This window comes from Sturnus vulgaris, chromosome 3 (assembly GCF_052056855.1).
Source record: "Sturnus vulgaris isolate bStuVul1 chromosome 3, bStuVul1.hap1, whole genome shotgun sequence".
Taxonomy (NCBI): domain Eukaryota; kingdom Metazoa; phylum Chordata; class Aves; order Passeriformes; family Sturnidae; genus Sturnus; species Sturnus vulgaris.
This window is the reverse complement of record NC_142245.1, coordinates 75,193,510-75,337,688: the sequence shown is the minus strand read 5'-3', so window position 1 is coordinate 75,337,688 and position 144,179 is coordinate 75,193,510. Positions and strand designations below refer to the sequence as shown.

The window sequence follows — 144,179 nt, the reverse complement described above, 5'->3', positions numbered from 1 at the left end:
CCCGTGTCACCTGGCACACAGCGATCCCCATCCCATCTGCTCTGCACAGAAAACAGCACCAGGAAATCTTCCCTGCAGATCAAGGATAAAGATGCTTTCGCTGCCAATGTGGTCCTGCAAGCTCTGACTTCTGTTCGAGCTCAGGTCCCCGTGTTGCCACCGAATGCCTCGGCTCTAGTTTGGGATGAGCTGATGGAAGTGCCAAGCAGGGAAATTCAGGCACCTCTGAATTTCCCACCACCAGCACGGGCACACACAGGTTTGGGAAAGCGGTGCCTGGAATAACAGCACAACCTGTTCACAGCAATCCAGGATGTAGCAACAGGCATCTCTTGACCTGCCTCAGGGGGAAAATGTAAAGAGTTTGTTTCTTCCTCACCAGACGGCAAAGGACCAGACCCCCAGCTGTATTCCTGCACTTATTTCATCCATTTATACCTGCTGAATACCTGCCCCTCCCTCTTTTCTTATAGCAACAACCAAAGAAAACCAGGTCAAATACTTCTGTGTTACTGTGGTTTGACAATATATTTGAGGAGGGATTTTCAAGTCAGCCATTGCAGATACTACACTTAAGGGAAATGCAAATAAAACCTATTTCTTAGCACATGCAGGTCACAGTTATTGCACAACAATATTTCTCTTGGCTTCAAAAGGCAGTTTGTCAAATCAAGGACTTCATCTTCCCATTTTAAATTAGCAGTAGATAATTAGGAACTGCCCACAATTAAATATTGATGTTCAAAATAAATAAATCCCACCACTTCTCTGTTTAGACAGTAAGAAGGCTTTGCATCAAAAAACACAGGACACATGAGAATGTGAATAGTAAAGAGCTCATAACAAAGAAGGATAAACTCCTCATTGTGTGCTTACAGCATTCATTTCTTTCTCTGTAACTGAGAACCTATACAAACAAATGGGTAAAAAAGACAACATATACCTCGATATCAGCTGTAATCTGCCAATTCTTCATCCAAACCTACTGGAACACAAAGGAAAGGGGCAAGGTTTACACAAGGTGTACACTGAGTCAGCTCTTGTCTCATCAAAACTGCTCCTCAGCTCCTACAGCTGCAGCAGGACAAGTCTAGGTAGCACTAACAAAACCACTTGCCCAGCTCTAGCAGTATTTCAGCCCAGTTCTTTGCTCATCCTCGGAGTCCACTTGAGACTGTGACTCACTGCAGGTAAATCCTTTCATGCCTATACTAGCAGCAATTTCAAGCCCCGCATCATCAAAATTCCTGGACATCCTGCTGCGTGGGAGGCATGGATCTTTGGCTGCAGAGCACGAGGGAGTTTTGGTATCTAAAGAAAAAAGCAATTGAGCAAGAAGTATCTTAGCCTGTCTTCAGTGCACAAGGCACTGGACCACCATTCAGTCTGGAGTGAACTCCCTGAGCCTGTGCCACAGAGGATGCTCGTGTTCACCTGTATGTGCCCACAGCCTGCTTGCAGCCATGGCAGAGGTAGGGCAGCTGGTGGGTGGAAATCCTAGGCAAATATGCTCCAAAACCCTCCTTGTTTCAGTGCATCACGGTGTTTGTAGCAAAGTTTGGCAAAGTTTTATTTTGAGAAGAAAAAGGAATTAAAGAAAAGTTTGCCAAAACAACAGCAACAATTAATATAACAGTAACAATTTAGAGCAGAAGTGCAAGATCATATTTCTGGCTCTGACACTTCGGGCAGCATTCACGAACAGAAGAAACTGTGACAGAATTACTGAACTGACATTGCTTTCATTCATTTCATGGGCCAAAATTATTGTCTCAAATCCTTCTGAAGCACCCGGATGCTCAGGGGTACTTTGCAGTACTGTCATCCCACTCCAGGTGGATTTTCTACCACCAGGGAGAAGCCAGACAGACTTGTCTCAGTCAGTGATGCTGGTGAGCTTGATGAGTTGGCTTTGGTTAATGGACCAGGCCTGCTTATGGCACCATCCCACCTACCCAAGTGTCACATTCCTCCAGAAGTCCTTAGAAATCAGTCACACAGCAGCTGAATGGAATAGTGGACATTCATTTGGGATGTCAGCTTTCCTGCACAATTCAAGAGCTATAAGGAGGTAATTATTCACGGGTTTTTCTCTGTGACAAAACTATTTAGAAGGGATTGTAATCTGATGAACACAACTGAGGGAGGAGTGCCCTCCTTTAATTCCACAGCAAAATGGAGTCACCACCCAGCATCATTCTAAGCCTCCTTATTTCTCATTAACCTTAGCATTTCCTTTCTTGCCCCTCAAAAAGCATAATTATGTAGACTGACAGTATCTCTCCTGCCCTAATGCCTCACTACAGTATATACCTTTTCTTTTGACCCTCTCTCTTGAGATAGATTTAAGCCTCTGGCAGGCTTCATGCAGACACCTCTGTAAGAAAAGCAGGACCATTAAGGAGACAGGCAGGAGAGTTATCAAATAAACTTTCCATTTTATTTACAGTTCAGGAGCCTTGCAGAATGACACACACTTATGGTTTGGGATCACTAGCAATTATTGTAAAGGTGAAAGCAGATACTGCAAATTTAACAAGCCTTTTGTATGAACTAATTGCATTAGAATACATTAGTAAGGGTGCACATTGTAGGTTTTATGTTTCATTGGAAAGGTCATCCTAGATTCTGGTTGAATAGTGAAAGAGAGGAAACCATATTAGCAGTTTATCCAGCAAGCGTCTCTAGGATGAATTTCCTTCAGGTCATTTGCATTATTTGATTGTAGCTGAATAGTTCTCCCTCTGCTAAGCAAGTAGGGGAAGACCTACGGTGACAATAGGGGAAGTTCAAAGTCTTTGAGCCTTGTTAGAAGGCTCATTTTCTGCACACGTTTCCGTGCACTCATTTCCCAGAACTAGGCTAGCAGCTGTATAATCAGGACAGCAACTTTACATCCCTCCTGTAAAATACGAACCTCCCAGGGAAAGATGCTGTTAGTTTTCAGGAGGCAAGAGAGTTCCTGCTTCTTCAGAGGTGCAGCACCCTGTTATGCCACACCACAGAGCCCCCCTTTCTGGTCCCTCTGCAAATGATTTGTGACATTTCCAGCCCTGCTTCCACTGCCTTGGGTGTCTCTAAAACACTGTGTTGGAGACAGTCACAAGACCAACTCTGCCAGCCCCCAGAGCTCCAGGGGCTTTGCAAACCTAGGCGTGGTGGCAGCCTTGAGGAGGCTGCAGAGGGCAGAGGGGTGGTAGCAACACAGCCAATGTTTAGGGAAAGAGAGAGGGAGAGACCAGCCCACAGGGTCCTGAAGGAGGTTGTGTGGTGGAGAAGCTGAGACAAGTGAGGCACAAAGTTTTGATTCAAATAGAAAACTCCTCTTCCCAGTCAGGCAGAACTTGCAGGAAACCATCTTCCAGTGCTGCCTCATCACATGGCTGCAGGAAGGGGACTAAGTGACAGCCAGAGAAGGGCAGAGACTCTGTCCATCCAGACATTGTTGATCTGACAGTATAAAATCTTCTGGTTACGCCATAAATACCTATCAGAATTTCCAGAGGAGTACCTAGCATCCACTAGTTGTACTGAACTGTGTATTTCAACCAACCCTCCAGAAAACCTTACTTTGTAAAAATCAGGAGATGGCATTCCACTAGGCTAAACAATGCCAGCAAGGTTAGAAGAGAAAATGATGCTAAAAATGGTTCCCATCCTCACCAAACCCCTCTCCATTGTGTAAGTGGCACAGAAAACACAGCACCCTCTGGGAGGCTGTAATGGCATTTACGCTGTCGCCAGCCCCCTTTGCTCTGAGAGGAGGTGGCTTCTACCCATCTGCCACCTCCAGAAGATGTAAAAGAGAGGAACATATGGTTTTGAGAAAATGAAAGGTCCTGGTATCTCAGCTTGGTAAAGCTATTGACTTACTGTCTGACCTCTGGCAAGACACGTGCCCTCCATCTGCCCGGCTCAGGCTGGCGAGACAAGCAGAAGACACTATGCAGAGATGCTGACTTTGAGTTTAGCTTGTCAGAGCCACAGCAGCTGGTCACCCCTTTGATGCTGACAAGCTACATTAAGGCCCTTTTCAGCCAGCTCATAGTAGCTGGGTCTTCTCACCCCACAAATTCAAACTGGCTGTAAGGCTCCCAACAACTTCCTAAGTTCAGGAGCACAAGGAGTGTAAAAATATGCATAAATATATGACTGCTGCAAGGGTGAGCTGGGATCCCCTGGGCCCTGTTGCTCCTCTTCCCTCAGCTCCATAGCCCATTCTCCAGCTGCTGCAGCCCCACAGGCTCTCCACATCTGCTGGGACTGCACTCTCACTCCTTGCCTATAGCTCCTTTATATAAATGCTATCACTCAACCACGGCCAAGGGAGCAAATCAATCCACTCTGCATTGAACGTCACCTCTGGCAAGGTTAAAACATCAGTTCAGCAAAGCCCTTGTGCATTTGGCCATGGAGACTCATCCTGTGCTGCAGCACACTGTGTAGGAGAGCTCTGAGCGTGCAGAGGATGACTAAGCCCCATCAGACACCAGAGGCACCTCAGCCTTCCAGAACAGAGACACAAAATGCTAACGTGGGGATAGTAAATATTGTCCATCCTACATTAAAGCTGCATAGCAGCCCAAACAATAATTTTTACATACTCCACATTAAAAACATAATACTTCAAATTTTAGTGTCCCGTAATTTGCATATTGAATTCCAGGGAGGATATTTGATGGAGTGTGTGCCATAGCTCCTGTATGTATGTACTGTATCCAAAGGACATGACAATCTAGCATAACATCAGGTAGGTCCTAATAATAGCCATATTTTAAGGCCCATTTTAAATATTTAAAGATACAATCTGAAATAAAAATGGACTGTGAAACATCCGTATAAATAATATTATCATCAACCATTATTAAAGTCAAAGGCTTGGGTTTACATCACTGCTGCAGTCCTGTTAATAACTTCATCCTGACAAATGCACCCAGGACCTCTATTTTCTTCTTCTTGGGCCACTTTATCATTTCCTTTCATAGGGAACTAAAAGCTGCAAGTTCTAGAGGAGCAGTGAAAGCCTCAATATTCCATCAGGTCCCATCAGCACAAATATCCTGAAGCTGCTTCTGGTCTCTTCTTGGTGCCACTGAAACAGGCCTGACTGTTACCATTACTCAGCCACACAGCTTTTTTTTTTCTCTTCCATCCTACACTAATATGAACATGTTTTCACTGTCTTCCAAGTTTCCTGATGAATTACTAGCCATGAAACTTACATCTAGAACTTGAAAAATATTTTAAAAAACCTTCCTCCAACATGACTGGTGCCTGCCACCTCCATCAGTCCTTTCCTTGTTTCCTTCACCCCTCAGATCCTGGTGTTTCTCTTCAATTCAGTAGGAATGGGAAGGGACAGTGTTCCTGACTGCTATGAATATGATGGGGATGAGGAAGAAAGTATTCATACTGGTGGTAAACGGACTGAATATTCATTATATCAATCTCTTTACACAGCAACAAAGTAAATATAACATTTTTAACTATGTATTTTGAAAGGTCATGAAAATACATTGAAATACATCAAATCAATAAAAAGAACTTCAAACCACTCTCAGAAAACACTAAATAGCCACATATAAGAATGATAAGAATTGGAAAGAGCTTCATATAAAATCATTTCTCACTTCAGTAGCCTCTCATGGTCTGGTGGAAAGATTTTTCTGCTCTGGGAGAAAATTATTTGTTTGTAATATCAGCCTAATACTATTAGTTATATTGATTTGTGTTAGACTATAGACTGGTGGAGTTTGCAAAGCTTTTTTTTTTTACACTGCTTATAACAATCTCTCACAGGAGCTTTGGCCTGGGCAAGGTGCAGAGCAGAGTCCCCCAAGTGGTGCATATTTTGCTGGATTATGTTTAATCAAGTCATGTAATAATTGCTATAGATTAAATTGTCTTGAGTTGTTAAAATAATTTTATTAATGCATCAAAATCTTGAGCATGTTTCCTTAAACTATTCTACAATTCCATTTCTCCTACTATTCTTATTCTTCTTGTGAATAAATACAATATTCTTGGTTAACACAAGCACCAGGAACATGTTTGCACAGGACACTTCCAAAGACAGCACATAATCATTGTCCTCCTTATATAAAGGAAAAATGCTATCTGAGGCTTCTGTTTGCCAAACCTCTCTGACTTCTCCAAAACTTCCTACAGTATCATTACAACAAATTTGTCTGTTGGGAAGATCCCTTAGCCCTCATACTCCAATAATGCATGAACCCCAAGGACTGGACATATTGTGCAGAGGCTCTGAAAATGTGAATTTCTTTTTACCTCAAAATTCATAAACAAAAAAGGTAATCTCATGTGTACCTGCTTCTCTGAAGTGTTTATGGTCTTGGTTTGGACTAAGAAAACAATAATATTAAAACTACTTAAAATTAAAAATATATATTCCCTTAAGTCTAGAAGATTAACAAAATAGAAACACTATTTAAGGTGATGGATCATGTAAAGTAATCACTAAACTCTCAGACTGTAAAATAGGATTACACACCATTTCTTCTTTTTTTTTATTTTCTCACTTGGACACTGCAGTATCAACTGCTGTAGTCCTAAATTTAGCCAAACACTGCAATTATCAGATGTATTCAGTTGCAAAAGCTTTTGTCACTTTTGTGGTTGTCTGACGGTGTACGGTTCAATCATAAAAGGGCAAATGACAGGCGGGTGTAGGAAATGAATTTTCTTCTTCTTCCTGACATACCAGGGGAAGGCCCCCTGCTGTAATATGGAAAATCTTTTATGCAAAAGAGCACAGCAACTTACAGCGCACAATCACTATGCAGGCTTCTGTTGGGGTATTTTTTCACAATTCAGCAAAGGAAAGGGAAGAAAAGGCAGCCTTAAAATCAAGTTTAAAAGTTCAAATTTTATTTTAGCGTTAGGGTATATTTATAGGTTTAGGGATCTAGTAATTAAAATGCAATAAAGCTCCTTCTAAGTATGAGCACTCCTTCTTTAAGCAATGTTGCTTTCCTGGTGATCCTGAGGCTGCAGCAGCACAGATTTTCACACAGAGCTGAAGCAAAGTGAGAGGCAGAGAGGGATGCTGAGTCCAGCAGTCAGGAACACCCCATGTTGTCTGTTTGGAAAACAAAGAAAAGGCTGTATATTTAGTATTTATACTGATATTTCTGAGCACAATGCAAATAAGAATCTGGGAAAACACAGGAAAATATCCTTCCTGTAGATTTTAAGTAAAACTGCCTTTGGAATAAATAATCTCTACTTCTTCCCACAGAAGATACTTTAACACCTTCTGGCAATAAACAAAATTCTCAAAGAGGGGGCAAATTTATCATTTGTCATTTTAAGGTCCTGGTGTGAAGTGGTATCACGGCAAATAAGCATCACTGAGATTATACACAGTGTTTCCAAATGAAAACAGGTATGGCATAAAGGCTTCTTATTTGCCAAAAATACTCTTTGGCTCACGATCACTGCTCAGCTACATGAACAACAGGTGCCAACTCTGAAGTAAGAAAAAGGCCTGCTCCTTACACAGAGGCTGGCAGTGGACACCATGGCAAATTTTCTGGGGTTTCTCAACTCAGTGCCTCTTCAGCTGAGGGAAATTGGCCAAACCTCAGGGGCACAGCAGAGCATCCCAGGCTGGCCTTGCAGACTGTGCTCGCTCAAGGAGCATCACAGGCTCCTGCCCTGGTCAGGCTGCAGACCCTGCAAAGAGAGGGAATACAGCCTACAGAGGGAAACTACACTTCCCATCAGGCATTGGCACAGCATTTCCAGATCGGGGTCACTTTCAGCTTAATTTTTTTCTGTCTTAACAAAAAATAATACCATTCTTTTCCAAGACATCTATTTACATGGCAATTTTCTTTCCAGGAAAAGCTTATACTTTGCTTCTAAAAATCTTTTTATAGTTAAGAACCCACATTTCTAATGAAAAACAGTCTCAATGAACAATCCCTTTTGAATTATTTACAAAAAAATGAATAAATATCACCGTAAGACATATTAGAAAGGAATCTTTGGCCCCTTAGGAAAAAAAGTAGCCCTTCAATAACCAATAGCTAAAATACAGCAGAACTGGTCTCAGTGAGTGCAAATCAGCTACTGATTTCAATGAACTTGTGTCAGTCTACCCCAGGTGAAGTTCTGGCCCACTGAGCTCAGAGAAACAAAATGTCACCTTTACTTTCTAAACACTCTCTCTCAAATCATATTCCCCTTGTAATAATGTGCAGCGAGTGTTTAGCTCAACATGCCTCTTATAGTTTCTGTTTGGGAGATGATTTTTCTTTTTAATTTCTCTGTCAGGCACACTTATTGAAGCGCACACGCTTTAGACAGATGCAATCTGCAAAAAAGGTTTGAAAGACAGTGATTTATTTATGAAATTCCTGGTTGAGAGGGTGAGGTAAGCCACAAAAAAAAATTAAAGCTTCTCACTAATGTAAAGCATATGTGTTATATATGTACAACATGGGGAGGGGAAAACATTTAGAATATTTGGGCACAAATTCTTCACTGCAGGATGAACTGCAATGGGAGAAAAGGGGCAGCAGGTGGAGAAGAAGCCGTAAGAACTAGTTCTGCTCAGCCTTTAATTTCACTTTGTTTCCTCAGGGCCAGAAGCATTTATTATATGGGCTTTATAAATACATCAATTTTTTGTTCTTGTGTGTTTTATGCTGTGTAGTCGACACAGCAATGAAACCTGAAGCTTCATGGTGGGAGCTTAAATTTACTAAAAGCATAAATTCACTAAAAGTCCCTGCACTAAAGTGTTTTGCTTCTAGCTAATCGCTTCTCTGTGCCAAAGTCCTTTGCTCCAGCTGGGAGATGTTTTAACTTGCAGATGTCTTCCAACCAAGTGGGCACACTGGAATCCCAGGTGTGCACCGGGGACACAATTTTTGGGCTGTGCAAGTTCGACAGCTGCCAGTGTCAGTGTCCTGGGGTAAATGTACTCTCCCTCCACAAGGCTGCTCTTCCCAGCACTGTGGAAGGTGGGAGGACTGGCAGACACAGCCCAGCAATGCCACTTTTAAGCAGCATCTTAAGAGGGATTTGTTTGTCCCAGTCTGTCTCCTACCATTGAATGCCCGTGTGGCAGAGCTGGCTGAAGAGGAGGTGCAGGTGGAAGGCATGCTCCCTTGCCATGCCAAGCCATGCATCACCAGAGATTGTCCATACTCACTGGGAAAAAAGCAATAGAAGGGCATGCATGTGGAGGGGAAAAGCATCTGTTTCATGCAGGTTGCAGCTGAAAGGTGCAGCTAAGCAGCCTGAATAATGGGAGGGAGAATGATGTAGGGAAGAGCAGCAGGAACTGGGGTTAAAGAGACTCCTCTGGAGGTTAGAGCTCGCCAGGGATATAGCCAAACATCTGTTAAAAGCACATCTCAAAAAAATAGATTTTAAAGTGTTTAACGATCCTAGCTGTAAGCAGGTGGCAATTTTTTGCAGGTTTTTCGGCTGAATTGTCATTGAGAATTGTGGAGGTGAGGTGGCAGTGGCTGAACTAGCTGGCTCAGAAAGGACAACCCCTGCACAGAGGCAGGACCATCAGACTGCTGACACTGGCAATCAGGAAATGCCAAAGCAGGGTACAACAGTGATCAGGAAGATATTGGAGCTGCCCTATATCTTACTGAGGACAGGAAAGTTAGGTGGAGTTAGGCAGTCAATAAGGTGGAGAGTGGGGCTTTGACAGAAGGTGTTCAAGGTGTGAGGTGAAAGGAAGAAATATAATGTGAAAGACCAGTCAGAATGATGATCCTAACAGGGATAATCCTAACTGGGATACATAGCCAAAGGCAGAGGCCACTCTCATCACATAAGGGGGAAAATCTGCACTCATTCTAAAATCATGTTCTGCTCCACCATCTTGTCCATCTTCCTGGTACATAGTATGGAACACAACATCAAAACCTGTGGGTACAACACCAAATCACCATCACAGAGGGCACCAGTGCCAGGATAACACAGAGCTGGCAGTGGTGAAATTAAGCCAAAAATATCCAAGGAACTGTCTAACAGTGGGCAAGCCCTTGAGTCACCCAACCTTGCTCCAGGGGTGAGGAGCAGAGTCCTTTCTGCCCTCCTAAGGGAAGAGCAGTGACTTAGGAGGCTGCCAGTAGCTCCCCAGGAGTGAAAAGGGTTAGAAAAGGAGCCCTCACCTGCAGTGTAAGAGCCATTGCTGGCAAGATCAGACTGAGAAAATTACAGTCTCAGACTGGAAAAATCATACTTGTAGCGTCTTCCCTTTCTCCCTGAGGGATGGGAGAGTTAGATGGAGGGAAAGGTGAGGAGATGCTGAGTGTTGAGAGTTGCTATGTGGATGTACGAAGGAAAAGATTACATTAATCATGGTGGGAGATGAGAAGAATTTTTGCGGTGCTCACAGAGTAAAACTGGAAAGAAAGATATGGCAAGTATTAGAGAGGATCCCAAGGGGATGGGGCTGAGGGTGGAAAAGAGATGAGAGAAGAGGCATGGAGAGATACCAGATGTAAAAGATAACAACCCAGTAGAATTTTGCCAAGAATAAAGGCTTCTGAGCCATCACTTTGAATTCACATGTCCACCCTCTACTAGTAAAACCATTAGACAGACAAGAATTAAGAGGAGAGAGATCAGTTGCCTGCAAACAGCTTGCTGAAGACATGACATTCCTGAAGAAAAATGTACACAAGCCTAAGCAGCTTACAAGAGCCAGCTATCTCACCCGGCTCACCCCCCACGAACACTATTAAATCCATGAGAATCAGAACAAGGAAATTGTCAGGGAAAGGCTGCGATTAGCCAGAGTCTCGACTAGAAAAATAGTTTATGAATTGTCATAAAAATTTAAAGCTCAACCTCACATTAGCTGCTGCAGTGTCTCTGCTCCCACCTACAGTACAGTTCGTCTCTCTATCTTCATCACTGACTGTGCCAGTACAAGGGGGAAATCTTCTGGATGTTTCCCCAAAATTAAATGCTGAAACAGCATATCATTATTTTTGATATTCAAATCTATTATTAATAAGCTATACACTACAAAAAGATTCTGAACATGACTGATACATCTCATAATTCTGACCTATTAACAGAAGTACATGAGTCTCCCTGGACCAAAAAAATAGTTGTTAAAAAAGATGAATTGCTTACTCAAATCAAAATAACATGACAGTTCCCTGAAAGATTTCAAAATAAAAGTTAATAAGTTAATGGATTCATTTTACTGCTCCTAAGACACAAACAGACAATGCAGAACAGTCATCTTCTTATTAAATAATATGAATCAACGACTCCATCATGTTTGTATTAAGCAACAGGCACGGATACTCTCTCTCTCATGGTGTATCAGGGCGAGCGTGTCAGTAAAAGGGCAGAGCCAAAGCACATTCTGAATCTTCTTTGCCGTCAGTGACCAGATACTTAAAATTTTGTCATGTACGTAAGTATTACCCTGAATGCAGGGGCAGAAGCGTCACCCCAGCTGATGCCAGCAAAACCTGCCCTATTTACAATTGCTTGTAATCCTCATGGTTTGTGTGAGGCTCACTCAGCAGCTGCCCTTTTATCTGCCGTGCAGCAGAGTGCTGGGAGCTCCCTGTGTCCCTTCTCCTAAACACCTCTCCCAGGAGAGAGAGCACTCCCCTCCAAGAATATCCAGTAGTTTCTGTTGGACTCCAGGCAAGTGTCTTGAGTCAGGCTGCTGGCTTTTCAATAGTGAAAATTAATGGAGAGGAATATCACGCTCAATGTGCACGAGAGGAAAATGTTTCTGAAATTTTTGATTTTAAAAAAGTAGTTTATTTCCATGAGTAGAATAAAAATAAAATGGCATTTCCCTGATATAAAAATAATTCTTCTGGCTTCTTACAAGTTCTGTAGCCCATAAGTATTCCTAAGGAGAGAGAAGATACTTGGAAAGATATTGCCCTTAGGGAGTGGTGGAGGGACTTTCTCCAGCCCATGGATGTCCTGTTCAGTTTTGGCTGTTTTATGTGGGCTTGATAACCAAAGTCTTTACATGCACAGGAGTTACTTTAATAGGAACGAGGCATAACAAAAAATCCTCCATTTGAAAGTGGATTGCATTGTACAGGCATAAGGGATTTCACTGCCTGCTCAGAATAGATAGATGGGAGGGTTTTAATGCGAGAAATCAGGTGGTGAAAGGACAGGAAACAAGTGACTTGTGGCTCCTGCCATTTAAGCATGAGAGAGGCATGTGAAGAGGCATTAATTTCAGCCACACTGGGCTGAAGGGTAAGGACTATTCACATAAGTAAGGCTTTGGAGGACTGGGCTTGTAAACCCCAGCTGCTTAAACAAAAGTCTGAGGCACCTTTTTTCAAGAGTACCTAAGTCTGGTTTTCTAAAGGACTTTCCCCTCTTAAGTTACTTAGGCTATATCTACCCCTTCCATGTTGGATAATAGGGGGACTGTGCCTGGGCTGGTGGGGGAGGAGGGATGAGGGGCACTGTCAGTGGATGGGGCTGTGGGCTCAGCAGGATCTCCACAGGCTGCTGGTGCAGGGCTGGATGCTCCTGCACGGGCAGGGTCCTGGGCACTGCGTGCTCTCCCACATTTTTCCTTCCCTCAGGCACCTCCAAAACCGCTGCCTTAAGCCTGCAGCAGGATTTCAGCAGAGGTCTCTTAGGCTTTAAGCAGCTTCTAACTGTATTTATGTGCTTATCCCTTGAGTAGGATAAACAGGTTAGCAATTAACTCTGGTTTTCTGACCTCTAGCTGGATAACCAGATCTCTAATTATATTTTCAGTGGCAGGGAATCTCAAGAGTTGTGTGACACTATCTGAAAGTTTCCACTCCCATGTAACATCTGCAGCTCTACGTGGAAATTGGCAGCCAAGAAATTATCGGCAAAATAGAAAGCAAATTTTTTTCCCCTCCTCAGTACTTCTGCCTCCTCAGCACTTCCAATCCTTCCTCTCTGTTGCTTGGAAAATATTTACCCTGATAGGTGATTCCTGGTATGCCAAACAGGTCCTATTGAAAACCAAAAAATTCTGAGAAGTGTTTCATTCAAAATACCAATTTTTAAAATAAATCCTTGTGGTAGACAATATTCACAGAGTCAAGAAATTAGAGGCAATGATAGGCCCCATGCCTTGATAGGTTATTTTCTATTCTTTCTCAATAGAGCATTATTTTGTGAGAGAAGGTGGTTTTTAGGGCTACAAAAATATTATTTATGAAAAAGAAAAGAAAAAAAAATAAAAATTCTAACGTAGCACTTACTTTAGAAGCACAAGTGACCTTCAGAAAGGTGATATAGTTGGAGGGACAGCTCTGGAACTGGCAGAGCACACCCAGGAACAGAGTATGTAGATGGCCTGATGCCGGGAGTTAACAGTGACAAAGCAGAGCAATTTGGAAAATCAGCTTGCTGTCATCCTGTATGCATGGAACTCTTGAAATAAAACAGTGATCTAATATAAAGGAAGTATATGGATTTACTCTGACAGCAATGCCAAGCGTTCATTCTAATCAAGTGCCACACATATTCTCACTTTAAATGGGGTAAAATAGACAGCAAATTAGCTATGTTCACATCTTCAGAATGAGTGGTCTTTGCACAAATTTTTCCACGGATTCCTACTACCTGTGCAGAAAATTCATGTTTTTTTCTGAGCCCACTTCTTACTTCACTGCCCATACAAATTATCCTTTCTGAAGACAGATGTGAAAGAACTGTTGAAGGTCTGCATCAAACCAGAAGAAAAATAAACTACTTCTTACTTACATAGAACATGGTAATTTATTGTAATAAAAGCTGGTTTGAACTCACACCACAATCACTTCCACACTTCAGGCTTCTGTGCTGCAAAGATTATTTTGGAAAGCTGTGCCAAATTTCCTTGTCATCAGAACAAATGGGCAGACACTGGTAGATTCCTTCTCAATAAGGTGGAATCTAAAGTAAGATGTGCACACCATCAAATAATAACCAACAAAAGTAAAAGCCAAGAGAAGAAAATATGGTTCACACATCAGCTGGAAAGCTAATTATACAGGTCTAGAGGACCATGACAAAGTAATTTTAGAGGGCTAATTTTGATTCTCAACACAAAAGACAGAGGTGAGCCGATTAGTTCCTGCTTAGATCTTTCCCTTCTCAGTGGCTTCCTAGTTTCTCACAATTTGTCACCAATTCTTTTCAGCAGGGGCCAGTGCATATACACACCCAGCACCAGCCAAGTCCCTATTTTGCCTGCTCTTGTGCTTCTTTCTTATGAGAAAGAAACTCATAACAAAGGTTACTCACACAGGGACTTTGGGGAAGAGATGCCTAGTGAGCCACTGCTGTTGGAAGTCATATTTCCTATATTTGTGCAGAAAGGAAACAGTGGGAATGTGTTATGGAAAGCAGGTGAGATGCATTCAAAGGGATGCACATCTGAGGTATTCAATATTCAGGGAAAGAGAAAGACAGGGAAGATCAACTGAAATTTTAATTGTCTCATCATTTAAAATAATGGACTAATTTTTCATCAAAAAATTTCAGACGACATCAGGAACAGCCTTAAGCATCCAAATAAACTTTGTGGAGGATTTACCTAGAAGTCACTGTACCCAGAACAGCTTAGCAAGGTATAAACAGCGCTGCATGAGGCCAGCCTTAGCAGAAGGACAAAAGCACCTATAAAGTTCGTGTCTACTCCTGTGTTGAGCATCCCGTCTATACAGTGCCTGCTCAGCTCACATGGCACAGCTGGAACCATGTAATTGCCCTTCTGCCTCACATGCAAACAGACACAGAGAGACAGACACATGAGGAACAAGAATACAGGAATTAAATCGTTGCAGATCACAGAATCAGGGCACAAAACACTCTGAGAGCTCTAAATAAAGGTCTAAAAGAAAAAAAAATATTATACTCTACTATTTATACCTCAGAGAACAAAAAGGTAGGGATGATTCTGTTCTTTAGATGCCTGAAAGACTCCAAGTAAATCAAGACCAAATAAGTAGGCAGGCTATTCCAAGCTGAACTTGAATGTGCAAAAAGAGTTGTTTCATGACTGAGTCTACCCTATAAGTTTGTTTTCATCCTCTATAAAATTCTTCTAGGCTAAAAAAAGACCAGACATCCTTCCTGTTTCTAAAAGTTCTGCCCTGTTTTTATTCTTGGAAGAGGTTATAAAGGCCGAATTCTGCAGCTACCTGGCCAACCACAAATACTTTTTTGTTGGTAAAGCAAAGATGGGCGATTCAGTGGTTGCAGTTGAATAGCCAGCAGTAACAGTGTATGCTCTCTGAGTGCATTCTTCTCCAAGAAACTTTGCTGTTTCCCTGTTCCTAAAGTGGAAAATAATTGTTTCATGAGAGTGTTGGCCTTTTAACAGCAAGTGATATACATACACCAATATCCAGGTAGTCTGAAAATTAATAGTATTCTCCGTGGATGTTTTACATATTTGGTTTTCCCCTCTCCAGTTTCTGTGTTAGTTTTTGCAATCCCATTAACAAATCACCTAGAAAACTAGAAGTGCTCCACACACACAGTCTTAAGTTAGTAATGAAAAGTGGCACTTGTCCATTTCCCAAAGATGCCATCTCACCTAATCGCACTTTTAATGCATAAAAAACAGTATTTCACACATTTGTGGAGGGAAATAAGACCAGTCTGTTACTGGTACCTTTTAGTTTGGTTTAGTTTGCTCAGGAAATGATGACTTAATAAGAGCCCTCCTCACAGAAAGCATGCAAGTCTGAATTAGAAGTGTGAAACTGAATTTATGAAATAACCTTGGCAGTAAATAACAGCACATCTCAAACCAGGATTCATCACACACCTAGGGAAGGTAGGGAATGGAAGTCGGCTTCATCCCACTCAGAGTATCAATCACTCCTAGGATGCAAATTCCATGAGATACAGAAAGATTACTTTACATAAACTGCAGAAGGTATTTGAATCAATGCAATAAAAGCTTCAGCACAGCATTGTACAGCCTACGAGTGTCCCTATGAACACACGTTTTTCATCATTTTACATATGAACACAAGTATGGTGTGTAGACAGATGAACTAGCCTGTAGCTGCAGACATACTACACTTCATTCAAACATTTATTCAAAGTTTTCAGTAATGAGTGTTGGCTCTTCATCAGAAGCAGCCTCACCTTCCTTCAATTAGCAGAAAAAGGCTTGTGACCTTCACTCAGGGTAGGTCTTCCACCCTAAATGTATTTCGAGGGCTCTGCTTCTTTCTGACAGGCTCTGGCATTTCTGAGTGATGCCCAAAGGAGGCTCAGCCAGCAGGAAACACAGCGCCAGTCGTGTGTCTACCATCCTGGCTGGGACTGCTGCTTTGGAAGTGTTCCCTGGGCACAGAGATCCCTCCATGGGCTGCAGCTCTCCACAGGCCTGCCTCTGTCTACTCCAGTATAGGCACCCAAAGGAAACACCTGCATTTCCAAGCAGCCCAGAATCCAGTAGCAAAGCTGTCCTGAAAATCCAGGCTCTGAGTGAGATTTGTACATTAAAGTCAAATTCTTTTAAAACACCAGTCCCAAGGGGTTGGCCAAACCCTTCTAAACCCAGTCCTTAGTGGCCATGGTGGGTGCCAGGGAAGAGGGAGCCAGCACAGCACAGTCAGTCCAGACAGCCACTGCTCCCTGTGGTCTGTGTGGCAGCTCAGATTTAGCCAGGCATTTTGCTGGCAAGGCAAACACCACAGCCAGAAGGAGACAGAATGTCTTATTTTTAACTTCTACTACACAATACAATACTTAGGTTCCATTTGCTGCACATTCAGTCTCCTAAATACTCTGATATTTGGTAAAACTGTATCACAGTAAATCCCTGTACCTTGTATATTGCAAGGGATTTCTGACACCAAGATACCTTAGGAAAAAAAGAAAGATGTTTGTGAAAAGCACAGTAGAAAAAAAATGAAGGTTGCTTCTCTGTTCTCATGGCTTTTTGCTGTCATCAAAGAAGTATAAACACATAAACATAAAAACATAAATTTTATAGCTCATTTTGTATGTTTTTTATATATTAAAGAAAACTTTTGCCCTCAGTTTCTTATTTTATTCCTTTTAAAAAGAGACTAATATAAAAAATCTTAAAATTAGGCATTCCACTGCCACTTCTTTTCTATTGCACTATTTATTACCTCTTGGAAACTGCAGAAGAGGGATGCAAGTGACACTTTATTCCATAAGTCTTTGGGTCAAACTCAGTTCCCTACCAAGCTGATCAGATTTCCTTTTTTTAATTTTGGCAAGGGCTAGATATAACACATCTTCATATTAGATTTTGCAATATAATCCTTGTTACCTAAGCCCACCTACACCTGTCAGCATACGGCTTTCAATTTTTCTTGTAATTTCTTTCTTTTCTTTCTTTTTTTTTTTTTTCTTAAGATTCACACATAGAATCCCCATTCTAACTGATATATAAAACATCAGGGCAAAAGATAATAACCTTGTTTGCAGTAGTTTTGCAAAGCCTGAGAGGAAGCATGGGGCCAGAAAGCTGGGAAGGTCCAGGTCCTGCAGTCACATCCAGAGTTAATTGAAGTCACTGCCAGCCTCGGTATAATAGAGCTGGAAGAAGTCTCTATTCAGAAAGAAAGGGGAAAAAAAACCCAACAAAACCAAAAGAACCCACACTTTAAAGATGTGCTTAATTCAGGGCACATCAGATCACCAGCATCATCCACCTGCTGGAAATCAGGCCCACACATAAACCTTGAGAGCAGAGCAGCTCCCGTTGCTATTACATTTCCATTCAGGGGGGCTGGGGAGGGTATGTGGAGGCTGCACCCCAGAGCACAACTGCAACATTCATAACAGCCTTCATTCACTCCTCTGCAATAATTCTTCTTCCTATATTCAACAGAATAGCTGTTTAATATTTGCTTCTAGGTAATTAATTTTGGAAACGCTCTTCATTAAAATTGAGCAGATCACCATGTGTTCTGCATGTACTGCAGGCACCCAGGTAACCTGGGGCTTATGCTGAACAAAGTTAGAGACAGAGGAGCCAGGGTTAGGATGGAGAGAATGCAGATTTGTAAGATTGTTTTTAAAGTGTGAATGAACTGACAAACCTAATTTTGCTCGGTGCAGCAATGGCTCATCTCTACTTAAAAATTAGTAGATGCAGAATAGTGTTGAATATTCAGTATGCAACCAAGACTTCGGTCTTTGCTGTGCCCTCAGTGGAAATTATTAAGTTTATAAGTCCAGAAAAATACTAAACCTCTGTTCCCACGAGTTACGTTCACTCTGCCCACCTTAAATTGTCATTTTGGAGCTTGACTGAAAAGTGATTGAGAAGGAGGAGACAAACAGCCATCAAACCAGGGCCCTGGCTATAAGGCTCCTTCAGCTGCTCCTTGCCCATTCTCATGGACACGTTGGACCATCAGAAACTTCTCCATCCTATTCCAGCAACCTCATATATCTTAGAGGACCAGGAAGGTCAGGGTGAGCACCAGCCGTCATGACAGGGAACAATACTGTGTTAACCAGTGCCCATGGCTCATCTACACATTAGAAGTTTGGGAATACCCAATGAGGATAACTCACTTCACAGTGATGTTCTCTATGCTTCCCAACAAATTTAAAAGGTGATGCTTTCTTTCACTTCCAGCCAGAAAACTGAGTATAATAAGCTTGTGTTCCAGCAAATAACAGGTCAGATATCCTATCCTGATGAGGGTTAGTAGTGTTCCACTCACATTATAAGGGAGGCTTTGGAATAAAAATAATACACACACAACATCTAGTTATTATCTATCATTGCCATATAGAATTAAAACCTAAAAATAATTTGGTCATTTTATCAGTTCCTCCCAAGAAGTCACTCCACTTTGGATGTCCAGTCTTAGTCAACTGAGACCACAAATGTAATCACACAAGCACATTTTGATTCATATACACAAGAAAAGAAACTTAATTCTGACATTCTGTAACTTTTCAAGGCTCAATTATTCAACCTTCATACCCCTCAAACAGATGGAGTTCAGGAGGAGGAAAACTTTATGACTTGTTTTAAAATAAATGTATCACTGGGTAGGAGAATTAAGTCCTCCACTCACAATTAAGTCTGTGACATCATGCATTGCTTGAAATAATGGCTGTAACAGGCTGTTATCTGTGAAGTGCTGCTCACCAGAGGTGTATTAGAGCATGGGAGAATGTTCAAGACCACTGCATCCACTGCTACTTGCAAGTCAGAACACAAATGCAGAGAGAGGGCACCCTTGGATCCTGCTGTAGACCCCTTAGGGAGCTACACACCCTTTGGCCTCTTTCCCTCAATCCCCCTTCAGCACCACATTCTGTCCTATTTTGGGCCCTGATATTTCCCTCATCCTCTTAATTTCATCCTGATCTTCCACCTTCCTCCTCTTTTCCCTTGTGTGAACCCCATTCTCCCACCATCTTTCCACACTTCTGGTGTTTCTCCCCCTCCCAGCACTCCTGCCTCCTCCCATAAGATGAAACACATAAGATCACAAGAGAGCAACTCTTACTGGCTATTCCCCTACCCAGAAACACAGAAATATAAAGTCATCACTAAGTGGGGGTTGCAGGGAAGACCTCCCCCAACCCACTCTCTTGGGATCTCTTTCTCCATCCAGACCCTGGTCATGCCCAGGTGAGGGAAGAATCTGAAGTCTATTAAAGGTACCTAGAGCCTGCTATGACTGTGTCTGGCCCAGGATAAACAACCAGCTGTAAACTCACATTTTCAGAAATATCAGAGTTTGGTTAAAGGCAAAATTCTGCACTTTTGCACCAAATCTTGATGTGCTAGACTTTCACAATGAAATAATAGTGATAATTTTTTTAGGATGTTCAAGTATATCAGTTTCCCTTAATTTCTTTCTCTGAAACCATGGAACCATGAAACTGGCTGCTTCCAGGGTAGTTTGCCTTGAGTCAGAGACTAGCCAGAAAAAGCTCTTTAATTTTTATGAGTTTGACAGAGCTATAAACAATACTGCCAGTCCTGAGCATTAAGAAAGTACAAATCAGGCCATGCACAAAAAGCCTCATAGATTAGCTGTAAAAATGAGTTGTTTGTTTGTTTTTTTTAAATACCAGTAAAAGCAGACACCTGTCGTTGAGGTGCTTTAGCTTTCTCATTGCATTTGGAAGGCTCCCCATGCAAACTTTGCAACTTTGCAAACTCAAGAAGCTTTTCTTTTGAAATGAAAGATAGGCTGCTTATATTTTCACTTGTCTCCTGGATCTTGATCTGGATGAAAACATCAAGCACTGAAACACTCAAATCAAGACAGATGGCACAACTATATAAGCAAGAGGAAGCAGAATTTCATGATGAAAAGCATCAAGGAACATATCTATAGGTGATAGCACCAGTGTGTCTATCAAGCTCCCCATATCTCTTATGATAAAATTCCAGCCAATGAATCTCAACTCTGTGCTTAGTTATGTGCTCCTTTCCAGTGCTTTGGATAAGATTTCACAGCATGACAAAAAAAGGGATTTAGGGGTAGCAGCACACAGTACAGTAAGAAGTTCAGCTTCTTGACCCCATATTCTCCTTTCCTTGCATCATGTCTATTTTCCTTCCTAAAGTCATGATAAAAAAGAGCTTCAACACTTCTAAACCAGCAGCAAACCTAACAAGCCTCAGTAAAGTACAGAGGACTATGGCTGAGACAGCAGCTTGCATGAGCAATGCTTGAGAGGGGTCAGACTCTTTTGGGAGCTCCCTGGCACCTCAGACTACAGTGGGGAGAAGAAGCACACCCCTGTCTACTACGTTTACAAGAAAGGATGCTGAAAAGCTTGCTGAAAAAACTCATTCCAGAGATGCCACGTTTGGCTGCCCTGGGAAGCAGAGTGAAACTCCGTGGAAGACGGACTCCATGGGAGAGGGAAGAAGGGATGTCTCCTGGGCATGCCCCTCCACAGTCCTACCCTCCACCACACTGGCTGCTTAGGGCACTTCTGCCTCTCTGAATCTTTTCCCAGAAAGTAAACCTTTGCATAGCACTGTATGTGCTGACTTGATACCTCAGAGATTTGTTGAGAGAAAAAACAGATATGAAAATAGCAAGTAAGTGGATGCTTGTTCCTGTACTCCAATATTCCTGTAGCTTCCAGAAGAGTTTCCTCAACCTGTACCTAACCCCTTTTTAAATGGCACACTGACGTTGGCTCCTGCAATGCAAGGATGTTGCTAACATATCCAGAACTTCCTGGGACATGTTTGTGTAGAACTGATAGCACTGTCAGCAAGATATGAGGCAACAGTCCAATAATAAACTGGGCTACATGGGCACAGAGATGGAAAAAAGATGCAAAAAAAAGTAGAAGGCAAGAATCCCAAAACTTCTTATTTTTGAAAAGGGGAACATTTCAAAGTGAGTATCAGGCACCTGTTGTTATGTGCCAATGGGGAAATCTTTCCACCAGATCCACAGGGCAGGTCTGAGATAAGCAGCTGGAGAATGATAAGTTATCTCTGTTGCGATTCAGGAAATATAGATGCTTCAGATGCTAATGGTGTGTCAGCAGGGAACCCGACACATGGTGGATTGGGGTTAAGTAAGCCTAGGAAGGTGTTTATTCATGTATAACATTTGCAGAGAAGGTGACTCCCTACCTCGCTCCTGGCTGCCCAGAGAAACTGCTTATAACCAGAAATATGCTCAGAGAAGTCAAGCAGAAAGGTCAGGCGGGGCGAGAGGTGAATCCCAGCCATGACAGCCCTCCCGTGAGCACTGACACTCCCCAGCTCCACACACGTCCTGGGAAGGGGACAGGGGTTGTCCACGGGCCCCGGCCAGCCACAGCACCTGGGCATAACCCAGCCGGGCTCTGGTGCCAGTGCCGGTGCTGGCACAGAGGATCCTGCCAGCACCGAGGGGCCAGGACGTGCTGCAGCTTGGAAGAATCAGAGGTCACTTGTGCATCCTTTGGCACTGAGCTGGATCGACTGTAGCTAAACCATTCCCAGCAGACATTTGTCCAATCTATTTTCAAAATCCTCCCACTGTCACTCTAGGCAATCTATTCTTGTGCTTTCCAACTGAAAGTTAGAAAGCTGTTCTTAATGTCTAATCTAAATCATAAGTCAACTTTAAAAATGACGAGTATGGTTAAAAGTTTCAAGATTTTTCCTAATAATAAATGTGGTTTTCATTTTATTTCTCTGTTGGTTGCTGCACATTCAGGGTACTTTCAAATCACTTTTTAAAACATCCCTCTAGAATCATGATGTATAGAAACCATATTTATTATTTTTCACAAGAGCTGAGATTGTCATTTAATTGCATAAATCCAAGTGTAGGAGATTTAAGAAGGAAAAAAATTCAATAAAGTCCTGAGAGAGATGCCAACGCTTAATTTAGCTGTAAAAGGTTTTGGGGGACTTTTTTATCTGTATGCCTCACAGACCCGTTGCCCAAAAATGTTCTGAAGTGACAGCAATGTCAAGCAGAAAAGACATCTCACCCATAACTAATAGAGGAAAATATCTCCAATGTGGGAGACATATATTCCTGTGTGTATGCATACATATTCCTTCATTCACCACTCATCAAAATCCCTTCTAACTATCCCAATCATGTGAACACTGTCTTTCAGTAGATTCTTTGCAAGATCCCATTCAAACCACTTAATAGCAAGGGAAGTAGTTTCCTCCTGCCTCACCAAAGATGAACCCTTAGAAAACTGCCACTTTGCTCTGGTGCTTGAATTTGAAAACATTACTCGAAAAAACCTGGACTCACTTTCTGATTCAAGCTTTCTAAAAGTGCAGCCTAAGGTTGCTACCAATCCTGATTCAAATGCAGAAACACAACAAAAACACAAATAGGAGCTGTGATCTTTAATATCAACAGCACCAGATATGAAGGAAAACTACACTGGCTCAACTTTCTAGATACACATGGCTGAGCACTGATTCATCCCTGGAGACAAACATGCTCAAAATTTACATCCTCAAAGCTTGTTATTTATCACTGGAAATGCCTAGCTTTTTAACTAGGGTGTCACATTAATTTTGCTTAACTTTAGCATCCGTGGCATAGTCAGCTGTATCTGAGCGAGTTACCCTAGGCACTGCACTTCCTCCCAGAGCAGACACAGAGGCTCAGCAGATGAGCTGTGCCTCCCCTCGGCTGCCCCTGCACGGCAGACGACTGAAGTTAGGAGATATTATCATCACCCTCACTGCCTACATCCTTGTCTCCAGAACTACCCGGGGAAGAGAAGAGAGCAATTCCTGGTAAGAGTCAAGCACCTGTCTCTGCTCACCATTTCCTATCAGCAGGCTCAAGCCAGCCAGTACGCCCTTCTCAAGGTGCCCACTTATCAGGATTGTAATTGCGATAACTTGGAATGCACTTGCAGGCTGAGAATTCCTTTGGAAAGCCAGGTATATAAAATTAGGTATTGCAACCCTGAGTTTCAGTCTCCCTCTAGGTGTCTAGCCTGAAGTGCATTGCTATTCTCTTTTCTGTTTCTTCAGCAAACACAAGGGAGGAAAGGGGGCTTTTGGGTGTCCTAAGCGGTTTAAATTTTGCTTTTACCACATCACACCAGACTTATTTGTAGGATGTGCCTTTTTCTTTATGGGTATAATACACTACCTACAAATTACATTCAAATCAAGAAGCAGTGTCTATGGTCTTGCCTTTTGCAGACCAAGATGATAAATACAAATGAAACATAAATACCAATGAAAGGTCCAGGACTGTATACTCCTAGAAAAGAGGAACAACCATTCATACTCATTGTGTCAACCATGCACTTAGAATGTGAAGGCATGTAATTTCCAAACGGCCCCAGTTTCCACCTTCAGCATGCCTACAGGTCAAATAGCATCAAGCTGGGTGATCTCAGCCATGTCTGGAAGAGATAGCTCTGTTATTCTGTGTACTGCGTCTGAAGCGAGTCCCTTTCAATCTGTTCCCCACTTCCTCGACTTTTTCTTTGCTCCACTGTAGATTAAAATCTACAAGATGTAAATTTTTGTCCTCATTCCCAAAGTGTTGTGTGACAGTAGAAAATCTGGGCCTTGTTGATGCAATCTAGCAACATTTTAACCAAAAATGTTTAACTGGAAGTATCGCACAATTATAACAAGAGGCAGCTCTTCCATTCCCACCTGTAATGACCAGGATGCATTCAGATAGGAGGCAAAGAAAACAGTGAGGTGTTCAGCTCCTATACTTAAAACCAAAGCAGGCAGATTTTTTAATGAATGCATTCATTTTTTGTCAGCAGCCATGAATACGGACTTCTTTCAAAATAGTGTATGATCACTGGATGTTGACCAAGCTTTTCTGGATAGTTACTGAATAAATACCTTTGTATAGTATAAAAAATGACTATAAGAAAAATAAAGAAAGGAAATAATGGGGGAGGAGTACAAGAAGCGCTGCAAGAAATTTGTGAGAGCTTGTAGAAGCCACCACACCAAATTGCCCTTGAGTAGTCCAGCCTAACCATGTTTCACCATCCCAAAAGGTTTGAACCAGCAATGCCATAATTCTGGAGCAAAAGTACTAAATCAGAGACCCTTTTGGCGGGATGAAGATCTTTTATTTTGAGCAGAGAGCAGGTTGTCATGAAGCCATGGCAGGGAAAACACACTGACACGGGGTCCCCCAGGATTACTGGTGCCAAACACAGAAGCTACTGTCAGCTCACAAAATGCTTTACTGACATGCCAAAGATAAAAATTCTGTATTGCCAACCACCCCTACCACACATCCCAAAACGTGCCATATGGCCGAAAGTACGACAATGGATTTTGCCATTCCTCGGGTTTGGGTGTGAATTGACAATGAGTCTAACATATAAATTACATCATCTTTTAACTTTTTGTGATATATAACATCAGACAGCTTTGTCTGGGACAATCCATCATGAAGTAGTCTTGTTGACATTCCGGATTCTCTCTTCTGACCTTGTCCTTTCAGCACAAGCATAATTGTGCTTATGATAATTTTATTCCCAGTTAGGCAGTGATTTTGCACACCTTTGAGTTACAGAATAACTAAGAAGCCAGTTCTCAGTACGACTGCTGAAACAAGGCACCTTGAACCAATTTATGCTGAAGCGCAGTCCGGTAGTGTAGCAGTAAATAAAAGTGGATAAACTCACCTCTCTCAGTGCACATAAGTAGGTTAACTCTTTAGTCCTTTTACTGTTGACTATACCACAGGTGTGCTCTCAGCTGGGGGCTCCCCACTGAGGAAACACCAACCATATGTTTGCACAGCAGAAAGTGGACGGGGGGAGATGTACGACCCACTCTTCACGGTATGAAGGGTCTAGCAGGAAAAGGAAAGGGATCCAGGCTCATTTCTGCCACCCAGCTCACGTGCAGAGAGACTCCCATTTCAGCTACAGAGCTCTAGGCTCAGTTATCATCACTAATTTTTAGGTACTTGCATATCATCATGGGGATTTAGGGATTTTTTTTTTAGAAATGTAACACTTCAGCAATCATCCAGGGTGATGGGCAAATCTTTTTTGTTGAAGAATCGACTGTTCAGTGTCACTTTAGTGGGAATATACAATTATTATGGTACATGAATTATTTGAGCTGTTCTCTATGAAGACTGATTGCCTTTCATGGGCTGTGTGTGGGAGCAGCAGAGAAACCCCTGCTGTTCCAACTGGTGTCAGCACCCCCAGACAGTCAAGCATAGCTGCAGAAGTGCAACTGTCACGTCACCTGTAGCAGTGCCTGAGTCATGGTCCCTGCCCACCCTGCACTCAAAGCAAGGGAGTGATTTAGCTTGTTTCTAACCACTGGATTTACACAAATGTGAGAAAAATAAGTTAGACTGCAAATACTCAAAATTAAACTTTAAGCTGTCACTTACCATAGCAGAGAGAAAGGGGCATCCCACCACATCCCCTGCATTTTCAGGGGAGAAATGGTTATGTCAGCTGTAGCCTCCTCTCATTATGAAACTTGTAGACCAATTATTAGATTGTTCTAACAAATAGGCTATTGCACTCCCACTGTGATAACTTGGTAACCAGAGGAGTGTGAGTGTGTTTTAGTTGGAGACAGCTACCACCCAGTCACTTCTGTCCTCTTCAATACTACTGAAGCTGACAGGAGGATATGGAAGAACACATATCAGCTTGACCAGAGGCAAAAAGTAAGTTCCTACAGAACCAGTTGTTCTAAAGCTGGAAAGAGTGGCAAACAGTGGGAGCTCTGCAGGCTGCTACTTTTTTAGCTGCTTGCCACAATATTCTTTTATGTAGTTTCTGGATCTGCTTTCATTATATGTGTTTTTCAACTGTTTCTGGTGGAGGTTCTTTTTACTGGAGTGTGGATATGTTGCTGAAGATGCTGTTCAAGTTTGCAGACTGTTTGTGTGCAACAAGCTAACTTTTACTGCCCTCAGTGCATCTGGTCCCTTGTCTATCCAGCTTTATTTGCCATCAAATTTGAAATAAAAGTATTTGTTATTTAGTGGAAAGATTAACTTCCTGGGGAAAAATTACTGTTTTTAGCATTGGTCTGACTGCATGGCCTAGGCTTCAGACCTGAAGGAGAGGTGCTTCTGGAGATCAGGGCTGAAGAACAAGACAATTTACTCTTATCTCTTCCACAGCCTCCTCACCTACTCCATTTCTCGAAGCTGTTACTTAACATAGCATTAAACATAAATGGTTATCAATCCAGTCCAGAAAGCGGGCAAGAGACATTAATAGACAGGAAATGGATGTTTTTGACAAATGCTGAAGCTCATGGAGAGCAGTAACACTGCAATAACAGAAACTGAGTTTCAATTGAGTTGAAAAAGCAATTATCTGGTAATATAGAATGAAGTGAGAACAAGGAAACATTTTATGATGTTATGATTCCTCTTCCTCACAGTTTTTCGAGGTGAATAGGGGGCTGCTATGACTTTTGCATTTAACCATGAGGCTACCAAAGGCCATCTCAGCTCTGCTGTACAGTTGCTCTCCCAAAACAGCCTCGGGGTAGTAGTAGCCTCCGTTTGTCTTAGTCTGGCTTCCTTGGACTTTTCTTCGGGAATTTTCCTGGAGGCTCAGCACAAAGGCAGAGCCATCGAGGCACAACCAGTATCCCACCACCAGGCTGGGGATACTGCCTGGAGGACGGAGTCGACAGGGTCCCCTGCCCCCGGCATCCTCCGCCCCGCGGGTGAGCATCCCCCCCCCCCCCCCCGCCCCCGGCCACACGCTCCCGCCTCTCCTTTTTTTTTTTTTTTTTTTGTCCTAATTTATTTTTCCCCTGGAGAAGTCGAGGTTAAAACCCTGAAACCCGAAGCCCTGAAACCGAGCTGCTTGGCCCCGCCGGTGGCACGGTCCGGCCGCACACGCCCGTGTCCGCTCCGTGGCCCGGGCGCCGTCGGGATGGGAAGGGAGGCGGGGAGTGGGGAGGGGACGGGAGCGCAAGCTGCGGGCTGCTGCCTGGGGTGACCGTGACCCGTGGGGTATGCGTGGGTGACCGCGGGGCTGGACGGGTGAAGGAGCAGGGGAGAGGGCGTTTCTCACGGGCGGGAAAAGGCAGGATCCCGTATGCCTGCGTGGGGGAGGGAGGGAAAACCGCTGAGGTTTTATTCTTGAGAGAAGCAATTAAACTCAAATTAGTTGCACTCATGAGGTGGGAAGATAGCCCCGTCTCTGTGTCCTTACTCCTCGGGGTGGCCGAAGGGGACAGCCGCTGGGGCAGCGCGGGTGCCCGGGCCGCTGCTCAAAGCATCCCGGGCGGCGGGCGAGGCGCTCCCGCGTCTCCCTCCGCACCCGCGCACCCCCGGCGCTCCCCGCCCCGCCCGGCCTCGCCTCGCCGCCACATCCGGGGCCGTGGGTGAGGGAAATTCAAGTTAAAGGAGGGCTGACCCAGAGCTGCTCCCCGATCCCAGCCTGCGGTGAACCCCCGGGGTTCGGTCTCCCGAACCGGGAGCTCTCTGTGAGGCCGCCGGCTGCCGAAGACCGAACAAGTCCGGTCTCCCTAGCCTGCATTTTAATCCTGAAATCTGGAAATGGAAATTGTTTGATGTATGAGGAGACGTTATCTAATTAGGGCGTAAGAAATTTAATCTTTCCAGCAGGCAGGTCATATAATTAATGTTAATTTAACGCTCAAATTCTCAGTCATTAATTTTTATTCTCTTAAATGTAGTTTGGCAGGGCCCCCTGATCCATGGCAATGGATTTTACTGAATGTAAGAGCACACTTGGTCTTTGGAGTGAATTACTGCAGCCCTTCCTATCCCAATAACAAGATCACATCATGTATGCATTATTAAGCCATGTAATTGAATGGTCCATAGTTTGCATATCAGACTATTAAAGTAATGTGTTTTGCTTTTCTTCCAACACGTAATGTTAAAGCCTTTGCGAATATTTGGTGATTCTGATAATTATCACTAAATTACTACAAATGTTCTCTTCATTAACGTGATTTCTCTCAAGCATTTTTTTAAAAATGTCAATAATACATTAAGTGGTGGCTTGTAAAGTGTTTTTTAAAATAAAACTTGTCAACTACAATTCGAAAATTAGAAAAGAAAGAAAGAAAGAAAGAAAGAAAGAAAGAAAGAAAGAAAGAAAGAAAGAAAGAAAGAAAGAAAGAAAGAAAGAAAGAAAGAAAGAAAGAAAGAAAGAAAGAAAGAAAGAAAGAAAGAAAGAAAGAAAGAAAGAAAGAAAGAAAGAAAGAAAGAAAGAAAGAAAGAAAGAAAGAAAGAAAGAAAGAAAGAAAGAAAGAAAGAAAGAGAAAAGAATTTATAGTTGCACGGAAAGAAAACAATTCTCCTCTAAGATTGGAAAAGACGACTTCCCTTTTTCCCCTATTTCAGATAAGTGACTATACACCTTAAAAGTTTCACTTCATCTGGAGCAAAAGTGCATGCAATCTAAAGAACTGTCGATTGCAGATGATACAGAACAGATGGAGGAACAAAGTTGGAGCTTTTCCCTTTACAGGGAATAGACGGGGACATAGGCAGACAGACAGAGAGATTGATTTGAAAAGATACTGACCTCTCTCCTTCAGCTGCAATTTAACTTGTCCTGGGAGAAAAAAAAATACAAAAAAAAATACAAAAAAGCCCCTCACAAGTGAGACCTGCCTCCTCCCCTGTCGGCCTCCTGCCTCACCCCGCCCCAAGTTCGCGCTGTCATCTGAACAAACTGCTGCGCCGATCTCAGAAGGTGAATAATTCTCAATTAACTAAGTAACTAACTTTCTTTGTGCAATCTTGAGTCACTCACTTAACTAAATCTTAAGCCTTCGAGACCGTTCATTATTGCCTTCCCTCGCCACACTATTTTCAAAGTTCAATAGCAAGGCAACAAAAAACACTGCTGCAAAATAAGAGTCTCTTTTAAAATTAAAGAGCTGCTCATTTGCATCGGAAGAAGTTTTTTCCCCTGCTTTGAATTATTTAGGCACCAAAAAAAATAAAATAAAATAAAGGACACCTCATAAAGCCTCCCGCAGTTCGTGTCAGGATCAGTGTCACGGATGGTCTGCGGGGTGCGAAGCCACTGTGACCAAGTGGGTAGGCGCTAGATCAGGTGTGCTGTTGGGCTGTGGATTCGGGGCACCCCTCCGCGCTGGGAGGCTGCTGCTCCGCACCAGCAGCGCTCGGACCCCGCCGGGCCGGGCGGCGGAGGGTGCGCTGCGGCGGGCGCGGGATGGGGCGGCCGCCCCGCGGGGCCGGGACCGGGACCTGGGCCGGGGCCGGGAGCGGGGCCGTGGAGGCTCCTCTCGCCACCGGGAACCCGGGTCGGCTCGCAGCCCGCTCTTATTTTGGTTGGGAGAGGGCAGCGCTGCTGGCTGGAGCCCGGCGAGCGAAGGGAGGCGAACTGTGCTCCTCTGTTTGGTTTAGGGTCGGGTATTTTTTTCTTTCCCTCTCCCTCCTCTCTCTCTCCCCTTCCCTCCTCACTATAGCAACCAACGCCAGCCTGACAAAAATGCACCCTCTGTGGACAATGGCCCAGCCTTCCTGCTCGCCTCGCTCCTCTTCTTCCTCGCCAAGCCAAAGAAAGTTTCCAGCCCCCCCAGCCCGTTCTCGCCTCTTCTCCCGATGCAGGCTCCTGTGCAAATCCGCCTGGACTGTGCCGACCCCTACGTGGGAGGCTGAGAGCGGGGGAGACACAGAAGTCGCCCCCCAGCCGGGGCCTCGATTCCTTAACCAGCCTTGACAGCGGGCTGGCAGAACGCCCCTGGGCCACCGCCAGCCCCGCGTCCGTGTGCGGGGCCGCCCTGCGCGGCCAGGGCCGCAGCGGTGCTGCCCGGTGCCCCAGCGGGGCTCAGCTCCCGGCTCCCGGGCTCGCCTCTTTTCTGGCGAAAAACACCATCCCCAGCCTGGAGCGCTCAGCACCGAGGGGACCGAGTGGGGCAGTAGCGACCGAGAGCCCTCAAAGAGGACTCCTCTCAGAGTAATGAGCGGGAGTCGTGCCCAAAAGTGCCCCGAAAGCTGTAAGAGGGGAGGGAGGATCACGTCGCCCGGTGAAGCAGGGACACCATTTATCTGAGCTCTTTCCTCCCTTGTCTGCTTGTCTCCATCAAGCGTGAGCATTGACAAAATAAACAAAAAAGCAACCGTTAGCATTTTCAGAGGAAGCTGGGCACTTTTTTTCTTTTATCTTTTTTTTTTTCTTTCTTTCTTTTTTTTTTCGCCCCCTAAAATCTGTTGCTGTGCTTCATCCTGCGCAATTCTCCGGAGAGAGCAGGCTTTGGAAAGACCTTTGTGAGACCGCTTTCCCGAGCCAGAGGGGCTGAATCGCCTCCTCTCTCCTTCCAATTCACCTGCTTTTCACGCCAAAAGAAACGCCCTTCCAGCTCCAGCATGGGGCGGTCATTTCCCAGCCAGGCTTTTGAACACTAAATTGCAAACTCCGTTGCACCAATCGCATCTGGGTCTGTCTCTGAGAATTCAATAAACAAGCTGTATTAACTCCAACCAGAATTTATCTCGTAGACTGATGGAATTCGTCTTTTTTTTTTTTTCTTTTGCTTCTTCTGCTTCTTTTTCCCCCAAGGCCTCATATTCACCACTCAAAATTTAGCAGCCTGCCTTTGATAAATTACTCAAAGTAATCCCTGCAACAGCTAAGTCTGACTGGTTGACGTTGCGTTAGAAGTCTTCATAGCGGTATCTGTCTATAAAATATTCACTTGCGGACTACAAAGGGTGGATCATTTTTAATGACAAGATTCAGAACTGGAGGATGAAGGGAAAAGATTAATATCCGTGAATTCAAATAATTTAATTTCAAATACTGAACTTAGAACATTATATCCCACTAGTTTAAACACAGATGCAGATAAAATAGCAGATTCTCAGATGAATGAAACGGCCGGAAGAACAGAGTTGTGGGGAATGTTGGAAATGAACATTAATACAAACTTTACAGGAACTTTTTTTTTTTTTTTTAAATAATTCTACACCTTTCTACGTTCTGTCCTCTGGGATAATCAGCGTTCTAGCAGGGCAAAAATGTACGTGATTTTACACGTACATGTGTGTATATCTGTATATGCAGGGAGATTTTTTTCTCTAGAGATGGATGGAGAAATCTATTTAGATGACGGATTTTAATTTCAGTGGGTAATGTGAGCTTGTGCAATCAAAGTTATCAATTTCTGTCCTTTTTGTTTAGATTTCTTAGTTAAATGTGTTTGTTATATCTACCCCGAGGAAAAGCAACTTGAAAGTGTAGCTTTTGAGTCATCTTATAAATACATCCCTGAGGCTGCGGTTCTTGCCGCTTTAAGCAGTTTTCATTAAAGCAGCCAGCTGCCTCTTTGTGTAGATTGGATTTTTTTAAAGCAATCACTTGTGAAGCCCCGGCCTCAGTTTTGTCTCTCCGCAGGCCCTTAAAGTTGAAGTTTCATTCATGTCTTGGGTCTGTCCGCCGAATCAGACTCCTCGGAGCAACACTGGAAAGAGCCACACGAAAGCACAGGCTTGAATACCTCATAGAGAAAGGTTAAAAAGGAAGCAGAGATCAAAACAATCCCATCTCACAAAAGGTGCATTAAATGCGCCCCAGCAATAAGCACAAATCTTCCAAGTTGGCCTTTAAAGCGAGCACCAGGAGCCTCACGTTTATTGCACCCAGCAATTCTCTGAGCGACTCTCCACGTCTTTGCACTCCTGGCGCATTTCCTCCTAAAACAACATCTAATGGGTAGATAATAGAGACGCGGAAAGGAGGAGCGGGGATTTCTCCCCCTCCTCCTTTCCTTTTAGCTGCGTGAGTCTATCTCAAGGTTTGGAGTGCAGAGTTTAAAAAAAAAAAAAAAAAAAAGCTTTTCACCTCTAAACACAACAGGCATATGCAAATATATATTCCCCACCCTACAGCCTCATGCATCCAAAGGCACACAGAACCGTGCGTTTGGGGAGCGTTCCTCCAGCCCCCCGAGCCGGGGAGGCTGACGAGCGGCGGCTGGAAGCCGAGGCTCACTAGGAACGAGCCGTGCTCTTGTTTTGCTGCTGGAAATGCAGCTTTCTCTCCGGCACGCACGGAGTTGAAACACCAGGGAGCCCAACATCTCGTCAGCCGGAGCCCGCCGCGGCAGCTGGGGGCGGGTGGCGGGCAGGGGACCCCCAGGTGGGGAGCTGGGGGGGGGGGGGGGGGGGCGGGGGGGGCGGCCACAGGACTCCCGCAACTCGCCCGCGTCCTTCTGGATGCACCTGATGTGTATGCAGCACCTCGCCTCCCAGCCAGGACTCAGCTCCAGTTAAGTGGCGCTCTATGTATTTTATAGCGAATATTCTCGAGTAGCTGCACTGCAATGAAGGAGATATCAAGGAGGCCTGTCAGTTCAAAGCTTTTGGGGTTGTTTGAAAATCTTCTTCACGTCAAAGTAAGCAGCCCTAGTATTTGAACAGCTGCTTTGAACAGTGAAAAGGGCTGAGCTGAATCAAAACACTGCAGTGTCTGCCCAAGACACCGCATCACCTTCAACCTGCTTTTATGCGAGCAGAGAAAAGGAAAGAAAGGCTGGTGAGACCTCTAATCCCGCGGGGTCAGCTCCGCCAGAAAGGGGCCACATGACTGTCTCTTTTACATCCCGAGCGGCCCGGACCTGAACGGCGACCGGAGCCGGAGCCCGCGGCGGGCAGCGGCGAGGCGACAAGACCGGCGGTCGGGCGCTCGCTCCCCGCTCCCCAGCGCTCCTCTCCACGGGGGGAGATGGGAGCGAAGGATGCTTAAGGAGCGGTATTAATGACAGGGCTAACAATGATGGGGAGGATGAGGAGGTGGAGTCTGCGGCGGCTCTGAATGCACCGGCCGCGCTCCTCGCTGCTCCCAGCTGCGCCTCCACAGGCGTGCGCTCCGCCGGGGAGGGGGCAGGAGGGACGGCGGGGGGCTCTGCCGGGGAGACGGGGTTTTGTCCGCCTCCTAAGGCAGCGGTGCTACTTCGGTAACTGTGATTACCGCTAGCCCGTGAGATCTGCCGCTGGGGCGGCGGGGGGGAGAGGCACGCAGGACGGTGACCGAAGTAGGCAGCACCTGCCAGAGGGCCGGGTGGGACGGAGAGGGCCGGGGAGGGGGGACGGGAAACGCACGACTGGGGCAGGCCCGGAGGGGTTTTCTCCCCCAGGAAAGTGTTGGTTGAATCTCACTGACCCCGTGTCCCGTCTCCTGGTCGCGGCAAGCCGCGGGGAGCGCGGTGCCGTCGGCACTCCACTGGGACCAGCTGTCCGTGGGGCCGGGGCACAAGGGACGTCCCTCGGACGACCACCGGGGTAGGTCCGTGTTCGGCGAGCACCGCACGCTGGAGGCGCCCGCGTGGAAACCTCGCTCTGAAAATGACGCGTGGCGCAGCCCCCTCGTGTCTCGTCCACGCATGAACTTTTTGGCAGCGGACCTGGAGGCGGGCAGCGCGGAAAGTCGCCCCCGGCAGAGCTTCGGCGGCCCCAGGAGCGGGGCGGGAGGGCTGGCCCGGGCGCGGAGAGCGGGGCGGCTCTCCCAGGACGGTCCCCGCGATGCCTTGGCAGAAGCCTGCTGCGGACTTGCCCTGTTGTTTTGTTTCAACTCACTGGTCTACACCTAATTGGGAGGAGAGAGACGAGAAAATGAGCATCAAATTATGAAATTCCTGGGTGCCCAGTTGTTTACACACGGGAAACAAAAGGCACAGCTTCACTTCAGAGACACTGACTTCCCTCTCCGCAGCCCTCGCAGAACAGGCAGTATTGTTCTTCCCTTCGCCTGCACCTCGAAGAAAGGGAAAAAAAAAAAAAAAAAAAAACCAAACCCCAAACCTTAGGAAGAATCTCTACTCTTTCATGGACAAAGTTTGTGCCCCCCTCCTCCTCTCCTTCTCCTCCTCCTCCCTCCCCTCCCCACCCCCAGCAGAAGGAGCTCTTGATACGCCGCTAAACTAACGAAACGAGGTAACTCCTGCTGCGCCCCTTGTCTCAGGGCACTGGATATCCTGTTTATGCTGCTGCTGTGTATATGTTTATGTGCAGGAGCCCATCCCCCCTCTCCTCCACACCCCCACGCAGAGGAATATTTCCAGGCAAGGAGCCTTTCCAGCGCTCACGTTAAATACGATGATTTATAAACAACTCGCAGAAGAAAGCTGTTTCTTGTTAGTAGTAATAAATTCCCCGGTCCGCCCTATTGTGTTATTTCGATGAAGATAGCGGGAGCCTGCGACGCGCACCTACCCCCGTGAGCAGTTTATTTTCGAGACAAAGCTATGGCTTTCAGCTCAAAAATGGGCAGCGAACTCTTTTCGCGTTGGCCAACCTGGCGCTGCTCATTCCTAGGAAATCCGAATCCAGTTCCAGGGTCTCCTTCTTTCCTGTCCGAGCCGCAACTTCTTTTCTTTTCCCTATCCCACTCTTTTTTCCCCTATTTTTTTTCCTTTTTCCACCACCCTCTCGTGCCCATCTTCCCCATCCATGCAGAGTCGACAGCGCCGCTGAGGCGGTCCCGCAGGCATCCCGTCCCCACGGGACGGGACAAGCGGAACAAAACCACCTCCGCGGTGCTGAGGTGCGAAGCCCCGACATCCCCGGAGGAGCGGTGTGCTCCGGCGACCACCGGGTGCCGCGGGAGCAGGGCAGGGCCGGCGGACGGGCAGGGGGCCTCCCGCACCCCGCCCCCGGGGGCGCGGCGCTCCCCGTCCGTTCCGGCGGGGCTGGCTGCGAGGCGGCGCTGAGAAAGTTGGGGGCGGGCAGGCGGGCACCCCCCGGCCCGCGGCACTCACTCCGGGGCGACGCGGCCGCGCTCCGCGCTCCGCTCGCGTCCGGGCGCGAGCAACAGGAGCCGGCGTGCGGACCGGCAGCGGCAGCATCCTCCCGCCGGCGGTGCGGGGCGGGCCGGGGCGGGGCCGGCGTCGGTGGTGGCGCGCCCCTGCCCTCCCCTCCGCTCCGCTCCCCCCGCCCCGCGGCCGCCGCTCCCCCGCGCCCCGTTCCCCCTCGGAGTTGGGTTCCAGCGGGGGCGGGCCGGGGGCGGGGCCGGGGCGGGGCGCGGCCGGCGGGGAGCGCCAATGGCGGGCGGCGGCGGCGGCGGTCGCCGGGAGCGCCGGCGTCCGTCAGGGCGCGGGGAGCCAATGGCGTGCGGCGGCGGGGCGGGGCGGCCGCGCGTGCCTTCGCAGTGGGCCCCGCCGCGCGGGCCGGGGGGGCGCGGGCGCCGCGCGGCGCCCGAGGCGAAAAAGTAGCTGTCAAATGCGCGGCGCCTTTAACCGGCGCGATCAGTGCGGCTCGGCGAGTCATGGCGACCGCAGCCTCCAACCACTACAGCCTGCTCGCCTCCGGCTCCCCCATGGTGCACGCCGAGCCGCCCGGCGGCATGCAGCCCGGCGGCGGCTACCGCGACGCCGGCGCCCTGGTGCAGGCGGACTACGCGCTGCAGAGCAACGGGCACCCGCTGAGCCACGCTCACCAGTGGATCGCGGCGCTGTCCCACGGCGGCCCCGGCGGTGGCGGCGGCGGCGGCGGCGGCGGGGGCGGCGGCGGCGGCGGCGGCGGCGAGGCGCCCTGGTCGGCGGGCGCGCTGGGCCAGCCCGACATCAAGCCGGCGGTGGTGCAAGCGGGCGGGCGCGGCGACGAGCTGCCGCCGCCGCCGCAGCACCCGCCGCCGGGGCGGGCGCCGCACCTGGTGCACCACGGCGGCGGCGGCGGAGGGCACCACGCGGCGGCGGCGGCGGCGGCGGCGGCAGCGGCGTGGCGGGCGGGCGGCGCGGCGCACCTGCCGCCCGGCATGGCCGCGGCCAACGGCGCGCAGGCGGGGCTGCTCTACTCGCAGCCGACCGGCTTCACCGTCAACGGGATGCTGGGCGCAGGGCAGCCGGGGCTGCACCACCACGGCCTGCGCGACGCCCACGAGGAGCCGCCGCCGGGGCCGCCGCACCACGGCCCCGAGCACCCGCCGCCGCCCCACGGCCCCCACCCCGGGGCGGCCGGGCCGGCACCGTCCGCCGCCGCCGCCGCGCCCCCCGGGCCGCCGCCGCACCACGACCCGCACTCCGACGAGGACACGCCGACCTCGGACGACCTGGAGCAGTTCGCCAAGCAGTTCAAGCAGCGGCGCATCAAACTGGGATTTACCCAAGCGGACGTGGGACTGGCGCTGGGCACCCTCTACGGCAACGTCTTCTCGCAGACCACCATCTGCCGCTTCGAGGCCCTGCAGCTCAGCTTCAAGAACATGTGCAAGCTGAAGCCTTTGTTGAACAAGTGGTTGGAGGAGGCGGACTCCTCCTCGGGCAGCCCCACCAGCATAGACAAGATCGCGGCGCAGGGCCGCAAGCGGAAAAAGCGCACCTCCATCGAGGTGAGCGTCAAGGGCGCGCTGGAGAGCCACTTCCTCAAGTGCCCCAAGCCCTCCGCCCAGGAGATCACCTCGCTCGCGGACAGCCTACAGCTGGAGAAGGAGGTGGTGAGAGTGTGGTTTTGTAACAGGAGACAGAAAGAGAAACGCATGACTCCCCCGGGAGGGACGCTGCCGGGCGCCGAGGACGTGTACGGGGCCAGCAGGGACACGCCGCCGCACCACGGGGTGCAGACCCCCGTGCAGTGAACTCGCGGCGGGGGCGCCCGGCCCCTCCTCCTCTCCTCCTCCTCCTCCTCCTCTCCTTCCCCCAACTTTTGATTGTCCTCCTTTTTTTTCTTTTTTTCTTTTTTTTTTTGTCTTTTTATTTTATTTTATTTTCTCCTATCTTTAAAAAAGACAAAAAAATCAAAAAAAGAAACAAACGCGGAAAAAGAAAAGAAAACAAAAAGCGAGCGAGCGAGAGGGCGAGAGCGAATCACAGCGGACAGACAGATAGACAGACAAAGCACCTGCACCACACTGTCCCTTAGACGGTAGGAGGTGTGATGCTGTATTTTGGTATTTTGACCTTTCCAGGCGAGTGCCTGTGCACGGGAATGGAGTGGGTACCGCGCACGGGCAGGCAGGCGGGCACCGGCAGGGCAGCGGTAGGCAGCGGCAGAGCAGCGGCAGGCACCGGCAGGGCAGGCGCAGGGCGAAGCGGTTCGCACAAAACTCCCTCACTCGCTGGCCAAAACATACGGCGCTGCCCTGCCGGGGAGGGGGCGGAGGAGAAGGGGGGGCACAGCCACCTCGGGTCCCCTCCGCAGCCACCTCCCGCCACACAAAGGCAGATTGCATTGTGGAATGTCGCTCGGTGTTGGCACATGCTGCTGTGTTTATTTTCTGTGGATCCCCTGTATGAATATATGTAAAAGAAAAAAAAAAAAAAAAAAAAAAAGAAGAAAGAGAACTGAAAAGCTATCCCTTTTGATGTAGACAGTATTTAACCGTACCAATTTGCACTGCAAGAAAATCGAAGTTTACATAAACAAAGTGTTTATTTTTTCTTTTTTCCCCTTCCTTTTCGACCTTACTTTTGCAAATGACTTGCATTTTCCACAGTGAGCGTTAGTCAGCCAGTGACCAGTCTACAATATGTTACTGTGTTTTAGCCTTTGCTTTATGTGTATATGTGAACTTTTGTTATAAACAAGTATTCTTAAATACGTGTAACGCTTATTTTCTCCTTTTACCGTAGCAAAAAGAATTAGTATATGTGTGTGTCTGTATACATATGCATGCGTGCATAGACATACATACATACACATATATAATCTCTCTATATACACATATATATGCACCTCCAGCTTCCATTCTCCAGAGGTGTGACTCTCGAAATTGTTTAATATATGCCTTCAATGGCAAGAGTCGAGTTTGGAGAAGGGAGAATAATGCAAATCAAAAAAGTAAACTTCATTTTCAGGCAGTGTGTCCGGGGGTCGAGGTACAACCAAAGGGGGAGGAAAAAAATATGTGCAACCCTTCCAGACTATGTCAGTGCGGGCAAGCAAGGCCTGGTGTGGGGAAGGCAGAGAGGGAACAGCATGTTTCCAGAGTTTTCCCAGAGAAAGTGGCATTTCCTTGAGAGGGAAAGGGGATTATTTAGCTCCCCCACCACCGCCCCCTCAGCGCCCTTTCCTTCCCCTCCTCCCCCCGCGGCTCCCCTTCGTGCCTTTGGCATCCCCGGTCTCGCCGCCCAGGCTGATATCAGCCTCCAAACTTTCTTTTATTGAGCAGTTTTATGTCAAGGCAGAGCCAGGGAGAGCCTGAGGAGCTACGGGGCCCGAGGTGGGGGTCGGGTGCTTACACCTGCCTGTAAACACACACTGCCCCCTCCTCTCCACAGAGACCGTGTGCATTTCTTTTCCACTTTACTTTCCATATTTATTTTATTTTCTATTTGTATCCAGCCCCTCTCCCTCCCCATCCTCCCCTTGTCCTTTGGTCAGATTGTGGTATAATTTATTGAAGGAAAGGACCAGTTTTAACTTGGGCAGCCTTGTGTCTTTCACTGGAGAATGAAATGAAGTGGGGAAAAATGCCATTTTTCAATCCGTGTTTCCCTCCCCACCCTTCGCTAATAGTTTTAAAGTGCATTTCGTGACATTATCTTGATGAGAAATGGTTAACTTTCCAAAATAAAAAAAGAGAAAAACCCACGGGGACAAAAAGGAAAAAAAAAGGAAAAAAAAAAGGAAAACAAAAAGCTCTGAAGGGAAGCAGAGGAGCGGGACCTCGGAGCAGCGCATGTATGTGCGTGTGTCTGCGTGCGTGTTTGTGTACTTATGCACACACACAGCTATGCATATACATTAGAGGAACTTTATGATAGTTATAAATTCATAAAGGGATCATTTAGTCAGCACAAACGGGTGCTATAGAGACAAAGCATTTTTATAATTTAAAAGTTTACTTAGTTGAGTGTTGGACAATTATGGAGAAAAAACAGTGAAGCATTCTCTCGCAGAACTCTCCTATAAATATTGCATTCAGTAGCTAAGGCTTTAGAATATGTTTCTCATTGTCTTTTAAAATGCCTGTGACACTGGGTTTTCTTTCCTTCTTTCTTTCTCCCTTTCTTTTTTGCTTGCTTGCTTTCTTTCTTTCTTCTTGGTAAGACAGATGATGATTTCTAAGAGGCACATGCATTAGCCTTTTTCCTGGTTTTCCAACAATTGTTAAAAAGATACGGGCACCAAGCTTTTCTCTTTTCTTTCTTTTTTTTTTTTTTTTTTTTTTTTTTGTTTGGTTTTTTGTGTTTTTTGTTTGTTTGTTTATGTGTTGAGCTGCTTGTTATTTAAAGTGTTGAGGACTAGCGCCTAGTGAAGGGAATCAGATCAGGGCAGATCCAGTGGTAAAGGGAGGAAATGAACTTTCAGACACTTATTAATATGTGCGTAAGGTCAGACAACGGAGTCGAGAGGATGTTTGAGAAAGCCTCAAACTCCAAATAGGTTTACTAAAAAAAAAGTTACCACGCAAACCTTACCACTATGTATATATGTTTAATATTTGTCCTTTGAAATGCAGAAATAGTTTCAATGTTTTCTTTGTCTATTTTTCTTTTTTTTTTTTTTTTAAATGCTACCCAGGGAAATATTTTCATATCATTTTTAAGTGGCCTGCCTCAATGTATATTTATTTCTTTTAAAGCAAACAGGTTCTGGAAACTGTTTTTCTGTAGCTTTAAATGAGTAGGTGAACAAAATCTATATGGGATGTAATTTTTTTTTGTTCAGTCTCTTTAAAAATACTTTGTTTTGGTACATTTGGATGTGCTTGTGGGGAAAAATAAAAACGCAGAGATCCTTATATATTTATGTTAAAGTAATATTTTATTATCTACATAAAACAGAAATGCACAATACCTTCATAGTTTCTTCTAATTATTGAAATATCGTTATTTTATTTTTAAAGATAGCCTAGATTTGCATATTTCTTAAGATCTGGAGGGAGAAGACCCCAGTACTTATACTGAGCTGAGTTCTGTGTAAAAGCACCGCCGTTCCTTTCTATTTCGTGGAATTTTTGGAATAAATTTAATGCCTATACCGAGAGGTTCCACGCTTATAACTTTCAGGGTCTTGAAGGAGGGCCTCGGGAGCTGTGTTCATTGTGTCTGTCCGTAGATGAACCACAGCCGTGTGTTTTGGAGCATTGATTTCTGTGCGCGTAGGGCTGTCCTGCCTTTGATGCTAGTGTGGAGGTCTGCTCCTCAAGTTTGTTGCATGTTCTGGTGGAAGGCATGGGAGAGAAGAGATTCGACTCTTCTCGGTCCCTTTTTATAATTTAACATCTGACTTCTTAGAAAAAAAAAGAGAGAGAGAAAGAAAAAAGCAAAACAAAAAGGCGGGGCTTAATGATGGGAGTACCGTTTGCCAGAGGAAGGAAGAACGCGGCTACCCAGCGGGGCTGCGCACCCCTGGGCCGGGCCGGGCCGGGCCGGGCCCCGCGGCGATGGCCCTGGTTTCACGTTAGGTGTCTGCGGCTGCGGTGACGAACGGGTCGGTTTTCCCGGAGGGGATCCGGCTGGGGACCCGCGGGGCTGGCGCGCTGACAAGCGACATCCAACTGCGCAGTGTTCGCACGCTCGGCGGTGTGTTCAGCTCCTTCGTGCCTGGCTCGGTTTCCTAAGTGCGATATCCTGCTCTTTTGCACAACCCCCTCCCCCCCACCACCCCGATAGTTTCTAGGCTTATTAGATTTAATCATCTTTTCTAACTTCTAGTCAATATTACACTCATCCCAAACAGATTCAGCTAAATGATCTTATCAATAGTTTCGAAGAGAAGTGACAGAAAGAAGAAGTGTTTTGTGACCGCAGACGTGCTGACGGGTAAAATGTTGAAGCTGGGTATGGATTTAGAAGTCCTTGGTCAATAGCCCGCGGAATGGGCTGCGGAAAGCGAGCAGCCTCTGCCCTCTGCAGGACACTCGGGTGGGCGCCCAGGGAATATTTCGCCTTTGACGACAGGGCTCCGCTCTCGGGGAGCGCTCCCGTGTCGGGTGGACAGGAGGTGACTTGGAAGGACGGTGCCTGCTCGGAGGGCAGGCCCGGAGTCGCAGGGCTGGCCGGCTCAGCCGGCGGCGGGAGGGTGCGGCAGGCCACTGCTCGGGGCCGGGCCGTCCCCGGCGGAGGTCCCGGGGCTACTCCTCCGGGGCTCTTTGCCCAGCCAGAGGCTGACCTTACGGGAGCGACTTCGCTTGTCCTTCCGGACTGGTTGTGGGGAGGCCGGCTGGTTCAGGAGTCATTCTTTTTATCTCCTTCGATCTCTCTTTTAAGAGAAAGGAGTGGGGGAAATGGAGGAGCTATAGGATGCTCCTTCTGCAGGTGGATGTCAGGGTGCGCGGCAGCTCCTCGGGTTCCCTCGCTCTTATTTCCAGCAGGGACACTCTGTCGTAGGTCAGATGTCAACAACAAAAGCCCTGTTTCCTCGGTTCGCTCTCTCTGGTGGAGGCCGAAACTGGAAGGCGAGAGGAGACTGTATGTCCTCAAGTCTGTCAGTCTTGGTTGTCACCCCCGGTGTCTGCAGCTCCGCAGGGGCGAGGGGCAGTATCTGTGCTGCCCGACCCGTCTCTCTTGAGAGGGTGCAGTGGGGGCCAGGGTTTGGAAAGAGAGAAGCGGAGGAAGAAGAAATAATCCTACAAATTTCCCAGGCTGCGGGGCAGGCCTGGATGGTGTCTGGCCAGGTGTGACTCTCGGGCTGGGCAGCTTGTGAGAGCCCCGGCGGGGGCAGAGGCCGCGGTCGGCCCCGGCTCCGCCCCGCCGTCGGGCTTTGTTGGCGGCAGTTCGGGGCAACCCCCGCTCCCTCTTCTCCGGTGCCCCGGCTGCCGAGCGCGCTTCTGGCCGTGGCGGGGGTAGTGCGGGACGGTGCCGGCTGCCCGCGCCTGCCCGGCCTCCTGCCCACGGCCTCCGGCCCGGGCCCGGCCCCAACCTGGGGCTGCTCCCTGCCCTCCGGCTGATCCTATGGGGAAAACCCTCTCCCCCGGCTGCCGACCCCTGCCTGCCGGGCGGTCCTAGGCCTAGGGGTTGTCACAAGCCGCGTTGTTGGAGGTTTGGTGGCTCTTTGTTGCTGTGCCGTCGGTGAAGGGGATAGAGGACGGCTGACCCGGCCGGGAAAGGGAGGCGACAGCCTCCGCTGTGCGATGAGGCGCCAGGGAGAGCTGGGCTTAGGCTGGCTTAAGCCTCTGGCCTTAGATACAGCACTGGGGGAGAGTGGAGGGCATGGGGGGGTCCCCCCAGCCTGAGCCTGGGCAGCGCCTTGCGGAGCAGGGAGAGGGGGTGAGGAAAGAAGGGAACTGCCCGCGGCTTTTTGGCGGTGGACGGGACAGCGGCGGCCTTCTGCTGCCTTCAGAACGGAGCCTGGGCTTTGGGGTCTGTCTTGGGAATCGTGGCTCTCTCACCACCCTGCTCCTGCCAGCGGGTGTCTATTTACCGGGCGTTTCGGAAGGGACGTGGCCTGGGCTGCCTCTCTGGCTTTAAAACGCGAGACGGAAAAGATTAAAAATACAAATTTTCAGAATTGCAGACGCTAAGTTGGCACTCTGTGCTCGAAGCATGGCCGGGCTGCCGTCGGGGATGTAGGAAGATATTCCGCAGAAGCGAGTTTGCCCCTGGCTCGGACGGGCGGTGCTGGGGGAGCGGGCACTTCTCCGGGGAAAATTAGTTAGAGCAAAGCCAAAGCGTGCTTCAGCAGAAATGGTAAAACAAAAAGCAAAGACTCGAATTCAGACCCGACTCCTCATCAAACTATGAAACAAACAAGTGGGCTTTCAGGCAGGCGAGTCTCAGCTGCAGCGCGTGGATTCTCAGGCCGCAGTCGGCCTCAGCCCGTGGCCTGGCCCACGCTGTGGGTCTCCTCCGTCAAAGCGTTTATCTCTCCTGCAAACTCCCTGTAAATACCTCCGAAACTCGACCAAGTGTCCCGAGTACGCCGGAATTTCAAGCAGGGCCCCCGGGGCTGGGAAGGCCGCCTGTGCCGGCGCGGAGCCCCTTCCCCCCGCAGCCCCGGCCCGGGGCCAGCGCCGCCAGACCCGAGCATCCCCGCGGGACGCAGGCGTCGGATCCTGCCTTCCCGTCGGCGCGCAAAGAGAGAGAGGGATGAGGCAAGGACAGCGGCAACGGAGCGGCCGAAACTGTGCCAGCGTTGCCGGGAGGGGTGGTGGGTCGGCGGCTAGGGCTGCTCCCCGGCCGGGGCTCGGGCGGCTGGGGAGGGGCGCCGGGACCCCTTCGCCCCAGGGAGATGGCGGGTTCGCCCCGTGTTTGCCCGGCCCTGCCCGTGTCCTGCCGGGGCAGAGCCGCTGCCTGCCTGGAGCAGGAGCTCTGCCTCCCTCGGCGAGCGGGGATGCAGGGCGTGGGGTGGCCGCGGAACCCCATCGCTTCTCCGGCAGGGCCGGGCCGGGCCGGGGCGGGCTGTCCCAGCGCCGGGCTCCGGCTCCCGCCCGGCCGCGGCTCTCCCGGCCCTCTCGCAACGTCCCGCCCGGCCGGGCTGAGCTGTGCCGCTCCGTGTGTCCCCGGGCCTGTCCGCACAGATGTCCTTTTTAAGGATTAAAAGGCCGGTAGGAAGTTGGCGGCCAGTGTTTCTCCCCCTCCTTCTCGCACGGCGGTAAATCCTGGCAGGCAGAGGCAGCTTGTAAAAGTGATGACGAGACCGCTCTCCCCCTCCTCTTCTCCGTCCCGTCTCCTCCCGTCCCGGGAGTTGTAAGAGGCGTTCGACTAAAAGTTAAGACTTGTTTTTAGCCAGCCTGACTCATTCATTAATTCTCTTTCCCTCCTTGATTCATTCATGTCTACAGTCATTCATTGCCAAGTCCATGGAGGCATCAGCTCCTTGGTCAGTAGGGGAGACGTACAAACAAGGATGGTGCTATTTATTTCCCTCTGCCTGTGGATTTCTAAGACGTTCAAGCAGGCACAATCATTAAACTAATTTGTATTTGATTGTTTGGGCGGACGGGGGTGAATTTTATTGCACTAAGCATTCAAGCACGCACGCATCGCTGATTACCAGTATACATTAAATAAAGTTGTTTGTACACATTGTCTTACCACATATAGGCAGTCTTATTATTCTAATTACTCTAATTAGTGCATTGAAATGTTTTCTACTTGATTTGAGGAGACAGTGATTAGTTCTATTACTTCTTTTAACTCTTATTTCATGGAAAACTGTTGATGTATGTTCCAATTACCTTGTTTTTCTCTTTAATATAGCGTGGGCCAAAATTATTATGAAATTATATCGTTGGCGGGTAGAAACATCCATCTATTTTCCCTTTATAAAAGAGCTTCAATTTTTTTGTACCCACCACCACCAGAGAGAACACCCCCAAAGCGTTCACAAGTAATTATTTCTAGCCAGAGCAGCACGTTTCTTCTTTACAATTTCTTCTGCTAGTGCTTTAGTACTTTATGGTTGTAGCATTTACGGTCATTATGGGGTTTTTTCCTAAAAAGAAAGAAAAAAAAAAAGAGTCTGAGATATACTTCACGCAAAGCTATTTCATAACTTTTAAATTAAGGTTACTATTAATTGATAGGATCAGTTCATCAAACATGTTACTTCGATAGGGAATTGTAATTAAAACCTTAATCCCGTTTGAGACTTAGTTTTATCTTAAACACTTTCTTGTGGGATTTTCCCCCCCTTTTCCTTGGCGGTTGCCGCTTGAAGCACAGTGGGGGTACAGAGCGGAACTCAGACCCCACCAGAGCAGGGAAGTTATTTCCTTACCAAAATACCCATCTTCAGTATTGAACCAATTGAGGTTTTGTGTCGAGTTTTGGGATGTGTGTGTGTGTTGGCCTTTTGTGTTGACGTGGCGGCCACTTAAACCCAGACGGTGACAAAGGGGGTGGCGGGGATGGAATCTCGCCTTCCTTTCACGTTACAGACAGGGAGAGTGGCTGTTTCTCGGTCATAAAAATACTGCTTTGTTGTTGTTGTTGTTGTTGGCGTTTCCCCACTCCTCTTTAGGCTAGTTTGTTAAATAAATGCGATGGGATGGGGGAAAAATAAAGAAGGGATGGGAGAAAAAAGGAAGAAACGCAAACCATCCCTTAAATTCTTAGAAGCCCAGGTCTGGAGGGAAATCTATGGAGTTACATAGGTAAATATTGGGCCTAGGCTGCTTATACTTTTAATATTTAAACTGGGATTATAGGGGATCTAAAGACGCCTTCCTAACCTTTGCCAATTGCCTGTGCGAGGAGAAATCCCGCAAGATGCACAAAGGGGCGAGTCGGCTTCCCAGCGCCTCTGATAAACGACTCCGCCGCTTGTGTGGCTGGGGACCGACTTTCCCCCAGGGTCGGTGTTGACGGGGGACGGGCAGCGCTGGGCTTTGGAAGGTGTTGGAAGGCGGGGGTCCTGTTTCTGCTTCTCGCGGAGCATCGGCTCGCCCCGCTCCTTGGGCCGGGCTCAGCGCTGGCAGCGCTCTGGTCCGGGGAGGCCGCCCCGGGCCGGGATGGAGGCTGGGATTGGGGATGGGATCAGGGCCGGGATGGGGCCGGGATTGGGGCGGGGTTGGGGCCGGGATTGGGGTCGGAATTGGGGTCGGGAGCGGGGCCCGGGCCGCGCGTGGAGCGCGGGTGCCCCCCAGCGGCCGCCGGCGCCGCCGCGGGGAGTCCCCCGGGAAGGGCAGGGGAACATCCAGCATCCAGCATTCCCATCCCAGAGCCCGCGCCCTCCCTGCGCGCAAGGACGACGGGGCTGGCCTCAGGGACACCCGGCTGAGAGATCGCTGGAGCCCGTGGTGCCGCTGGGAGGGGGATGACAAAGTCGTGAGTATGCTTGTTGTCTTCCTTTTTTATTTTTTTCGGTGGTTTGGCATTGGTTTGTTGCTGTTTTTTGGTTTGGCGGTTTTTGTTTGTTTTGTTTTGTTTTTTTTTTTTAATATACACACAGAAACTTTAAAATCCCATGTTAAAAGTGTTGCTTGTCCTGTCATCTGGATAGGATTTAAAAAGAAAAAAAAAACAAAAAAACACCACCACCAAAAAACTACCACACAGCAAATCCATGGTTTATTTGCAAGCCCCTGAAAACTGGGAGAAATGCTATTTGCCTCCCCTCCTCCTCCCGCTGGGGAGATGTGCAGTCCCCCAGGCAGGCAATCCTCCTTCCAGCTCACCCATGTTGGATACCAGGACAAAGCTCTGTCACTTCTCCGTGGCGCAGAAGCAGACCCGCGTGGTCCCATGGCGGGGAGCACCTGTGGGGCTGCATGGGCGCGGTGTGGCTCCTGCTCCTGCCCTCCAGCTTGTAGGGAGGTGTGAGCCCAGCGCCAGGCGTTCCGCATCCTCCGGGAGCTGTTCCCTGCCCGCCGCACGTCCCCCGGCTAGCGAGGGCACAGCGGGGCAGCGGGAGTGGGGCAGGTCCCGGGGCCCTGAGCTGCCAGCGCCTTCCCACTGGGCTCCCTTATTCTGGGAAGGCAGGGGGCTCAAATCCCTCCATTTCACCAAATTGTTTCTGTTCTCGGTGAAGCCAAACTGCCTCACATGCCAGACTGGTGTCACCAAACGCCTCCAAAAAGCCTGCAACAACCCCAAAACTCTTCTCCATTGGATGAACCCCCGTTTCCCAGGAACAGAGGTCTGGGGACAGCCCAGGTCTCCTGCAAGGCCTTTTTTGTGCTGGCTGGGTGCTCTCTTTTTATGCCCAGGCCCAGGACACCCTCCCCAGGCCGTCTGAGAGGTTTCAGGAGCTCGGGTCTGTACGGGCACAGACCCCGCAGCAGCACGGGCTGGTACGACCACACAGGTTTACATCTTGTGTTTATTTCAGTGCTGCCGGTTTGTAACTACCACTTGCCACGCTGTGTATGTAGGTGCTGAAAATGTTAAAATATTGTGAATATCAAGAACCCAAGACATTCAGACATTCTGCTACAGCAGACTTCATTGCACTGAAAACTGATAAGTGACATATCACGATCTCAAAGTCTCTTGTTAACTCAACAAGCAAATTGAGCTGAAACAAAACAAAACAAAACAAAACACCCAAGACAGATTAAGTTTTAGAAAGAAGTAAGCATTCTGCACAGAGCTAATCACACTACAGGCAGGCAATACTGTAGCAGTGAGCAGATGTGGGAGAATATAACCTGTTTTCAGCTGAACATCAATGCTGGACTTGTTCAAATAACAGAAACGAGACGCTGTGGGTACAGCAGGAGTTGGAAAGGTAAGCCATGGATACATCTTCAACTACAGACCAAGCTTATGTCTGTCCTACCTGTGGAGATAGCTCTGTTCACAGTAGGCAAAAAACTGTAACAAAGGTTCAGCTGCTAAAGGGAAAAGCTGGCTTTGTTCCAGGGACCATGCCTAAACCAGCTGATAAATAAGGATTGATTTATTTACTAATAGGTCTGAGGAGCTGGAGAACATTTTTGTTCTTTTGCATACTAATTTTGCGTACATGCTCAGTATATATACCATATCCCAAACCAGAAGTTTTTAATTTTGGGTGGAATCGAGGCCTTTAGCTTAAAGCAGTCCCTCATTTAATCATGCATGTCTGGCTCTTTGAATTGGGCAAGAAAGAGGACAGACAACCCAGCCTGCCCACATGCCTGGTGTAGCCGGCCAAGAGAGGTGAGTGTTTCAGAGGACCTTCAGTCCATTCGGCTTTGGTCCTGCCTTCTCTCCAGCTGACCATTCAGAAATACAGACCTAACCACAGCGGGGGCCAGGCCACTTGAGATTTTATATGTATAGGTTCGATTTCACTCCACTTCCCACAGGCTCTACCCACAAGGCTGAAATCAATCTTCCTCTCCCCTGCCTGGCCCAGCACCGTGACTCTTGCCCTCTTGCCTCTTACATTTCTAGTAAAAGGGCAGAAGGGTGCTCACCCCCAGAACACACACATAACCCAGCAGCTAAGCCTCAGCTGCACCTTCAGTGAATTCCCCAAGACCTGAATCCAAGGCTTCCCATATTCCAGCACTGCTCTACTGCCAGACTTGGACCTAACTCTCACCAGAGGAAATAAGGCTAGCTGCAGTAGGCTCCTGCTAGTCCTAAACATGCAGCCTACATGGCCACAGGCTGTTACAGGCAGGGGAAAGCCCCATAATTTACGTGTGCTGAACGACTTCTAGTTAAGGCAAAATTCAGCAGTGACCAGAGAGTCTGGGGTAAGAAGGATACACTGTGGAGTTTGCAGAAGACATTAGAGGCAGAGGCTGCAGCAGCTGTGAGTGTTGTAAAACACGAATAACAGCCTCATTGAAATGTTACAATTCCAACCTGTTACCCAATACAGAAGAGCATCCCAAGGGAATATGGACCATTTTCTCATATCTGTTTTGAGACAAGATATAGCATTGCTATTTCTTGGCCAGAGGGAACAGCCTCTGCCTTCCCTGGATAGATCCTGCTGTTGTGTGTGAACAGAGCCACAACAGATATGAATCATTCAGCAGCAGACAGAAAGATGCAAGAAGCTGGAATTCCCTCAGTCTTCCAAATTTAAGCTCATTATTTTAAGAGATTTCTGGGTAAGTGTTTTTTATAAGGAGACAGTGATCTTCTGAGGAAAAAGATATGCTAGGGAGCAAGGCAGTACATGTACATCCTTGCAAAGAGAGAGGAGACTGTATGCGTTCACTTAGTCTCCTACAATATTTAAGTGAACTGAAAGATGTAAAAACTGCCTAAGGACTAAGTACATTTAGGAAAAGGAAAAAGGATGGGTTGTAGCCTCACCTTCTCACAACTGACTTCTTCCTATCAGGTGACAGACAGCACTTGATCATTTAACTGGAGATCCTTAATCCGTGCCTCCTTTATGAAGATCTGCCACTTTGAATGGAGGAGACACAGATGTGAAAGCCTCTATACCTTTTGGAGAGCAGTAGAACACCCATTGATCAATATTTCAACTTGAAAGCTGCCATAATCCTCTGAACAGACTGAATCATTTAGAAGTATAGATATAAAAAAATCAGAGCAGCATTGTAGATCACTCCGTTTGATCAGTGCCCACAATATTTTGATTTTACAAATCCTTTCTCTTAGCCAATTCAAAGATAGTGATTTACTCTTGCATAAAATTTTCCTCCATGAGTCTTATTAGTAACAGATACAGTAAATACTATTTGGTGACACACAAATGTAAAATGAATCAGGACTGTTTTAAAACTTCTCCCCAGGTCAAGCAGCAGTCACAGCACTGATTAAAACATAGGCCAAGGCACCTGAAGGCTGTGTCCCACCATTTTTTTCCTCTTCCACAATCACTTTAAAAAGAGAAGCATCTTATGCTCAGCACTAGGTAGGGCTTCTAGGAAAGATATCTGCTGGGGGAATGAAAGTTACTGCAAGGCATCATATCAAGTCTATCAATGAATGTAATGGGAAAAAAGTAGACATACATTGAAAATAGCTTGTCATCACCTCCAATGAATCCTCCCTGGGCCAGTTAGACAATTTTGCAGACAAACCCTTTGCAATTACTATGCAGAAGCAATGGCAAAAAACACAATGAAGATTTCTCTAAACAGAGATGCCACACAGTAAGTTCTCCCAAAAAAGTAAGTTTATCCCAAACACAGTAATTTTCTTCTAGATTATTCTATGATAGACCTTCTGTGCTACAGTAATGTTAAGATTTATTATTAGATATGGATACTAGAAAAGATAACCTAAGTAAATTGCCAGTCACATCTTTCTGTCACATTCAGTGTAGTTTTTAAATACAGACAATTTACTGCCTATTATCTTTTTTTTTTTTTTTTATATTTTGCCTGTGGTGTGCTTTGAGCCCTGAGCTTGTAGCCAGTTAACAAAGCTGAATGTAAGCATGATTCATCCTTCTCACAAAGAAACTATGGAGACTGCATCACTGGGCTCCAACTGCATTTAGAGACCTATTGGCCTGAAGTTTGAACTGAGATTGTTCGTGCATTTGCATCCAGAGGGGTGGACATGACCTTGCTACAAAAATGCTGCTGCATTTATTTTAACTTCTGAAGATACTTGTCGGTTCAAAACTGCCTGGTCATGGCATCAGGGCATTTTTATTTCTAGTTGTAAAAAACTGTGAGGGAAAGCATTATGTTAAAATCTGTCTGTAATAATAAATGCCTATGTTGTATATAATGACATTTGATTTTACCAGTGAATAAACAATTGCAGCATGCATGGTATCAGATCTGCAGCATTCTGTTTAAATTTCAGTCAAGATTGCCAATTGCATTGCAAAGTAAGAGAGATAAGTTTGCATTTTTTAATGTTTTCACAGAACACTAAGCTTTCCTCCCTGTCTGGACATAAAGCAGGTAAAAGTATGGGCATAGAGAACACATAACTCCTTAAATTGCCCAAATAAAAATGCACAACTGCCAAATAATAATGTAAAGGAGTGTATTACCAGCTCTCAGGAATTAAAGTTTGCAAATCTTGAAATATTTTGAAATCTGTCTTTATCTGTATTTTTTTAATTGTTTACATTACCAGAAGTGCTACATAGAGGAAAGACAGATTCCTGACACATTTCAGATTTTTGTGTGAATTTTCAATACCTGTGAAACAGGTATAATGTATAAACAAGAAATTATGCCTGAAACTCTACTTCAGCAGGTGTTAAAAATCAGCTGTGTTTTGTCCATATGCACTAGAACCCAGGTCCAATCTTGTTCTTACACTTCTGGATAATCGTAAGCACTAGCAGCTCTAAGTTGATGCTAGAAGACAGTTGTTGCACATTTGAAATTACACTGGCCTGAGGCAAAGCTGTGATACAAAAGCGGAACCCTTCAGGAGGTGCTGGAGATTAGAAGTCTTAATAAGAGTTTCTTTAGAGATGTTAGAAAACTCAAAGCTCTGTATCTGGTTAATTGCCTTGAACAATTAACACTATCAGGAGAACCTGATAAAAAAATTGTCTAGAAGAAAATGGGCACTGATTAAATCAACATCAACTTTAGAACCCATAAAACCACTTTAGATAACTCATCAAAAGGATGACAAACTCTTAGCAAAGCAGTTGCTCGTTTTTCATTCAACATTTGGGTTGTTCTTGACAAGTAGAGTCCAGTTGATCACCTGTTCCCTTCTGCTGCCCATTTTCAAAGCAGCAGAACTCTTAACATTTTTGCTAAAATCAGAGTTTATCATGTTACTTAAGTTCCACATTTAAAAGCAACTGTAGCAGTACGTACGTAATTAAAGGGATTAAGAAATACCTTATGGTAACATAATTTGCACTAGACTAGGAAATTATTCTTGAAAGAAATTCAACAATTATATTTTTCTTGGAGGTCTCTCTTGGTACATTGTAATCTCCATATTCTGCTTTATATCCCATCTGTCTACATACATCTGTTGTCTCTTGCTCTGTACAACAAACTGTTTCAGGCAGTGAAGCATCTATTTTGTGTAACACACCTAGTTCCATGTGCTTTCATAGGGCTAGAAGAATTTAACCATTAAACAATAATACACTTTTCAAATAATAATTTAAAAAAAAACCTAGGCTACAAATTCATACCCAAAAAATATCCAAGATGTCTTATTTCAAAATGAACAGTGATAAAAATACAACCAAACTGTTCTTTGGAATGCATGGTATTATGCTGTATTTGTTTTTTAAAAGGAATGCAGAAAAGGTCAATGAATGTAGACAAATAATTTATTTTTTATTTATTCATAATTTTATGTACACTTGGCATTTTGCAACAGTCAAAGGGAAACAAATTAAGTGCAACGCAAGATAAATATTATAGGTTGACTATATTTTAACACATTTTTGTCATCTCTGAATTAGCAGATACTGACAACTCAGGGAGAACATTAATTTCAACTTCTTTATACTGGCACTAATGGAGTAAACTGCACAACACAGTATTATGACATTTTAAAAGATCCAACACAGCAGAAGAAAATAGGCTTAATTTCCTAAATAGAAATCATTGGTTAACTTTTAACGATAAGAAGATTTTACCTTTGAATTGGCAATATAAGGCATTAGATGATTTCTCCATAATAAATGAATTCCTTCATGAATACAGGGCTAACATTTCTGTTTTGTGTGTGTGTGTTCAAATCAACCCATACTTCATACCCCAAAAGCATGAGTCAAATGAGGAGGAGCCAGGTATCCATGCCAGAGTTGTATCTGCAGATGCAGACACCTTTGGGTTTACACACAGAATGAAAGAAGATAAAGCAGCCAAATCTGAAACGAACAATACACCAAAAACATTATCTTCCACTTACTCTTGGCCAAGCAGAACACAGACCAGAGGGAAAACCTTGTTTTGAAATGTAATCAAGTAGTTACCTAAGTATAAAAGAAAAGCATGAGTCTCAGAAAGGAATATTAAAAACCAATATAGATGTTAAGATAAACACTGTTAGTATACTAAGAAGCACACAAAACTAAAAGTGGGGCTAATTACTGAGTAGGAGCAGAGACAACAGATTTGAGATCTAAGACCGCACACACAGAACGAGCTCTTGGAATACTGACTATATTTAAGACTGCAAAGGAATGGATGTTAGCTTCATGGGCTAATGCAGCTTAAGATCAGGAAAACAGTCCTTAAAAATACATCTGAGAACTGCTGCCCTTCCCTCCAGCTTAGTTTTGTTAACCACTGCCTTCGAGATACTCTAAACATGCTCTTATTAGCCTTTCTAATCTAAACCTTTCCAACCTCCTGTTTGGAAGGAAGGATTTGGGGGAATTTACTGAAGTCAGTTAGGACCTGAATGTTCTCACATGTTCACAGTAGCATTTTATACTTTAGGGCTTGAGCCACCATCATGAGGTGCAAATTAACAACCTCACTGTGGACATTTTTGTGGCACAATACTGAGATGAACTATGTAAAAATTAAGAAGCTTTGGATCACAATCAAGAGTGGCTATCCTCATTTATGCTAATTTGAATTAAAACATTTGCACAACCAACATGTTCCCACCTGCTACTTGTTACTCTTTTAATTGAAGCTAAATGCCCCCTTCCTTCTGCTGATTTTAATAGCCAATTTGGGAGGGTAAAAAAACTCCAAACAACCAAAAGCACAACTACTAGAAAGCAAGCAGTTTTCTAGTTTTAACTAAGATATTTCATAGGGGAGCAATCAGATTCAGTTCAACTAGCAGAGCAAAGCAAGTGGTGGCCTTTGGTGGAAGTAAGTCAAGCCAGAAGACTAATAGAGAGCACCAAGGGGTAAGCAGCCTCTTACTCTGAATCCACTCGTGCTAGCTTCCAACAGAAATTTTATTTGGTCTACACGGACCGCTGCTTTTCCAAAGGTCAATTCAAGACCTCAATAGAAATCTGATCTGAATTACCCTATAGAAGAACCTATCCACTCAGTGACAGGACCCTAGGAGACTAGTGTCCTAACTTTAGTACCTAGTCTAGATATTTAAAATTCAATTATATCAATATCCTCCAGCTACAGAAAATGTGCTTAGAGGCAATTATCCCTTTTGTCCTTCTCAACTTGTTATTGCAAAAAGGCGTAACTTGCTTCTGGTGCTTACAGGCATAGCATGCACAGCAGAGGTATTTACGGATAGTGTCTGGAACTATTCCCTCTATTGCTGCTCTTCCACCTTTACAGAAATTAGTTTCTTTAAAAGGTAATGCAATAGGAGTTTCTTGTTACATTACTCAAACTCCTATTGTGGCAGAAAATGGAGCATACTATTAAATCATAAATACAATGCAAGTATTTTGTTGCTGGTTATATGATGGGGGGCAGAGAGAGACCTATTATGTTTAAATGAATCCAGGTGCTGGGTTTAGGTATTTAAATGTGAAAGTCTGGAGATGCCCTTCCTTCTTATCTGCACATGGGAATAAATGTGAGCAGGAAATTTCCCCAGGCAATTCACACACCTCACTTCCAGAGATCAGGCCAATCTTCACAACCCCCAACTCCACCATTTGCCTAGGAAGGACATGAATGTAAAATGCCTCAAGATGCTGAAGAGGCTTTATGTTCACTAACAAAATCCAGAAAGATCATCATCACATAGATTTCACTATGACAGCTGAAGGGCACCTGTAATTTTCTGAATGCCAAAGTTAAATCAGAAAGTGCAAGGTCCCCCTGTGAACACACCATTTCCTGGTTATTTTAATTTACCTTTAGTAAATAATAACTATTCCAAAATAACTTCAAGCATAGACTAGCCATTAGTTTCCAAATCCTAACCAAGCCAGCAATTCTCCATTTCAGAACAGTGCAAAAATCTGTGGCACCGCCGTCAAGAAAATTCTAGAGACCAAGTCTGATAAAAGGGAACCCATCTTCTGATGGTGAGCAGATAACAACTCCTAACAATGGCAAAATAGTAAATATACAAAAGATGGGAACTCACCGTAATTATACGTGGTACCTCCCTAAAACACTCAGATATCTCAGTGTTTTGTAAACTTGGTCCTCTCTTTCACCTGAATTTTCACATTCATTCGACACCACGAACAGGTAACTGCTATACTCAGTTTCCAACAGAGTAAGAATAAATGTCACCTAAACCATGTCAATCCCAATGCAGTGTAAGATCTATGTAAACAAATACTAAAGATACACAAATGAAACTATTCCTAGTGTATTATAGACAATTCAGTTTCTAACCAGAAACTATTGCCATGGCCCAAGAATAGGGTTATTTTTCTTAGTCCTTGGTGTAACTTTCAGTCTTTAGAGTGACAATCATACTCCCATAAAACAGCTGTGAGCTTTGTATGTTACAGATCTGCATGTGGAAAACGTTAGCAAAATTTTATTCCAGTTAAGTTGCATTTAGATTTTCCTGCTGACTTAAATGGAGAGATATGTTACGTCTCCTAAAATAACAAAAAAAAGGAAATGTACAGGATTCTTGTGTCTGTTCTCAATATGACAAGTTCCTTATGAGAGGTATTCTTTCTTTTCCCCTCTCCCTACCTTCTTCAGCAATCAGTACAATGAAGCAAAACCACCAAACACAGGCATATCTTGGATCATAGAACAAAGAAGAGATGAGGCTGGAAAAGGATCTCTGGAGGTCATCTAGGTCCAGCCTCCACCAGCTCAAGTAGGCCTCAGTAGGGCACCCAGTCAGTGGCCCAGGACGATGAGTATCTCCAAGGACGGAGACTCCACAAGCTCTCCAGGCAACCTGTCCCATAAAATGTGTCATCTTGTGTGTTTCAGATTGTGCCCATTGCCTCTTGTCCTGTTGATGGACATCACTGAGAAGAATCTGGCTCCTTCTTCATTCTTCCCCTCCCATCAGGTATTCCTATACATTGATCAGATTTCCCTTGAATCTTCTCCAGAGACTTTACCATTTTTTACCCCCAAACTGCAGCCTGACCTCAGAAAACGATCAGTTGCAAAAAACCTCAGCAATTAAGTGTTACATACACCTGTATGTACATGCATGAAATAGTTTCATTAAATGACAAAAAAAAAGATTTCACAGTAGTAGGCAAAGTAAAAATATTTTAAGTAGTTGATACAAATGAAACTAAGAGACATCGTGACTTGCTGCACAAACATGTATATGAAAGGTCAGTATTAAGAGCATCTAAATGGTAAATCTTGATTTAGAAGTATGAGCATGTGATAGTATGTGGAAAGCTATGTTTCTGGGAAAGGTAACAGCTGATCTAGAGCAAGGCACTTACTTTCTTCACATCTATAAATAGCTCTGGCAACCCTTCCATGAGTTTCCAGATAAATATGGATAAGTCTCCCTTTTTTCCTTTCTCAACATTCTTGACATTTGCATTTCTTCAGAATCTAAGGAAAATGAGTTTTCAAATAGTTGAGGGTATTTTTATTATTTTATTTTTAGAAAAGGTGAACAAAACATGCAACAGAAAAACTTCCTTTCTCCCAATGGATGCCCTTCAGTTTAGGACATCTGTCCTAACTGTGCCATTTACCATCCTTAAATGAAAAGACAAGGAGAAACTAGAGCTGTGCAACTCAAACAAAAGTAACAGTACTTAGTCCATTAGCTGAAAAGGAAAATCTCACCACTGCCTCCTGTTACAGAGGCTGCATCTTCTTAAAGAGACTCCTCCTGCTGTTGCCCTTCTCTGAAGCTCAGGAGGATCTGTAACATGCAACACTCATTTATTTCTCAGTCCTTCCAAATGTCAGTTACCACAACTTGTCCTGTGCCTGGTAACATTTATTAAAGAGCACCTTCTTGCATTTCATTATCAAGTCAGAACTCTAAAAAAATCATAGAAATCCTCCTCTCAGTGAAGGAATAATGCCTTCATTAGGGAAAAAATGTTGACTGCATCTGACACAGCATGTGCAGATGCATTAAACCAGGGATTTCCAGTCTAGTAATTTCAAAAGCTACAACTTACAGAATCATTGTTAAAGAGCAATAATGAACATGTAAATCATATATAAAGTCGCTCCCCTAGTCCTCATAATAAAATGCTACATTTAATCTAGTTTTTGTAAATTTAGCAGTCCTGCTGATGTGACATGGGAAATATATCCCATAAGATGCAATAAGTACACACAGTACGAACCAGGACTCAGCACACAATTTTTGCAAATGCACAGTGGGTGACATTTCTGATGACAGTAGAGCAGTTAAACTACTCAGTCTTAATTATAGCAATATGAAAAATTATCAAAATAGTAGCAATACATTAATTATGTTTGTCTGTTCACTTCATGCATTTACAGAACTATACATACAGCCAGTTAGGTACATGAGATTTTGAAACAAGGAATGGGGATGCATTTCCAAAAAAACCCAAACCCAAAAGCCAAACAAACGAACAAAATAAAACAAATTATATACCACAGGTAATGGCAAAGGGCAGAAGCAGATCCTGGCATTAAGAAAACTCCTCAAGGTTGTCAGAATTTATTTTTTTTGCTTCTCTCTGGATGGAATTTGAAGGGTTTGAAGGTTTAAGGATGGATGTTATTTCAGTCTTGTTTTTCAAGACAGGTAGTACAGCACAGGATGGAATTAATCTCAGTTTAGTATCTAACCTGAGCTAAATCACAGCTTCCACAGTCTCCAGAGAGGCTCTCTAGAACATGATGCATTCTACTTTCCTTAAATGTCTGCCTTAAGAGATTGATAACTCTCTAGAGGTGCCCAGATTCCTCCTTTGAAATAGATGTCCAACTTTCAGAGAACTAACATTCAGTGAGATTAATTCTGCTCACTGTGTACCATGACTACTGGACATCTTGTATCTGGAAAACTTAGCATAAGAGCTCTAATGAAATACAAAGGTTTTGGTAGGCTTTGTTGTTTGTGTTTTTTTGTCTGAAACTTGGACCTCCAAGTACATGGGAGACTATAAGGTCCAAACTCTCATGCAAAACTGTTCTATGTAAGTCATGCTCACTAATGGACTTACCAGGTGTATAATTTTAAGAACAGAGACGCCACAGAGCTATGTAACCAGACAGCTCAAAATTATGAATACAAGTATACTACTGAATTAAAGAAGATGCTTTAAATGGTAAAGTTATCATACCAGTCTTTAAAATTACCCAAGGAATTACATCTTTACCTACAGGCCATCCCACATCAATTTCATACAGAGGGTATGGAAGCCCACCTTAAGTTTAAACAGGAGAAGTTCAGAACAAACCCCTTTTTTCAGACACGTCAGCCACGTTTTTTTAACATTTGTGGCCAAAGCACATCTTTTACAAAGCTTCAGAAAGACAGATAATCAAACAACAGGATTAGACAAAGGAATATCCTTAACAACAGACTTTAGATAGAGGGACAGTCTAGTGATGGAGATGATGACACAATTCAAGAGTAATTAAATTCATCCAATGGAGGAAATGGCATAATTCATTTTGGGTTAAATGAAACTAGAATAAAAGTTTCCCTCTAAACAACTGCTTCGCAAGGAGACAGTCCACAGTAGTGACCGGACTTTGCATTCACTCTTCATACCCTGGAACACCTTTCATGAGCAGACAAACCAAAAGGCACTTTGGCAAAGCAACATTGGAAATCCAGCACATCTGTCCAGGCTTTTCCTGCTGCATGGGTGGAGACGAACCCAGTCTCCAGGTGAAACACTTTTTGCTATTACACTCGCTTTACAAAAGTAACTCCTACATGAAAGGCTTTGAGATTTATACATATATGTTTATGTATGTACATACATCCAAAAAAATTCATATATACACATGAACATATGTGTGTAGATATATAATTTATGCATACGTATGTATAAATAAATAGACACACAAGTGTAAGATAGCAGAACTAGAGAGACAGCAACCTATTCTTGCTTCTTTGTGACAAATGAGGAAGATGAGGAAAGTCTTAAAAGCAGGTTGTTTTCTTTATCCTACAAGTATTACAAATGTCAAGTCTGGTCTAACTTTGTTTTGCTGGAAGACTTCTTGGACTTATAAGGCCTACCTAAAAGAGCTTCTTACTCTCTGACAGAAGGCTGAAGTCTACAACTATAGATGGAAGGAATTCCCAATCGTTTCTCTGCTCTTTGAATTAATTATATGTTGGCAATAGCTAAGTTTTAAACAATCCAAATAAAAAGTCAACTTCAATATCTTCCAAGTAACAACAGAGAACTAAAAAAAAAAAAACAATTTCAAACAGAAGGTGCAACATAAGAAAGAAAAAATTCTTCTGTATTAACAAAATTTCAATTTAAACCTTCTTCACGCTACATAAAAAGCAACAGAGAATGAAATTCTTTACACGTACATGACTACAAAAACACTTATTTGATTCACTGACAAGAAGTTAAACTGTGTTATCTACCAAGTTTACCAGTTTGAAGGCACAATGGCTATCACTTCATCCACATCCCATTCTATTTACAGTGAAAAACAAACAAAACGGATCTCTAGAGAAAAAAAAGGAGATAAACACAGAACAACCCCTGAGAAGTGAAATTTTACAACAAATACATTTGTTTTGAAACTCTGTTCTTTGTAAACTCCCATTATCTGTACCTGTGTTCTCCTGTAACTAGAATAATAATGTTTAATTCTCAATTACAATTAAAAAGATAGACTAAAAAAGTTACAAGCTTACAGAAAAAAAAATTAACCCAAACACAATTGAGAGAAATGAGGTCTCAGAGAGAATCATACCAAAGCTGGCATCTTTCAGTGCGGAAAAAAAAGTAAATCAATCTGAAGTTCTCTGACAATGCCCAGATTTCTAAAGAAGAAAAAAAATGGAATGGCATAAACCAGTTGGAAATCCCATAGTGCCATCTGTGTGGAGGAAAAAAAAAATCAAAAAGCCAACTGTGCATGCCCTTCTTTGGATCTGGAATTCCCCAGAGATTCAGCAAAATTTAAAAATCTGAAGAACTAGGTCTTTCAGTAAAATCAGTAAATGTTCTGTAGCTGTTTCATGACACAGTTTATAAAGTATTGGCACCAGCACAAAGAGTTCAAAGCAGTCATTCAGGAGTCACAGAGATTGTCAGATTTTTAGCAATTTGCAGCAGTCCTCTAGTAGCAGTTGGTTATTTACTGCATGAACTGAAGTGTTCTTTGTCACTGATCTTCAGTACAATACTACACTTCTCTCAGACAAAGTATTTTTCTTCTTATTCCAGTAGGTAATAAGTGCCATCAATACAAGAATAACAGAACCAGTATCAAAAGACAGCGTATATTTTATGGTCCATATGTATCAACAGTGGCTAAAAAGGTAAAATTCTAAACCAAAGTTGTACATAGTAATATACTCTAGCAGTGGTATTCAAGGGAAAAAAAAAGAGAAAAGCTTCATCCAAGAAAGTGCAAAAGGAAAAAACTTCCAGAAATTGTCCATCAACACAGTTTTCCTTCTCCAGAGATAAAGCAGTCTTAAAGAGAGAGTGCAACAGTACTTTGAGCTACTCTCTTCTTGGAAAAACAAAATGAAACAAAAACCCAAACGAAACAAATCCAGTACTAATGTTTCGTGATCACAGAATCATCAAATCATATTGCCCTTGTTTCAAACTCATATTTTCATTGCTGTTTTACTGCACAAAGATGATTGTTTTTACACCTGACAGTAGATTTGACACCAGTGAAAGGACAGTTGCTAATGCATTACCCTAAGTTCTAGTTTTCATGGTACTCTGCACAATAACCAGATCTATCACAAATCAAGTCTTGACCATGACAGAAATTTGAAAATTTCTCTGGAGTTTTCTATGCATTACCAGTTATGATATTAAGTACCTGGCTTAAACTTTGTATTCTCAATACCAAGAAGCAGCTGTCAATCTTATCTTTCATTTCTGCTCTAAGTTCAGGTGCTCCAGGTTCTTGCATTTATCTATTGTGTTGCTTAGGCTGGACTGTAAAACATCATTACAGCTATTTCAGGTGAAGGAAAGGAGAAAACTCTATCAGATACAATTCACTACCAAAACTCAAAGAAGACAAAGTGCCTTGTCTATTTGTTCTTATACACACTTAAACTGGTTTTCAAATAACTAATTATATGCCAGATCATAAAATCTTATGCTGCAGGCCAAACTAGAATGCTACAATATCTGTGTATGTATATACAAATACATATGTATACATTTATATATACACACACAAACACATGAAAAGGAAGCACCCATATTTTCCTTACTGATAAATATTGAACTTCTGCTTTCACCTGGATATTAACATAGTGTACTGTGTATAATACCCTGTGAAGGGACATTTAAGAAGACATTCATTTGCTTCTCATTAAAGCCAGACATATGGCTAGTATTTAAAAACATGCAGTGCCACCAATTAACAGAATAAAATAATAATTAGGTACAATATCAACCTTAAGAAACATAATACATTTAAATGTATTTTACCCATTTGTGTAGATAATTAATAGTTTCCACTATTTTATAGCAGATTTATATTCTCCTTAAAAAAAAAAATCAGCACAAATTTACGGGAAAACAACTCTGTCAAACGAGTCCCACAGCAGCATATGTACAGAGTCACTGGGTGAAACTCTTTTTTATGAATACATTAGGAAAGCTGGCATTCAGTTCTAGCACAACTCTATTATCGATCTGTGAACAGAAGGACACATCGAGTAAAGAAAGATCTTTACAAGACTCCAGCAATTTTCTTAAAGATGCAGGGCTCACCATCCTCGTTCCTGTTCAGAAACAAAACAAAACAGAATTGTAAAGTTACCAAGAATAGTGGAGGGTTTTAAGCTGTTAATACTGCGTAATTAAAAAATGCTACTACAACACAAGTTTTATCTAGATTATTTTAAATTAGTTTTTAAATTAAAAGCTTTTCAGAGAGCACGTAGAACTTTTACCTTTAAAAAGCCTAGTGTATTTTCTTAACTGCTTAAGTCACCATAATTTCCTATTGGGGGGCAAGTTTACAACTTCAAGTGAATCTCTTACTACACAAGCCAGGTACCCAGAGCCACAAGACTTCCCAGGGACCAGACGCTGGGCTTAGGCAGCAGCATGGAATGCTACAGTCATGCTCTCATGACTCTCCTGTTGAGCACACAGACCATCAGCACAGCAGACCGGGGGCTACTTTGATTCCAAGGCTCCCAGGGCTCTAGAGCAAGTGTGGGTATTACACACATGCAGGGGCAGTTGTTCAAAAGACTGCTGATTATACATATATGTACGTATAAAACACACTAGTTAAACCCTGCTAAAAACAAGGCCACAGTGAATGAACTCCCACACGTCACACAGGGTCAGATCAATCATAGGATTCAGTCACAAACCGAATAAATAAATGTTTATAAGCACAAATCCACACACCCATTACAGCTGATGGACTCCAGACAGTCCAGTCCATGGTGCTTAGCACCTGATTCGTCTGAAGTACTCAGTGCCCCTTGGGGACCTTACACTGTGTAGAACATCCACACACAGCTGGCAGATAGGACACAGGACCCAGAGGGGGAGATTCATGCCTACAGGAAAGGCTGGAAGCCTGGCATGTTACTCTAGGCAGGTGAACTGAGGCTGGGTGTCTACATTGGGCTAAACTGCTCATCAAGCTTTCCCTTTAGAGAATTTATATATCCAACACTACTGCAGAAAACTGCCAGCAGACACTTCAACTCACACAGCTCCATCTTCAGATAACTAGCATCCCAAAAAGCCATCTAGTTCAGGATCTTGTCTAGGGCCAAGGCTAATTATGGTCCCTACACTCCTTACCTCCCCTGCAAAAAAAAAAAGCAGATTTTTTAAAGTAGCTTTTTGCTGGTGCATCTTCTCAATTCCCAAAAATTTTAATTTTAGGGAATTGAAATCTATCCTTCATAAATTCTACTACTTTTCTGAGTTTCTTCACACCTACAGCCCCTTAACAAGTTCCACAGTTCAACTACATAATGTTAAAATAAAAGAGAAAAAGCAAACAAAAAGCTCCAGCCTATTAATTGCAATAATTAAGGTGCAATGGAAGAAGCAGTGAGATCATTCCCATGTCACTATTTCTAAATCATTCATACTCCCATGCACATATCTTCTGCTCCCTCTAGGCCATATGTTTTCCAAACTCCCTTGCATCTCAAAATGACCCCTGTTGTGTTGTTTCTGCACAAATTTAGTACTTTTGAAACTGGATGACCAGAACAACACAGTGCACTGAGCACACAGTCAGTAATTTTATAATAAGTCTTATGATGTTTTCTCCATTCCTTGACTAAGAAACCCTAACTTTCTCTATTCCCATTAGAATGATCCTGGGCAATGAACTGATATTTTCCAAAAATTGTCCACAGGATCTCTTTCCTACAAAATAGTAGCTAATATAAATCCAGTCCCCTATATATTTAGTTGATGCTATTTTACCTCATGTGACTACTCTGCACTCGATTTAATGTTTTCCTCCTGCTTTATCACCTGCTTAATAAGTATCACAAGACCATTCTGCCATTTTTGAGTGTTCTTCAGTTTAAGATTTTCTGCCCTGAACCTGTGTGTGGCACCATTCTCCCCTCGGACAGGATTACTTATAAGCAGATCAGAACAGACCCTTGGTGACCACAGTAGTTACATAATTTCACTGTGAAAAGAGATGATACCTTGTCCTCTGTTGTATCTGAAACACTCATAATCCAGGAAAAGACAGCTAAGTTACAAAAGCAGCACAACCTTTGCTAGAGCTTTTGAACATCCAATCTTCTATGGATTGGAGTAGTGCTCACATTCACCAAGAACTTCAAGGAATTCTGAAGGACTGGAGAGGCAAAGCTAATACTACCCTTACTAGGATGCAGCTCTTCTTCAAAATATGGTAATGTCCTCTGAATGTCCACTGTCTGACTTTCTCATGGCTGTCACTGGTCTACACAGAGCAAAAGATGATCTTACTGTTTTATAGCTCCTAACCCAAGCCCTTTTCAGAAGGTTGTGCCATGTTTGTAACCCTGCATTACTCTAGCATTGAGGCTCATTTAAAAGACAGATCACACACCAGAAATAAGATTTCCAGAGTCCTGTATTTGAGCTCATTTAGAACCACTGCGTAAATAGCATTTAGTCCTAACAATTTATTATTGTTCAATGTATTGATTTGTTCAAAAGCTTTCTGTATTGGCATTCCAATTTAAGGCAGCTTTCCAGGCTAATCTCCTGGAAAGAATGGCTCTGATGTAGCAGCCTGCTTGATTCCCTCCGCCACGAACACAATTGGACAAACAACAGTTTCTCCTGCAATAGCCTTGTATTGGGCTGAGCCTTCACATCTGGACTATCTACTGAGCTCAATCACTCCTGTAAACCTCTAACACAGCTGAAATACAGTATCATTCACCTCTAGCCAGTGGTTCCTGTGATTTTGTTTCACCTTCTAGAGTTCATCTTACTATTTTCGTTCTCTGAATGGCGTTCTATTTCAGAAACACTCCAGATGGTTTCAGTAGTCTCTAGTACACTTCTGCATAAGCAAGGGGGTATCTAAATGTGGTCTTCGATTATCCTGTCAAGCTCTCAGATTCGTTGCTTTGAGACATAATTGAACATCACTCAAGGACAGTCTGCTAGCATGCCCTCAAATTTTATCTCCACTACAGAGACTATGTTTGTCATTATCACTGTGATTTTTAACTCCCTTACCATTATATAATCACCATCATCAGAACTGTCTGGTGGTTCATGCAACAGTTCCTCCTAAGGCTTTACACAGAACTTCTGTAACATGCTTTATTCATTCACTTCATTTGACCATGAACTTTACCACAGTATCACGGTTCTACCATAAGGACCTGCTCTACCATTCCAAATGCAACTCTAGGAACAACACATTATGCTACTTACCTTTTTTTCCACCAAGCCTTAAAATTGGTACTACATCAGCACCTTCATCTAAACCCAGCCTCATTTATGCATCACAGCTTTTATGCTTCAAAATCCAAATGTGTGTTTCTACAAAAATTCTAGACTTAGATGCCTAGCCACAGATTTTTTGTGTAGGATGTTCTTCATTCCTTCCTACCTGAACTTTGATAGTTCTACCGTTTCATCCAAGACTTTTAATAGATCTGCAACTAAGTAGGTCATCTTAAATTGCATGTTTTATTGCACGTGGGTTTTTTTTTCGTCCTCAGACTTGGAATTTTATGTTAGAAAATACCTTTTTCTAAGAGCAATTCAGTTGGAGGTTTGGTAATTCACACCACAGGATAAATGAACAACATCTGCAGTCTTACTTTTATTTATACAATGCACAATTAGTGATGTATGTATCTTAAAAGCCCATTCGAAAGCATTTCAGAATTTTAATGCAGTGCATTTTCCTTTGCTTTTGAAAGACTGACAATATACCCTGCTAGTTAATTACTTATATAGTGTATTTTTCTTTTAAAGTTCAGAGGCTTTTGGACCTTTATTATTTACTGCAACTTCTCCTCATGGACTAATCAGCTATTTTTCACAATACATACATAACCAAAATATTAAAATCTGTTATTTAATTTTGTTGTTCAGTTAATTCTCTGGCATCACCCTTGTAAAAGGCACCTCTGAGTAATGGTCTCTTTGCTAGAACAATTATGTTTATTAGCTGTAAATAATTTAATTTCTACCCATCATACATCCAAATCTTCAAATTCTATAGCTGTTTAGGAGACCTGTGCAGGATAGCTATAAAAACTGCAGAACCCAAATTTTTAGGGCAAGGGACACTGCTACACAACAAATAATATTTCAGAGTACCAAGCTTGAAAATAACTAACTCTCTTCCCTCAAATATTCTGACTTATCTTTTCTTTCTTCCCCTAGACCAGCCAAACTAGCCTTTTATTCTTTACATTTTATTCAATCTATTGCACACAACTCAAATTCAAAATTTTAATGTGCTACACATTTTCATGTTTGAATTGACTAACTACGTGTTGATGTTCTCAAGATAAAGCTGAAAACTTTGACAGCTGGCAAGGGGGCAGTTGGGTTTTCTGTTGCTCAGGAAGGTGTGGGAGGTGTTGGAATGTAGATAGGAATACATGAATTTTGTGGTAACGAGGGTGTCTACTTTTCATTACTCTTTTTGTGCAGGACAGAAGCAGTTGGAACTTTCAGGGACCGAGGTTAATACGATTTACTCTTCACCCTTGACAGCAGCTGAGAACCCCACAGCAAGAGAACTAAGCAGCTGATGTGATGTGCAAGAAAAGCTTTTGGCACTGTCAATTCAGGTTGCCATCTGACTTGTCACATTGCTCAACGCTGATCACAGTTTGAAGACTAGTTTTTTGACTACTGGTCTAGAGGTGTCCACTTAACTTTTGATAGCACTGGCTGATGCACTGCGTCACTACAGACCTGTCAGATGATCATAGCTGGATCATTCTGACAGAGAGTGGAAACATGCCATGTCAGTCAGTGGAAAAGACGTGGGCTGAGAAGGAAATGATACTTGTAAGCAGGCAGTTCAGGATGTAGTGGGTAAAAGAAAGCTCAGAACTAAAAGTTCGAGAGAAGCACATCCTTGTGCATTCAGTGACACACACCACGCTTCCTCTTCCAAACTTATGATACAGCAGATATGGACCAGCCCATGATTTTTTTTTTAACAGAAATTTACTTTCTGTGTTTTACACAGCACAAACACAGCCTGATCTACGACAATGTTTTAGATGGGCCAGTAAGTACACACAGTCGCTGAAAACCAGCAATTTTCATCTTCTACAGAGTCCTCTGACTCTGTAACAAGGAAATTGCCAAACCATTATGGTAAATGACAGATGAGTAGCAAGCCTCAGGACCTATCACCTTAAAACAGTATCCAGGCTCTGTATAATGTGCATTTTGCACCCCTTACAGTTCAACAAGATTCTTTCAGAGGCTTAGACTCCTCCACCCCTGAAGCTATTGTGATGATAAATAACCTATAACTGAAACAGGAAGTTTTCTCTGACAAGTTTCTAAGTTCTAACAACTGCAGAGAGACACCAGTATAGTATCTTCAATGCTAGTGACTATAGTGAAGGGAAGACATTCTGACCCTTACTTAGTTAAGTGCTTGTATACAGCAAAAAATCTCGCTTTTACACAGCTTTGTTGAAGCAAAAGAAGTTCCCTTACAGCACAGAGTGCTAACCTACCAGCAATACCTCTACACTCTTCACAATGCATACACAAGCCAGACATTTCTTTGCTTGGGAGATGACAAAGGATATAATGAGAGCACCTCTCATTTGTTCACATCACAGAGAAGATCCACTGTTCAAGGTTACTCTTGCAAAGCTGAGCTCTGACCTCTTACAGCTTCAGACCTGATGTCACACTTCCACTGAAGGACAAAAACATACTACGCATTTATGCGGCTTAAGGCAACAGCATGGCCCTGTATCACATGCCCAAAGTAAGAGCACTTTCAGAGATTTATGATTTCCTTGGTACTCCTGCAAAGTGAGAGACTCACTCTTTAGTTCAGACAACAGAGACTTCTGCACTTACATGGGAACACCTGGCAATTCTACCTCCAGGTGACAAGATGTGGTTCTACTTGACAGCTCTTTCTTGTAACCACAGACTGTAGTCGTTACTATATGCAGACAAAAAAAATTAACACAGTTTCCTCACTGTAGCCAAAAAAGCAGGATAAGACCTTCATGTATATAGTATCACCTTGTACTGGCTTGTTTACAGCAAAGGACAACCTTTTTTTCACCCTACCAAATATTTCTGTGAAGGAAGAAAGAAATAATTTTTTGCAGATTATTCATTTTTCAGGTAATTCAACGGGATATCCCCTAGAGGGGATTTATCTGAACGCAGCATGCAGTCTCACTGGAAAAGTTTGACTACAAATCCACCTGACTCAGGAATAATGGTAAGCACTCAGGGAACAGAACAAACTCCTTTTCCACTTTCACGTTATTAAAAAAACAAAAACATTAAGATGCCAAACGGAATTAAAATCTGAATTCAAACAATAAAGAAATGTAACAGCAAGCCTTCACTGCTGTCAGAGAGGCAACAGAAGTAACAGACTATCCACAAGTTTAACACAGCCAAACTATTCTTTGGGGAGCCTCTGGTGTAGTAACCAGGTCTGACCACTTTGAGGGCAGACACAAGCCCATTGTAACAGAAACATGGAAGTAGGTGCTCAGGGGCACATGAGTGTTTCTGAAAGGCTAAATTCACTACACCAGTTGGAAACTTTTCATGTCTGAAGAGTGCAGCGTGCCCCTGATAATTCAGCTACAAAGCAGATTCTCTTAAAGATATGCAAAACACAGTACCCCTGGGAGGCATAAACAGAATATATCTACAACTTGTACTAGGTGGAGTCGAGTTTTTTCTGCTCATATGTCTTTCCCATGTTGGTCAGAAGGCAACCCTCTCAGTCGGAAGTTGAGTAAAACTCTTTATCATTACAGAAGAGTATACTGGAGTGCCAATCTGAAGCCATACGGTAAACACTTTGAAATTATAAATGCTGATAAGAATAAATCCTTAAACTCGCTTGGAACATTATTCATGTTGATGGCTCTCAGTTCTTAGCCCTTTCAACCTAAATGTAATATTTTCATTACAATTATTAAACATCAGAAGTACACAGAGTAACTGCTTTATTCCTTTTCATTTAAATCTTCCTTTTTCAGCTAACCTGTGAAACTAAGTTGGTAAACCATGAAGAATTTTCTCCCACACTGATGTCACAAACATCCCTGCTGTCCTACATTATTATAAAAAGAAAACCTCATATGCCACCATAAAAGAATAAATTCAGCATCACACAAAACTACACTTCTCAAAGTCCTTACTCAAGAGTTCAAAGTATATTTACTTTAGATCTCTAAAAATATTTTCAACTATGGAAGCTGCAGAGGATTAGAAATTTCAGATCTGCTATGCTTTTTGACCCTCATCACTTCCTTCCCACCTTACTACAAAGTCTATTTAGGTTTTGCTGTTAATTACCCTTTCATCTTTAATAACTCAAATTCACTTACTAATAAAAGTGATGAAGAAATTCAGTATTGCATAGTATACAATATATATTATATAATATATAACAAACACTTATTGCACAAAAGCATAATCTGTTTATTGATCACTGACTCATGCTATAAAAATACTTCATCACACTTCACAGAAATAAAAACACAAACTAAAGCAGAAAGAATGATACGAAACTGGATTTTCTGATCATCAAAAGAGAAATGCTTCAGATAAAAAAACTGATGGTCATGAAAACAAAAGTTAGTGGAAAAATTCTTGCACTTAAATTCCAGTTTAAGCAATTAATACTCAGCAGTCAAACTACACGGCTGGTATAAATCCACTGGATTTTGACTCAGAATTCATTCAGTGAGCAAAAACCACAATTTTAAGAAATAATTATTTAAAAACATGTCTAAAAGACAGTTTTGTCTTGAGGACTCCTTTTTAACTGAAAGGCTTTTGAGACACCGTGAAAGGAACACCAGTATCCTCACATTCTCTTACCCAGTATATCCAGCTGCCGCAAGTGCGTACAGTTGGCAGCGAGCTCCTCGATGTCTGTGTCACACACAGACCTGTTGGCCGTAAGAAAGAGCTTCTGCAGATTCGGCAGCTTGCGTGCAAGGTTTGTGAAGCAGCCTGTACTGCTCTGCAGTGTAGGACACCAACCAAGATCAAGTTCTTCCAAAAGCTGGCAGCCTGAAGCCAGTTCTGCGATCCCATTTTCAGTTATGTTTTTACATCTCCACAAATCCAGACTACGAAGCTTTTTGCATTTTGCTCCCATCATGCTCGCTATAAGGTCATAGTCTTCAATCTGCAAGGAAAGCAGACACTCGGTCATGTGCAGCATCATTCCAGACATATAGAGGTGTTTCAGGGTTTGCTTCCTAGCACACGTAACACAACTGTCTCAAGAATTTGTCATTTCTAAAGAGCTCTGAAAATTGTTCATTGCATGGTAGAGTGATATCTAGTTTTATAAAAGACAAAAATAAAATAAATTCCCTATAAAACCCAGACACAGCTGCTTTTAAATTCACTTAATACTGAGGATCAAACGACATCAAAAGTTGTCTCTTTGAAGAAAGATTTTTTTTCTGCACGTTGTTTTCCCCTTAAAAGATGATTACAACAGCTTTTATGACCACAGGAAGTGCAACTACTGAAGAATGACTGAAGACTGTACTTATTTCCATTTTATGTTGATCAGTTGCTGCATCTCCTTATGAAAGTCTTATTAATTACGTATTAAGTGATTACAAATATAGAAAATGCCCAAAAACTTAGAAAAAGGCTGAAGAACTCTGAGAAAGCCTACAAGCCATTTCAGGCCTACTAAATTAGTATATAACCCTAAATATTTGACGAAGCTGCATTCATATTGGACCTTCCAAAAGAGTAGTCTTGTATCAAGCTCGCATTTAACACACCTTTGTGAAACAAACCCAGATTGGTTCTAAAGCAAGTGCACACACACACACACACACACACACACACACACACATACATACACACAATGCCCCCACATATGCTGAATGGTCCAAGCACTCACCATGACACAGCTGCCCAAGCTGAGGTGCTGCAGCTCCGAGCAGAAGTTCAAAATACTGAGCAGGGCTGTTTGCTGCCACGGGGGAACACATCAGAAGGAAATACAGAAAGTGAAACAAAGAGAAGAGGTCAATTAGACATTAAAGGCTGTCATCACATTTCCTGAAATACAGCTCAAAACTCTTTTACAGGTGCCTCAAATGCCACTTAATGAGTCTCTGGGTACTTTACCCATTGATTGGCTTAAAGAAATGGTAATCGTTACAAACCTTTATGCAAGTCACTTTGGATGGCGTTCTGTGCTGCCCTGCAGATACCCACACACCACTGACCTATCCGCTCATTTCCCATAGGACAGCTGATGGAGAAGTGCAGCAAGATCAAACAACAGGCAAGGCCAGCCTGCAAACACAAAGGGCTGGTGACACACCAGGAGAAGAGGGCAGGTTCTGACATTCCTCGATCAGCTACAGCCTGATGGAACTGCCAATAGAGCTGCACAGCACCAGGGCTGGGCTGGGGACTTTAATGTCAAAGGCGGCTCCGTGCTGACAAGGATGCTGACAGCCATTGAGCACTTGTCATTACTATCACGAAGACTGAAACAGATATAATGTGTATTTCACATTCCTGTTCCTGCCATCTAACGTTGCCATTCTTTGCAGAAAGTACTACACATTGCTCAGCCTTAAACTGGACTGCACCATCACATGCACCTTACAAAAGTGCACAGTTGGTCTGCTCCATAACAAAGGAGACTTTACAGATTTTTACCTGTGTTTCTAAGATACGGAAAAGATCCTTCTGCATTGTCTGTAGCCATATTTTGTTTTGTAGTTGGAAACACATACAGTGTGAAAAAGAATATAATCTGGGATTCACGTCACAAATACCTGTGCATCATACTTAAAACATCACCTCATGAGAACTTTTGATCTATATGAGCTTTAAAACAGGACTAAGATTCACAACACATTAACAACAAAAACATGTGGATTTCTACAGGATATACAACAGTTTCTAACAGAAAAAAACCCCAAGCAATATACAAGTGACAAAGTAATCTACTGCTATTAAGTGGAATTACAAGAACACTAATCAAAAATGTTTGTATGCAGGGGTAGTATAATTTGTAGTTTCTTTAAATACAAATTTACTTGTTTTCAGAAAGTTTATAGTTAAATGCTTTACTTAGTTTCCTCAGTTTGTTACATTCCAATGGAACCTGGCAGAAATATGATCCTTTATCCTATCACCAAAAAGAAACATCTGATTCCTGGAAAGACTGGCAGACAAAGAACAGGGACATAGCACGGGATATTCACAGAAACCGTTTCAGGCATTTAATTCAGGTGTCTCCAAGGAGCAATTATAAACACCCAACGCTTGACATGTATGGAATCTTGATTCCAACTTGGCCTTCTAAGATTTGATTTCCCAAAGGCAGCCTAAAAGTAGATGCTAAGAGTAAGCCTTCCCCACATATGTCTTGGTAGAAGTCCTATAAAGTTACCGTCCCTTGCTTGCTTGACTTTCATTCACTTTTTAAAGGAAAAGGTAGCTAGGGAATGAAATGCAAGCATTAAAAAGTCATTATTCAAGAGGTTATTAAGAATATTTTAAGGTTGATAAATGTGTAAATATCCAATTCATTTTAAATTGAGCACTTAATAAGCAAAGGGTTCTTTCAGATCATTAAAGAGGAATAAACAACTCACAGAGAATGAGACATAGTCTTTCCTATTCAACTCAGTGAAAGCTATGAGCTTCAGAACCTAATGAGATGCACAAATTAAAAGCAAAATGCCCAAACCCTTGTCTACAAACCTTAAATATCAGAGCTAAACAGATCAGTCTATGACTGCACACAGAACTCCAAACAAGGTTTCTGCAAGAATTCAGATGTCTCCACAGCAAAGATGAATATATTGGTGCAATCCACCAAGTCTTTTAGTAATGGTTTCCAGATTGGAATTTAAACACTGGCCTGAAAGGATGGGAAACAGCAATCTCTTTCCTTAATTGACACAAACAGTACAAAAGTGAACAGTCACTTTGAACGGCTTGTAGGATGTGAGATCAATTCCATGCTTCTTCAGAGAGGGGTGAAATAGAGAGGTAGACTAGTATTCATAGTTATCTTGATAGATAATTGAGCTCCACGTGCTAACTTCAACAGGAACGTCATGGATCTCTCAGAGTACCTTTTTAGTTACTCTGATTTTAAAGACAGTCCTTCCTGTACTGCCATTCACTGAATCAAAATTTTCAAAGGTCTTTTCACAATCTATTACTTTAAACCATCATTAAAAAAACCAAAACAACTTAAAAAAAAGCACTAGAAATCTGAGTAATAGAAGGAAGCTTGCTAGAACACCATGTCATACCATCACAAATTATGCCAAGTCAAGCCCAAGAGTAAACAACTACATACTCAACATTCATTTTACTGGCTATATTAATTCCTCTTCTGGGGCGCATACATGCCCACACACAGCAAACCAGATTTCCTTCAGACGCAGTGTCTGTTCTTCTGTAACTGAGGTGGGCTTTGCATATGTCATGTAAGAAGAAAAAACCCTTTGTGCATGCCTAGCAGTGTCTCAGTCAGTTGAGAATCCAGGTGGCAAAAGACATGAAAATAGCAGGAGAGAATGGCAGCTCACAGAATCCATATGCACTACATATAGAAGGACTATCATTGTAATAACCTGTCTGTGTCAAGCCATCTGTCAGTACAACAACATGAGCGACAACACTCCTACTTAAGCAAAGGAGAACAGCAAGGCAATCACCCGATCCTGGAGCTGTAACACAGGCCAACTTTCAAATGTTAGACTGCTTTGCAAAAGGAGCTAAGAGGCCACCTAAACTCTGGATAAGCAAGCTTTAGCCTGGAGTCTAGCTTCACTTTCTTGGCCAAGCAGAGACAGTCAAACCAAAGACTATCCATCAAACAACATTCTTCAGCCTAACAGCCAAGACATGTATCGTTTTGAAATTTTTTGAGTTTTCCCTGAACCAAAGGCAAAGTTTAGCTTTGTACCTGCTCCCTTTTAAAGGGACTGAGAGAAGAGTGGATGATTATAAAAACCCCAAAATACACTAAAAAAAACCAAAACAAACCACTCTGGCTCTGGAAAGAAACATTAGGTAAAATTTACTTTTGCTTAGTGGAATCATGGCTTCAGCGGTCTAAATTTCTTTTGCCATCCAAGCCGAAAAAAACCTACCAAAATAATCAATGTTTTTTAAGATGCCACAGACAACAGGAAAAGTTCAAAGTGGGCAAATAAAATGGTCTGCCCTGCCCTCCATTCCCAGGAAAGATGTTTTCACATGAGGAAAATATTCAGTGAAGAAGTTGTTTTCAGAGAGGAGACTTTGACGTCAAACTGATCAGAAGGATATGACAGTGCTGCTAAACAACCTTACAGAGCAGATTTCAGAAATATTTTAAGGCATAGTAGTTAGTCATAAACCTCAGAAAAAGGGAAGATGGCCTGAAGATTCTCTGAAATCTTTAAATGCGGTAAAACAAATGTTTGCCAGAAAGGACATCAACAGGGCTGGTCCTGGCTTGAACAAGAGATGAGATTACCACTTGAAATCCTACTTTACTCCATACAAGACAGGTGACAGGTCTGTCCAAACATCAAAGTCCTTCACTCTGTAATACATGCCTGGATACATACAATAATACTTACTGGAAGACAGTTATTTGCTGTGTATACTTCAAATAAACAGGTGGTGTTGGACTAAATTGTATTCTACCTGTCTTTCTAAAGGCCTTGGCCATCACACAAGTTTTGACTTCGATGTTGTAAAAGTACTGCTGGTTTGAACTGACAACCCAGCAGCAGAGAAACCAAACACTGGTGCCAGAGCAATACACTTGGCAAGACTGAATCTTTCTTGACATTTTCCAGGATTTTTTTACATTCATGATCCAGCAGAAAGCACAAATCGTTTCTGATGTTAGTATGATAAAGAAAGCATCCAACGGATAGCCTGTGCTCAATGTCTGTTCAAACAGAAAACCCTTCTGTCTGTGACAGATGTGACTCACCTGTGAAAGATGCATTTACAACATTTAACTATTTACTCATTGCAGTTTCATTATCAAGTAGCCAGAGATTAAAAAAATATAAAAAGGGTTTAAGAAATACAAATGATGCACTATAATATGGCTATCACATAACAGCTGCACTACCATACAAGGTATGAAAATAAGGGCGCTACAGTGTGACTCTGGAAAATTAAAGGAAAAGATTAAGAAAAGCAACAAAGCTTTGCTTTGGGATTGGATTAGGGAAGAAATAGTCTGCAGCTTTTAATTAACTTTCTATAGATAAATCTTAAAAGATATTTTAAGATTTGTTACTTTTTCACTGGATACAAACAACAGGTTATTTCCCTTTCTCAGAACTATGTCTGACATAAATAGACCCTCAATAAAACAAGAGCCTAAGTCTTTTAAAATACTCAGTCTTCTGCAACTGTTTCTTCAGATTTTTCAGTGAAGTCAATACTAAGACAATCTAAAAATTGGTAGTAAAAAAACCCAACCAACCTAACAAGGTAATACTCAGAAGAAACCAATTCTATTTCCATCTGAGTGCCACTACTGCTACAAATATTTGTAATTACAAACACCCTATACAAATGTAAAAGATGATCTTGTTAAGACTGTCAAAAGTAATTACAAATCTACAAAAATTCACAATACTTATTTTTTCCTCCCTTTGGCACTATACAGCACTAGAAGAAAGCCAAAAATCAACTGTTTGGGTGAGGGGATTTTCTTGGCACAGTCTGTGAAAGAACTAAGTCAGAAATTACTTGGTATCTGCTGTTCTACCACACGATTAAAAACCTCATTGGATTCAAAGCCAGAATTCTGTAAACTTCTATTAACTCATTAAATCACCTTTTGGAAAGTGCAACTGGGCAGAACAATATAGTCTGTAAGTAAAAAAAAAGATCTACTTCACAAATTTCAAGGTATGATACCTCCACATCTAAACACATACGATCATGCTGCAGTAGTCCTAAAAAGCAATTTTTTTTAACAGAAAGGAGAATGTAATACATTAATAATGCAGAAAACCAAATGTAGGGTAATGGTGAAATACAATTTTCATCTAAATCTGCTCCAACAAAGAAATTGCAAAATATGATTCTAGGATTATTTTCCCTCCATTCCCCCTAACACCCACACACACAGTATTTCAAGACATCAAGATAATTTCAGTTATGGACTTCTTGGTCTATAATACTTCAAAACAATTACATTAAAGATACGAGATACTCTAAGAGGTTTATAGAAATGAGATGCATGCTAATAAACACATGAGAGTCAGTGGTTTAACCAGATAAAAAACCCACAAAATTAATTTTAGATATTTATAAAGTACTAGTCATAGATTTCAGAAAAAGTTTTCATACCTGCTGGTTGCCCAGAAAGCACTCATTTTCAGACTGCTTCTAAGATTTTGAGTTCTGAGGATAAATACCTATTCTCAGTAGCTTATTATTTACAGAAAAAGCCCACATCTGGGGATAGTAAACAAACATTCAATAACACAAAAAATACATAATACACTATTTCTTGAAACTATAGCTGGATCTAGAGGTGTAGAGAGCTATTCAGGTTGCTCACCTATTGGACTATTTTTCACTACATGTTAATTTTCAGCTAAATGAAATGTTACAGAAAATGTCAGTTATAGAAACTGGCAGGGAATCATATGCCAAATTAGAACTAAATGTGGGCCAAATTTGTTTAATGGCTAAGTGCTTCAGTTCCCCGAGCTATTTCATGAGCAAACAAATAGAAGAAGTCACCTCACCCTTTACAATGCAGTTTTTGTGGCCTTTTGGAAGAACAAGATGCCCATGTAGTCCCAGAGAGAGATAGCCCCTGCAAGTATCCAATCCCTTTGTGCCCAGAAATTATTATACCTCTTAAACAAGCTTAAACAATCATTTATTCAAATTTTCCAGATGAAAAAAGGTTGAGCTTTGTAACAAACTGAACTTCCTGTAACTTAAGCACGTATTATGCACAGTATTTCAAGTCCTTACACACAGCCTATGTAGGGTATCTTATATAGTATCATGTCAGAGAATCTCAGTCATCTTTATATCTATCCTCATACCACATTTACAAAATGAATAAGTTGCTACTACACAAATGTTATTGATGGAGGAAGTGTAGCATACAGAAACCGTGTGCCTTGTAACTGGCTGCAGTCAGAGATCAGGAAAACAAAGCTCCCAGGCTAAGCCTTCAATTAGCATCATCAGCACTAAGAGAATTACAGAAGACCTAAGCATGGGAAGGAACTTCTGGAAACTGTTTAGCCCAGATCACTTGGCTCCAGCTCAGTTGGCATCTCCAAACCTATTGCAAAATGCTGTCAAGAGATATAAGACCCAGTCCCTTTCCAAGATGAAGCCTCACCCTGTCCTTCAATACCACAATAACAAGGGCTTGAGTGATGCCTTCTGACATTAATGCAGACGATTTTCATTTATAAATTAAAAACAAACATGGCAGCAAATAATTTTCCTCCACACTAGAAGCTGGGATTAGAACAGTAATTCTGTTCTGCCCCAAGTACCCATGAGCTATCACCTTGGAAGATATAACATGCAAAGAAACAAAATGAAAAGGGAGACAACTGAAATGCAATCGTTAAAACTCAGCTCTCCATCTCCCCCTAATGCACATGGATTACAGGAACATTTTTGAGATATCACTTTTGAGACAGTGATAAAACTTCTGTCTCCAAAGCTTTACGACACATTTACAAACACTGATGCAGTATGAGCACTTGTAAGCATGAGATAACATAAGAAAAAGGTGGAATGAGTTTATTAATAAGTGCAGGTGTAGCCTTTCAAAAATCAGAACAACTCGGCTCTTCAGAAACAGACCCAGTATAATTTGCAAGCTGGGACTCAGAATATACAGGGGCACCTTTTTGTTCTCTACGGCTACTTGGTAGTGCCAGGGGCACAGTAGGGACTGGGACACAGCAATTACTGAATTAATTCAATGAAAGTAATAGTCTCTGCAGTGAATTAAATTACTGTATTTTGATTTTGCTTTATTTGGTCAAGTTACGTCCTCCCTTATGTCTACAAATCTGTTTTACACCTTTGTTATTCCCCCTCACTTCACATTACAGGGTCAAACAACCAAAATCCATGCTGTGAGCCTGACATGAAATCAAAAAGCACCATCAATGTCCTGTATTGCACAATTAACTGTCACTGACTCAACTTGATTCTAAGAATCCACATTCCAGCTAGAGTCTTTCACCTTTTTTTCCCCCACTATTTGCTTGCAATTCTTCATCTTAAAGATTCATACCCAAGCCAACAGAACTCTGCCCAAACTGAAAACCTTTTAAACAACAGGTCCCAAAAGTATGACATGACCCATAACAGGTTATTTCTGAAAACTCTGCAGAACATTTTTATGGCAGTGTTAACTGTTATATTGCTCGTGGCATAAGGAGAGTTATTACATTTACTGCTACAATTCTTCTGCTTCTGTTTGCTATACTAGATTTCCAGTGTCCTCTCCTGCAGCTGTCCAAGTTCCAAATTTGCTTTTGGTCAAAATTATCAGAAATAAAAACCAATAAACATAACATTTGCTTTAAAATCTGTGAAAAACAAAGTCCTTTTCCTATTGTAATTAGATTTGAATTTAGTTCACTTTGTATCTCAAATATGATTGCAGTACAAATTTTAAAATCTTTTTCTTTACATTCTGAAATCTTTCTAGATTTCAGAGTATCATGCAACATGAAATATATAATCCTACAGTAAAATTTACATCCATCAATAAGAAGATTGACAAGTTCTCCTACTGTAATTGTGGCTTTGGTCTCTTCAAAATACAATTTTGGCTGCATTATTTATATGGACTAAATAACTCAAAATAAGCATTAAATTAAGATAAAATTCATGCTCAAGGATAAAGATGTGCATTGTCGATTACTGTATACAATAATACTTCCCTTGTTCATTGTATTCCTCAAAGGTATCAATGCTAAAAAGTGCTTAAGTTATGCTGTGAATACACTCTCAATAAATAAACATTAAGGAGTTATATATCAGTAAATACCAAAACCACTGGCACAAAAATCCCACAAGTATAGTAGTGGTGTTGAGCACAAAGAAATTACACTTATAAAAAGTTGAGATTAGTTTCTCAAAGCAAGATACAAATTATTCAAGCATATACATAATCAAACAACCTTTGAGAACCTTTATTAATGGACTTAGAGCCCTGGAAAAATGAGCCACATTTGGTGGGGAGGAGGATAGCCATGCAGGACACTGTTTTAGTAACTGAAAAGTTACTGAAAGTCACTGGAATTTCCTTCCTTTTAACAGAAACGTTGAAATAATTCAAAGGCATTGCAAGTTTCAATTCAGAGGTTAGAAAACAACTTTATACACAGAACCTCACACTCAATATGTCAAAGAAATAACATTATAAAAGGCCTTAAGAATCAGCAGGGCTAAGACCAAAGACTACAATATTCTCCAGATGGTATAGCAATCTTCCAAAGTAGTAGTGCACTAAGCAGCAAAACACCAGCCTTGCCATTTCACTAAAAACATACGCTTAAAAACTAGACCTTTGATTACAGAAACAATGGCAACATCTTTAAATACCAAACCTATTTGAAGAAAATAGCTAAAATAAGAAGAAACTGGAATCACAATTGCTCAGACAACATAATGGTATCAATTTCATTAAGTTTCCACTGTCCTCAAAATCTATGCACCTAAAAAAAAAAAATCATTAATAGTAGTCGATTTTTTGGCATAGTGTTTCCTCAGAATTTATCTATTAGCGCCACAGAAATCATATACATGGAAAAAGTATAACAAATACTTTAAACTTAGATGTTGAAAGAACTTTTTGTCCTCTTTTTTAGTATTAAAAGGCAAAAAAGTAAAGGGAAAGGCTACAGCAAGACTTAGACTTAACAAGAAAATCCTGTATCTGGGCAGGTACTTGGAAGAGTATATGGGAGAATACCATTTATTTTATTAAAATGTTAATTCTGTATTTTTTATTAAGCATAATGAAAAACCAGAAACAGCATTATCACACAGTGACAAATAGGATGGAGAATCTTCATCTCTTCCTATGTTATTTAATCACACATCCAAATCCACAACCAAAAGAAAAAATCGTACTATTTACCCAGACCTGCTCTAACACATGAAAATTTTGTGGTTTATTTTGCTCATTGCTCGGTTTAAGAAAAAAAACCAAGCCCCCGAATTATTTAGGAAAACAGGCAAAATGAAATGAACAGATTGTTCTTTTGGTTTCTTCTTCTTGGGTTTTGAGATAGAACTTGAACAGAATATATCAGCTCTGTTCTTCTCACCTTGTTATTTTCTCATAATAAATACATATTTGTTATCAGCTTGCATTTCTCTCTTAGTAGATTCACAGCCTTGGATTCTTTTCACTAAGCAGATCAAGTTGGCAACAATACAATGCCAAGTTCTTGATTAATCATTACCATTGTTTCTCTACATGCTCCTCAGAAGCTCCAGCAACGAAGACAGCAGTAGAAATTTCACAAAAATCAAGAACAGCTCCTTGACAAGTTTTAGAGAAGTCTCAATCACTCGACAGCATGCTTAATCAATCTATCCTTTTTTGCATATAGCCACCACTTACTAACAAGCATTTGTGTACCAGCTGAAAAGTACAGAAGGAATGGCAGCCTATTTTGTACAGATAACCAAAAGATTTGCACTAAGAGAAGCTCATGTTGAGAAAGATAATGTTATTTCTAAAAATCTGTGACTTTTGTCATTCTAATTCAAATCCTATGTCACATCTTCATTCTTTCCCTGTTCTTGTCAGCTAAAAGCAGAGGCATGTCCATACACATGAAAAGCAGAAGTGAATCTTCCCAATGTAATGTCTTCAAAGTCAGGAAATATTTACCACCTACATTCAATCTAATTTCAAGCTCTGCTCAGCAAAGTGATAGCAGAGGAATGACAGTTACCAATCACCTCAGAGTACATTTCACCTGCTGCACTATTACAAGCATGAAGTCTCAAACTTCAGAAGTTACCTGAGTAGAATCAAAAAGATTCTAATCAATCAACAGTAAAAAATAATAAAATTACACAATCACTACCTCCGATACAATGACCTTTCCTGGATCTGAAAAAGGTTTGTGAATCAGAGCCAACAGTCAAAATGAAGTAAAGAGATCTATCCAAGATTAACAGAAAGACTAGTATTATAGAGACAGAACAGATACACCCAAGGCTCCAATACAGCTCTATTCATAAAATGCAGCGCTCATCAATTTTCGTTTTGGTTTGAAGAAAATAATAATTGCTTCAATACAGAGAGCAGCTACCACGAAGTAACAACTTACTGAGGGGCACTGGCTTCACAGTGACTGTCCACACACTCCACAGCAAACCCTACAACAAGCACCACTCACACCAGGTAGATTACCCTTCAATCCAACTACCTTGCGTTACCCACTCACCATACAGACACCTAGCTGGAACTTGGGCACAAACAAACTTAGGATTCACCAAATAAAGAACAAGACCCAACTAACTCTGACACATGTGTCAGGTATGAACTGCTTATGAATGCAATATCACAGTATTAACTTCAGAGGTCCCTTGCACATCTAGTTGACAGAACCTAGTGTTCCAGCTTCATTCCTTCCATCACATTACAGATTAAGACCCCATACAATCCAATGTCACAGCCTGACTTCTGTGTACCATAAGCACAAATAATACACACACACAACCAAACTCTTCTTAAAATGCTTAATCTAGGATTAGAAGCTAGGAAAAAGCCTGCAGAGATATGGGTTTGCCCTATTTTGGCACAGCTTTTGCAACAACAGAAGTAGGACAGCTCCCAGGTAAACCATGGCAGAAAGGTGGTAATACATTGAGTAATTCACTCACTGAGAGGGAATGGAATTCTTCTGATTCAAGCTGCTGACTTTCTAAGGATACAACATTTGTAAAATGTAGCAAACTACAAAAGACTTTTCTGCTGTAGCACACAAACCCATGCCACCTTAGAGAGGAAATGTGATGCAGCAAGCAGCAACAACTCTGATTCGGGCAGTCAAGTACTATATAAAGAAGTCAGTTTTACACAATAAACGAAGAAGTCGTAGAAAAAACTCCTGTGTCTCAAATACTGCTAATATACAAAGACTAGGAATCTACTAATTATCAAGTCATTTTAAAGGAAAGAACATTGAGAATTACAGAAAATTACTAAACATAATAATTTTACAATCATATTTGCCAATACAGTTTGTTTAGAGTACGCTTCAAAATACGAGAAAAGATTTTATATTGTAATTTTACCACATTGCTTAAAACAGCTGGTGGAAAGTCACCAACCTACCAGGAAAGTTAAAACATGCAGGCCAAAAGCTATTTTGAAAATTAAAAAATCATCCTGAAGTTTTTGAAACCACCTTCGAATTTTCTGAATTTGCCTCTGAATTTACATTCAAAATTCTAATTTACTTCTTCGTTATTGAAAAAAACCAAATCCCAAACCAACTTTATCAGGACTGAAAATACTTATTGCAAGGGTTAAAAATAGCTGTTCTTACCTCCACTTTCGTTCTGTAGAGAATGAGACGCTTCAGGCTGCCCACTTTGGCTATGTGGTTGAAAGCCTGAGGTGGTATTTTATCACATGATGAGAGATTTAATTCCTGAAGATTTGGACACATTTCAGTGATGACCTCCAAGCATGTTTCATTGAGGAAATGGCCACAAGACAACTCAAGACGTACTAGTTCAGAGCCACAGACTTTCAGGAACCTGTAAAAGAACCCCACGTTTTAAGTGAAAAATTAACAAACTTTCAGGTGAGAGTCTGAATACTTTCAAAACTTTAACCACATAAACCAGGAAATAATTCCTTACCACAAAGATACTAGCCTTGAAAATCATGTTTTGGTTTAGGAAGTCAGAACATGCTTTTTCTTAATATTAACTCTGAGACAATGGAGCAAAGTAAAACACTGAACATGTCTGAAAAGCTTTTAAACAGTCAAAAGCCAATTTTGACAATGGCCTGCAAGTTTACACCAATAATTTCATATTTATCTCGGAAAAATCTGCAAATGTAAAAATGAGGTTAAACAAATACTTTTAAATGCATGAAATATTCAGAAGTGTTTTAAGACTTTCAGAAAAAAAAGATCTCATTATTTTCATTAACAAGCCAGAATCAACACTTGCTAGCTGTTCTAGAACACAAATTCCTGAGGAATACTTGACTTTCATTGGAATTATAAAAAAATTAATATATCATATGACAAAAGACCCAAAATTCACAAACTTTGATGGTCTCTATATTTTGCTTTCCTGTCAGAGACCTTATGTCAGAAACTCAAGCTCTTTTATCTCTACTCCAAGCTTTAACCAAAAACTCAAACCTAGTCCCTTTTCATTTCAAAGATAATCTCCAAAGAATAAACTAACCACTAGGCTTGTAAGCTTGATATTTAGTAAGATAAAAAACCCGCACATTTGTCATGCTTATGTTATATTTTGATAGTTCCTCCAGTACAAAAACTAGTTTCTTAAACTACAGGCCGTAATGAGTTTCCCATGTTACTTCTTAGAATAATGGAGCTACTTGTAAAAGAGCATGTATTAGTTTCTCTTAATAAATATTCTGATTTGCTCTCTTACCAGTTCTATCCTACAGAAATGTTCCTGCAGACAAAGCAGTTTCAGGTTCTGACACTTCCACCATGAAGTTAGTACTACTTCTTGAGTAACTAATGCAATAGAAATGCCAGACAGACATAAGGCTCCTGCTTGCACAAAAACTACTATTGTTACAAGGAAAAAGTTATTAGCCTTCCCAAGCTTGCTCATGCTGAAGCTTAGGATGAAATTGCTGCTGGTCTTAGAAGACACATTCAGGGAGGCATTCCTCAATGACACCAACAGTAGCCCAAGACTTGAAATCCATCTTTCAAGATACAAGTATTCAAGCTGCCTCCTTTTCTTACTTTTCTGTTACTCACTCAAGTCATACTTGCCATCATCACCTTTCTTTATTCCTTTCACTTTACATATTGCATGGCCTTAGTGGGATTATGCAGATCCTATGTAAAAGAGAGGGGAAAAGGAGATTCCAGGGTGGCATCTCCATCCCTGGATGTTTCCAAGAGTCACCTGAAACCTTGACTGACCTGATCTAGCGCTGGGGACACTGGCACTTCAAGTGGGAGCTTGGAGAAGACGACCTTCAGAGGTCCCTAACATCCAACATTTCTATGAGCCTAAGCAAACAGAAACAAAGAGAGGATCTGAGACACGAAAGGGGAGACATAAGCCCCAGAGCCACAGGAGTTCTGCCATGTATAGTCTTCAAGTCTACTCCTCCACTGTTTTTTTAACTCTGCAGTCTCTATTTAGACTCTATTTTAGCTTTTAAAGTCAGAGTTTAATCAAACACCAAGCAGTTTTCATACTGGCTACAGTGAATTCACAGAGACTGGTAAGCCTTCCTGTGGGAATGTCAGAGCTGAAATGACACAATTCACAACAATTAACATCGGGTATTTAAACATTTAAGTGCTATTTTAGACCAGCAATAGAGTTCAACTCTGTTATGGAGAAATGCAGGATGGAAATCCCCTGGAAATCAGAGTAGAGATATATGGATACATTGCTGATTACTAATTAGCCAATTCCTCTATTTAATGAGTGCCTTAACAATACATTCACACAGCTTCTTTCATCAACAAATTATCAGGTTTGTTTGAATGATGGTATTTTCCATAAAACTTTGTCAGTCACCACTTATTATACATCTAGCTTTTAATTTGCTAACAAATAAATATTTTATGAATTACTCCATTACAGTAATGGATGTTAGTTTAACTGCCATATAATTTAACAAGGCTTGGCTGTTATAAATGTTAGCAGAGATCAATGCTTTTCTCTTTCTAGGAGTATTAGAAGTTAACATTACCAGGTCAGGGAAACACCCAGTTAACCCCCTAGACTTGGAGAAGAACTCTAGGCTCACCAGCTTGAGGAGTTATTATCCTCATAATGTTTTATTTAAACTCATTACACTTAAAACACACAGGCAGAGACCAAACACAGCAACAAACATTGCCCTTCCTGGCTTTGCTGCTTTGTTGGAAAAGATTATTTAGGAGACATGAAACAGAAACAAAAGGGGGATAAAGGTACATGCAGCAGAAGGGTACAAGAACGAGCGGACATGCATGTAGGAAAGAGAATAGGAACAGAAGGAGCAATCTGAGGAAGGCACCAACCAGCACAGGGCAGAGAACATCAGGCAGAAGTGCAGAGCTCTCTGAATGATGGGGACACTCCGATCTTTGTTTGCATTAAACAGACTGCTCAGGATAGAGGTTTTTGCTGCTGTCTTTATATATGGATCTCCATGTATCTCATAGAGCCATATGGCAAGGTAGAATATGAGTTCTCAGGCTTTCAAAACAAACGTGGCATGGTCTTTATACTTCTGAGACTTAACAGTTTCTGAGTGACTGGCTCAATTTAGCTAATCTGAAAACAAACAACACCCAAAAAAGCACCTTCTACTCAAATTAAAATTTCTACACATTTCTTCACATATCTCTCCTTTAATCACTGAGGATTGACTGGTTCCTGTTTCTCAGTCTCTCCTCTGTTCTGCAGTCATCCATCCCTTTTGTTTTTATTATCAATATTTTATATATACCATTTCTGAAGTGATTTCTCTTCATCCCTTCATGTTTGCTATAAAATATGACTGAACAACCTAGGATAATGTAAACATGAACATTTCTTTTGCTAGACACTGGATTGGGCCTTTCCCTTCAAGTTTATCTGCACTCTAGACAGCAGTATTTCAGGCCTTTAAGTTGTTCAGTTTCGGTTTTTTCTGGTTTTTAGTTTGGCATTTGGAGGGGGGAGGGGGACCCTGTTTTGTTTGGGTTTATTTTCTTTCCCAGGGGGGATGGGATTGTTATTTTTCATTAAAAAAAGAATCTCACTTTCCATCACCTCCTGCCTACTCTGAAGAACTGCTGTTTATTTTCAACCCTTCAGCTTTTGGGAAATAAGTCCTAGTGAAGCTCTTCTGAAACATCAAATATATCTATTAGCAGGTAGGATGATATTTGCTCAGGGTGATGTTAAACCCGTCATGATCACTGGGTCACTCAGCCCACTAAAAATTTCCAATCTTGTAATTAATGTGTACACCATAAGCATATCTCATGATCCAAAATTTAAATCCAAGGTGAAGAGATAGTACTTTTAATGTCAGAAGGTAAGACCTTTGAAACAAAATTCTCAAAATATCTTTAGACATGTGCTTATGCAGGTACTGAACACATCACATTTCCTCCAATGGTTTCTGATGGAACTGCACTGGCTACAAAATCTACACTTCACTTAATGATTCTCACTTACTCTATATTCCCCAGTTCAAAATTACTAAAGACACTACAACAAGCAGGAATCATAATCCTGCTCTCTTTCATCTACTCATCTTCCCCTAAACACAATCAGCTACATAGCTTTATATTCCTTTAGTGCAATTAACACAACAATTTTCTAGTATGCTGATTTTACCAAATATTTTTTCAATTAAAATCTTCAGTACTGATTTTATACTTATTGACATATATTTGAATTTGATATCCAAGAAAGAGGGTGGAAAAGGGAAGCAACTTCCATTTGTGAACAACACAGGGCTGGACAGAGTGTTTTTTCTTCAGCACTTTCCCTTGTAGTATTACCTTACATTACCATCCATGTTAGGGATGCTACCTCTGTTACTGGAAAGACAGAATATTGCCCACTTTGCCAGGCCTCCCTTCCTATCAGCCTCCTAGAATTGGTATTTAATAAAAACAACCATTTCTGTCTGCTTCAAGCCAACCACATGCTCCCTCCAGCTACTCAGGTCTCCTGTTTCCAGAGCCTGCCAACAGACAAGCAAAATGTCAAAACCCACCTGGACTTTATTCTTCCTCATTTCACTTCCAAGATTTCAGGTCCCCTCTTTCTTATTTAGTTCTATCTATATGATTACTTGCACAAACTCACAGAGGACTTTCTGCCTTACAATTAGAGTCTTGCATTTACTAAAATGGTTTGCAGAATTCCATTTTAATATCCTTCTTAAAGATATGTTCATATATTTTTAAATTCTCAGTGATGCTTCTCCTTTCAAGACTTCTACAATACATGACAGCAGCAGCACTTAGCACAAAAACAAAACGAAAGTGTTAAGGTTGGTATGAGTGAAGAACACTTGGGTACACAGAGGTGTAGAAGCAGGAGAAAGAACAAATGGAAACAACAAGGGTTGGAACAGAGATGTGTGTTGGTGGAAGTCAGATTAGCAGGTCACTGACTTCCTTCAACATTTGTGTGGGCAGTTTCTAAGGATACATGGATTAGGAGATTAAGGACAGGAGCAGCACAGGATGGTAAGAACATATGCCAGAAAAATTGGTTTGGACACACATCTTGGCTCTCTTGGCACATGCAAGTATTCATGCTTGAGAGTGAGACTTTGTAAGGTAATTTTTAAGGCAATAAAATTAAGACACTTTCCCTTCCTCTAGCTATTTTAATTGGTACAATATTAATTTTTACTCTAGCATGTATTACACCTCCTTTTTGGTAAGCAAATCCTAATACACGGCATGCAAGTAAGTAAAATATTAAGTACCTGATCTTGTGCTTTTCTCAACACATATTAAACTATTTCAAGAAAAACAGCAAAACAAACACTGTAACTTGCTCTCAGTTACAGCCAACCCTAGTTTTACCAAAACCTCTGCAAATTAAAGCAAGAGACAGACCTGATTGTTAAATTGAGAATCTCTGTAAAGTCACACATTATTCCTATTTTCTGTGACTCTTTGGTGCATATTGCAGTAATTTCTCTGACTCTCCTGCTAGTTTGATTTCTAGCAAAGCCCCACCAAATTAAACATTGTCAAAACACACTTCTACTAAAGGTAATGAAAGCCTTCAAACGTGAACAACAATAAAACTGTTAAAGAAATATTCCTCGATGTGCTTGGCATGCAAATACTGCACCACTAACCTGAAAATAAAACACTATTAATTAATTTTCACAGTGTAAAATGTCAGATGCAAATAAAACTCCTAATTCCTCAGATATTTAAAGCAAAAGAATTTAAACAAGTTAATGACATTATCAGTGATCCAAGGAAATCTGCATGCAGAACTCCGTTTTTAAACTGTCATTGTCCTTGAGCTGTTTAAACCTCAGAGCATTTATTCAGCATCTCAATGTTTAGTACTCCTCCAATCAACTCCCCTCACTCTTCCTATCTAGGTCCTACCCTCCCACACTGATATTTCCCCCTGGCATGAAGAGATTCACCAGACCTCCAAAGCCAAGAGAAATGCAGTGCTGCTTATGTAATGCTTGCCATGAAATCTTTGCCTATTCGCTGTCATTCTGCATTTCAGACTCCTGAGACTGCTCAGATACTACTTTCACTTTTTTGTACACTTTTCGTTCAATCTAATATAAAGTTTAGCTAATTTATATTATATGCTGAAATGAAAAATTTATGATAGTAATTTTTAGCCCTAAGGAGTAGATCTTATCAATAAGTTAAAATACCTTCAGCTTTGCCTCAGGATGTTCATATGCCTGAAGCATTCTGTCTTCTCATGATAATACAGTATTTGCTCCAGTCACAGTTCCTAAAATTACTTTTAACTTCTTTTCACTTTAATACATTTTTGAAGAAAATACGTATTTCCAATCATTTCTTTGTATTTTCAGGCATATATGAACATTTTAAAATGACAAATTTATAGAAGCTATTACTTTTAAGACTGTCTCAAGAAACAACAGATAAAAACATTTTTGAAAGATATTTTCCAAAATAAGATTTAAGCAAGAGTAGCATTTAAACATGCCCTGACTTGTACAAATCATAACTTAAACTGTACCACTCAAAGAATTAAAAAAGCTCTACCAGTTTTGAATTCAACGCTGCCAACTGTAACTCCAAATGCTGAGAAAAATGCAAAAATATGTGTCCAGGTTTTGGACAAAAGGAAGAACGGTGTAAATTCCTGATTATGTGTCCTGGATGCTGCAATATTCTCCAGGTGGTGGTATCTTAATGACAACCAGGGCAATAAAACCAAAGAATTTACTGACAGATTTATCTGTCAAGGAATAGTATCTCTTACCAGGAAGCTCCTTTTTCAACAAGAGTTAGATTAATGCTTTCAAAAAGCAAGGCTTGTTCTAATGAGTCTCCTCTATTAGTAGATACTTTCATAGCAAATGAGCAGCACATTTTCATCTCCTGGAAGCCAGCAAATTTGACAAACATGCTGATGAAGACTGTTGAAAGGGGATTTTACTAGAAAAGACTTTTACACAACAAAAGGTTGCAAAATTATTTCTGTAATAGAAAAACGTTTAAAACCAGATCTAGCTACAGTGGAGAATTTTTGTTTCAGAAGGGAAAATTATAAGCACAGTTTAGACATGCAAATTATTTAGCTTATAGCTTTGCTTCAAAAAATTTACAACTGAACTTCATCTCCCATTCCCAGACTGCATCCAGCTCTTCCAAGAAACACTTTTTCCTAAAACTAAATAATTTCAGAATTGCAACAACATAAAAAAATTTTTCCCATTTGTTACAAATAAATATAATCCCTTGTAAGAAAGACAAAATGAAAATGTTTACTCACAGATTATTTTAAAAGTTATTATTTTAAAATGCTGTATACACATAAATGTTACTAGTAGTTCAGCACTGAAGAAAAAAATCAGTAATAATAAATATATTTTCAACTAAGTCAGAAATTCCAGAACTGTAAAGTTTACAAGTCTCAGAATCTGGTAATAATTTCCTCCAAGACTACAAAGAATTTTAGCAGTCCTGTATGCTAAAAAAAAAAATCATGGAAACGAAAAAGGTTGCCACACAGATTCACAAATGTTAAGTTTTCAAAAGACAGACTTAATAGCTAATCATCAGAAAGCGGGCACTTCATTATTTCAAAGTTGAATTCTCAATTAAAGCTTGCATATTTATCCTCTGCATAAAGTATGTAACATGAAATCTAAATTTACGAGAATTTTTTGCACCAAATTTAACAACTAGCTAATGTCTTCTTTTCTTTTAATACAAATAAGCACAAAAAAGGTATAGAATTCTTGCATTATACTGGAGGGTCTCGAAAAACAGAAGCAACATTCCCATCTCGACAAAGTCTTTCTTCAAAATATTTTACTTCCTCAGGTAAGGAACTTAGGCATGAAACGAAAGAAAATGTCTGCATACTTGAGTTAATCTTTTTATTCAGAAAACAAATGAGAGTTAAGACAACTTTTTCAGATATATTAAACATTTCTGTTTCTTATCAGTCAATTTCTGCTTTCACCTGCCATTGCTGCTTACCCCTTAGCTGAAGCAACAACTTTTGTTTAAATGAAATGCATTGATAGAAGCTGTTTAACTAATGCAAATGAGCAAAGAAGCAAGAAATGATATCTTAAGAAAGCAGAGAACATGGCTGTTATACAGAGAAGATCCTTGCAAATCTGCTATCTTAATGACCTGCATCACAGTCATATTTTCAGCTCATTGGAATATGCACATGCAACCCCCCTGTTTTCCAACAGGGCTAATGTTTTAAATCATTTTTATGAAAATATTTGCATTTACATTGGACTCCAGTGATTACTTGGTTCATACCATGTGAGCATGCAATCAGTTTATTACTGCAGCCTTTCTAATACAGTCCTACTGATGACTCATCTGTACAAAGAACAACCACAAACACTTTTCCTTGTGAGATGGATTTTTGATAGCTCAGTTCTAGCAGAGCGTTTTAGAAGCCCAGAAGAAAGCAAAAAACACTCCTTCCCCTGGAAGAAGCGTTTCAGTCACAAGCAGCTTGGAACATGCAGACTCTACAGACTGCTATGGACTTCTGCTACTATATTTAGTATCTCCTACTGTTTTAGCTGTTTCTTTTTTCTATGTTGTAACAATCACAGTCTTTATAGTAAATCCAAGACATTTTTCGCCTTTTAATAAAGTTTCAAATACTTAGTGAAACTACCATGCAGCAGCTCTGCAGACACAGCTTGTCAAAACATTTCTGTACATTTAACACTGACCTGCTAAATCCAGAAACAGAGATGGCTCCCCTGTTTCCAGTCCAAGATAAATTCAGCCACTGGATGAGAGTGCAGCGAGACTGTAGGTACTCCAGGGATGTGTCATTAATCCTCGCCCAGTAAGGTTGTAAACTGAGATGAATGTACTGTAGAGGATCACAGCAATGTTGATACAGTAGCTTACAAGTTTGTGCTAGTCTACACAGGTCTGGGACTGTAAGGTGACTCAAAATCAACTGGATGAGCTATATTAAAAACAGGAAAAAAAGTCACAGATGGTCATAAGGCACTTAAAATGTTAAGGGATAACTGCAAAGGAATAAGAGAATATGTTATAACTTTAAAGAAAGTAAAACCTTTTACTTAAAAGTAACTCCTCAAATAAATCGATTAACTATTAAATAGAATTGCACTGCCTTCTCAATTTGACAACATGCTAAACAAGAAAGGAAAAAGCAGATCAGCATATGAAAGTGACAGGAAGCTTTCAAATCAGAAGTTTCTTTACCATGCTAATTTAAACAGTGATATATATGTAAACACTATGTTTATATATTTCCTTTCGCTAAGTCTGCTCTTTCATTGAACAGAACACAGAACTGGCATCCTCCTTCTCTGTATTTGGTTTTTAAGATGGGAGATATTTGCAAAATGGAAAAACCATACCATGTCCCAGTTTCCCCACACCCTGAACCAATTTCAGATTTATGCCTCTTCTCCCTGCTTTAAAAATCAGTGGTTTGTATTCTATCTTATATCTTCTCCTCTAGACTAAGCAACCAGGTAAAAAATTCAACATAATCAGATTTCCTTTTACAATCTCTTCCTTGCTGTAATACTTTGAGAGCATTTTTGTTCTACACCAAAGTCAAATCTGAAAGGCAAAACCCCTTTTTAACTGTATGAGCTGATTCATCTCCGCTTCAGAATAATCACCAGCCTTTCTGACTAGCATCACTGTAACAGTTTTTGTAATAACTTATATCACTCTCAGAAACTAAGAAATATCCCTCCTCTCCTGTCACACTCTGTTTTCCTTTCCAAGGAAAGATCAACACGCACACAGACATAAATACTCGCTTTAGGAAATAACAAAAGTGCTCAACCAAATAAATCTCCTTTAGCTTAGGAACTGAGAGAAAATGCACTTGAAAAATGAAATGTAAAAATTAATGCTTACTTTACCAGAGCTGTCTCTAGCAGCTGTAAGTACCTGCACTCAAGTTATGTAACTTAAATTGACTATTTTCAAGTAGAGTGGGGAAACAGTAAATTGCTGAAATGAATCAGTGTAAATTAAAAATCCACAAGTCACAAATCAACTTAAACGGAAGAGAATCTTGTGGTCCTTTCAACACCAACATATTTCATTTTAACGTCTTAGAAGGATTCATCAGACAAATCCACCTCAGAATAAGATCCATGACGTAAAATGAAAATGGAGCTTTTTGTGAGATTCAAGCAGATTGTACTTCCAATGTATCACTTTATTATGCAGCTACTTTCCACCTCCCCTCCTCCCCCCTTCATTTTTGGAACAACAAAACAATTCAACTTCCTGCAAAATGGAAAATGTTACTTCCTACTCAGCTCCAGATTTAGTATTTAGATTTCCAACAAGAGCTACATATCTTAAAAAATTTTACTTCAACTGTGACGCAAAAATACAGTGTTTGATATACTCCAGTTTCTTTCATGCTTGGTTTCAAGCCTTTCATCTTCTCCTTATTTGTCCTTTCCCCTAAAAGCAGTCCAGGCTTTTGTTTCTGCAGGTGTCTGGAACTCAGATTGATGCAGAGGACCAGCACAGACCTTTCAAGGTAATAGCATATATATAGATAGATACAGATATATATATAGATATATATAGATATAATCTATATATGTGTGTGTGTGTCTGTGTGCATATATATAAAAATAACTATGCACATATAATTACTCCAGTTATATTATAATCAGCAAAGTTTGCACCCAACTGACCTTTAGGAACTATCGACATTTTGAAACCTAAAATATCCAAACTAACTAGCAGCTAACAGACATAATCCCAAATTAATATCTTGATTTTTGCAAACTTTCAGCTAATCCACACTATGTATGTCAACTAAATATCTATCTTATTAATGCCTTTTCCCTCAGATTTTTCTCACATGGTTACTTACTAAGTTTTCTAGAGCTGAAAGCTCAGCAGAGGCTGCACAATTAGCAGAATTTATGTCTACAATTAATGCAACATAATGTCTGATAAAAGCAAAGTAATACAAATTTCATTAAATGAGAAAAAGTTATTTTGTAACTTCTGAGCAACACAGAGAATGGTGAACGAAACTATAAATGATTGAACAATGTCCATTTACATTAATTGATGACTTCAATGAGTATTTTGTAACACACAGGATGCCTTTCCACAACTGAGATTAAATCTCCCATGCCTCAATCAAAAAAACATGTCTTTAACGTTTAATGAAATTATGCTACTTCATAATATATAGAATGAAAACATACAATGAAATGTCACTCCTATGATATTAGGTTATAAAGTGTTTTTTTTTCCCTGGCTTTTGATTGAACAAAGATAACAGGTTCAAAACATACAGGCTAATAACCATTAATCACCATTAGCCTGGAGTCTGGTGTCTGTCAGGAACATGCTTTTTGTGTCTGTGTACCCTAGCATGAACTACACTTTGATATCATAATGAGTATGTGACATGATGTGCTGTACTGTGCTATGCTGTGTTCATGGTGATTCCAAGAATGCTACAGAATTGAGCTAATTTCATAATGCAGTTTCTCACAAAGAACAGTTTTTACTGTGATTTTATGAAAAATTATGACAATCATTATTTTTTCACACTTTCTTATAAATCAATCAGTAAAAACAAAGTTTATTGGAAAAAACACTAGAAAGAGGAAAACAAAATATAATTTATACAACACTAATTGCCTTTTTAGGCTATGATGGACTAAAACTACAAAAGTACTTCCTCTCCCATTCCCAGGACAAACATGGCACATGCCAGCTTTAAACATGTGGTGAGATCAATGCCCACTAGAATGAACACCTTCAAAAACAGAAGGCTTCCAAATCACAGTTCTCCACAATTCAACAAACAGAAGTACACAAAATTTTGTGCTGAGCACAAAAAGGATCCCAATTCCTACTCAATCCATATTTTTAATATCATGATAGTGCCTGATTGCAGCACTGATCTCACAGGCACATTTTTTGAAACACCAAATAAAAAGTATAACATCTTAAAAGAAAAAGAGGGGAAAACTAAGCTTCTCACCCACTGCAAAGTTTGCTTATAAGCCCAGACAGAATTTCCACTCCTCAGTACAGGGGGAAAAACTTTACCAATGGTGTAGTTTCTAGTAATACTTATTGAACCAGAGGTTTCCCTAGCTTTTTTTCAAGCTTTTTTGCTGAAAAATAGCAAGCAACTGCAAGCATTTGTACCTAATAAAATACCTCCTATGGCTAGAGCACAATAACACACAACTTGGTTTTGTCAGAAAAGAATGTCTGGATGCTGGTCAAACCTACACCAATATCAGTACTTTCTACAAATTTCCTTTTTCAGTTCTTCCATGAAGATGAAATGGTTTTCCAATTAAAAAATACACTGGCCTATGCAAACCACTCATTCGAAAACAGAAAAATGTGCAACTTGCAATTTTTTGACTCTTGCAGCTAGAGCTGCTACAATTTAGAATCCATTTAATTAGAACTGATATTAAAACATGCTTAGGTAAAGGACAAAGGATATGTGCACAAAGAGGCAAAGAGAGAAGGCAAGAAGAAGACGAGATTCTAGGGCTTTTGACATTTGTCAGCATAATTTAAGAAAACACATATCCCTGGTTCCACAACAGTATGACTTGCACCAGCAAGTGCACACACGTTGAATAGTGCATGTGAACACCAGCAGACATGAACAGCTCATAAAGCTTGTAGGCAGCTTTCAGAAAAATCAGCTTCAAGGAATGACAAAGACGTCATTTATATCTTTCTATGCCAGAATTTTTACAAAAACATGTTTTGGACTGGAGCACGCAGAGTCTTCTGACTCTCCTCTCTGGAGAAAAATAAGCTGGGTTTTCAGTAGCCAGCACATTTTGGTGAGTCTCAAACTGCACAACATGTATGCAGGTATTCCTCAGCTTTCCCAAAAGCTCTGAGTTTGTTCAGGCCTTCAGGCCTCAAGTATTCCTACAAAGCCAACTAAGACTAAGGCCTTACTCCTTCCACTTTACAAAGCAGCACAAGCCAGCCAATGAACTGGGAAGACAAGGACATGAAATCTCTCCTCTAAAATCCTTCCTCAATTTTAAGGTAATTCTGGAGAAGAGATCATAGCTCGCACAAGTACTTCACAGCTAATAAGTGCTCGTTAACACCATTCAAGATTAGGGAAGGAAAATTCTCTCACTAGGTCATCCAAAAATTTGCAGTTTCTTCTAAAGAAGCCTGTGCCCCGGAAAGCTGAGCATTTTTCTCTTTTTTAGACAGGAGCAATCTTAAAACGCCTTTAGAGTTCACACTGCAGCAAACCATTCCTAATGCCATTCTGAGGAACAACATACTCTACAAAAGGATAGACTATGGAAGTTTCAGAAATACAACAACGGCAAAATAAAAGACTGAAGGAACTGCTGCCCACTTAGCAAAACCCACTCAGATTGTGTATTTTGTGAATGACAGAGGGTAGTACGAAAAAGCTTCAAACAGCTCAAATATGAAACAGGCATGTTCATGAAAACTTAGGACGGTTACACATTGCCAATCAATATACACCTACAGAAAATGTACAATTTTTCATTTAATGCATCAATCAAAACCGGAAGAAGTCAGCAATTGCCTTACTTCATCCATAGTTTGAACACTTCCCATAAAAATCTGACATTTGTCAGTCTTAAATACAGCATGAAGAGTACTTCTTCCATATCCAATGTGATATGTCACGCTACCAAGTACAACATTTTTGTTGTTCTGATGCCCAACCCTTTCAGCTGGACTAAAAAGTAGGAAACTATGATTTTTGCTGTCACAAAACCAGTACAGAAATAGTCTTTTATAGTTTTCTGATGAATATCCCACCCATATTTTCAGTTTCTTTAAATCAAAGCAGAAGGAAAAAAATGTTCTTGGGATTGACAGACCATATAAATTTATTCATGAAACCAAACGTTAAAAAATGGATAGAAAAGGAAGTTGGTAGACAAACAGAGCAGATGAACACAATGAAGTACATGGAGACAGAAGTTCATAGGAGTAACAAGACTACAAAAAATACTTCCTAAATTAAAATTTTAATATGTGTAATCAACTATTTATGGTTTGATTCAAGGATCTTGGAGGTCTTTTCCAACCTTCATGATCATGTAGAACAGAAAAGAGATTAATCAATTTCTCTGGTATACTAGTATACCACAAATCAATTTATCCAGTCTTTTCAAACAAGAAAAATCCCCACATTCAAATAAAGTTCTATCTACAATTAATTTCCTTGAATTACTAAAATCAACATATTTTCAAACTTTCAAACAATGAGGTACTTTCTTTACTTCAGTACTGCTGTGCAAGAATCAACAGTAAAATATATTAAACACCATGTGTACTCTGAGGTAAAAACAACTAACCAACCACCGTTAGAGCTAATTCATTATAAAGTTAGTACTTTCATTTATTATTCCACTGCATCAAAACAAACAAGCAAAAAAACCAAAACAAAAAAAAAAAACAAAAAAAACCCCAACAAAACAAAAAAAAACAAACAAAACCAACCCCAAACAAACAAACAAAAGAACCCAAACAAACCGAACTCGAGAGGTTTGGTTTCAAGAGTTGTTACATTCTCTTCCACTCTCTTTCCTCTTCACCAGCACTGGAAACTTCTGCAGCCTACTAGGGCACATGGCCACCCAACCATGGCCTTCATGTGTCAAACTGGGGTACTAAGAGTCAAAAGATTTGGTAAGACCAAAATACTATTTGATTAGATCAAGTATTTCTGCAAGCACCCTTCAGTCTGTGGCAACACAACTCACCACACTCCCTTCCCTTCCAAAAGTGAGTCTGGTTCAAGCCACAAGCACTCTGAGCATTTTCTGAGTTACCACAGTGAATGAACACTTGCCAGATTGCAGCACACTGAAGAGCAGGAATAATCTTGTCTCTGCCCAAGTCCGAAGGTCTGACCAGCAAGTAAAGGCTCCTTTCCATGATGTGCCAACAGTTTATTTCAGGAGAGGTGAAAAAAATTGTTTCATCTCTCAATTCTTAACTCCAATCAGGGTACCAGCTTTCATAAACAGCTGCACCCCACTGAGAACTGCCTGGCCTGCACATGGTATTCAGCAATCATACTCCACAATTTCATTATACTGGAAATTAGAGGAAACAAAACACTCATCTACAGACTCTGAGCACATTTGCAACCATCGTGTTGCCAAGGGATCTGAAAGGAGTTAATTCACAACTGTTTTCTCTGCTAATGAAAGAATAAAAAGTAGCAAGCATAAAAAGAAGACAGCATGCAGAAGTCCAGTTATAAGATACTTTACCTGCACCACAATTCAAAGCTTAGTTGGATGGAAAAAGCTCATTTAATAATAATATAAAAATACTATGGCACTTTCAAGAACAAAGCTCTGTAAGTTTTGTAAGAAAGAAAACAGGAAAACAAACGTTTAGCCTATTGCAAACTCCTTCCACTTCCAGATGTCGATTGAATCTTTTCATATCTCTTCTGTATATTTTCTTTGTCAAGCATGAGGACTAAAAACTTACTGGAAAACTGCTAAAAGCTTCTAAGTTCAGGATCTGGAAACTCAAGGCTAGAATAACTTGGTGTAAAAACTGTGTGTGAATGCACAGATTCTTGAGAACTAAGAGTGCAATAACTATGCAAATACCTAACATCCACCCATGGAAGCAGACAGACTTACAGAATTCAGGCATACCTATACAGTAAATGCAGGAGATTCACAAGGAATGCAAGCAACTAACTGAGAAAAAAACAATCGTGACCAACACCCTCTAATGCACCTTTGCATCCTTAATAACCAAACAATGATTGAGAGTAAACATGCTTTTCTTACCTCATAAGGCAGTTTATCAAAATATCCATTAGTTGGCCATTCCCTGAGGGTAACAATGCTGAACTGTTTATTAAGGGTGTCCATTCCACATGCAAATTTTTCTTCATCCTCCTCTTCATCTATATCATTCATATCGATCATTGATGTCTTAAGTGAAAGCACAGGCCTCTCTTTCACACCATGTAGTACTACTGCATCCAATTCAGTGTAATAGTCCAGAAGGGAGCTGTTCACTTCCAGTCGGATCAAGTTTGTGGGAAAGTTTATCTGTTTGATACAAGGTGTGAACTGCCGAGCCTGAGGACCATTCACCTTTGTAGGTGCCTCAGACCAAAGTATTTCCCATCTGTGAAAAAAAGAGACAGACATACAGTACAGGAATTAAAATCAAAGTTACTAAAGCAATTCCTCAGCACAGTAAGAGGGCAACATCATCTGTCAAAAGTATTTAACAAGCAAGAAAAATGGCTGAAAAAATGATTTATGAAATTTACATTTTCCCTAGATTGATAAATATCCTACGGATGAATGTAACAGGACACATTAATTCACAGCCTTAGCATATTTTCCCTGCATCACTAAAGAACAAAATAAGCTGTAGACTCATAGTCACTTGTATTAGTGTTATCTGTGCCCAAGTTCTTCTAACATCTCACAGGTAAGGTAATCAAAACAAATGGATTACTGATGTCTTCACAATGATGGCATGCTAGTCTAAGTACACATGGAACAGTCTTGCCATGTAACCCAAAGAGAGTAATCTAACCTCTTATTTCTATAAAACAAAAGAAAAAACCCCATCACTCAGACTGCTTAATATCAAGCCTGTTCAAATTATAGTAATACAAATTACTAAAAAAAAATTAAATTTTACTTTGTTTATCTGCCTAGGCAAGCAAAGTGTTCCTTTAGAAGCAATTCACTGAAAAATTAGCAAAGAAAGTAGAAACTTCAAGTCATTTTTGAAAGGGTCCTTTGCAAAAGACATCAGAATTTCCAAACTGCTGAATTGAAAAGCCTTTCTCCTCTTTGATCCAGTGACAGACAGAAGTTCAGGGTATGCACAGAACAACCATACATACATCCTTACTTTCACACACAGACCCCAAATTTCCTGCAATAAGTGACAGGGAAACGTGCTGCCAACTGAGTCATCTGGAGGAAGCAAATCTTACATTCCTCAGATCTTCAGCACTCCCAAATCTGCCTAAAGGCCTGAAAACAGAAACATGGTCTTTTATATCTGCATGGGTGCTTAGTCAGTGAATGGAGATCCTTCAGACATTTATGTCCATATTTTTCCTTCCTCAAGTCTACTTAATTCCTAAAGAAGAAAGCCTCCAGCAGTTACTATTGCTACTCCCTTTGACAATATGCTTACCTCGATACTAATCCAGACACTTCTACATGCATGTCATCTATTTCTGATCACTCTAGTTCCAGCTTCAAGGATTTCTCTCAGACTTCTTGTCCTGTCAAATGACTCTCAGAAGCACTCTATATGCTACCCAGTACCTCAGCATCTTGCCTTTCCCTACTGGACACAACTTATTTGAACTTATAAGTATTGCTCAACATTTGTGAGGCTAAGAGGGGAAATATTAATTAGAAAATAAAATCAATCATGCTTTACTTTCAGAACCAAATGCTTAAACTCTTTCCATTACAACAGAAAGCAAAACCAATGTAGGGACTTTCATTAAAACATTGCACACAGCGCATGTAAGGTTTTAAAGTCTGATATTTGCTAGGAGGAAAATTAAGAAAATTAATGCATATTGGCTGAAACTTCCATTTCACAATGGGCATTTTCAGATAGGCACAGATAAATTTTCCTATCCTACACCATGCTGCTCTCCGAGTACCTTATAGTAGAATAGGAGACTTGCAGAACTCTTATGTCCAAAGAAAAAAAAATCCAAAAACATCATGAACTAAAAACAAACATAGAAGTGTAGTGAGCATGGCACATCAAAGTACCAACATAGGAGAGTGGACAGCTCTACCCTAAAATTAACAGTTTTCGTAGAAGAGACATAGTATTAAGAAAATATTTCATTAATTTACGAAATGAATGTCAACTCATGGCAAAGTAATAGCTGTAGTCCCACTGTCACATCCTCTCACATAGGTCGATTCTCTAAGCAAATACTTAGTGCTGGCAAGGCACATGACCTTCCTTGAACACTTTCTGATCACCATCTGACATTTAGCTTAGACACTTCCATGTACCCACTCAAAGTATCCTAAGGGAAACTCAAGGCTATTTTTTCACTAATCTAAAACACATTGGACCATCAACTTCTAGCAGAATGTGTCTGTTATTGACTTCTCCTTTTGGACCCTGGAGAGAGGATTATCTAGCAGCAGCAGAACTCTGGAAAAAAATAATGCATCTGGAGACCTGGGCTCATCAAATTGCAATGCAATAACCAGCTCCCGAAAACAGTAGTCAGTTTCTAGCCTTTGTAATAAACTAGAGAAAAATGGAAGACATGTAGCATGACTTCACAATCTTGTGAAGCTTCACGTTCAAATGCTGATGAACAACAAAACCAAAGTCAAACAAAACAAAAGTCCTACTGTTTACTTTTCATCAACAGCCCACCAATCTAACTTCAAAGGAATTAGCTCTTGGTTTATCTGGAAAACCTCAAGTCTATCAGATTGATTTGATTATGTTCTCTGCCTTGGTGGCACACACAAGAGCAGGCAATAGCAATTTCTCTGAGTCAGGGCTGGTAAATCCTTCCCATGTTCTTCACCCATTACCACAAGTGGAAGTGATCTCTTCCTCTAGGATCACCATGTGACACTGAAATAGGCTGCATGTAATCGGAATGGGAGTGAAGAATTCAGGACCAGTAAAGTCTAACTTACCAAGAGGCTTCAGCAAGAATTTCATTCTTCTGTTCTGGACCATTCTTTTGTTATGGTAATCCACTTAAAAATCTTTCATAAGAAAGGCATTTGTACAGTCAGTCCTGGTTTGAGGATATGTATTAAAATCAGTTTCCCTAAGAAGGTTGCCTGCATCTGTTTCAAGCTTACAACGCTCAATAAACTAGCCCAAAACAAAGAGAAATTGAATCCAAATAAATACCTTTAAAGAAGTCAAAAGATTTCTGCCTCCCCTACAACCCAAGCTAATTAGGTAGCTCTCAAAAAATCAAGTAGAATCAAATGAATTCAGGCAATACATTGTTTGTCCTCCACTCTCGCAGATACATAGTAACAGCTGATCAAGGTTATCACAATGAGAATGCTTAAATCAGAAGGTTTCATCAGCAATGTGCTAGAAAGCCTCAGTCTTCCCAGCAAGGAGTGCCAGGTAAAGTCTGAATAAGATTCAGCAACATCTGTATTATTTTATCTAGTGACTGAAGGAAAGGAGGACATTAAGTGAGTTTCTCCATTCAGTCACGGACTCAGTTTTCCCATTAAATTTCTCACTGTCTCATGAAGACAGACAGGAACTCAATTTTCTCTGATACTAGACTCCATACACCTATGTGGTAAAAGATTAAAAAAAAAATAAATTCCCATTCCTCTTCCTGCACCGTGAAGGAAAATACAGTCTGGTGATTCCTAGGCTGAGAATCATACTGGTAAAGGTCTGTGTCAAATGATAGTGCATATTTAAAGTTTGCCTATTTTTTTTTGTTGACCTAATGGTGTTGGAAAGGTTTTTTAATGGTTAACATGATGCTTGAGCAGACATGGTTACTTCTGAAGAAATATACGTAATAAGAGAGAGTCTTTGGAAAAGGGGCTTCTAGGAATAGGAATCAGGTTTCTCTCCAGCAATACAAGATTAGACTTTGCCTGCAATTGCTGAAGTTTCTTGTATTGTCAAATCAAGATAGGTGTAGAAAGTAAAAAAGCACTACAAGCAATCCAATAAATGCCTTGCCTCAAGAAACTAATAGCTGAGTTAAAATTCAATAGAAGGAAGAGTTCCAGATAGACCAACAAGGAGAATATAAGGAATCTCACAGAATATAACCACATCTTTGATGAAAATGCAACTTCTGCAACAATTATAATCACATGCTGCTCTTAGTCAAGCCATCACACAGCAAAAATCTGTAGATTACCTACAAGAAAACATCTCCTGCCTGCAAACCTGCCAGGGATGCTTCAGCACACTAGTTCAAACCAATTTGGAAAGTGTACCCGTGACCTCAGTTGTGAGCTCATAAACACAAAAGGCAGGGAAGACTGGGAAGACTGGGAAGACCATGAGCACACTTTAAAAGTCATTAAGCTTAAGCTGATAAGCAGAGTTCACAGCAGTCTAATTAAATAAAATAAGAAAATAAGAAGCAAATTTTCATTTCTGTTCAATTCTGAAATACCAGAGACAACAGACAGGACTCCAAGATTGTTCATGACATAAAAGATCAAAAGGTAATTCAACTAATTGCTCTGTCTTTTTAGGAGTTTCTCATAAATGACTATATTCCACAAACCCAGAATTCATTTTTCTATGATAGGCATCTGAACAAGAAAAAGCTGTTTGCCTGAAGACGTCTAAACAAGTTTTAAGTAAGGATGCAGATGTCTAGAACTTGTGTGTTGCACATAGGTGAGATACAGGCCCAAAGGTTCCTTATCACACTCTAATGTGTTGATGGTATCAGCAATGTTTAGGGTGTTTTCATCTGAGATTCCCATGGAATAAAAGGTAGAGTGAAAGAACCATCTGAATGCCACTCTCTACAAGAACTCATGATATTTTACATTCAGTACACTGCCTTTCTGGTTTCACTCCCTTTTTTTAAAAGGGGGGAAAGAGGTTCAAACAAACATTTTGATCCCTGTTCAGGCTGCTTAAATACAGTAACTTTCCCGTTGGAAGGAGAGGGAGCCTTTAATTTTGTCCATCTTCATTAGCCTGCTCCTCTGGCTTGAAGCAGCTTCTGCCTCTATAGGCTTCAAGACTTTCAGAAACAGAAAGAAACTTTGCATACAGTAAACACAGTTTACTGAACACTGAGCCATTCTCAATTTTCTAGTAAAATTCGAAACAACATGAAATTAAACAAATTAAGTAGAAATAAACAACAGGAATACACAAGGCAGAATGGAAGTGGTCCCAGACAAATGATCATGGTATCTCATCCTTGAGAAAAAACCTTTTAAGTGTCACACCTTATCTGCAGAAAAATAAGAAAAAAATTATCACAAAATAATCTCTGCTGAAGAAGCAATCACTGCATAGCAGGAAGGCTGTATGCTATGAAATATCACCCCAAGTACAGCCACAGATTCCAGACTAGCTAGGAATCTCTGATTATGAGCTTTTATAAAAGCCCATGAATATACAGTATCACTATAACAAATATGATATAAAAACAGTCAAATTAAATTTTAAAAGACCACAACAGGAGAATAGGGATCAAATTTTTGTTTCATATTCCAAACTTAAAAACCAAAGTTATTTTTATAAAAGGGAAAAGTTGAAAAACGTATGAAAAAATTATTTTTGACTTGCTAACTCCTATTTAAACAAAGACTAACAACAATTAAGAATATCAAAATGTATCAAAAGGGTTGACACTGAAGAAGCCATTAGGAAATCATCATGAGTAAGCCTTCTGGATAAAAAAAGAAGAAAAAAAACCTCATTTTTCTCATCACAGAAGCTAGCTATAGCTTACCCATCAATCTAATACACCATGAAAAACTAAGAAAACCGTCTTGCTTGGGTTCAAGTCAAGCTGCATTTGTCCCCACCACACATGTATAGATCTCTGCTTCTTTCACTGCTGAAGCTTGGTGACAACTCAGCATTGTCACCAAACCCTACAAACATGGAATGTGCACTAGTACAAAGTCCCACAGCCACATTAGTATAATAATCATAGCACAACACAATCAAAAATAGGGATTGAATTCTTCACCACATAAAAACTGAGACTTTATATTACAACTTTTCCCTAATCTCAGACCATTAATTTTTTCTTGGGTTTTCTGCACCCGGGTAATTCACACAGCAAACCTGTACTTGGAATGTTAGTATAATTTACTATACTAACTCCCTACACTTCTCACCAGTCAAGGTATGAGAGGCACAAATGAAAAGCACAAAAGGTTTCCATGTCTTAGAACGGCAGTTTCTCTGACATTTATTATTTTTAAAACTTGTTTTATTAGGACAGAAGTGATGTTATGCCTTCTGTGTTTAAAGCAGCAAAAGATATGAGAAGACAGAGAATCCTCCAGTTGCTGGATGCCGGTTAAACCATAATGAAAAAAACTTCAAACTAACTGTCCTGTTCTGGCCAGGATTATCTAGAAACAATTACATACCCTCGGAGAAGTAAATGCTTATTCCCATTCCATGAAGATCTGACCCCACCTCTAAAGACAGTGAATAAAGCTCACCTGAAACAGCATCACACTGCTGCATCAAGCTGCAACAGCAGTACTCAGTGCACCACCAACGAAGGAACATGACCAAAGACCATTTTCTGAGCACCTGCATGAGTTGCTCTTTCATGCCATTGAAGCATAAGGTGAGTAATACATTGACCAAGTATGTGGATGTCAGCCATTTTTGAACAAAAATATGTAAAATTCTCTGGAGCAAGAACTGTGATACACTAGCTCCTCACAAAGACTCATGTAGCCTAGAAGTTTTTGTACACAGCAAAGTTTTGGATGAGTTGATGTTTTAAATACTAACCAAAAAGAAAAAATATTACGTGGTTGGAGCAGCATAATCCACTAAACATAACATTTAAGCAAGTCTGAACAGACTTTTTCCTCTCAGCAGTTTTGACTTCACCAATAGTTTGGCCTTCTTTGTATATCAAAAGCAGGAACTGCTGAATAAGAACTTTCCTAATGACCTGCCCTTTCTACATTGGTAGAAACAAATACAGCATCAGCTGATAAAACAAAGCAGCACTGAAAAGTTTAATTGATAATAAACCAAGCATCAAAATCGTCAGAAGAGGAAAACAAGGTTCTAAGTGCCTTTTGAGTAAGTAGGTCATGGCCTTTTTTAACAGAAGAAAATAGTATAGCAGAGCTTCAAGATCAAAACATCAGTTAAACAAGGAATCACCTGAGATTACAGCAGCATTCCATCTTCAAAAAAAGAATTCTTAGCTGATATCTCAGAGAATTTTTGGAAGTAAAAGCAAGAGACCAAGAACAGAAACAGAAAAGAGACTGTGCTCTTGCAACTCTTCAGATTCTCCTCATGAAGGTGAGCAAATGAACAGAGAAGAAATATTGTGTCCCTCATGTGGAGAAAGGGTTCCTTCATCTTTCCTTCAAGACACCATACATAAGACATTTGCCTCCTTTAGAAGTAAAGAGACAAACCAAATGTGCAGATCCAAATAGACAAGTCCTGCTGAGGAAAGGTAAGCAAACAGAAAAAAAAAGGTCTCCCTAACACTCCTCTAGCATCAAGACTAACAAGTATTGAAGAGGCAGCACAGACAGCTCCTTCCAAGGATGCCTGAGACAACGTTTTTCCAACCATAAATGTTAACCTATGCAGGCAGGACAGGGGGTATTCTTGCCCACAAATTAAAAAGCAAGATCCTACAGAAACATCATCTTTTATTATAAAGAAAGGCATCTGAGCTCTCACTCCGACCACACCTCAAGAGAAGTTATAAAGCACATATCCCAAAGTTTTACATTAGTATTTTCACTTTCATCTCCTTTTAGCTCTCTGTATAATTTTCTTTTTTTTTTGGGGGGGGGTACCTAATTAAACAGGTCCTTCAGTTAACTATTTTTGAGCTTTCCTCCATTCTGTGCTCCACCATAAAGAAATAAAATCTACATCATAAAATAAAGAAGTAAAATGAAAGTTCAGAGTAATTGCCCAGTAGTCCTTTTAGATTAGGTTCTGAATTTGAAAGTCTTAAAGCTACCTTCACCACATACCATTCTGTAAATAAGTTCTGTATTACAGTGCCAAAAGCACTCATACTTCTAAAGTTAGTTGGCCTATTATTATTATTTTGACCTATCACTTGAATTCAGACATTCCTTGAATTCAGTTGTTTACTTCAGAACTACACAACATACTCTCATTAGACCTGTAAAAAAAGCAACTGCATTTAACCACATTAGATGACAAAATCATACGAAATATATCAACTAGGAATTTTTAATATAAACCATGACAGCTGATTTTCCAAGGATTTTTGAATGAACATCAATAGCCTAGTATAAAGAAGCAAGGGACAGTAAGTTAGACCTAAAAATATAACTTTTAGTGGCATCTGTAAAAGGCAAGTCAGTAAAAAGTCACCCAACATCCACACAATCACTGCTTATACCACCAAAGTGTGTATATCATAGCAATATAGTATTCGTTGGCATACTAATCTTTACAGGACACATTTTGTTAAGTATTTCTTCTATCAGCTCTCCCTTCGTTTATGTCTTTGGTATAATTTCATTTCTTTTTGATATAGAATTCAGTTGCATATACTGATGGCTTTTCCCAAAGTTTTTTTTCACAACTACATGCTTTGACCCGTTCACTTTCTTCTTCTATTCCTATTATCTCACCTCCTCACTAAGAGCTTCTCACCTCGCAGTGTTTTTCTTTACTATCTTACCATTCCCCATTCCCTGATCCTGCAAGTAGAATTTCATCAAGACTTCCTAATATAAGGAAAATCAACAGGATCAAATCTGCTTCTTTTAGCTGAAGTGAGTGTAAAAACAAATTCAGCTCACGCCCTTTGACCGATCAAAAATAAAGATCAGACAAATGGCATCACCTTTTATTTGACTGCTCCGTACTTCTGGTTTCAGCTTCATTTCCATATGAATAGTTACAGTGCTTGATTGTACCATACATGCAACCTAAAGCATGCAGAGAAGAAAAAGTCCATGGCTACTTGAAGCAGGATGATACAGCAGCCACAAATCCTCAACCTCTTTTACACAATTTCCTCTTTCTACTGGAGGAAGAGCTCAGACCTGCCATCTTAAAACTAGTGTTTTATACAGACATAGTAATTATTGCCCATAAAAATTCCAACACCAAAACTATCATCACACAAATTAAATTTGATATTAGGAGATGCATTAATTCCTACAAAACATCTACGTCTCTGAAACTGCTATCAAAACAAGTCACCACAGTTTTAAAAACATGAAGAAATAAAGAAAATTTTAGTGGGTCAGATAGAAAACTGATAAATAATAGGAAGCAAAGTTCACTAAACAGCCCTATTTGTAGCATTTAACATCTTTCAGAAAATCATAAAGAAGAAAAAAATTACCTTACTTCAGCCGGTGGATTTTGTGAGTAAGGATTTGCAGAGCATGCCAAAATCCTGACTACTGCTCCAGGGTGATAGGTTTCCAGAATGTGCACTGCAGTGGGATAAACTGGCTCTTCAAAAGCAAGTTCCACATAGTCTTGGCTACAGAAGGTGGATGGTGTCCTCTTGAAAGGCAGCCGAGCACTCGGGCAATGATCCCACCAGGTCCCGTAAGTTCGAAAGACAGCAGTCTGGGTGAAGTCACCAGAACTAGGGTACACGTTGGGAATACCCGCTAAATTCCACATGGTATACGACATGCTGTTCTCACTGCCATAGTGAGAGCTGAAATCCAGCACTTCTTTGGCATACTGAACTATTTCAACATTGATAGGTAAGGCCCGGGTGTTAGATTCAATAGCCCTCCGACTGTTCATTTCTCCTCTTGTCGCTGTCCTAGCTCGGCGCCGAAGGCACATGTAGTAAAACATGCTCAGAACTGTTAACATGGGAAACACTGGTGACATTTAGATAGGGCTTAGGAAGGTGCAAGAAGTCAGGAGTCCTTTATAAGTTGCATTAACTGCTTGTGGTGTTTTGAAAAAGAGCTGATAAAACAGAATGAATAAACACAGTGAGCAGACACAGCATCCTTAGAAAGCAATTTGTGCTGTTTTGAATATCATGTTAAACAAAGTACTACTACTAAAATATTAATAAATTATTGTATTTTATTGTAAGACAATTGTTCAGTTGGAAGCTACTAAGTGCAGCTTCCCGTTTACTTTTTACCTTACTTCCCATTTATTTTTTGTTTACGAAAAGAGAAGACTATGAAGAAACACTAGCTAAAATCAGCCCTCAAGCAACAAAAAACTAATGGTCAAAACAAACATTATCTTTAGGGATTTATTACAAGAAAAAAAAAATTGCACTGGCTCAGGGAAATTAATTCAAGTATGATATGAAATTTGGCCCACGCTGTAAACAACTGTGAAAGCATACCTGAAGATAAACCTTCCCACTGTGAAGACACAGTTGCTTAAAACCATTGTGAATGGTTTTCCTTTAAAAAACCAGTGTAAATGGTTTTCAGAGTGAAAAGAATGAGCTTTTAGGCTGTTAACCTAAACTTAACCCACTGCTTCCTCTATCAGAGTGCTAATCTGAAACAGTCACAAAAATACCACTGTTACCGTTTGAAGTTGTCCATGACAGCACACACCAGTGACAGAAGGGTCACCAGCCTCCTGAAGGATGCTCAGAATTCACTAACAACATCATCTTCCTTTAAACCATGCAACAGACGAGGTCTTCAAAAGAGTCCTGGCATCAGGGGCAGAAGTCCCCATAGAAAGCATTTTAATTCTGATAAGAGAATTAAATTTAATTTCATTAAAGTAACAATTCAGTTAAACACAAAATGTACTAGATCTGCATACTTAAAAAACCCAACACAAAATATACTATTAATTAAGGATACCAATGTGTTTTACACAGCCTATACCAACACAAGTAAAACAATCAAATAAGCAGGTTTAACAATTAGAAAAAGCTAAATTAAAGGTAAGTTACTTTATTAAAGTTTTCTGTTTACAACTGTGAAGAAACATTTATAGCTGAATGTTCTCTACAGGACACAGGAGGGCTGTATCATATTCCCTACTAATAAAGATCCTCTTACATATGCTTGTCCCACATTGAGCAGCTGCTCCATACCTGCGTGATGTAAACTGTGAGTTTTACCAACGCACAACGAAATGTGCAGTGTATTCTCCAATTTCTGCTGGCACTACACAACACACTCGGGCTATGAATTCACATCCTCCAGCACCACAAACTGTTCCTCACAAACTGGCCTGCTCATTAAATTGTCCATCAGCTTTACTAAGAGAGAATAAGGAGTAATGCCTGTAACCTGTTGGAGGCCAAAAGAGGGATGACTAAGCATGTCTCAAAATAGAATAAATGTTTCTTCAACAGCCCCTGCTGGAGCTGCCGCTTAGATTACCACAGGATACACACTGTGGTAATCTCTGAACCAACAGATGTAACCCTTCTATTGCAGAAGCACCTCAAGGAATAACTACCACAATGCTGCACACCACCAGGCAGACAAACCACGTATTTAATGTTTATAGTGGGTACAAGTGAGACCCTACTACAGCGTTTTTGGAAGCATAAGCTTAAAGTAGGGTAAATAATGAAACAAATGGAAACTTTTTAAAGTCTCTACATTGATCCACAGTGTGTTTTTTGGGTCAGTTGCTTGTTCCCATACTCACAAACACACAGAGATGTACAAACAGTTCTCTTTCGCGTGAACGTTTCCAGCAAGAAGGCACTTGTGGCAACAGATAAGGCCAGGCTGCACTATTTGCCCATTTTGCTCATGACAGAAAGAAAATTTACTAATGAAGCACTCGATTCTCACTTTCTTGCCTCTCCTATTATTGGCTTTTTGTTTAGTTTCACATGTTGGCGTAGCTGTCAACAACATGAATTACTCCTGATAGTCAGTAAAGGGAATGCATTAAGACAATATGTCGGATTTACTTCAAGCTCCCCTGGAACGCCAACAACCAATAATAATATCACATTTTCCACAAACAACCCGAGTCAGACACTGGGAAAAAAATCCCTGAACCCCTCCCCCTTAAGAGAAAAAAAAAAAAAAATCCAAACAACTCTAAACTGAAATTTGTTATTTTTTCAAAGCAGAGATACTTTGATGTAAGATATAAGTAAAGATTACAAATACATTCTCCTTCTGGACTTTTCCCCTCTTAAAAAGAAGGATCTATTTAAAGAACATGCCAACATACATTAAACTTCAACAAACGTTCTGCTATCAAGCCCTGGAATCATGGCTAGATCAGCATATACACCACCTTCAAACTCAAAATTTTACTGATTAACATGGTTTAAAGGCTGCTCCATGGAAATTATGGCTTTACAGATCTCAATTTTAAGAATAATTCAGCTGTGGTACTTCAAGATCAGGTGGGAATCACTTATCTCACATATGCAACCCACACAACTTCACATCTGCACTGCAAACTCCAGGCTTTGGTCACAGCCTGCAGCTCTTGTGGCGCTGCTGTAAAACCAGGCTGTGCTCCTTATCTAAGCTTGCCCAAGAGCAGCAAAACCATCCAGCTGTTCAGGGCTGTATGGCAGCTAGCTGGCCAGTTTAAGCCAGGTCTAACAGAGGAAATAACCTGAAATCATGCTGCAGATGTTCCATTAGCGGTAATGTTAATTCGGGTCATTCTCCCCCTAGCAATCTGATGATTTCATAAAACCTGTAAAAATTTGGAATCCTTGACACTGACACAACTTTGCCAATTTTGGCTGGCATTGGTCAACAAGGTCAAAAGTAAGTAAGTAGGAACAGAAAGCTTTAATGAAAACTTTTTAGTCTAAGCAATAGAAGTGGGGGCAAATTAGCTTTAAAGAGTTAAAAACAATATCAGATATAATAGTTTATAACATGTAAGACAATACTATTATAAAAGAAGGATTAAATAACCGTTAGGACTACAATACAAATAGGAATTATTCTTCTGGCATTTCAAAAGAAGCATTAAGAATTGTGTGGAGTTAAAAGACGAATGAAAAATTGCTTCAGAGGTTAAAGGATAATAAGCTAGTGAAAGAATTACATTAAATACAGATCAGTCGGGGCAGATGACACAAAGAGATTTTTTCAGGAACTACCAGAAGTCAAGCTGATTTCTAATTAAAAGGATTCAACTTGGCAAAAAAAAAGATAAAATGCAGACTCAGGTCTATGCAAAGCATCAAGATAACAGTTCTGGAGCTCGTGTACATGCAAAGTTTATGTCGAAAGCTCCCCCCTCCCTCAAATTGCTTGAAGATTTTAAAGAGATTCACCCAGGCCCATACAACTATGCCTTCTGATCTCTGGCTGAGTATTTGGCCCGTTGCATATTATTTTTTTTTTTTTTGTACAGGTATAATTATGCCAAACTAAAGCCTAATCTTTTATCCTCCTCCCAAGGAGGATAAAAAGACACACTTATAAGAAACCTTCCATCTTGTGCACCATGCAGCCCATCCCTCTCTGCTTCACAGACACCTTTACACTGGCACTGCTGGGGAGCCAGATGAATCCTGAGGCTTGCCCAGCCACACATGAAACACTCTTGCAAGCACCTGTAGTTTTCAGTCTGTTCTTCCCCCCAAACCATCTTGGGTCAGTGCCTGCTTTAGGGGGCAGCAAGACTGCACAGGTCCCAAGTCAGACCAGCTCAAAGGGCTACCAAAATATTATCTCTACTTTTACAAGACAGACAGGACTCGAGAGAACCACTCTGGACTAGACCTGAAATAAAACTTTTTTTTAAGAGATATTTTCTTTCAAAATACATTAGAGTCCATCACATTATTTACAGTATCTCCTATCCAGACTATTATTTAATTGGTAACTACTTCCATTATACGGGCAAACTCCTTTTTTCTAATCTGCATAACCCTTCTTCTCTTCATGCTATACATACAGAAAGACTGTCATTCACTATTTCCTTCTTCCAAGGACAGCAAACCTTGATGAAGTAAAATGTCTTACAGCTTCTGTACAGATTTAATGGGAAAAGGCACTAATTAAGTTAAAGCATTCAAAAGCACTAGATCTCAGTCTATTTTGCCTCTTTTTACAGGGAGTTTTTGTATACAAATCTATTTTCCAGCTTTGAAGCAACCTATTCAATTAATGATTACTTGAAAAAACAGTATGAAGCTGAGTCAGGGCAGGTTTAGGCTGGGTATGAGGAAAATGTTTTTCACCCAGAGGATGGTTGGGCACTGGAGCAGAGTGTCCAGAGAAGTGGTGACAGCACCAATCCTGTCTGAGTTCAAGAAGCATTTGGACAATGCTCTCAGGCACATGGTATGACTGTTGGGAGTGTCCTGTACAGGGCCAGAAGCTGGACTCAATGATCCTGATGGGTCCCTTCCAACTCAGGATATTCTATAATTCTACCTATTCATTTTGGTGTTTGGCAAATGCAATTCCTCAATAACCACCATTTTATCCCATACAAGCAGAAAGAGGACAGAGTTATTCACCAACCAGACTGCTGAGAAAAGGTGGGAAGTACACAGAAAAATACTTGAGATTTCAAGGGGCTGTGAAATGAAGGATGTGTGTGAAAACATAGCAAGTAACAGATACTAGATTTAGGGGGAAAAAAAAAATATATGGCACATTTCATCCCTCATCCCTGAGCCATCCCTGGAAAACGACATGATAGGCAAGAGTTCATACTATTTCAAGAGAAGCAAATGTTGTACATGCAAGTCATGCATACACCAAGTTGGATTTTTAAAGCCAGTGAAGTAATAATTCCTGTTTACACCAGCTCTGCTAATCTCACATTTGGGAGCAAGTGAGCGGTTTTCTTTCATTTGACTATAAACCAAACAGCAACATTGACAAATCACAAAGAATGTATAAATGGCAAAAACAATAGATTGTATGATCACTAAACAAAGATTAATGCAATTTAATATGTGTGCCTTCGATAAAAGACAGTAGATGGGAAATCTCTTAATTATCTTTGTACACTAACGCACAGAGGGAATACTGGATCCTTACATTACAGTCTAAACCAGAATACTTTTACCAGAGGTTAGCATCTCTTGCTGTTAATTACCTAGATTATACCAACATCTACACTCAACTTGTTGAAAGTAGAAACCATTATTAATTAAAAATTAATAAGCTCTTACAGTATACTTCAAACTCAGGGCCCATTTGCTGTGTTTCTTCCCATAATATATTCTGGCACAAAAAAGGAGCCATTTTACACATATATAGCCTATCATTTTACTGTTTAAAAAAACATTGGAATATATGGCAATTTTATCTATCTAAAATCTTGTGTTGTCACGAGCACCAAAACGTGCAAAATCCAAGATTTCAAATTACTTCATTGACTGCATTCCTGCTAGGACCAGACTAATTCTGTGGTTTAGCATTGAGATACAATGGAGACAAAAGTTTCTTCGGCACCTATTATACATTCAAAGAGGCCACCCTGTCTTATGGAGGTGGCTTTCCCAGATAACAGAAATAGTTTCTCAACATGAGTAAATCATCAGGTAGAACTTTCTATTAACAGCTTGAAGTTACCAGCATTATACCACTTCATTCTGACCAACTACCCTTCCAACTGTGGTGAAACTCTCCTCTGCATAAAAATAAAAAAAAAAAAAATTAAAAATTCCCTACACTACTTTTAAAAGGGAATTTGTGTGCGTTTGTATTTTCACTTTTCTCTTGAGATATCATATCGCCTCTCCATGCAGGCATACTCTGTACAGCATTTACTTGCTGGTCAGGTGCTTCCTCACTGCACGGAGTACAGCTATTAGGCCATGTAGTTGTTATCTCCCACTGCCACAGAATTACTGAATCAATTGGGTTGGGAAAGGTCTCTGAGATCATCAAGTTCAACCTATGACCTAAAACCACCATGTCATCCACACCATGGCATTAAGTGCCATGTTTCCTTAAACACCTCCAAGGACAGTGACTCCATCACCTCCCTGGGCAGCCCATTCCAGTGTCTAGTCACCCCTTCCGTGAAGAAATTCTTCCTCGTGGCCAACCTAAATCTCCCTTGGTACACCTTAAGACTGTGCTCTCTCGTCCTAATCATGTCCATTCACATCCAATTGATGTCCATTTGTCAGCCTGCACCGACGGACTGACAGCAGCAAATAACAATCCACAAGAAGAGAAGCACCCCAAAGTACACACCTAAAAATTAAAATAAAATAGTATTGCTAGTTCAGCTCCTATCCTGCTTTCTGTCGTGGTGTGATCGGGCAACTGGGTGAAGCCGTGTAAGTGTGTAACACCGCAGGGACCGAGCTGCGGCGGCGGACCCGCAGGGGAGAGGAGCACAACCCGTGCCCATCCCTGCCCGCTTTGTCTGGTCCCAGCACTGTTGCTCCCCTCCTCCCTGCTCCATCCCATCCCTACCCCTTCCCACTCCTTGGGGCCCGCGCTCGCTACCGACACGGGCAGCTCCCTTCCCCAGGGGGGCAGCTCCCGCCGAGGCCCAGAGACAGCGGCGGGCAGATGCGGGCGGGACTGCCCGGTGCCGCCGCTGCTTTCCGCGTTCCCTCCCGACAGCACACCGGCCCGGCCAGGCTCGGCCCCGCCAGCCTCCCCGGGGCGGGCGGGCGGACGGGGAGCGCACACCCGCGGCCGCCCGCACCCGCCGCGCAGGGCCAGTCCCGCACCGGGGCTGCTGCAGGGCCCAGCGCTTCGGCCCCACCGCTCCCGCCCGGCGCCATCGCCGCCGTCGCCGCCGCCGCCACCCTACCCCGTCCGGAGGGCGGAGTCGCCCGGGCCGCCGGAGCCGCCGCCGCGCCGGGCGCCACCGGAAGCAGCGCGCACGGAGGGCGGTGGGGGCGGGAACCGGGGGAAGCGGCGCGGCGGGGGCGGGGCCGCCGGCTGCGCCTGCCCGAGCCCCGGCGTGGGGCGGGCCCGCGCGGGCCCCGCGGGCAAGGAGCGCTTGTCATGGGGTAGGGGAATCCAGGAATTATGAGGGTGGGAACGGCCCTTAAAGATCATCAACCCCACCGCCATGGGTCGGGACCCCTAGCACTAGACCAGGTTGCTCAAAGCTCCGTCCAGCCTGGCCTTGAGCAATGCCAGGGATGGGGCATCCACAGCTTCTCTGGGCAACCTGTTCCAGTGTCTCATCGTCCTCACAGTTCAGGATTTCTTCCTAATGTAGAACATAAATGTCTCCTCTTTTTGTTTGTACCCATTGCTCCTTGTCCTATCACAGCAAAGACAGATGCAGAGTCTCTCCAGCTGCCCTGTCACCCCCTTCAGATACCGGAATGTTGCCATGAAGTCTCCACGAAACCTTCTCCAGGCTGAACACCCCAACTTTCTCATCATTCCTAGGGGAGATGCTCTAGTCTGGACTTGCTTCAAAACTTTCATGTCCTCCTTAGTCTGGGAACACCATAATTGTACATAGTGCTCCAGGAGGGATCTCAGGAGAGCAGAATAGATGGGGAGGATCACCTCCCTAACCCTGCTGGCTGCACTGTTTTTGATGCAGCCCAGGATTCCATTGGTTTTCTGGGCTGTGAGCGCACACTGCTGGCTCATGTTGAGTTTTATATCAGCCATCACACCCGAGTCTTTCTCTGCAGGGTGGCTCTCAGTCACTTCTCTGCCCAACATGTTGGTGTGTCTGGGATTGCCACAATCCAGGTGCAGGACCTCACACTTTGCTTTGTTGAACTCCATGAGATTCCCACTGGCCCACCTCTCAAGTGTGTCTGGAGGATAAGTGTCAAGTGTTCTGGAGGGGATCCCTTCCCTCCAGGGTGTCAAATTATTGTGGTGCTGTGGTTTGTGACTCAGGCCCACTGTGCTTTGTGTCTTGTTACCTCTGCAGGCATGAAGGCCGTGGTGAGGTAGGTGCTGTGAGCCCACCCCACTCCTGATGAGCCCTGGCTTGGTTTCTCACAGAGCTTTTTACCAGGCAGTGTGCCTTGCCCTAGCCCCAGGATAGCCGGGTTATGCTTTCAATGTCATGTTTGAGTTCCTAGCATGTTGTAAAGGCAGCTCTGTTTTAAATGATCTTAATGAGTCCTTACTCCAGCACACTGTGGTGCCTCTTGGTTTGCTACCTGGCATATTGCCAGGGAAGTGTCATGTAATTTAATTTGGTACACGTGTCCAATCATGAACACTTTCTCTCCCAACCAGCCCTTCCAGTCTGAGCTTCTGCAATGATCACCAAAATTGCAGTTACTCCATCTGTTCTCCTCAGGTCTCCGGCAAGGTTCCATATTAGATGGTACCTGGGATCATTCAGTTACACTAGAAAATAGAGTTGCTGGCATGTACTAGGTGGTCAAATATATTCTAAAAATACATAAAATATGCAAATAATTGCTATGTAAGGTGCTTTTTGTATAATGCTTTAATATAAATTCTATGCATTTATAATACATTTCAAATATAGAAATCTATAAGTTTAGTATAAAATACATCTTGGCTGCTAACTGCACTGGCAGACAAGCCACTGCACAACCCTGATTTCCACAAGAGGCATGCCAGGATGACCAGTTTATAGGTGATTCATACACCTGCATGCACCTGTGTGCACACATACAGAAATGCACATATATACACAGACGTTTTATGTGCCTCAGACACCACTGTACTATTTTAAAATAACAGTTGAAGCCCTAAATTTTAAAGCACTGCTTCCATGGAAGAAGAAGCTAGACTCTTCAGGTTTCAGTGACAGCAATGTGGAGTGCCTTTTGGCATCATTTATCTTCACCTCAATCCTACAGTCAGATGCAAGCTACAAGAGTATTTGTAAAGGTGCTTTCAATAACCACCTTCCCAGGAAGTGTCCAACTCAAAGTTTGAATTTTTAATAAAAAATACAATTGGAAACAAGCCTATGAATAAGTTTGGCGAGTCCGAAAATAAGTTAGGCATGAAAATGAATTTTTGAAATTTGTTTTATATAATTGTTTTCATTTTAGGTTTTGTACCTCTCATGCTATCCTCCCTTTTCAAATTAAATTAAGAAAGAGGGAATATTTGGAAAGTACAATTTATCTAACCCATTTAATTGATTAATTTAACCAATTATCTAACTCCTTCTATATTAGCATTCAATCAGGTTTCTATTTCATTCTATTGTTGGCTATAAAGAGAAAGCAAGCAAGAGACATCTGTACAGAGGTCTGTGTTTGGCCAAATCATTCCTGTCCTTTGTTTATTTTAATAATGTATGGAGGATTAATTCTGTTTCAGTGCAAAAAGTGGATGGATATGAAAAGTTTTCTCTCAGTCCACTCATCTGCCATCTCACAGAGGCTGGAACAGATTGCTCTTAAAGTTAACAATGTCAAAGTTCTGTGTTTGGTATAGTCTGCTGCGCTTATTCTATAAATCACAGGGAGACATGGATACCTCCAGGTGATCCAAAGTATCCCCTTCATTCCTATGATTGGTGCCTAAGGGGCATGGAAGTTGTCACTGTTTGGAGGTACATCTCTCTTCACTTCGCATAGACTGTCCTCAAGCTCTCGGACAGAAAATAGGATGTGCTACGTTTGAATAGATCCTTAACAAACTAGAGAAATTACAAAACCAACTCCATCATTATTCACAGAGGCTGCCCAATGGCATGTAGCATTTTAAAACTGCAGAGAGACTAGTATTTATTGGAGGGGATAGAGGACATTGGGTGACAGTGTCCTTTTTGTCTAGGCTGCTGTCTCGAAGTCATGCTATGTGCATTCAAGATGTGCTCCAAATTACTGTCAAATTGTCATTCCACAGCCTTTGCAAAAATCAATTGATGATCTGTTTTTATTCAACAGTTATCCACATTTGGATCTGACAGATAATTTCTAGTGAGCTATGGCACATGAAGACTTTATACATATTTCTATATCCACATCAGCAGTAAAACTAGGCATAGAATATGTCCCAGAAATAGTTCACTGTGTTGAAAGGAAATACACTGGTAGAGCAGTACAGGAAACATTCTGTCTGTAACATAAGAGTGAGACGTGGCTTCTGTGTATTAATCAAACTTTATAATCTCCAAATTCATGTCTTAGCATTCTGCATCCTGCTTCTCCTTCAGGTTTTTCTCATTATTGTGAGGTGGTATGTCTTGCTCATGAGGGGAAATCTTAACTGAAGTCAGTAGGAATATGGTTATTTCAAAAATAGGTATAGAGCATGGAAAGGCCATGGATAAATGTGACTAAGTTATGTCTATGTCTATACCAAAGGCACATAGGGGAGTGATATGACTGGTGACATTTTATTATTTTTGGCTCCCAAGCCAGGTGACTAGGCCTTGAGTCCACAGTCGGGTACTTAACTCATCCCAAGGCACCATTGTGATGACCAATTAAAATGTCCAGAGGGAAGCTTTCCACGGGAGGAGGTAAAGATTCCACACACCAGCTACTGGTCATTGGAGGTCAAAGGCTCATTTATATTCTGCACTCACAAAAGATGTCCAGATCCACTTTTCCACGCAGAGTAGTTGTTGGAAAAGCATAGGTAGCAGAGGGATTTATAGTGAGAACCAAGAATCTGCTGATGAAGCAGTGAGGCTTACCTGAATCTTGTGTAAGGACTTGGACTTAGAAGATAGCCCCTAGTGGAAACAGGGTAACACTTTAGTTAAGTTTGCAAACAAAGGAGGCCTGTGTTGCTGTTTCTAACATATCCTTTGAGAAAACGTTTTATAAGTAAACAATTCCTGCAGGAAACTAGCTGACTTTTAAGTCAACAGGTCCTGCTCCCAGCAGGGAACTGATCTGAATTTTGTTATCACTTTGCAAAGCTTTATATGTTAAAGTGTTAAACTGAACCCTAAAAATAATGAAATCATTTCAATCAGTGAGTTATTTTTAATACAACAAACTTAGCCAAGTGCTAACTGCAAAGCAGCACTGAGTGCGTATGCATAACACCATTGCCACTGGTGTGAGTTGTTCTTTCTGGCTTCCTCTGCATCCCAGGATATTAACCCAGCATGGAAAACATCTCACTGCTTTTTGGACCAGCATTACTGCTTTTTGATATGTGAAATTACATATATTCTTTGAAATGGAAGAGAAAGTATACTAAGTCAATGAGACTGAATAAGTTTTTAGGTGTTTACATGAGCCAGGCCTAACAATTCTTTGGCTGTTATGTTAGCTGGAGCTCTTGTTTTGAAAGGAAGTTTTTTGTTCCCTGTGGGGTTTTTTCCCCATGTGCCAGTATTTTGTGTAGCATTCTCTCTTTCTCTGCTATACTTTATGAAAATCCTGTATTGTGTAGTTGATCATATTTACTGCATTTTATCTTTATTTTCTTGTATTTTATCAAAAGATAAAAGAGAAGAATGTGCCACAGTACAAGTATGTGCTTAAATTTTATATGCTATTAAACAACTGTTGTGTTTCATCTGTGTCTCTGCTGCTTGTTACTAGTTCTTGGTAGATCACATAGAATTTAGGCTATAGATTCATTGAGCAAGGGTAATGTCTTGCTTTGTCTCCTGTAAAGTCCCTAGTATACATGATTTTATATATTTATAAATTATATGACAGTAGCAGATTCAGCATTTGAATGGCTAAGCACTGCCCTTACTGTGTAAATACTCCACATGATATGTAATTAAGCTTTAAGAAAAAAGCATAAAGAGTGAAAAAATCCTGATTTATCAAAATACAGTATTACCTGGACATATCATTGTTAAACATCTTTCTTCTTTCCTTTTTGTCTTTCTGCAGAAATATGAGCCGTAATCCTAAAGCCTGGAAAGGATGTGCTGACTGAAGTCTTTATGAGATTTTTAATGAGGATCAGGGTATCTGAGATAGCAAAATCTACTGTATACAAGGGGGTTGTTGTGCAAGAATCTTCACACAAGTTTTAGACCAGAATCCTTTGTCAGCAACAGTAGGATCCAGTAAGGATAATATGCTAATTTTAACCAGCAATAGGCTTCATATAGGGATCTAAAGAAACAGAGATAAATACAATCTTATTAAGCTTTTGTGTTGACACTGCACAGCTTGTTACTGCATTCAACTGAAATTTAAGAGCAGGACTGCAAAACCTATATAACATTTTAGGAAGATATACAGTAACATTGAAACCTGAATAACAATTGAAAGAATAAGTAGAAAATTCCCTTAGCCCTTGGGCTACCACCATTTTTCTATTCCAGCAGACAAGTAAATGCTCTAGGTGTCTATGCCATAAAAAATTTTCCCAGAGGCAATTCTGGCAAAGCACCTACTTTCTTCAATCCAGACCTGCTGCTTTAACCTTCTGAATGTCAGATTTCTAAAACTAAATGCTTCTGGTGCACTGCTGGCTGTTTCTAGTCTAGGCTTTCCTTGCAGCCTGCTAGGAGTGCAGAGAGGTATCACAGGCAGGAAGGACTCAAGGAACAGGGACAATTGATTCCTTCCTTATAAAAGAGAGCTTTAAGGTACATTTAAACAATATCTCATTGTAATTTCATGATGAAAAGAAAGTTCTAACAATTAGAAGGACAATTAGTGTTTTATCAGACTTATGATATTGATGGGTAGTAATTATTAATCAGCTCAAGTATCATTTATCATGCCATTAATTTTTCTTAAGACATTTATCAGTAATTTAATATTTTAATGTATAATGGCTGTATGAACTCTCTGGCAGCAAGGAGAAGAGGCTGGATAGTTTTGAGACGGATGTGTATAATGTGTATAATGTCCACACTGCATTTTTTTGCACAAAACCCAGGGGAATGGATACAGCTGCAGTGCAGTACTGGAGTGTTTGTGCATCTGAGTCATATTGATCTCAATAGAGATATGTCATTTAGCCTCACAAAAAGACATTGTCATCCTCTCATCAAGCATCACATAATTGTTTTAAACTCTCTACTATATGTTCATATGACCAGAGATATTTTTATAGGTCAGCTGTGTTCCATGGCTACAAAACGGACTGTGGCTCATCCACTGCTGCCACATTTCACAATGGCATGATCCATCAAATCAAAACTCACCAGAGCTGAAGAGTTACAGATGCTAAACAGTAAGATAATTACAGCGAGGGCTTAGAAACCTGGAAAGCATTGAAAAGTACTGTGAAGTTCCTATTGCTGTTCAAACTGGATCAATGTTAGCATTGTTATCAGCAGCACTGAGTGCAGAAACTGGAGGTGGTTCTTTGTAACCGATGTCTTAGGCTTCTGATATGATAGATCAGATGGGCAAAAGTTTTCTTTCAGAAGGAGCATGTGCATCCACAGATGCAGAAAAGCTGCTTTCAGCCATGTAAATACGTCAACAGTAAAACCATATGCTTATTTAGTATCTTTCTCCATTGCTAGGGATATCACATGTATGAAAAGTAAAATTGATGGATCAAGAGACAATATAAGAAAAGATATCTATAAAAAGTTAAGGTTGTAGTGCTAGCTGTGTTTTATTATAAAAAAAGAGAAGAGGAAATATACAAAGCATTTTGAAAAGCTTATTTTGTGATGGAACAGTTCAGAATATATATTAGAATTCAGCATCCTATTTTGTTGCCTTCTTTTAAAACAAAGTTACTCCTGAATTTTAATGAAGGAAAATCTGGCAGGTCTAAACATATGCAAGCTTTACAAAGTCATGGGAAATCTACCACAACTTGGGCAGTTAATGACCTAATGACCTCTTGGTTAACCTAATGAGTCCTCTTCAGCAAGCAAGGACACAAAAAAGGAAGCTATCTTCTCAAACAGATAAGGTCAATTTGCCAGAAATTATCCTCCTCTCAGAGTTGAGGATAAATGTTTTCCGGCTGTCCATCTGAGCTTGTCATTCAGGGATTTTTCCAGACTGTAGAGCAAACTAGGGAAATGGATTGAGAAAGAGGGCTCATCTTGCAGGGCAGGTGTGTAGAGCTGGTAAGAAGTCTCTAGTTTTGGTCTTTGTCCTTTTTGTTTCAAGCAGATAATGTGTAAGTAAAGAAACTGACACTTCCCTAAATACATAAACTTTTAGAGCCAATTTCTGGAAAGACTTAATGAGCTTCAGCTTCTAACTAGAAGCTTGTATCCACCTTCTTTTCCCAGCTATACCAACAGCTAAAACATACGCTGTGTATGTGTGCTTGTAAATTCCGTATGTGTAGACACATATACTCAGGAAACATTTCTGATCTCCGTAATTTGTGAAAGTCTCGTAAGTGTGGATATGGTACAGATACAAAATAGCACAGCCAAATGTCTGACCCAAGCATTCTCTGCTTAGTAATGAACTTGCTACAGCAATAGAAACAACTGGACTAAGTCACTTCTGAAGTATGCATGGGTACCATGTTGGCATTCAAATGACCAGAATATAAAAGCTGTGGGTGGGTCTGGGGTTTTTCCATTCTTGGCTAATAATTATACTGGAATTTTCTACCTTAGCGGGCTGGATGCTCTATTTCCATCTTACAGCTGGTTAGAAACAAGCAAGCTGTTAGTTACAAGTAAATTGGGTCAATTTATTTAGCTTTCTCCTTCTATTTTGCAACCTTTTTACTTTTGAAATGATCATATTTTCTTGCAACAATTTGGCTGGTTTCCCTAATTGATAAAGTAGGTTCATGACCTAGGTAGTATTTTTAAAGAGAGGGTTAATGGGAGACAATATCAAGCAACATGGTGTCATATTAGTACACAGAGGAATTGTAATGGGCAGAACATCTACATGTAAGTTCTCCATTCAGCATTACCAGGAAGAAATACAGGAAAGTGGGACTAAATGCTAGCTAATCCCAAAGAAGAAAAACTAAGCATCTTTTAAAATAATTTCTTTTCTACATCTACACATCATGATTGCTTTAGAGAGGTCTTACAGCATAATGGGAGGTGATGGTTCCTAGCTATAAAATTAGCAGCACTGAGAAACTTAAAGATCACAGATATGTTCAGGCTGAGTCAAACACAGAAGAGCCATTAAAACTGTTAAAACTGCATGGTCTCTGATTTTGTCAGCCGTGGGTTGATTCCTGGTGTGTTAACGAAGACCTAGGTAAAGTTTTCTTGATCAACGGAAGGCTTATGACTTGTTACTTAAGCACTAAACAAGATTTAGTTTTTTGAGCTCTTGCATCTGATACCTCAATTATTCATCTGGGAATTAATGTGCAATTAGCATGAATTTGTGCTCTCATGGAAATAGATGGTTATGTTCATTTGGCTGCAATTGTTGAAAGAATTCTGAATAATGAAAAGGCTGATAATAATATCTTTGTATTGGACGCAGCTCAGACTGTGTAAGGAACAATTTTTTAAATGTAGAAATATCTTCACAGTTTGTTTTATTTGTTCCATTGTCCCTTCAGTTTCAGGCTATTAGGCACATGTGCTGATGACTTCCCCTAATTATGACCATTCCATAGTTTTTTACTATAAGTATATATAAAAGAATTGGCCTGCTTCTGTACTGATTTTTACATTTTGAAGTGACTGGAATTAACCCATTATAAAATAGCATAAGTAAGATCTTAGGTAGGTCAGTTCTTCCTGGAGGTTTTTTCCTCCAGCATATCTCAGATTTGTCAGTGAGTTACTTGTAATGGAATTAATTAGTTTATCCAAAAACATGGTAACAGTGTGCAGTTGTTAAGAACACTGGAATATGTTTTTCAGGGCAGAGTGATTTTATTCTTAGTTTTTAAATAGAGCAGTTTCACAAGAAGAGTGGTGTTTGGTTTGAATCTATTGATTTCTCTCTTCCTGCATCAAAAGCTTTCCTTACTGTTTGGAGGACTTAGCTAGGGATCACCAGTCCAAGCATGAAGCTGCAATGATATCTGCAGCTCCTGCATGGGTTTGGGATGCACAGAAAACTGCATATGTGCAAGCAGCCCACTCACCTCTACACAGGGGACACCAAGTTACTTGGAATAACCAGCAAAATTAAACAGGGTTGGGGTTTTTTGCTGCCTGCTGTTAGCTTCCAATACTCATTAATGAAAGATATTTATCGTTGTTTATGAATTTTTTTCCTTATTCTATTATTATAACCCTTTAGATTGAGTGTTGTCCTGTCCCTGGTTTCCTGATGATCACTAATTCTGGGCACATAGTTCTGAAGGTGGCATTGTTATTGACTGAACCTACTAACTGCTTGAGAAAATGTTGATTACTTCACATTTCTGAAAATTAATCCTGAAACCTTCTTGAACTGTATTAATCAACTCCTTCAACTTTTTCTCCAGTGGAGAAGGTGGAGGCCAGCAATGTCATCGAAAAGCAGGTGCTCCTCCCTGCCTCATTAGCACCTTGCTTTCTTCAGTTGCAAAATCCTCAAACCCAGGAAGGCTATTTATAGCTTTTACAAAGCTCCCTTGGCCTGTCCTGTGTCTGCAGCTAACCATTTGTCTGCCTCTTCCACTCTGTTAAATCAGCCCCTTGTGACAGCACCCTCAAAACATGCAGAGGAAACGACTCTGAAATGTCATGGCGGGTCTGAAGGAGATGGATGGCAGCTGGAATGGGAGCATTTAAACACATCAGCTTCTGAGAGACCGAACCAGAAATCAGGAGAATGAGGATGATCAAAGGGGAACGTGAAGGCCTAGGAGGGGGAAAAGCAGGGACTCCCATGAATACAAGCTGGATGTACCCCAAAACAGGAGGGTAATGTCAAAATGCCTACAAAGCAGATGCTGATAACAAATTACTTTTTAATTTTTTAAAATATGTATCCAGAATGTATTAAGATCAGACTGAGAGAGAGCACTTAGCCCTAATAATAGAAGCCATGCTAGAAATAAAATGGGAATATTTTCTTCCTTCCATTTGCAATAATTCTCTTCTGACAGTTATCCTTGCACAATGTCTCAAAATCTAATACTACTGTTGGATTGTGATGAGCAAGAATCTTTGTAGTCCTCTGTTTGCAAGGCATATCTCAACAGATGTCCTTGTGGTTTCAGGATATCTATGGATGATTTTTCCTTCCATAAGCAAGGCAGCACAGACTGTAGGGTATTACTCTCAAACACCAGGCTGACCTCCCTCCATACACACTAGGTATTGGGAATAAGAATCAATATTTTAAGTTGGAAAGAAAAATCTTGTGTTTCTAATGACAGTAGTGATAACCACGATGACAAGTACTTTTTTTATGACATTGAAAAGCAGAAATCTTTAAATGTTGATAGCAGAGGTGTGCAGTGCAAGTTAATTTTCAGCATGTAGGAAATGTCTCTACATATTCCTGCTTACAGTAATAGCTATGCACACATGTGGAAATAAATGCTCTAGGTAATAACACCCAGGTTGGCTGCAGCCAGCTGAGTGACCTTAAATATCTATCACTTATCTATGTATGCAGATGCTCCCCCATCACAAAGGAGGATTAATGTTGTTACTTCACAGAGCTAATGAGAGGATGAACCACTTAGTGTTTGATTCACAAGAGCCGTAAAGCATTATATAGACACTGTTTGCTTTTAATTCCCCCCTCTATCATTCTGGCTAATAGGTAGTATTTTTCATATTCATGCCATTATTAAAATCACATTATATTTCCTAGATAATCCAAAGAATCTTTCTGATACCCCTTTTCTTGCTTCTTTTCCACTTAGCTTTGTTCTTTCAGGATACCTGGATTGCAGAATCTCAGTTCAACAATATGCATTGGTTAGAAGATACAGGTGGGTAGGGTCATGTGTGTGTCCCTGCCCCCCTTCCCCCAAGAGTCACAATCAAAGGGCTTTATTATCCTCTTACAATACCTAATGAGCATACATTTTTCTTCAGTTTCAGGATCTCATTCTTGAGATGCAATTTACTCTTCTGGATGGAATGTGTTTAAAGGATCTGGCTCAGAAGTTTTCCTCCCACTTCTATGAAGCTGAAAGAGGTTGTTCTCAAACAGTGTATGTCTACATCTGGATAGAGTATACATGCTTTTCCATCTGGTTCTTGCACCAGCTAACAACCATGAAAAGGCATCATCTGCAAATGATATGAAGCATCATGTGTCATTTCTTTCTTATTTAACACCAGGGAACTTAAAATTTTGTAAATATTTTTACAGGATCTTAGAACCGCCTGTATAAAAATTGATTCATACTAAAAAATGACAGATGACCTGTGCAAGCCTGTGCTTGTTAAAATAAAAGGTAGCAGCAATTACACACTTGTGATATAAATAAGAATTCTCATCTATGTTCTGCTTCTTTTTTGTTTTTATTTTTTTCCTAAAATTTCTGGTTGTCAAACTCATTACTCAAACAAATCAGGCTATATCCTGTCCTATTACAAGCATGAGTGTTTTAGGAACATAGTTTGAGGATGAGGCAGGTCCTGTTTAGAACTCCCAGATGGCTCTTGTATTTCCTTTAAGAAAACAAAAAATAAATCACTCTTTTATTTCTTTCTGTTACATGCTATTAGCCTTGCCAATGTGAGATGCTTTCCTGAAGCAACTAAGACAGCAGTTCATTTGAAGCCTGCATTAAAAATATCTTTCCACACTACTCTCTTTCCAGTCCACACAGTTAGAGAGTTTCTTTTTACACTGAACTTTCCATCTGAATTCAGAGCATTTTGAAAAATGAGTTCCCACTCTTCCAGGGGTTAAATTTCTGCTAACAAATATGGACTATTTGATATGAAAACCATTATTGTTTGATATGTCAAATAAAACATTTGTCAATCAAAAGTCTTTAAGCACTGGGCTATGTGACATTTACTCTTTTATAAACCGACATAGTCCCTGGTGGCATGCCTTTCTTCCTCTCATTTAAATAGTGGTAGGAGAACAAATCACACTTCAGGGCAAGTTGATAACTGCCAGTCACGATTTCTGCCTTGTTTACTATAATGAGCAGGGTAATAAATGCATCTGACCATTTCAGCTGGCATTTGCATAGATGAATGATTTGTCCAGTCAGTCGCTCTCCAGTGATTTGGGCCTTTTTGTCAGCACAAAGAGCATTCAGTCTCCCTGGAATTTACAGCAGCCAAGCTCTCATTAGCAAACATCCTTTACCATGAATGATTCAAATAATTACCACTGAAATAATAAACTGTTTCACAAAAACATTTTATTTGATGGCTCCAAACATCAACTTTTCTGAATTGTTGACATTCAAATAAGCCAGAGAGCTTTATTGTTGAGCAACAATGATCCCCTTGTAAAAGGGTGGGCATTGTTTTACCTCCAGCAGACCTTTAAACTTGGCCAGATATCAAATGTGTCCCTCAAACAGCCAGCCAACGTGCTGGGTAATTGGAGGGCACATACCAGATGGAGCTATAGTAAAACTGTATGTTCAGGCTCCCAACTAATTTTCACTAGATTTACTGAGGATATCGTGAGCGTAAAATTCCAGACTAATTAGCAGCAAGTTATCTCTTTGCTTCTATAGGAGTTTTGTAATTATTAAATGCTTCTGCTTGCTCTGAGTGCTCAGTTCTGAGTTCTCTTCTGTAATGGTATTCTAGTGCATAATTAAGTGCTATTTGATATAGTTTTGGAGTTCAATCAAATGAGCAAGCAACAATTATATCCCATTATGATCTCCTCTAGTGCCTGGCAATAGGAATGATGTCACTGTATTTCCAAGCCCATAGCATGAGGCAGAAGGAATTTCCTGCTATCTTTCTCCTTTACCCTTTTAGCGTGCATAATTAGGAAAGTTTTATTAGTTAATTTAGAGTAAGGCCGTTTACTACAGGTTTTCATAGGCTGCAGGAATGTATTCAGTTTTCATTGCAGCATTGTTTGTATGGGTATGTGCATGAAATTATTATCTTAATATCAAGCAAACGGGATTCAATTGCACATTTTATGCTTCTCTTAACTGTAAGGAAACAAAATAGAACAACAGACGGGGGAAATATTTTACTCATTCTAGCACATTCTTCATTACATGATTTCACTTTCACATTATGGTTGGGTAGGTAACAGTAATCTTGAGCAGCCTAATACCTGAGACCTTGATATTCAGAAATAGAATAACTGAGCCCTGATTTTCATTTAGAGGCCCTTTATATTCCTCTGGCAAGATAAATTTCTTCTGCTGCCAAGCAGAGGTAGAGAGCTCTTAAAATATGTGAAAGTCAGGCCAGTAAAATTAAATACATTAGAACACATGACTGTTATTTGCAAGCCATAAAGCATACTCCCTAAGATATAATGTCTAATAATTGTCCTGAGTCAGGAAGGCAAATATTTAGAACTCAACTTTTCATACTTAGGTATTTGCAATAGAGTGAACAAAATCTGCCTCATTTTTATTCACTCAAGGGTAATTGCCCATTGCAACATCCAAATTTGGGACTATATATTATACTCAAGCACCAAGCTTTGCAAGCTGAATCCCAGTGAACAAAGTTACTTAGAGAAATTGAACACCATCTTTGAGCTTTCCAAAGTTGTCCATGGGCATTTCTTCTTCATCCAGCCAAGACCATTCAAGTTCAGTCTAGTTCAGTTATTTTTTATTTCCTCCTGCTTTTTCTCTAATCTGTAGTCAGTATCTAGTTTAAATAGACTATTTTTCATCTTCCTTTTTGACTTTTCAGGTGCAACGTCAGAAGTCCCTTAACAATTCACTTTTGACAGATATATAGGTTGGTTTTTTTTGCTTAAATTTCTATTTCATTTTGGTGTTGATAGAGCTAAGGAACAAACAGAATTGGCTGGAGCCATTTGCATGTGCCCAAGTGTGAAGAATATTTTCTACACCTTCCGATAATCCCATTTTCTTTTAGACTGGGAGGAGCTTGCTCTCTTGCAATGAAGAAGAGTAAACGCTCAGTTAAAAGCAATGCTGCTTTCCAGAGCAGTCCACTGAGCAAGTCAGCAAGAAGAGAACCTGCCTGCTCACATTTAACTCACAGTTTGCTCTCCGTAGTCTTCTATAGAAAATTGTTCACGCTGTTGCCATTCTGCCAGTGTGGCACAGGTGAATGTTCTGCTTCTGTCACCACCAAGCTAGACTTTAAAGTTGAGTTAATTAATGACCTATTGAATCTCAAACTGCCGACATCTTAGACATCACCACAATTTAAACAGCAGTAAAAAAATATCCCATTTCAATGAGAACAAAAAAAACCCAGAATTTAAGCCAGGATTTAGAGTGGGATTCAACTCCAAGCATAGGTGTGTGGGAGGCAGGTATGTAAGCTCTCATCTGAGTAAGTTGAGACCTTGTCAATACTGTTAGAGAACCACAGAGAACAAAGTCAAGTTTTTGTTGACTGTAAAGAGTAGAACTCCACAGATTACAAAGGAAGGTGAGATATCTTGTTCACCTGTAGAGTTCTCCATATGGACACCTAAGTCTCAGTTTAGTTGCCTCGATATAGGAACTTTGTGTTATTTGAAATATTCTCTGGAATCTAAGTCATCTGCACAGGGCTATGAGCAATTTCCACACCTCTGGAACAGCAGCTGGAGGCATAGTGCAAGCAAAATACCACTAAAACTTATGTCTGCCACTCTAAAAAAATGTATCTTAATCCTTCCTCAGGTCTACAAATCCATAAATGCTGAAAATTCTAGCTGTGACAAAACTCGAGCACCCTGAGTAGAGTTGATTTTAGACAGAGGCAGAATAGGTGCCTGCCTAAGGCTGCACACTGCTGCTGGCAGGAAAACAGCTTGCAAAGGACCATTTACATATTCCTCAGCTTCTTGGGAACATGATGCCCTCCTCACATCTCCCCAGTCAACCTCCACTGCTGCTTCCATTTTTACCCGATAGTATGGTCCCAGTACAAAAACTGTTTACAGAAAGAGATTGTATTTTATTTTTCCAGCTCGCCTTGTTGTACTTAGATTAGCAACATGATTTATCTCATCAAGGCATTAGAATTCTTTGTAATTGTAAAATGCAGCTGCAGTTTATTAGTAAAATATTTTTTAAATTTCTTACATATGTTTTCTTTCTAATTAGGAGACTACCTACACTATGTCTGACTGTTTGCTTTTACAACTGACAAACATAGTAATATTAAGCAGGCTTAGTACAATGAGTAAATTAGGCCAGTATTAGTAGTGAAAGTGCCATCTGTAACCACTGGGATGTGTATTATAAGAAGTTTCTTCAGATGACCTTCTGTATAACCCTTCATTGTAACAAGGAAACCCCAATTAACATTCATGTAAGAGAAAAATACCACCCTTTTTTATCCTCTGCTATGGCAAGGTTTTAACTGGTGAATTTAAAACTCTAAACACAGAAAGCTTTCTGTAAACGTGTTTTGTTTGCAGTTATATTATCTGTAGCAAAATTGACTAATTAAAAATGGACTTGCAAAGTACCCAAAGGCTGGAACTGTTGTTTTTTGAGTTTAATCAGACCATTTCAAGTCATATTTTAGTGAAGCAGACCCTAAATTTATCATGAGCAGGTACCAAATAATTTTCTGTCCCGTGTAAAAGAGATTGTTCTGAATATGGAAATGTTACATAACAAAATGCCTACCAAAATTTTTATACAACTTCTCAAATGGAAATAAATATTTATTTATTTTAAGCCATTTCCTATCCTTTTAATTTATTGGTAAGGTTCTTCTTGAGAAGAACCAGTTATATTGCAAAAGTAAACTTTTCTTTAGAACCATCACATATTATAATATTCCCAGTTTCACACAGGCAAACAAACTTAATTAACAAAATAAGTTTTCAGTGATATCCAGGGTAAGTTAGGAGTTTAATGTGACATATGTAGTTCATACTGGAGTAAGTGCTAGAACAACTTAAGGTATAAACTATTGCACAGAATGTGAAGAATTTCAAGGTGATGCAACTTTAGAGTTATGCTCCAGTTATCCCATTGTATTACACCTTAGTCTGTGTCTGGCTGTTTGTACTTTTATCAGCATGGTCTTTTCCTGAACACCCTGGCCCTTCTTTGGCAGTATATTTAGAAACTGTCAGAGTTAGGAATACACTAAAGTACATTAGGTGACTCAGTTTTGTGAGACTGCTCTCTACTTGAACTCTTTGGCAAAGCTTCAATGAGACCTGAGGGGAAGAAGAGAGAATTCTCATAAGAAGCAAACTTCTAACTTTCAGGATGGATGCTTTCACAAATGATGTGTTTATAACCAGAGGCAAATGCTCAGTTTGCTATTGTCACATAAACAAGCACCAGGATCTTATGATCTGGGCAACAGTAAGATGCTAAAAACTTGCTTTCTCTTCTTTTGTGGGTAAGTCACAACAAGTGACCATTTATGAAGTCTGTCCTCAAACCTCATGACTCTGAAGTCTGTGTTCTTTGTGTATGCAGATTTACGTTTTAAGAGCTAAAAAAAGCTCAACAGGCCCTGAACAATAAATAAATCCCAGCTACTGAATTTCCTTGTAAGTCATGTCCTCTGAAAAACTGTCTGACTCCTCCAGAGGTGAGTCATTTGGCCTGAAATCTCTTTGTCAGTGAGCCAGATCCTGCCTTCCTTAATGTCCCTCCTGTAATGATCTCTGGCAATTACCCAGTGCAGCAAGAGTAAATCAGCCCCATGGCTGTGCCTTTGCCACAGGGCAAGTGTTCTCAGTGTCCCTGCTAGAGAGCATTACAGCTTCCTTGCTCCTATGCAGTCCAGGCCTTGTTGGGATGCTAAACCAGTTTTCTAGTGCTGCAGAATCTACATTTCCTACGTTTGAACACTCTTATTCCCATGCCATATAGTCTCAGGTGAACAAATGAACAGTGAAGAGAGGGAGATGGTGGCTCATGAGTGGGAACAAATGTATTTAAGGTGCAAACTGTGCATGGTGGCCATAGCCAGTACACAAGGTTGTCACAGCAGAACAGAGTAGAGGTGCCCCTGTGGCACCCAGATCAACCAAAATTAAGGAGGTAACAAAATCGCAATATTGTTTATTTTCATTCCAGTCCAAATACCCAATACTTTCACATCAGTTTCTACTGCCTTTAACCTTTAACCTGACTCTGGAGTCAGAGAAGTATTGGAAAATAAAAGAGAAACCGTGTAAAAAATTTAACATAGAGATATTATGCCTTATCCTTTAGATCTATAACAACTGAAAATGCAGCCTATTAAGCCTGCAGAGCCCTCCAGCCTCAGAAAGCTAAGTGCTTCCAGGGAATCCTCCCTATCCAGCACCAAAATGATAGCTGCTGTACAGCTGTTTTGCAGTGGTAAGAGTGGTGCTCTGCCTTTCTGGGACACAGCACTGTGAGCATAAATAGAGTTTCTTCCCTTTCCCTCTCATCTGCCCTCTTTCCAGGAGAGCAGCAGCTGCTGGGCTTTCCCTTGAAACTTTCCCCCTGCACTGAGCATTTACACTATAAATTCCCTAAGCTTGGCTTAATTTTGCTGGAGGCAGCAAGGAGTTAAACTCCCACTGCACTAAATGAAACTGTACAAAGAGGATGTGACTCCCACATATCTCAAACTTTCAGATGCCGAGCATATTTTCTTGAATGAAAGCTCTTTTGGTATTTTTTATTGGAGGAGGAAAATGCGTTTCAGAAGAATCAAAACCAACAAAGAGATTACAGATAGCAAATATAACACTGCACATATTATGATGGATAAGTACAGTAAACATGGATGGCTAATTAAGGGAATTCTTGAGAATGTCTTGAAACAGGATTGCTGTATATATTTCTGAGGAGCTATGCTTTAAAGGCATCACATTCAGGAAGTATAATGGAAAATCTTGTTCCTTCCTACCAGAACTACTTTATCAAAAAGCTAGCCTCATTTTTATTATTTACTAAGCTTACAGTAGTGCTTAGAGTTTCCAGGTGCTAACCTAGGTGCTTAACAAATCTTGTTAAAGACAGCTGCTAACTCAGATTTCTCAGGGAGAAAACCTGAAGGAGATACTCCTCTCATCTCTTTCCAGATGATCCACCTAGGTTTCTATAGGGCCAGGTAGCATCTCTGCAGATCCCAGGTATAGTCGTGATTTCTTCCACGTATTTCTTCAGTTTGAACTACTGGATTAATACAAAACTCGTGCTGCGTCTCACTGGAGCTGTGTTTTTGCAAAACTGAGTGCAAAATCTTCCATCCTGCATTTCAGGAGCAGACCTGAGGGTGAATCCAACCAGGAAGTGCCTTGTCTGTGAATGACTTGCCTGCAGTGACCCCAAGCAAAGCCCAAAGTGGGAAGGTAATTTAGAGGGTGCATGAGTGGGGCCCCTAGTGCCCTTCTTTGCTCTTCATTCCTTTAGTAGTATAGTTTGACTCCTATAGAAATGAGAGAAGTTGCTGGGACAGAGTAGAAACTGAAGCTGCATATCCTGAATCTCAGCCCTGTTAACGCATCCACTGGAGAATCTCTTCCTCACTTCATCTAAAAAGCCACAGTCTATTTTATATTAAAAAAAAAAAAAAAAAAAAAAAAAAACAAAAATCAAACCAAACAGTTCTAGTTCCTTATTTAATATTTAGTGCTCTCAAAGGAATAAAACTCTTTCTCCCTTGCTACTATCACCACTTTCAGCTCCCCACTTCTGTCTTCCAGAGTTACAGCAGAAAATCTGAGCACAGAATGGATTCACTAAAGGTAAATTGTGCTGGACCAACCTGGTCATTAGAAAACAGCAAAGTGTCATTATCAGAATCTAAAGCATTCTGAGAATCAGCAAACACTCCAGAACCTACTTTTAGAATTTTAGCTGGTCTGCTCCTAGCTTCTTTGAATCTAATGAATATAAGGGCCATCTAGCCCAAGACACTTTTTCAGCAGATTGGAGGGCAGATGGGTACAGAAAAGTATGAGAATATAGAAAACACATAGTGATATTTCCCAAAAATACTACTCTCCTAGCAACCACAAATTGTCATCTCAGAGGCTTTCTGAACTAGAGAGAGTGTTTGGTTTTTAACAGCCATTGGTGGTTTTCTCTTCCATGAATGGCTCTGAAATAGAAGCAAAGAACAAGGAAGCAAGGAACTTTTATCTATCTAAATGCAGAGGTCAATGGAATAAAAATGTCATGAAACAAAATTCAGCTTTTTTGTCTTAATGCAAAATGCACTGTTTTTCATGCTGATGGTGCCACAGTACATAGTCAGCTGAAAATTTAAGTATGTTTTGTTAATCTCCATAATGTGGATACCCCAGAGGAGCCATGCTCTAGTAGTATGAATTACAAGAGTCTTCATGAGGTCAGTGAGTTTCCCTGCATAAACCACAGGAAAATTTGGCTCACTATAGTTTCCCTTGCTTGAGATTCTCTTGATAAACAAGACTGTAAAGAAATATTGCATGTATTCTTGAGTTGCAGATAAAAGTGATTGAGGTTTTTGAAGAGAAATTGCTCCAAAAATGTCAAAGAAAAAGAGCTGCATGCTCTATGTTGTAATTAAAGGTGTTAAAGAGTATCTTGGATAGCGTTGTATGATGTTAGATAGTACAATTTTATTCTATTTAGGAAAGTTTGCTATCCAACTTTATCAGACTCCACAAAATTTCAGTATGATATTTTAAAATCTATCTAAAACAGCAAGAACACAGATATGTGCAGCACCATGAATATAAATGCAAGCCATTTAAAATATATCTAAGCGAGCAATCCAGTAACAGTCTGATCATGCAGGAGAAAAACAGATAATCTGAATTTGTCTATATCCATGTCTCTCTCTGTAAATATCTATCTATGCATACTCATAAATATTTCATCTGGATCTAGTTTGAATTTGGATTCAGCTCCTAACCTAGATGGGCAGAGTTCACAAATTGCCTGTTCAGTGATCCTGCTTTGTTTTGTAAGGGTGTAAGAATGTCATTCTCACAACGGATAGAGACTCAAAAATCCTCAAAGAAGGAAAACTCCTGAAGGACAATACCTTTGGTTCTGATTAGTCAAACACCCTAGGTCCTTGCTGCAAGGTGCATTATGGAAGGCAGTCAATTCACTGCTCAATTTCATATTAGAAGGACTGAAGTGAGGGCCTGGTTTCTAAATAGCTTTTTCTCTTGACCTTTGCAGCTGACCACCCAGGGCACTCAGTTGTAACACTGTTGAGCACCTATGGCTTGTTTGTTCTGTGCTTGGGAAGATTTTTCTTAAATCAGGAGCAGTATGAATAAGATATTTTTATCCCCAGAGAGGTTTGGGGGGGTTTTGTAATACCTAAAAATGAAGCACACCTGTGACATTTTTTATTTGCTTATATAAAATTAGTTTTCATTGGTATGAAATATAGAACAAAGAACCACGTATCTTTAGCTCTACTTTTCTATAAAGTTTTTCTTTTAAAAAATTGTCTGCTGCAACATGCATGTTTGCATATCTGGATCCAGGAAATACAATGGTTTTTGCCCATGAAAATAATTTTAGGGTGAAAATCACTGTTTTTCTCTGTTCTCTTCATTCTAAACTGGCTTTGGCTGAGAAGAAATGCTTGAATTTCTTTCTAAAAGGTAAATTTTCAGGTAGATGTTAGATCTTGAAAGCAAGAACTTGGCAATAACTGTCTGCTGAAACATAGTTATAGCATTGCTACTGTAATGTCAAAGAAAACCTTTCAGCCCTACATGACCAGCCTGACTTGAACTGTCAGCACCTGCAGTGCTGCCCTCCAACACATTACCTTGGCTGAGCCAACAATTTTTTCTGAAGGCTTCCACCAGATCTGTTTTTATACGTCACCTAGATGTGTAGTGCTAAGCAAAAATATAAATATCTGGAAAAAATTAACTAAAATCTTGTGTCCTCATAAAGCTTCACAGAGAAGAGCACTTGAAAAAACATTGCCCAGTTGTCTTTTTATAGACCAATTTTTAATGAACTTTTTTCTCTTCTTACACTTTAAATCAGTTGAAAACAGACTGTGTGAAATGTACCTCCTGTTACATAGTACTACTGAGCTCTGGAGTGGCTGAAATGACAGCATGCATGGGTAGCTGCAGCACAGAGAACTCCGGGCAAACGTGCACACAACACAAATTTCACAAATTCGGATCCCCGTTCAGCAGAGTCCCTAAAACATGAGCATAATATTAAGGATACGAATAGTCCCAGTGAAGCCGGTGGAATTATGTTCCTCCTAGTTCAGCGCCGTATTCTGAGGCACATGTGCACAAACAAAGCCATATAAACCCCCATCTATCTTTCCAATAGCTGCTGCTGACAGCTGCTGAATGCGGACAAGTATGCCCAGTGCCACTCTGGCTTCTGCCGGCGTTATTGCTTGTGTCACCCCGGCGTGAGGCCAAGGGAGCACTGGCAGCTGCTCCAGAGGGCCAAAGGAGACTGTAATGAACAGGAGGGAAGCAGGCAGAAGGGCCACATGGAGCTGTAAGGAGCAAGGGAGAGAGATGTGTTGGCTGCAATAAATCCCCTCACTGGAGCCATAAAACTTGGATTTTTCTGTTAATAGGGCTCTGAGTTCCTCTGTAATGTCATCAGAAAAAAATTACAGCATTTGAGATGAACAAAAGGAAGTGTCTTGAAGGTCTAGGCTGATTCAAGCTCATTTGATCAGTCTGTTCCTTCATTAAGACAATATACTCTTAAATACGTCAGACAATACTGATTTCAGTATTCTATTCCCTTAAAAGCACGCAGTCTCTTCCTTAGCTCATCTACGTACACTAAGAGAGGAGGACTGGAACAAAGATCACAGTAATCTCTGAAGAGATACCTGATGTAGGGTTGTAATTCACCACAGCATGGAGCAGTTACCCATGTGCCTCTAGCATCCCTGTCCCCGTAGGGAAGAATTAGATAAGGCTGCCAGGGCCTCTACAGTCAGACTCAATCTAATCTGAAGATTGTAAATATATGTCTTGAATGTATAGTGTGAAGAAACTCTACCCATGCTGTATTACCCTTGTTTTCAAAGGGAATGAGGTCAATGTTGTCATGTTTTGTAATTGCACGTGCATCCACGCCCTCTCTCCACACTCCAGTGCCATCTGAACCTAAACCTTTGGCTAGTTCTGACCAAATTTGGAAGAGGGGCAGTCGGTGCAAAGGCACAAGCGCCTGTGGTTCTGTGAAGGAAGGCAGCTGCCCAGGGAAGGGAGATCCACCTGAAAGAAAGGCAGGAGTCTGTGTTCAGCCCTTCTTCAACATGGAGAATCTGTGTGACAGAGGGATGCTCAGGGTGCTCAGCTGTGACAGAGGCTTGCTCAGCAGACACCTGAGAATCCAGGCAGAGACACCCACCAGCCCATAGGAAGCCAAGCTCCTGCAGTCCTACTGACCAGGATGACGCCCTGCTTACAAAGAGGAGAGAAAGGCACTGGCTGGAAGATAACGATACTTATCAACTGATTTAATTTATTTTTACATAAAATCTTAGCACTTGTCACAGTTTTAACTTTCTAAGGTAGGTCCTGGGCTCCACCTGACAGTGCTGCTCAGCCTGCCCACTGTACAGCCAGGGGAAGATAAAAGCAAGCATATTCTGCACATCAGGCTGGTTCAGTTCCAGTGCCGAGCGTGGACCTGCCTGAGTGCAAGTGGAGCTGTCAGCTCGTACAGGCTTCACTGTCAAGGGCTGTGTCATCTGTCAGTGTCGGTTCCAGCTCACTGTACCACATAGAGGCGATGCACTGGTGCCTCCCAATTGATAACACGCTGCCAGAAGCATGTTACTTTCTCATCTGTCTTCTTGTAGCTGTCAAAACTGGAATCCATTAATTAGTTTGTTGTTGTGAATTTTATTTGTTCTGAAGACATGTAAATTTCAAAGTAAGACACGGGGAAAAAAAGAAAAAAAAGCAACCAACAAACCACGAGGAAGGTGCCAATGGGGGGTTCACAAACCCTAAGTGGCAGCTATTATGAACAGTAAGTGCTGGCTACAAGGGCCCCTTCTAAGTGAATATAATGATGTGGCTAGTTTCACTACATTGCTTTTAATGAGACTGAGCTGCTTACAGCAGGCGAGATGTAGTGACAGCTAAGGAAAGGCAAGAAAGCAAGGCACAAACTAGGAAAGTCACCTGGGCTAAGGAGGCTGCTTATTGTTTGTGTGAGGGGTTTTTCATCATTTACATTGTTGTTTAGTGGAGGGAAGGTTTGACTGAGCTTAATTTCCCTATACAACTGATGAAAGACATACTGTGATTTCAGAATGAGGTTTTGCCAGCTTTGTGTATTAAAAATGAAATGCTAGTACTTGAGTGCACAATGCCATCTCTAAGCAGAACAGCAGTTCCATTGAAATTTCAAATATCAAAAAAGTTTACTTTTACTTTGTATGGGTGTTTTTGTCCACTGTCTCACTTTTTAATGGTGTCAGCAAAGAGACTTAAGGTAAAAGTTTCATAAGCTTCCTAAGTGAGTCTTCAACAGTGAGTAGGGGATGGGAGAGTCTGCATGACTGGAGAATCAATGGGACCTTGGTGCAGCTAAGTGTGGTGTAGCAATCCCTGAAATGGCAGCACATGAGCACAGCCTTGGAACCAGCCTCACCACGGGATCAGGAGAGTTTGCTAGCTCCATCACAGGCACACACACAGCACCAGGCAGAGGCAGACTCAGGTGGATGCCCCTGCAGCCTGAGCTGAAGCAGCCATCAGGATTTTCCAAGCCATCGCTGCCACATGCTCTCTTGTTTCTAAGCTCAGTCACTTCCAAATTTGTAATTAAGATCATGCACCACTTAGTGTTTCTGAAGTTCCCATCATAAGGAATATCACACACAAGCTAACTTCAACTTGGATGTCTTTTTTCTACAAAACCCTACAAGGTAAATTACCTATAGGAAAACATGTGCTAAAAGTTTTGGTACTCTAATATCCTCTACTGGAAGGGCAATTTGCTAATGCTGTGGCTAGACATGATTTGTTTCAACATTTTCTTTAAAGAAATGGCAAAATACTTTCCTAGATTCTGTCCTCAAAATAGCTGCTTCTCTCTGAAAAATCAAGATATCTCCTTCTTTTTGTCCCAAATTATGCCAACCAAGGGCATATAAATATATTGGCCCAATGTAAAAGGTGGGACTATATATTAACAGATAAGACAAACCTGCTTCCAGGAAATCAGATCCTTTCTTTGCTTTTGCACTGGTTACAGAAAAGGAAATGAAGTCCAAATTTGCAATTCAACAAGGTTACTTCGGTGTCAATAAAATACCTTTCATCAACGCTTTATGGCCATTGTACTTGGATATCTTCATTTGCATGCATTTGCCTCGTGTGGCAATGCTCGCTTTCCTAGGTGTGTGTTCGTCTTTTTAATATCCATTGAAAATTTGGCTCAGAATCAGCTTTTTAGTGGTTTAAGTTCATCCACTCACACAGGTAATCCATGAAAGAACAGGTATTTTAAATGCTCCTCAGAGAAATAAATAGCTACTTTATGTGTGGTTTGGGTGTTTTAGGTACTCCCATAAAGAAAAATAAATACTGTTTATGATCACTGGTTATATACTTGTATATTTGAAGTCCCGAAATCTCACAGCCTGGATGATGATCTCAATGTTATATGCAGGAATGGAGATCTATGTTGTTTAGCAGTGCCTGAAATTTGTCAGAGCTCTTGCTGTTGCCTGTGCCTTCAAAGCCACCCAAACTTGGCCAGAGCAGCAGATTGCACACAGTAAGACCCGGGGCTGGAAAAAAAAAGGCTAAAAAACAAATATTTGCACTGTGCCAGGAGGAAAGGGGCAGCCAAATGCAGCCTCCTTGGTTCTGCTCTCAGGGGTATCAGTGCTCCTCTTCTCCTCACCTGCACTCTTGGAAGACAAGGAAAGTGCCTACCTGCCTGTCTCTACAAGCTCAGCTCCAGCAGGCTGGCAGGCAGGGTTCTTCCCAGGCTATTCATCTGCTTGGAAAAGGGACTCGGAAAAAGCAGCAAGCTGCATCCACCTGGCTGGGGGACAGGGGTTACCCCTCTAGGTGGGCAGAAAGCACCAAGGATAGCTATGAGGAAGTGAGCACCAAAATGCCTGTCTACAGGGCTGCCTAGACTTGGCCTGTTATAAGCATCTACATTTTTATGCACTGCAGTGATGATGTGGAGCCCTCGTATTGCAGGTGCTCATAAAATAAGCAACAGCTACTGTGGATATTTATTGCCTTATTTTGGGAAACTTATCTCTCAAGTAGCAGCAAACAGAGTCATTTGAATACAGTTGCTGGCTGAGATGCACATGAAATCAGAAGTATTTGTTGGACAGAGTCTTCTTAATGTTCATAGCACAACGGAACTCTCTGGAGAGGGATGGGACAGAGTGCACTTGAGGAGTGGCTGGCGAGCAGTGGCCACCTGGCAGGGTGCTTTGATGGGAGCCCCCAGTGCTGGCAGACAAGACCCAGAGCTGTGAGGCTGCTTCTTCATCCCTCATGCCCCATAGGCACAAGGGCAGGACGCCTTACCTATGGGTCTTGTAGGGATCCTGAAGTCCGTGACCATCTTTGTCCAGTCTGTGTGTCAAGCTTTGCCTCTGTGTGCAATGGAAGATTTTAAAGCAGATTCTCTTGAGTGGGATTTGTCCTGGGACATTCTGCAGCATGGAAATGATAACATTTACAGCTAGATAAGAGATAATCTCTTCATGGTCACATTGTATCACATAGGCCAGCTATCAATGATATCACTGATTGTCTTACTGTAAAAGGTAGAAACTAGATTGCCCTAAAACAGCCTCACCTCACCTCTCCCAGGAATAGAGAGGTATATGCACCCAGCTGGTAGTTTATAATAAAGTCCTTCAGGAGTACATTTGCCTATGAATACTTAAAGAGAGCTTCTGCTTTCTACAGTGGATAGAAATTCATACTTTTATTCACACTTTTTTCTTAATGACCTTCTGCCATAAGAGCAATTTGCTTAGTCCACTCCAGGTGATTTTGCATGATTTGCAAATCTAATTTTTATCTCCACGTCTCACATTTGAAAATTTTTTGCCACCATATTAATTTAACATTTTTATCTTTTACCTACCCAGACAGCTCATCGTGACCTTTAAATTCACTTACAAAGGATAACCCATTGGTTAATCTGGACCAATTGGCCTCAGTTACACACTTGGTGACAAACCATTATTTCTACTCCAGTTCTTTAATTGGCCAGAATGCTCTTTTTTATCAGATATATTAGCTGTCAGAAGTGTCTGCTAGCCTTTGCGTACTTCCTGGATGGTGTCCAGGTCATTAAAGCAACATCTTCTGTTCAAGTCTGGAATATTTATCCAGTGCCAAAATCCTAACTTTCTCCCTGCTTTTAATTAATTAAAGCCTGAAGAATGCTGGATGGGTCATTCTACAGGCAAGCCTTTTGAAATGGGAAAACTGATATGAAATGTTTCATGCTCCTTTTTCTTTTACTCGTTCAGCAGTTTTGCTTCACAAATCACAATTTTATACTATTTAAATTTCATCTGGTTGAAGTATTTTACTTTTATTTCTGCTGAATTATTTTGCATGACAATAAGGCAGGCACAGTTTCATGGGCAAAGAGGGAACGGCAGGAGCTGAAGGGGCTGTAACCCCCCAGCATATGATGGGAGAGCAGCATCCCCCTCCATAGTCATTCCCCCCATGCATAAGGGGAGGAAGTCTCATCAGGAATGAATGCTCTGAGAATCAGAACCAGTTTTTGAGGGAGGAGAACACTCCACATCTCTGGCCATTTCTCAAAAACCTCTACACACCTGCCTGCAGGGAGCAGCCAGACAGCTGAATTTCACCTCCCATGTGGTGCAGCACCTGGTACACCTCTGCACGGTGCTCAGGCACTACTTGCACAACTAGAATACATGACCCTCTACCTTTCTGTACTTAATGTCTAACAGACATGCTGGCAACATTAACAGTCCTTCATCTCTTGCACTCCCAAAGCAGTAGCATCAAGATTTTGATTGCCTTGGTACCATAAATATTGTATCCACTAGCCAAGGAGACCTGGTTAAAATAAACTTTTACAATGAAAATTTATTTATTATTTTATGCCACTGTGTTTATTGCCATTCATAATCTGTATTCTTTATCAGTGACTCACAACAGAACAAAGGACTTCTTCAAGGGATATGTGGTTAAGTGTGGTGATTTCTTAATTTCTATGTAGTAAAATATTGTTCATTGAAGACACATCTTATAATATCTCTTGATATTTCCTTTATTCAACATAAAATTCCAAAGTCATCCTATGATAAAAATGGATTGACAGTCTTCAAAATGTCAAAAGTTTATTCCAATTTTGGCACTGTTACGTGAATTTGAAAACAGACCTACCTCGGTGAAAATCTGCTTTGTTACAAATATTTCTTGCAGCTTCATGTTCTTCTAGCTGTAATGTTAACACTCTGTGAAGTGTAAGACTGATGTCTAAAGGTATGCCAAATGGAGATGTTATTTGAATGGCAAAAGAGGAAAAATTAATGTAATACTTCTATTTTTGCTTCATGTTTTTGGCTTATGGAGCAAAATCAATGTATTTTAAAAGTAATTTTTTTTGGTGCTGGTATTCTGCTTTCTGTGTATGGTCCTTTTCATATTTATTTCTTATTTGGATTTGGGTAATCTTTGAATAATTGAAGAACATTTCTGGGAGAGCAATGATCCTGCTTTGCTGTTTGATCAGGGATCAGACTTCACTATTGTTTGGATTTTTTCCAGAAAAACAAAAGGGGGGGGGGGAGGGGGGAGGAAGAAGAATGTTTTTCAGGCAAAACAACAACCCTTAAGTAAAGTCATGGGGGCCGCATGACCTGAGTGAGGCAGAAGGGCTCTGCTAGACGTGCTCCCTATTGAAACCTGCAGTGTCACCGATCAGCGAGCTCTTCAATCTCCAGCACACAGTGTGTTTAAATGCTGTGTAAATACAGCTTCTGCACTTCCATTTATCTTTGTCTCGCTCCTGCCGTGGCGCTGCCAAACAATGCTGGGAGCAGCGGTGGGGGGAGCAGGGGCCGGTGCGGGAGCGCATCCAGCGGGATGATTGGGATGTTCGGGAGGATGCCCGTGGAAAGCGACTCCTGCGGGTCACACAGCCTGGCTCACACCGCCTGGCACAGGCTGCGAGGATTTTCAAGCCCACTGTGTTTTTTGTAAGGTGGGGGCTCACGTTTGCACAGGGTCAGAGGATGCAGTTGCATAGAGCCCATTCAGGAGGAGGCCCTTGACGTGCACTTATTCTTAAGGAATGATTTTGCTGTAGCTCAAAAGGAACTGCATCTTGGCCATGTTTTTCATTATTCTCTCATAAAGTTGTAGTAAATATAAATCGCTCAGAATTGCCATTCGTTTTGGCATCTAAACCCGATGCAGGCATTTTTTCTAAAATCTCAAATTCTGTGTCTGTTCCGTTTTCTGACTTTTTAAACGGATAAACAATTTACTTAATGAGGCTATTTCAAAGGAGGCAAGATCAGACTTTAAAAATTACTATCGCAAAAATTAAGCTAGTGTTTGAAATATGAAGATGCATCCCTGAGAAGCATCTTGCAAGCTAGGAAAAAATCCCAAAATTTGCCTTTGGACCAAAATACCAATGTGAATTTCAATTCCAATTTCAAAAATACAACAATATATAGAAAATAAAGCATGCCATACCCAGGAAGAAAATTAAAATTAAAATTAAAATTAAAATTTCTGAGTTACTTGGTTTGCTTCACACAGCTCCTTATGTACATTGGATGGGCAAGGAGAAATTAAATTTGGGCTGTTGTTTAAGTTTTGAATTTGTACCTTAATAGTCCTTCATATATTCTCTTTGGAAGTAAAATAGATATAATATGAATGCTCTAGCTCAGTGGTACCCAAAATCCAAATAGAGAATGAATTTAAAAAAAATTAAGAAGTCTCAAGGAAATCCCCATGTCAATATACTTAAAAATTCAGTTTCATAAAACCAGACTTGTATATTAGAGGGTATGTATTAATTACACTTTTAAAAGGCTTTGCATGAGAATATTCAGAATAACTGCAAAAAGCAAATCTTGTGTAGAAAAGTCACTCATCCTGCCAAATATGAAGGCACCACTCCAGAGCATTTGCATTAGAAAATTCTTCAAATAATTTTTTTTTAACATCATAAGACAGTCATTCTACTAACCTGTCTTCAGAATCAGCTGAGTCATTTTTAATTGAATTCTTTCAGATCAGCCATCCTGAAATAAGCCACTGAATGAAAAAATTTCTACTCACATGGTTGGAGCTTGTCAGCTGAAAACAGAATGCCCATAGAGAGAGGATCAGTGCACCCTAAGCATAGCAGGAGCTTATCCTGTTGTGTTCCTGCAGGTGGTGAGCACGTGGGACACAGCACCATTCAGACATCACCTCCAAAAAGGCTTTCTTCCAGAAGCTGAGGAACAGTACTTCCAGTGGTAGCAACAAGGAGCTGAACACGTGCTTTATCTCTGAAACAAGACAGGTGGAGGACTATGACTCAAAATGTCCATTATAGCACCAAATCTAGAGCTCACGTTTTGGCTCAAACTGAGTTATTCATTATTTTCACTATACAAGCTAATCAGAAATTGAATTGAGGAGACAATTATGAACTATCTTCTAACTTCTCTGCTTGCAAAGAAGGGGAAAAAACCTTCAGCAAAAACAAGATTAAAGTAGATTTAATTTTATGCCATCTGAGTCCATGATAGTTTACTCTTTTGCTTGTCAGAAGAACTGCTAAATTCTATGTAATCTACTAGTACTGCAACCTCTCAGGTTATGTAGATGCATTGTGCTGGGTATTCCAGCACTGCATTTGGTATAAAAGAATCTCTGGATAAAACCAGCACTAAAAGTAGGAATGGCAGCAAGCATTTGTCAGTGCCAAGCTCAGTGTCTACAGCCTCCTCAACATTGTTAGCTGTTGAGCACTTGGCTTGTTTGGCTGCTTTTTAA

At 41.3% G+C, this 144,179-nt stretch overlaps 3 protein-coding genes and 1 long non-coding RNA gene across 10 annotated transcripts; 1 reads left to right on the top strand and 3 right to left on the bottom strand.

Moving 5' to 3' along the window:
• Positions 1–6,866: 6,866 nt before the first annotated feature.
• On the bottom strand, positions 6,867–29,588 carry LOC148224423 (uncharacterized). Of its 2 annotated transcripts, XR_015802561.1 has the most exons (5): positions 29,419–29,588; positions 28,978–29,007; positions 17,432–17,566; positions 15,797–15,852; positions 6,867–7,099 (listed from the first exon to the last, which is right to left on the bottom strand). It is a non-coding gene; the product is annotated as an uncharacterized LOC148224423 (long non-coding RNA). The 2 variants fall into 2 exon arrangements; XR_015802560.1 differs by lacking the exon at positions 29,419–29,588 and having other exon boundaries at positions 28,978–29,057.
• Positions 29,589–31,128: 1,540 nt separating this feature from the next.
• Positions 31,129–35,001, bottom strand: LOC148224422 (uncharacterized). 4 transcript variants are annotated; one of them, XR_015802559.1, is made up of 4 exons: positions 34,631–35,001; positions 33,827–34,008; positions 32,646–32,741; positions 31,129–31,885 (listed from the first exon to the last, which is right to left on the bottom strand). XR_015802559.1 is itself a non-coding variant. In XM_088161986.1 (3 exons), the coding sequence occupies exons 1-3, from the start codon at positions 33,805–33,807 to the stop codon at positions 31,841–31,843; spliced, it is 363 nt and encodes a 120-aa protein (XP_088018112.1). In that variant the 5' UTR covers positions 33,808–33,810; the 3' UTR covers positions 31,129–31,840. The 4 variants fall into 4 exon arrangements, 1 of the variants encoding a protein (XP_088018112.1); XR_015802558.1 differs by having other exon boundaries at positions 34,635–35,001; XR_015802557.1 differs by having other exon boundaries at positions 33,827–35,001.
• Positions 35,002–35,639: 638 nt separating this feature from the next.
• POU3F2 (POU class 3 homeobox 2) lies at positions 35,640–40,341 on the top strand. Its single transcript, XM_088161987.1, has one exon. The coding sequence runs from the start codon at positions 35,686–35,688 to the stop codon at positions 36,991–36,993; it is 1,308 nt and encodes a 435-aa protein (XP_088018113.1). The 5' UTR covers positions 35,640–35,685; the 3' UTR covers positions 36,994–40,341.
• Positions 40,342–51,911: 11,570 nt separating this feature from the next.
• Positions 51,912–114,273, bottom strand: FBXL4 (F-box and leucine rich repeat protein 4). Of its 3 annotated transcripts, none has more exons than XM_014883637.2 (9): positions 114,200–114,273; positions 108,038–108,209; positions 106,860–107,449; positions 97,591–97,936; positions 90,484–90,728; positions 81,905–82,118; positions 70,237–70,308; positions 69,186–69,498; positions 51,912–61,393 (listed from the first exon to the last, which is right to left on the bottom strand). In XM_014883637.2, exons 3-9 carry the CDS (start codon positions 107,366–107,368, stop codon positions 61,230–61,232), a joined length of 1,863 nt encoding a protein of 620 aa, XP_014739123.1. In that variant the 5' UTR covers positions 107,369–107,449; positions 108,038–108,209; positions 114,200–114,273; the 3' UTR covers positions 51,912–61,229. The 3 variants fall into 3 exon arrangements, with proteins under 3 accessions (XP_014739123.1, XP_088018111.1, XP_088018110.1); XM_088161985.1 differs by having other exon boundaries at positions 114,117–114,223; XM_088161984.1 differs by lacking the exon at positions 114,200–114,273 and having other exon boundaries at positions 108,038–113,759.
• Between the last annotated feature and the right edge of the window lie 29,906 nt (positions 114,274–144,179).

Bases quoted from the DNA above. Each gene is read 5' to 3' on its own strand.
- LOC148224422 (XM_088161986.1), bottom strand. From the start codon at position 33,807: ATGCGTGGACGAGACACGAGGGGGCTGCGCCACGCGTCATTTTCAGAG. The intron at 32,742-33,585 runs GTCAGTGAGATT...CCTTCATTGCAG, and splicing joins ACCAGGAGACGGGACACGGG to TGCAGCTACTCGAGAATATT. The intron at 31,886-32,645 runs GTGCATCCAGAA...GGCTCTTTCCAG, and splicing joins AGGTGCTGCATACACATCAG to TGTTGCTCCGAGGAGTCTGA.
- POU3F2 (XM_088161987.1), top strand. From the start codon at position 35,686: ATGGCGACCGCAGCCTCCAACCACTACAGCCTGCTCGCCTCCGGCTCC.
- FBXL4 (XM_014883637.2), bottom strand. From the start codon at position 107,368: ATGTCACCAGTGTTTCCCATGTTAACAGTTCTGAGCATGTTTTACTAC. The intron at 97,937-106,859 runs GTAATTTTTTTC...TTTTTTTCACAG, and splicing joins AATCCACCGGCTGAAGTAAG to ATGGGAAATACTTTGGTCTG. The intron at 61,394-69,185 runs GTAAGAGAATGT...GTTTCTGAACAG, and splicing joins GCGGCAGCTGGATATACTGG to GAACGAGGATGGTGAGCCCT.